The sequence below is a fragment of the Squalius cephalus genome, assembly GCF_949319135.1.
Source record: "Squalius cephalus genome assembly, chromosome: 24".
Classification (NCBI taxonomy): Eukaryota; Metazoa; Chordata; class Actinopteri; order Cypriniformes; family Leuciscidae; genus Squalius; species Squalius cephalus.
The window spans coordinates 7,381,479-7,511,215 of NC_137145.1; the positions used below are offsets into that span (position 1 = coordinate 7,381,479).

The 129,737-nt window shown below is 39.0% G+C and overlaps 3 protein-coding genes, 1 long non-coding RNA gene and 1 pseudogene across 13 annotated transcripts; 2 read left to right on the plus strand and 3 right to left on the minus strand.

The window, feature by feature from the left end:
- Positions 1 to 15,675: 15,675 nt before the first annotated feature.
- Positions 15,676 to 16,673, plus strand: LOC307152091 (trace amine-associated receptor 13c-like; annotated as a pseudogene). The gene has a single exon. The product of its transcript is annotated as a trace amine-associated receptor 13c-like (transcript).
- A 3,949-nt stretch (positions 16,674 to 20,622) lies between these two features.
- gltpb (glycolipid transfer protein b) lies at positions 20,623 to 30,181 on the minus strand. Its single transcript, XM_079861779.1, has 9 exons — positions 29,903 to 30,181; positions 29,123 to 29,181; positions 28,871 to 29,004; positions 27,113 to 27,263; positions 25,500 to 26,856; positions 24,867 to 25,148; positions 24,230 to 24,359; positions 22,425 to 23,125; positions 20,623 to 21,793 (listed from the first exon to the last, which is right to left on the minus strand). The coding sequence occupies exons 1-5, from the start codon at positions 30,003 to 30,005 to the stop codon at positions 26,674 to 26,676; spliced, it is 630 nt and encodes a 209-aa protein (XP_079717905.1). The 5' UTR covers positions 30,006 to 30,181; the 3' UTR covers positions 20,623 to 21,793; positions 22,425 to 23,125; positions 24,230 to 24,359; positions 24,867 to 25,148; positions 25,500 to 26,673.
- Positions 30,182 to 30,786: 605 nt separating this feature from the next.
- On the minus strand, positions 30,787 to 46,447 carry git2b (G protein-coupled receptor kinase interacting ArfGAP 2b). Of its 5 annotated transcripts, none has more exons than XM_079861749.1 (20): positions 46,188 to 46,442; positions 44,788 to 44,921; positions 43,997 to 44,109; positions 43,807 to 43,912; positions 43,551 to 43,637; positions 42,718 to 42,848; positions 42,533 to 42,627; positions 42,397 to 42,442; positions 42,160 to 42,211; positions 41,933 to 42,005; positions 41,731 to 41,828; positions 41,529 to 41,640; positions 41,311 to 41,453; positions 37,662 to 37,814; positions 37,371 to 37,580; positions 37,091 to 37,180; positions 35,141 to 35,223; positions 34,832 to 35,023; positions 32,403 to 32,466; positions 30,787 to 32,271 (listed from the first exon to the last, which is right to left on the minus strand). In XM_079861749.1, exons 1-20 carry the CDS (start codon positions 46,240 to 46,242, stop codon positions 32,092 to 32,094), a joined length of 2,217 nt encoding a protein of 738 aa, XP_079717875.1. In that variant the 5' UTR covers positions 46,243 to 46,442; the 3' UTR covers positions 30,787 to 32,091. The 5 variants fall into 5 exon arrangements, with proteins under 5 accessions (XP_079717875.1, XP_079717876.1, XP_079717877.1 ...); XM_079861750.1 differs by having other exon boundaries at positions 42,160 to 42,208; positions 46,188 to 46,441; XM_079861751.1 differs by having other exon boundaries at positions 30,788 to 32,271; positions 37,371 to 37,565; positions 46,188 to 46,447.
- A 3,980-nt stretch (positions 46,448 to 50,427) lies between these two features.
- On the plus strand, positions 50,428 to 53,726 carry LOC307152700. The gene is made up of 3 exons (XR_013820037.1): positions 50,428 to 52,878; positions 52,958 to 53,005; positions 53,114 to 53,726. It is a non-coding gene; the product is annotated as an uncharacterized lncRNA (long non-coding RNA).
- gramd1ba (GRAM domain containing 1Ba) lies at positions 53,721 to 105,335 on the minus strand. Of its 5 annotated transcripts, XM_079861541.1 has the most exons (21): positions 104,900 to 105,335; positions 103,007 to 103,084; positions 74,154 to 74,370; positions 72,014 to 72,034; positions 69,502 to 69,522; positions 63,522 to 63,606; positions 63,089 to 63,192; positions 62,798 to 62,893; positions 62,645 to 62,725; positions 62,429 to 62,544; positions 61,000 to 61,153; positions 60,599 to 60,791; positions 60,374 to 60,520; positions 59,876 to 59,991; positions 59,617 to 59,759; positions 59,385 to 59,488; positions 58,954 to 59,145; positions 58,748 to 58,838; positions 58,077 to 58,184; positions 57,478 to 57,598; positions 53,721 to 55,113 (listed from the first exon to the last, which is right to left on the minus strand). In XM_079861541.1, exons 1-21 carry the CDS (start codon positions 105,244 to 105,246, stop codon positions 55,024 to 55,026), a joined length of 2,625 nt encoding a protein of 874 aa, XP_079717667.1. In that variant the 5' UTR covers positions 105,247 to 105,335; the 3' UTR covers positions 53,721 to 55,023. The 5 variants fall into 5 exon arrangements, with proteins under 5 accessions (XP_079717667.1, XP_079717664.1, XP_079717663.1 ...); XM_079861538.1 differs by lacking the exon at positions 72,014 to 72,034 and having other exon boundaries at positions 62,429 to 62,505; positions 104,900 to 105,316; XM_079861537.1 differs by lacking the exon at positions 72,014 to 72,034 and having other exon boundaries at positions 104,900 to 105,316.
- Between the last annotated feature and the right edge of the window lie 24,402 nt (positions 105,336 to 129,737).

The following is a 129,737-nucleotide window of genomic DNA, read 5'->3' on the forward strand; positions in this document are numbered from 1 at the left end:
CTATGCTTCTCTGTTTATGTTTCTCTCAGATGCATCTGTCATACTACCAATGTAGGAGTGAAATTTAACATCAGGTCTGTCATTTCACTATATTACAACAGAGGAAATAAATATTCTCTCAGTCTGTGACATAAGATACAATGTGTTTGTGATCTACCGACCGAAATATAAATTTTATACAAAAAAATGAGTGTTTTAAGAATGAATATGTGTTTAACTGATATTTTAAACAAGGGGTAAAATACAGCAAAGATAAAAGGATTCAGACATGAAATTAAATACAAGTTCCATGTTAGAAAACCTGATGTGGTCGATGATATTACTGTTGTGTCTGTTACAATATTTCATGAGTTCGCCTGCTCATCCAGTCTAAACAGTTAATGTTAAAATAACTTGTCTTGCTGTCCTCGAAGGAGCTCGATCCCCCTGTAACTACTATGTAGAAGAAGAATGAGAGAAGAACACCATAAGAATTGTCGGTAGGATGCCGCAATGACTGCTACTTATGCACGCTCATAATGATGATTGACTGTACTGAATGTATAGGCTCCTCCCGAACCTACATTCAGTCAGTGCCACTTTCGTCAAATGTATATTTATTGTAATAATGCATACAGTTAGTGTTGGCGGTTTGGTTCTGTTATGGGCAAAATCCACGCGCCCGTCCATGCAGCCATGCCTGGACAGAGCAGGGGGAGCAGCAAAAAACCCCTGGGGTAACATAACAGATCCAGTAATCATGCATACATAATTGCAATCACATTTTTACATGAGTGTTGTAAACAAGCCAAAATACATGAAAGATGATACAATGAAATTAACTATGACAGTCACGAACAGAATTGATTAGATTACAGATTCAGCTGGGGATGGAGACAGGAGTTAGATAAGCAATAGAGAGAGGCTGAACGAATGGGGATTTTTGACGACTGTCGCAACTGGATTGTACACGTCAGGAACAGCTGACTGTTGTAAGGCGATGCTCAATTTTGGAACTTTATTTCACAAGTGAACAATGTTTACTCGTTCTCTGTGTTAACTGGACTAAGAAATGTATGTTTATTTGTCTGCAAAAGTCTGCCGGATGATGCAAAACGGTTTTCGTGGAAACATGTTTGGAACTTCATATAGTGGGAAATCAGCAAAGCAGAAAAACTGTCACAATGAGACTTAATGTCGGAGCAGCTTTACTCTCAGATTTCTTCCTCACTGGACTTTCCATTACACCTTTACTATTCATCAGTTTATAACTTTAACTTGCTGATGTACTACATTGAAAATTCTCCAATATAAAGTTATTATCAGGGTGCAAGGACACGTTTAGATCCTTGCAAAACTCATTATAAGGGACACTGAAATGTGTGGCATATCTGCTGCTAAGACCAGCACCATTGTAAACTAAACCAGTAGAGACAGATGCTCATTAAAGTTTAATTTAAAAGAGAATGTGCAATAGCAGTGCAATTATTTTTCTGTTTACCACTTTTCCAAAGTGTCCCCCAAAGTGTCACGACAATACAAATACAGCTAGATTATATAGCCAAACTGTTTATTATACACCACATATACAGTACTTTACAACAAGAATTTGTCTTAAGGCCTGTTCACATCAAGGATGATAAAGGCTCCAATAAGGTTCCACGGCGAAGTTCTTTTGATTTGGGGTAAAAAGACGTTTTAAATATGTGACCAGTGGTATACTGTTAGCGAACATCCCACGCCAGTATACAGTATTAACCCTTTCCCCGCCATTGATGGAAATTTCCGTTTTTACGTGTTTTCACTGTTATACGCAAGAGGGCGCTATTTCACATCTTCTGAAAGAGTACTGAATCTCCTGATCAAGAAGACTCAGAAACAAGCGATCTCATGTTATCATATTCATATGCATATGTAAAACATCGCGATTACCAACATTTAACAGCATATAAATCAAAACTGCCTAATGTTACTGAATGAAATGTTGACCCAGGACGAGCTATAGGACTGTGCAAGCATTAGGGGTGTTGATGGACTTGATCTACTCCATCTGTGTTTTGATAATCGTTCTGAATATAGCCGCGTTTCCATTACCCTTCAAATTGCGCAAATTGAAATTGCGAATTAAAAATACGCTCAATGGAAACACGTCAATTTCGCAAAAACTCCCGTTTATCGCAAAAAAGTTTTTACGCTCTCATGAGGTGGTTTTTCAGGCAATTCGAAAAAGGAATATTTCGCAAAACTGCAATGGAAACAGTTTTTGCGCATTTACAGTCACCTGACTTAGAAGACGCGGTGTGTTTGAGGTCCATGTATAGCTACGCAAATAGGCCTAGTAATTATTTTATATTATTTTATTTTAACATTTAATAGGCTATATTTAGAAGACGCTTTTATGCAAAAAAAGAACAAAGCTGAGTGAGGAGCGCGCACTGCATGGCACGGAGGCGCGGGCGTGAACACTTGCATTTTCCTATCAACAGTGGAAACAACTTAAAAATACTCTATCATTTCTGGCCATACAGAAAATAATAATACATTATTCTCAACTACTTTTGTGTAAACTCACAATAACAAAATAAAACGTTGTGCTTTTGTAAAGTAAAAGAAAACAATCAGACGCACTTTCATGATCTCCGTAAACGCGAGAACTGAAACAAAATATAGGCTAAAGCTTGAAATGTCCACTTTAAAACGAACAAATTCGAATCGAAAGCTAATATACCTTCTGATTTTGTAATTCGTATGAAAGGTGCATTTCTCTCTAAAAGCGCATCTGCTTAACAGCGGAGATGGAGATGTGATTTTAGCCAAAACAATAGTTTATTAATAATATTAATGGCTCTTCTCATTCAGCACTGCGGGAAAACATCAATTCCAGGTTCTAATTTGGCCTTAGAAAACCAGTAAAATCGAGATGTTTTCCATATTATTTTGTGACTATTTTAAATGTTTAATAAAGGGGCAAAAAGTCATAAACAAAAATCTGAAAATTCTTCGATATTTACTTTTTTGCGCAGCAGCTGGTGTAGCCAGTTCAAATTAAAATTTTGGTGTTCAACTTTGCGTTTTAAAAAGACAACAACCGTTCATTTTTCGTTTTTCAACTACGGGTTAAAAAAGGAAAAACGAATGGACACAAAATAGCCTACATGGATCGTTTGGACAGAATACGAGACAGAGTTCTTTATTAAATTCATTAAAAAAAAAATAATAATTAGACTAGGAATACTGGATTCTAAATCTCAAAGAAATGCCACAATCAAAACCTCGGAGCAGAAATGAGGGCAAAACACCCAGAAACTCCATGTGTCGTTCGCATTATAAGGGTCTTTCCCTGCCATTTATGCTTGGATAACACGCCACGTCTCCTTCCATTAATAATAATAATGTCTAATGCGTTGGCTGTGATATTTTATAAACCAACGTCAGTTGCCGTGATTTTTGGAATGACTTATCGCGAGAGAAAAAAGGACGTTTTAGTCGCATAACATCGGTTAATGGAAACGCCGTCATTTCGCAATAGTTTTTTATCGATATTTAGATAATAACGCAAAACATTTGCGCAAATCTGTAATGGAAACGCGGCTTATGATCCAGATGTAGTCTTTGAAAGCTTTTTGCACAAAATGTTGCTTTTTTTATGAAACTTACCCACATTCAAGTGTTGCTAGAAGCATGAATAGATGCAGAATAAAAAAAATAAATGAAGCTAGAATAAAACAGTTTTTTTTTTTTTTGTTTTTTTTTTAAAGCAGAGGGTCAGTTTGATATATTGCATGTTCAGTTATTCATACAAACAAACATTCTGGGGGCCATGACATTTTGCTGAAAATAAAAACAATGGCGGTGGCTGACGGTTTTTAATGCTGGCGGGAAATATTTAAACATTAAAAAACAGTGTCAGTGTCTCTATCACTTAAAGTGGCTCTCCAGTGTGTTTGTGATTTTCCTCGCAGACATCTGACCTTGATGGACTGAACAGAAGAAATGAAGAAGTTTCCACACTAAAGAAGGCAGAGCCTCAGCACACACCTACAGATTACATAATCCCCACGGACCAATGGGAGTTTAAATGTGTTTACCAGCTGCTTTGGCAAGCTATTTCGAACTCCAGATACAAACTTAGTTTTGGCCTGAATTAGTTTGAAATGACGTCACACTTGTTCGTTCTTCGATTTGCTTGCCTTGAAGTATACATTATCAGGGCCTTAACTATAAAGATAAGTTTATTGTTTTTGAAATTGTTCTAAATTGAAAGGTAATAATATAGTAACAAATTTAATTTTAAAATGAATGAAAAAATTAATTATTTTGATTAATGATTACGAGAGCACATGAATTAAAAAAAAAAGTGCACTAGGGCTGCACGATTTCTTTATATTCTCAATTGTCTGTATAACTTTTTTGGAAGCCGTCTTTGATATTTGTGGGCACCATATCTTTGCGTCATATGTGATTTCTTATTTGAACTCTTTTCCTATGTTGTACAGTCCGCATGCCTGATTTTTGTTCACCTGGTTCGGAATGTGCCATTGCTCCCTTTCGTGGTCACTACGAGTTATGTCAGTGACGACGAATGGGGTTTCGCTTAGAAAGCCTGTCATCTTCGAGTATATAAAACGAGCCAATGGCAATGAAATGCCATGGGTCTGCGGAATTTGCATAGCGTAACTCCGCCCCCACCAAGTTCATTCACTTCACTCCACAGCCAATTCTGAGTTCATCTCTATTTCTCTTCGAGACGAGCCTCTCTCCAGGTGTTGGTGAGACAGCGAGCTCCAGCGAGTGCACGTTCCCTGCTTATCTGTGCAGTTATTTGCCAGTGTTTGTGTGTTCATCTCCCTGGTCGCTTCAACACTCTGCGGAGAAATCTCCTTTCACAAAAGAGCATTGCACACGGCATGTCTTTTTAAAGATGCCTCGCCCGTGCACTTCTGGTTGCGGTCGCGTTATATCTGATTCTGATGGGCACAATCAGGGCACAACCTCTCCCTTCACAGGATGCCGTTCAAGATGCTCACGGCCAAACGCATTTTCGAATGCGTGCGGCCGCAGGATTGGTTTGCAGCGATCGACCTGAAGGACGGCTACTTCCATGTCTCCATTCTTCCTCGACATGGTCAGCGCTCCAGCCGTATGTCGCAACTCGCCCGCCACCTCCTCATATGGAGTCAGAAACATCTGATGTCGCTTCGAGCCATTTATATCCCGGGAGACCTGAACCGTGCGGCCGACGAGCTGCCTCGGCTTCGGCCTCTCCCTGGAGAATAGAGACTCCATCCCCAGATGGTTCAGCTGATTTGGGATCAGTTCGGGGATGCACAGGTAGATCTGTTTGCCTCCCACGACTCCCATTGCGACCTGTTTTACTCCCTGACCGAGGGCACGCTCGGCATGGACGCACTGTTGCACAGCTGGCCGCGGGGCCTTCGCAAGTATGCGTTTCCCCCAGTGAGCCTTCTTGCGCAGACCTTGCGCAAGATCAGGGAGGACGAGGAGCAGGTCATTTTGGTTGCCTCGTATTGGCACAACCGCACCTGTTCCCAGAACTAGTACTCCTCGCGACAGCACCTCCCTGGCCAATCCCTCTGAGGAAGGACCTGCTTTCTCAGGGACGGGGCACCCTATGGCACCCTCGTCCCGTCCAGGAGCCACACGTGGAGGTTCCAAAGATCGGGACGAGGGTGCCATAGGGTGCCCCATAGGGTGGTGGCTACCATCACTTCCGCTAGAGCATCGTCTACGAGACATGCCTATGTGTTGAAGTGGAACCTCTTCGTCAACTGGTGTTCTTCTAAACAACAAGACCCCACGAAATGCCCGATCAGTGTCGTACTTTCCTTCCTGCAAGAAGGGTTTGTTGCGAAGGCTGTCTCCCTCCACCCTGAAAGTGTATGTTGCCGCCATTGCCGCACATCATGATGCAGTTGAAGGTAAGTCCGTTGGAAAGCACGACCTGATCATCAGGTTCCTGAGAGGAGCGAGAAGACTGAATCCTCCTCGCCCTCCTCTCGTTCCCTCTTGGGACCTCTCAGTGGTACTAACTGCCCTGCAGAGTGCTCCCTTTGAGCCTCTGCAATCAGTGGAGCTTAAGTTCCTGTCAATGAAGACAGCACTCCTGGTTGCATTGGCCTCCATCAAGAGGGTAGGGGACCTGCAGGCATTTTCGGTTGACGAAGCGTGCCTGGAATTCGGGCCGGCTAACTCTCACGTGATCCTGAGACCCCGGCCTGGATATGTGCCCAAGGTTCCCACCACACCATTTCGAGACCAGGTGGTGAACCTGCAAGCGCTGCCCTCGGAGGAGGCAGACCCAGCCTTGGCACTGCTCTGTCCAGTACGAGCCCTCCGTGCTTACGTAGACAGAACGCAGTGTTTCAGGACCTCAGACCAGCTCTTTGTCTGTTATGGTGGGAAGCTGAAGTTAAAGGCTCTCTCCAAGCAAAGGTTGTCCCACTGAATAGTGGACGCCATTGCTTTGGCATACCAGCAGCAAGGTCGACCATGCCCCCTTGGTGTGACGGCCCACTCTACCCGGAGTGTGGCATCCTCTTGGGCTCTAGCGCATGGTGCTTCGCTAACAGACATCTGCAGAGCTGCAGGCTGGGCGACACCAAACACATTCGTGAGATTCTACAATCTCCAAGTGGAGCCAGTTTCTTCTCATGTACTCGCTTCAACCAGTCAGTACTAGATTCTGCTCAGGTGTCTTCACTTGCTCTCCATGGATGGGATACGTGCGATATTTTCCTCAGGTGAGCCTCATAAGCCCTGAGTTTCCTCCAGCACTGTTGACGTCAACGCCAGAGTTATGCCACCGGCAGCTTTCGCGCTTGGCTAGGTTCATAGAACCCGGAAATCATCCGACCGTTGACAAAGCAGTGTAGAATAATGTTAAATATGTGAAAAATAATGCGAATTTTTAAAAACGAAGCATGAACACATGTTGCAGTGTACCCCACAAACACAATCAAGCCTTCGAAAAAAGGTGTTTTACCACCGCTTTAAAAACCTGCATATTGTGTTTTTAACCGCAAAATGCATTCTGTGTGAATGGTCTACTATATTCTGTTTGGCTGCAACAATAGTTTGAAAGTGCTTGCAAATTCCCTGGCTCTATCAGGGCCAACTGGTGCTACCAAACCGGGCCCCGCACCAAATGAACATCCCCGCCTCCCACCCCCATGCTTGGGACGGCCTTGGGCTCTCAGAAACATCATCTCTCCTGTATCCAACATATTCCCAAACCACAGATGTTATTTTTTTATACTGTCCTGGATGTACCTTCCCTGATTCTGTGCTTACTTCCATGTCGTCATAGTAAACCTGCTCAGTTCTGTTCTCGCGCTAGATTTAAGCCCAATTTATACTACTGCGTCGAACTCACGCCGTAGCTACGTCGTAGGCTGTGTGTAGCACGCGTATTCGTCGGCGTACCCTGACGTGCACCTCTCCAAAAATGGAACAACACGTCAATTCTACGTGGACGCAAGCGCTGTGATTGGTCTGCTTGAACCCCTCCCTCGGGTTTCACATGCTCCCTCTGCAAGAGTAATTGTGCGTCAACGCGGACAACGACACAGAAGTATAAATTAAAACCAGCGCGTTGCCTACAGCGTAGAGGCTCCGGCGTAGGTCCGACGCAGAAGTATAAATCAGCCTTTAGGCATGCTGCATTCAGAATCGTGCTTTCTGCGGTTCAGAAATCACGCATGCTCAGATGCGATTTTATTCTGATTTTGATTAAATCGCACATCCCTAAGGATAAATCCTTTATAGGCTAAGTAAATACCGCAATATTCTTTAAAAAAATAAGGATTGGTCAATTTTGATTTAATGGTGATTTTAAAGAGGCGGACGACATAAGTGCAACGCAGGCTTATAATAAACAGAATGTAATCATGCATTGGTGTGGACGGGCCTTTTAACATGTATCATATTGTGTATGAAAACTGTGCTGCATTAAAGATGAATAGACTGAATTGCTTCAGAAACGGACATCTGTATGATGTTTCAAACTAAGTAGTCCAGTTCAGCATTCATTACAGAATACATTTCATAAATGGCATCTACAGTTGCAGTGAAGTTTATCAAGAACTGGCGAACTTTTGTTAAGCATTCCTCCTCTGCAACTTCTTGATCCTTGGATAAAGCTTTAAGAAAATCTGACCTGCATGGTGCGGCATATTGGGCAGCCTACAGCAAAACCAAACAAAATTGCTGGGTAAGCAAGCAATCATTGTCTTAATAAAAAAGCCATACGTTATTACAGATGACCCACATTTTTCGACTAATTAAATTCCATGACTTTTCAGTTGATTATGATCACTGGATTTTTAAAAGTATATTTATGGAGTATGTTTACTAGATAATTTCCTTTACAAGACTTTTCCAGGCCTCATTACATGCAAACCAAAATGACATGCCCATCTCGCCATGCACACATAGCTACTGAAAACCCACCTTGAAAACTTTCTGGACAATCCAGCCGTGATACCTCTTGAGGGCTTGCTCATAAGCTTTAGTGATATTCATGCGAATAAGATCAGGATTGTCCTCATCTCTCTCCCCATCCACTAGACTTTGCAGTAAAATCTGAATGAACCGCAGACCTCTGAGGAAAACACTGGTGTTATTGTCAAACAATTTATGAAAAATCATAAATTGTACATACATAGTATATTTCTATTAGAGCTGCACAATTAACACATTAAATCCAATAAATTACATGTTTTTCCCCCCAAACCAGTTTAAGGTTAGGGTGTAGGGTATGTTTAGGGTAGTATCTTTTGTAGCATTATGTTGGTGATCAGCAGTGTGATTGACATGAGTAATGGAATCTTTAGAATCGACTGCGGAAGGAGTTTGCGATAAACAGGTTTGGGCAATAAAAGCACTACGAATACGAATTGGATTTAACGCAGTACGTCATCACTACAAGCTGCAGCGAGGACAGTCTCAACACCCACATGATCTTGTTCCCATATGATTCGCAACTTTAGGTGCGTTCACGTCATGTAGAAATTGCAGTAATTAAGAGATTCCGACTTGTGACCATATTGTATTGCAATAGGTAGCACTTCAAAGTTAATACTGAATCAAAACTAGTCAGCACAGGTTATAATTGAGGTGGTTTAATAACAGTATTAGGTTATGGTTACACTTGAATTGGTTACAAATTAAATGTATAAAATTTTACAAAACACATTTAATTGTATTTAATTCAACATTTAATTTAAAAAACAAAAACAATAAAAAAACAGTAATATTATGAAATATTATTACAATTTAAAATAATGGTTCTCTTTTTTAATATACTTTAAAATGTAATTTATTTTTGTGATGCAAAGCTGAATTTTCATCAGCAAGTACTCCAGTCTTTGGTGTCTTATGATCCTTCAGAAATCATTGTAATATGCTGATTTATGATCAATGTTGGAAACAGTTGTGCTGCTTAATATTTTTTTTATAACCTGAGATACTTTTTTCAGGATTATTTGATGAATAAAAAGTTAAAAAGAACTGTATTTATTTAGAATAGAAATCTTTTGTAACAATATACACTACCGTTCAAAAGTTTGGGAACAATAACTATTTTTTTTTAAGAAATTAGTACTTTAATTCAACAAGGATGCGTTAAATTGATAAAAGGTGATGGTAATGATTTATATTGTTAGAAATGTTTTTATTTTGAATAAATGCTGTTTTTATGAATAAATGCTGTTAACGTTTTACTCATCAATGAATCCTGAAAAAAGTATTCCAAAAAAATATATTAAACAGCACAACTGTTTCCATCATTGATAATAACTGAGTATCAAATCATCATATTAGAATGATTTCTGAAGGATCATAAGACACCAAAGACTGGAGTACTTGCTGATGAAAATTCAGCTTTGCATCACAAAAATAAATTACATTTTAAAATATATTTAAAAAGAGAACCATTATTTTAAATTGTAATAATATTTCATAATATTACTGTTTTTTTTTTTTGTTTGTTTTTTTTTAAACTGCAGGCTTGATGAGCATAAGAGACTTCTTTCAAAAACATTAAAAATAGTAATGTTTCCAAACTTTTGACTGGTACTGTATATACATATATATATATATATATATATACAGTGAGGAAAATAAGTATTTGAACACCCTGCTATTTTGCAAGTTCTCCCACTTAGAAATCATGGAGTGGTTTGAAATTGTCATCGTAGGTGCATGTCCACTGTGAGAGACATAATCTAAAAAAAAAAAAAATCCAGAAATCACAATGTATGATTTTTTAACTATTTATTTGTATGATACAGCTGCAAATAAGTATTTGAACACCTGAGAAAATCAATGTTAATATTTGGTACAGTAGCCTTTGTTTGCAATTACAGAGGTCAAACGTTTCCTGTAGTTTTTCACCAGGTTTGCACACACTGCAGGAGGGATTTTGGCCCACTCCTCCACACAGATCTTCTCTAGATCAGTCAGGTTTCTGGGCTGTCGCTGAGAAACACGGAGTTTGAGCTCCCTCCAAAGATTCTCTATTGGGTTTAGGTCTGGAGACTGGCTAGGCCACGCCAGAACCTTGATATGCTTCTTACAGAGCCACTCCTTGGTTATCCTGGCTGTGTGCTTCGGGTCATTGTCATGTTGGAAGACCCAGCCTCGACCCATCTTCAATGCTCTAACTGAGGGAAGGAGGTTGTTCCCCAAAATCTCGCAATACATGGCCCCGGTCATCCTCTCCTTAATACAGTGCAGTCGCCCTGTCCCATGTGCAGAAAAACACCCCCAAAGCATGATGCTACCACCCCCATGCTTCACAGTAGGGATGGTGTTCTTGGGATGGTACTCATCATTCTTCTTCCTCCAAACACGTTTAGTGGAATTATGACCAAAAAGTTCTATTTTGGTCTCATCTGACCACATGACTTTCTCCCATGACTCCTCTGGATCATCCAAATGGTCATTGGCAAACTTAAGACGGGCCTTGACATGTGCTGGTTTAAGCAGGGGAACCTTCCGTGCCATGCATGATTTCAAACCATGACGTCTTTGTGTATTACCAACAGTAACCTTGGAAACGGTGGTCCCAGCTCTTTTCAGGTCATTGACCAGCTCCTCCCGTGTAGTTCTGGGCTGATTTCTCACCTTTCTTAGGATCATTGAGACCCCACGAGGTGAGATCTTGCATGGAGCCCCAGTCCGAGGGAGATTGACAGTCATGTTTAGCTTCTTCCATTTTCTAATGATTGCTCCAACAGTGGACCTTTTTTCACCAAGCTGCTTGGCATTTTCCCCGTAGCCCTTTCCAGCCTTGTGGAGGTGTACAATTTTGTCTCTAGTGTCTTTGGACAGCTCTTTGGTCTTGGCAATGTTAGTAGTTGGATTCTTACTGATTGTATGGGGTGGACAGGTGTCTTTATGCAGCTAACGACCTCAAACAGGTGCATCTAATTTAGGATAATAAATGGAGTGCAGGTGGACATTTTAAAGGCAGACTAACAGGTCTTTGAGGGTCAGAATTCTAGCTGATAGACAGGTGTTCAAATACTTATTTGCAGCTGTATCATACAAATAAATAATTAAAAAATCATATATTGTGATTTCTGGATTTTTTTTTTTAGATTATGTCTCTCACAGTGGACATGCACCTACGATGACAATTTCAGACCCCTCCATGATTTCCAAGTGGCAGAACTTGCAAAATAACAGGGTGTTCAAATACTTATTTTCCTCACTGTATATATATATATATATATATATATATATATATATATATATATATATATATATATATATATATATATATATATATATATATAATTTTTTTTTTTTTTTTTTTTTTTTTTTTTTTCTCAAACAACAAAAGGTGAAAGAAAAACCCGGATTCTTCCATCTCAATGTGGTTCAGTGCATTATCATAGTCACTTTCTGGCATGCCGCTCTGGGCGTCCAAGGTGGATCCCTGTAACAGGAGTAGAGTCACAGTGAGCTTTCTGCTTAAACAAGGGATGCAACCTGTTACTGACAACTGGTGCTTACTCAAAGCTTGAAGAGACAGCAAACAATCATGCTTTTGGTGTAGAATCAAAACATCAGCATAGCAGCTGTAAAGTAAGGTCAGAAACATACTTTGCGCTAGCAGTCAAATGCAGACGCTTGGCCAACACGTCGTAAATACTTAATGTGTTCTTGCATTAACAATGCAGTAACAAACCCTCGAGACTCAAGGGGGCGATAGAGTTACCATCAAACATCTGCCCTATTTAACTGCCCTGCATTGTTATTCAGGTAGCTAGCTAAAAACATGTTCAAATCAATTTAACCAGAAATGCCAATATCATGGGTTCAATTCTCAGGGCATGCATGAACTGATAAAATGTATAGGCCTACTATGGAAGTAAAATAATGAAAAATGTTTTTTAAACAAAAAAGCTTGTTGAATTGCACTACTTGAAAAAAATATGCATTGCATTTACCCTGCTTGCATTTTAATGCATTATATTTTAAGGGCTTGCATTTTTATGGGCTGAATTGTATTTAAGCTGTGAATATTTAAATTCAAAACATTTTACACACGTTTTCATTATAAAATTTCAATAATCCATATTCATCTTCCAGATTTCACTTCCAAAATGTTCATTCTGTTTAAAAATACAACCTATAATATTCGAGAGGCAATTTTCGGTCCATTTTATTTCGCTTTACAAATTCGCTTCCACAAATTCAGTGGTTCAAATTCGACAGAAAATTCAACATTTGACATCCGGGAATGGCAGGAATATCAGTAGATTGCCGATTGATAATCACCATAGCTGTTAGTCGTCCTTACCAGCAGGGGGCACAAGCGGCTGTTGATGAAGAAAACTATAGAGCAACGGGTGAGAGAGAGTCATTCATTCATAAAAACGGATTTACAGAAATGAAGCAAGCGGTAATTATTTGTGATGATTATCAGGGCCAGTATATGGAAAAGCTGATAAAGACACAAAAGTGGTCAAATATCGAAGCTGGAGTCTTAAACCTTTCTAATGATGCTCAGTTTGTCCAGATCAAGTAAGAGTGTGATGTTTAATGAGTAATGAATGTTGAACAACAATAATCTGCGATCCCGTGATGCGAAAGGGTTTACACAGAATTAACATTTTGGAAGTGGAATCTGGAAGGTGAATATGGATTATTGAGTTTTTAATAATGAAAACGTGTGTGAAATGTTTTGAATAGAAATAGTCAAAGCTTAAATACACAACCATGTTGAATTTCAGCCTATAAAAATGCAAGCCCTGAAAATACAATGCATTAAAATGCAAGCAGGGTTAATGCAACTTTTTCAAGTGGTGCAATTCAACAAGCTTTTTTGTTTCAAAAACATTTGTCATTATTTTACTTCCATAATATACCTTCTGATCTGTTGGGTTTATATTCAGTGAGCATATCTGCAATGTATTGCGGTCCTAGGCCATTGAATGATTTATATACCAGTAATAATACTTTAAAATCGATCCTAAATCGAATTGGCAGCCAGTGTAAAGACCTGAGGACTGGTGTGATATGTTCATATTTTCTGGTTCTGCTCAGAATCCTGGCGGCAGCGTTCTGTATGAGCTGCAACTGTCTTATGGTCTTTTTGGGAAGGCCAGTGAGGAGTCCATTACAATAATCCACCCTGCTGGTGATGAAAGCATGCACAAGTTTCTCTAAGTCTTGTCTGGAAACAAAGCTTCTAATTCTTGCAATATTTTTCAGATGATAGTATGCTGATTTAGTTATTGCTTTGACATGACTACTGAAACTAAGGTCTGACTCTAGTGACACACCAAGATTCCTGATTCCTGATTTTTAGTTGTTTGACCCCTAGAGTGGTTATGGTATTGGTATAGAGTGGTTAAGGTATAAGGTATCACCTTGAGAACTTCATCTTTGTTTCCAAACGCAATGACTTCAGTTTTGTCTTTGTTTAACTGAAGAAAATGTTGGCACATCCAACTGTTGACTTCATCAATGCATTGGCACAGGGAGTCAATGGGGCTGTAATCGTTTGGCGATAGGGCTAAGTAGAGCTGTGTGTTGTCTTTGCATTCATCAGAGGTGTTAACAGCACCCTCAGGTGCACATTTACTCAACAGCAAACCATAATTGCTATAATTAGTCTTCAGAGTTTACTGTAACTGATTTCTCAGATGACTTGTTATCAGGAGTAAATGAGACACTTGTCATTGCTTGTTTGACAAATCAACAGCTTCAAAGAAACTGGTAGCCAGCAACAGACAAGTGACCATGATGGCGACTTCACTCCATGCATTCTACCAGCACTTCTTCCTACTGTTTCCTTCCTTTTTCTGCTGTGTAACAACAAACAGGATATGCACCACCCAATGGTCAAAGTTGACACAATGTGCATTAGAGGGCACCAGCAGAAAAAAAAAAAAATGTTACAACCCTGCAAGAAAAAAGGGAGACCACATGCAACAATTCTAAATGAAACATTTATTTTAATGATGCATGCGCAGGAGCTCAAACATTGGTGAAAAGTCAATCTTTCCGATTGAGATAACGCAAGCAAACGTAATCTTAATTTAAAGTAAGTGAACAATTTTGATGAACAAAACAACACACACGTCTTCCCTCTATATTGTAAACAAACACAGCGTCAGCTCATGTGTGATTTTGCGCCTGCGCATACGTCATTGTGTGACAGGAAGCTCGTGCTCCAGACTGCTATGAATGCGCTCAGAACTATTTGATGAGGCTGTGGATTACATGTAAAATGTTGTATATAGTGTTCAGTTTCTTGCATAGGCCGATTGTTTCGCTTCTTAAGACCTCAATGCATCGTCAGGAGCCGTGGGTATTAATTGACCCATGTTCTGTGACCAAAATTTTTTTCGATTGTTGGATAACGCATTGTTTGGAAGATGACTGTAAGCAAATATGAGTTACCTTGGGGGCAATGGCCCAGCCCAACACAAACAATTATTATGTGTACAAAAGGTTTATTTATTACTGGTATCGGGCACAACGGCACAGGTTTTAAAGCCTGATTGGGTTTACCCAACATCTAGCAGGTCACTATAGCAATAGCAGCTACAGCAAGTTAAAATATATGCAGCAACATCTTTTTTAAAGGTAAAGCCAATAGAAATTGCCACAAAACCCTGTGATACGTTTTTTCCAGTCCCAAAAGGCCGGCAACATCTCCATGGGCAGCACTTAAAGGAAAAGTTCACCCAAAAATGAAAATTACCCCATGGTTTACTCACCATCAAGTCATCCTAGATGTTTATGACATTCTTCTTTCAGACGAATACAATCAGAGTTATATTAAAAAAATGTCCAGGCTCTTACAAGCTTTATAATGGCAGTGAACGGCCGTATCTGTTTTGAAGTCCATCAAAGTGCATCCATCCATCATAAAAGTAATCCACACGGCTCTCCAGGGATTTATGAAGGCCTTCTGAAATGAATCGATATGTTTGTGTAAGAAAAATAACCATATTTAAAACTTTATCGACTAAAATAACTAGCTTCCGCCAGACAGATTTCTTTTCTTTTTTAATTAATTAATAAATAAAAAATAGTGTATGTTACATCATCAATGGTCAGTAGATGGGTGGGCCAGTCTGATTCAGGCTGTATAAATGAAAGGACAGTAAGGAGAGCAGAACAAACTCCTAACAGGAGGAGACTCACACATGGCTTATGAGACAGAGGATCATGAGACTCAATACTGCTTTCCTGCCATCAACTCATCATGTATCAAGGGAAAACGCTCCAGTTTTGAACATAATATAATTTACATTTTTGTATCATTGCTGTCAGCATGGACTGTGTTTCTGAACCTGCTGGTGATCATCTCCATCTCTCACTTCAAGAAGCTTCACACTCCAACCAACCTGCTTATTCTCTCTCTGGCTGTGACCGACCTGCTTATGGGACTTGTTATGTCTATAGAGGGCATCAGATTTATTGAGACGTGTTGGTACTTTGGAGACACTTTCTGTAAAATGTGTATTACAATCCTTGGATTGGTCTTCTCAGCATCTATCAGTAATTTAGTATTAATTGCTGTTGATCGTTATGTGGCTGTGTGTCACCCTTTACTGTACCCACAGAAAATAACCACAACTAAAATTTTAATAAGCATCTGTCTGAGCTGGGTTTGTCTTTCAACTTATAATGCTACAATTGTAATTAATGAAGGATTTTTAGACACTTCACACAGATCAGACATGTGTTATGGAGAGTGTTCTTTTATGATGGGTTTTGCCTGGAGAGTTACTGATCTGTACATGTCTTTTATTTTTCCATGTACCTTCATCATAACTTTATATTTGAGGATTTTTTATGTAGTACATCAGCAAGTGAAAGTTATAAACTCTCTGATGAAGGGTGGAAAATGTGTAACTGAAGGATCAGTGAGGAGGAAATCTGAGAGTAAAGCTGCTCTGACATTAGGAATCATTGTGATAGTTTATCTGCTGTGCTATATTCCATACTATATATGTTCTATATCAGTAATCTCTTCCACAATCATAAATATATTGACATGGGTTATGTATACAAACTCAAGTCTGAATCCTCTGATCTATGCTTTATTTTATCCCTGGTTTAAAAAGACAGTTAAACACGTCTTAACTCTGAAAATATTTCAGCCAGCATCCTCTCTGGTTGATATTTTTACAGAGCATCAATATTAATTAAACTGGTAAAGCTGTCCCTTATAAAGGGTATAATTATCTTTGTAGTATTTAAATTTGTAATATCTTAATAGTATGTAGCTTATTTCAGAGAGTATGTTTGCTACATTTTTAATTTGAACAACTCATTAAAACTTCTTTTACACACATTGAAATGAAGTGTCAAAATGTTCATAAATTGCATTAAATTAGTTCATTAAATAAACTGAGCAAGCAGCATAACTCCTCAATGTACTGGAATAAATGGTAAAGGGAGATAACTGTATGTGCTTTATGCTTTATGCACTTGCATCAGTCATGTTGCATCTGTGTTATTAAAGATCAAAAACAAAATGACAAAAAAAGGGACAGTCATTCAGAACTAAACTCGGTAAAAAAGAGATGTCCTCTAACTTTCAACTGCTTTTATTTCCAGAAAATTTCTTAAAGTAAAAATATTGGTATGAACAAAAAGATTAAACAACTGAGACATAAACTAAACAAGTTACACAGACATTTGACGAACAGAAATGAAACAATGAGTCCCTGAACAGTATCAAATTAGCAGTCATATCTGGTGTAGCCAGAAGCTGCTTTAAGGACCACAGAGCATCTCATCCTCATGGACTGCAGCAAACTGGCCAGTTCTTGCTGTGAGATGTTACCCCACTCTTCCACCAAGGTTCTCAAAGTTCTCAAACATGGTTCCAGGATTAGAAATCACAGTTTGTGTGTGTATGTGTGTATGTGTGTGTGTGTGTGTGTGTGTGTGTGTGTGTTTGTGTCCTGGTAAACCCAAATATCCCCACAAAGATAGCAGAAATGTTTGACCTTGTGGGGACATTTCTTTATGGTCCCCATTAAGAAAACATGTTATACATTATGTTTAAAATGGAAAAAGGGATAGTTTTCTGTGAGGGTTGTGTTTAGAGGTAGTGTTAGGTTCAGGGGATTTAGTTTGTACAATATAAAAAATCATTATGCCCATGTCCCCATAAAACATGGATAACCAACATGTGTGGTGTGTGTATATACAGTATTCATTCATTCACACACATTCTCTCTCTCTCTCTCTCACTCTCACTCTCTCACTCTCTCTCACACACACACACACACACACACACACACACACACACACACACACACACACACGTTTTCATAAGGCATATGCATTACACAACAAAATTTTGGGTTACACTTTATTTTAAGGTGTCATTGTTACAGTGTAATTATATATTTAAGTACTGAGTAATATTAATTAACAACATGTACTTACCTTAAGGTAAGGGTAGAATTAGAGTTTGGTTTAGGGTTAGTTGCATGTATTTATGCATAATTTACTGTTATTACTATAGTAAATACATTCTTCATATATATAACAAGGACACTGTAAAATAAAGTGTTACCAAATTTTGTAATGTGAATATGTTGAATACGGTGCGTATTTAAGCATTCATCGAAAAATCTAAAGAAAAAACTATAGAATAAAGATAAAACTATAGAATAATGTGAGACATAATGACAAATTTCATTAGGTGAACTAATGATCTATTAAAAACAGTATGCAAACACAATTTCAATATTCAATTTATTTATGCTTCTCTGTTTATATTTCTCTCAGATGCATCTGTCATACTACCAATGTAGGAGTGACATTTAACATCAGGTCTGTCATTTCGCTATATTACAACAGAGGAAATATTCTCTCAATCTATGACATAATACAATGTGTTTGTGATCTACCGACCGAAATATACATTTTATACAAAAAAATTGAGTGTTTTAAGAATGAATATGTGTTTAACTGATATTTTAAACCAGGGGTAAAATACAGCAAAGATAAAAGGATTCAGACATGAAATTAAATACAAGTTCCATGTTAGAAAACCTGATGTGGTCGATGATATTACTGTTGTGTCTGTTACAATATTTCATGAGTTCGCCTGCTCATCCAGTCTAAACAGTTAATGTTAAAATAACTTGTCTTGCTGTCCTCGAAGGAGCTCGATCCCCCTGTAACTACTATGTAGAAGAAGAATGAGAGAAGAACACCATAAGAATTGTCGGTAGGATGCCGCAATGACTGCTACTTATGCACGCTCATAATGATGATTGACTGTACTGAATGTATAGGCTCCTCCCGAACCTACATTCAGTCAGGGCCACTTTCGTCAAATGTATATTTATTGTAATAATGCATACAGTTAGTGTTGGCGGTTTGGTTCTGTTATGGGCAAAATCCACGCGCCCGTCCATGCAGCCATGCCTGGACAGAGCAGGGGGAGCAGCAAAACCCCCCTGGGGTAACATAACAGATCCAGTAATCATGCATACATAATTGCAATCACATTTTTACATGAGTGTTGTAAACAAGCCAAAATACATGAAAGATGATACAATGAAATTAACTATGACAGTCACGAACAGAATTGATTAGATTACAGATGGAGTTGGGGATGGAGACAGGAGTTAGATAAGCAATAGAGAGAGGCTGAACGAATGGGGATATTAAAGGAACTGCTGTGACGAGTGTCTCAACTGGAATGGTACACGTCAGGAACAGCTGACTGTTGTAAGGCGATGCTCAATTTTAGAACTTTATTTCACAAGTGAACAATGTTTACTCATTCTCTGTGTTAACTGGACTAAGAAATTTATGTTTATTTGTCTGCAAAAGTCTGCCGGATGATGCAAAACGGTTTTCGTGGAAACATGTTTGGAACTTCATATAGTGGGAAATCAGCAAAGCAGAAAAACTGCCACAAAGAGTCTTTACTCTCAGATTTCTTCCTCACTGGACCTTCCATTACACCTTTACTATTCATCAGTTTATAACTTTAACTTGCTGATGTACTACATTGAAATTTCTCCAATATAAAGTTATTATCAGGGTGCAAGGACACGTTTAGATCCTTGCAAAACTCATTATAAGGGACACTGAAATGTGTGACATATCTGCTGCTAAGACCAGCACCATTGTAAACTAAACCAGTAGAGACATGCTCATTAAAGTTTAATTTAAAAGAGAATGTGCAATAGCTGTGCAATTATTTTTCTGTTTACCACTTTTCCAAAGTGTCCCCCAAAGTGTCACGACAATACAAATACAGCTAGATTATATAGCCAAACTGTTTATTATACACCACATATACTTTACAACAAGAATTTGTCTTAAGGCCTGTTCACATCAAGGATGATAAAGGCTCCAATAAGGTTCCACGGCGAAGTTCTTTTGATTTGGGGTAAAAATACGTTTTAAATATGTGACCAGTGGTATACTGTTAGCGAACATCCCACGCCAGTATACAGCATTAACCCTTTCCCCGCCATTGATGGAAATTTCCGTTTTTACGTGTTTTCACTGTTATACGCAAGAGGGCGCTATTTCACATCTTCTGAAAGAGTACTGAATCTCCTGATCAAGAAGACTCAGAAACAAGCGATCTCATGTTATCATTTGCATATGTAAAACATCGCGATTACCAACATTTAACAGCATATAAATCAAAACTGCCTAATGTTACTGAATGAAATGTCGACCCAGGACGAGCTATAGGACTGTGCAAGCATTGGGGGTGTTGATGGACTTGATCTACTCCATCTGTGTTTTGATCATCGTTCTGAATATGATCCAGATGTAGTCTTTGAAAGCTTTTTGCACAAAATGTTGCTTTTTTTTATGAAACTTACCCACATTCAAGTGTTGCTAGAAGCATGAATAGATGCAGAATAAAAAAAATAAATGAAGCTAGAATAAAACAGTTTTAAAAAAAAAAAAAAAAAAAGCAGAGGGTCAGTTTGATCTATTGCATGTTCAGTTATTCATACAAACAAACATTCTGGGGGCCGCGACATTTTGCTGAAAATAAAAACACTGGCGGTGGCTGACAATTTTTTTTTTTTTTTTTTTTTTTAAATGCTGGCAGGGAAATATTTAAACATTAAAAAACAGTGTCAGTGTCTCTATTACTTAAAGTGGCTCTCCAGTGTGTTTGTGATTTTACTCGCAGACATCTGACCTTGATGGACTGAACAGAAGAAATGAAGAAGTTTCCACACTAAAGAAGGCAGAGCCTCAGCACACACCTACAGATTACATAATCCCCACGGACCAATGGGAGTTTAAAGGTGTTTACCAGCTGCTTTGGCAAGCTATTTCGAACTCCAGATACAAACTTAGTTTTGGCCTGAATTAGTTTGAAATGACGTCACACTTGTTCCTTCTTCGATTTGCTTGCCTTGAAGTATACAGTATCAGGGCCTTAACTATAAAGATAAGTTTATTGTTTTTGAAATTGTTCTAAATTGAAAGGTAATAATATAGTAACAAATTTAATTTTAAAATGAATGAAAAAATTAATTATTTTGATTAATGATTACGAGAGCACATGAATTAAAAAAAAAAGTGCACTAGGGCTGCTCGATTTCTTTATATTCTCAATTGTCTGTATAACTTTTTTGGAAGCCGTCTTTGATATTTGTGGGCACCATATCTTTGCGTCATATGTGATTTCTTATTTGAACTCTTTTCCTATGTTGTACAGTCCGCATGCCTGATTTTTGTTCACCTGGTTCGGAATGTGCCATTGCTCCCTTTCGTGGTCACTACGAGTTACGTCAGTGACGACGAATGGGGTTTCGCTTAGAAGGCCTGTCATCTTCGAGTATATAAAACGAGCCAATGGCAATGAAATGCCATGGGTCTGCGGAATTTGCATAGCGTAACTCCGCCCCCACCAAGTTAATTCACTTCACTCCACAGCCAATTCTGAGTTCATCTCTATTTCTCTTCGAGACGAGCCTCTCTCCAGGTGTTGGTGAGACAGCGAGCTCCAGCGAGTGCACGTTCCCTGCTTATCTGTGCAGTGATTTGCCAGTGTTTGTGTGTTCATCTCCCTGGTCGCTTCAACACTCTGCGGAGAAATCTCCTCTCACAAAAGAGCATTGCACACGGCATGTCTTTTTAAAGATGCCTCGCCCGTGCACTTCTGGTTGCGGTCGCGTTATATCTGATTCTGATGGGCACAATCAGGGCACAACCTCTCCCTTCACAGGATGCCGTTCAAGATGCTCACGGCCAAACGCATTTTCGAATGCGTGCGGCCGCAGGATTGGTTTGCAGCGATCGACCTGAAGGACGGCTACTTCCATGTCTCCATTCTTCCTCAACATGGTCAGCGCTCCAGCCGTATGTCGCAACTCGCCCGCCACCTCCTCATATTGAGTCAGAAACATCTGATGTCGCTTCGAGCCATTTATATCCCGGGAGACCTGAACCGTGCGGCCGACGAGCTGCCTCGGCTTCGGCCTCTCCCTGGAGAATAGAGACTCCATCCCCAGATGGTTCAGCTGATTTGGGATCAGTTCGGGGATGCACAGGTAGATCTGTTTGCCTCCCACGACTCCCATTGCAACCTGTTTTACTCCCTGACCGAGGGCACGCTCGGCATGGACGCACTGTTGCACAGCTGGCCGCGGGGCCTTCGCAAGTATGCGTTTCCCCCAGTGAGCCTTCTTGCGCAGACCTTGCGCAAAATCAGGGAGGACGAGGAGCAGGTCATTTTGGTTGCCCCGTATTGGCACAACCGCACCTGGTTCCCAGAACTAGTACTCCTCGCGACAGCACCTCCCTGGCCAATCCCTCTGAGGAAGGACCTCCTTTCTCAGGGACGGGGCACCCTATGGCACCCTCGTCCCGTCCAGGAGCCACACGTGGAGGTTCCAAAGATCGGGACGAGGGTGCCATAGGGTGCCCCATAGGGTGGTGGCTACCATCACTTCCGCTAGAGCATCGTCCACGAGACATGCCTATGTGTTGAAGTGGAACCTCTTCGTCAACTGGTGTTCTTCTAAACAACAAGACCCCACGAAATGCCCGATCAGTGTCGTACTTTCCTTCCTGCAAGAAGGGTTTGTTGCGAAGGCTGTCTCCCTCCACCCTGAAAGTGTATGTTGCCGCCATTGCCGCACATCATGATGCAGTTGAAGGTAAGTCCGTTGGAAAGCACGACCTGATCATCAGGTTCCTGAGAGGAGCGAGAAGACTGAATCCTCCTCGCCCTCCTCTCGTTCCCTCTTGGGACCTCTCAGTGGTACTAACTGCCCTGCAGAGTGCTCCCTTTGAGCCTCTGCAATCAGTGGAGCTTAAGTTCCTGTCAATGAAGACAGCACTCCTGGTTGCATTGGCCTCCATCAAGAGGGTAGGGGACCTGCAGGCATTTTCGGTTGACGAAGCGTGCCTGGAATTCGGGCCGGCTAACTCTCACGTGATCCTGAGACCCCGGCCTGGATATGTGCCCAAGGTTCCCACCACACTATTTCGAGACCAGGTGGTGAACCTGCAAGCGCTGCCCTCGGAGGAGGCAGACCCAGCCTTGGCACTGCTCTGTCCAGTACGCGCCCTCCGTGCTTACGTAGACAGAACGCAGTGTTTCAGGACCTCAGACCAGCTCTTTGTCTGTTATGGTGGGAAGCTGAAGTTAAAGGCTCTCTCCAAGCAAAGGTTGTCCCACTGGATAGTGGACGCCATTGCTTTGGCATACCAGCAGCAAGGTCGACCATGCCCCCTTGGTGTGACGGCCCACTCTACCCGGAGTGTGGCATCCTCTTGGGCTCTAGCGCATGGTGCTTCGCTAACAGACATCTGCAGAGCTGCAGGCTGGGCGACACCTAACACATTCGTGAGATTCTACAATCTTCAAGTGGAGCCAGTTTCTTCTCATGTACTCGCTTCAACCAGTCAGTACTAGATTCTGCTCAGGTGTCTTCGCTTGCTCTCCATGGAAGGGATACGTGCGATATTTTCCTCAGGTGAGCCTCATAAGCCCTGAGTTTCCTCCAGCACTGTTGACGTTAACGCCAGAGTTATGCCACTGGCAGCTTTCGCGCTTGGCTAGGTGCCTCCATGTGCATGGTTCCCCCTCTGGGCGACCCCCACATGTGTATTTCCACTGTAAGCCTCTCTGAGCATGTGTCTTTCCCTTGGCAAGCCACCTTGCCACCCCCTGGGGTTGAAATATTCCACCTGCGGCTGGACACCCCAGTGATACTCCATATGCAGCCCCCCGGGGTCATGTGTGTATTCCAAGTCCTTCGGACTGGGCATAATTGCATATTTTCACTGAGATATGCTTCCCAGTGTACCTTGGTATTCCTGTGTTAAGTAGGAGTCCTTCGTCTGTGCCAGTCTCACGACAGGGAGCTCAGACTTACGCAGGGCACTGGAAGACAGCCGAGGTGGCGTGATTAGACTGGGAACCCCATTCGTCGTCACTGACCACGAAAGGGAACGTCTCGGTTACGTATGTAACCCTCGTTCCCTAAGTAGGGAACGGAGACGTTACGTCTCCCTGCCACTTCCGCTGTACCGCTGGAACGGTAGAAGACATATCTGCATGTTGCCGGCGTACTTCCTTATATACCCACAGGGTGGGGTGGAGTTACGCTATGCAAATTCCGCAGACCCATGGCATTTCATTGCCATTGGCTCGTTTTATATACTCAAAGATGACAGGCTTTCTAAGCGAAACCCCATTCGTCGTCACTGACGTAACGTCTCCGTTCCCTACTCAGGGAACGAGGGTTACATACGTAACCGAGACGTTTTTCTATGTAAGCAAGTTACAATGCTCAAAGTTCAATACAAAGGGAGATATTTGCTTTTAAAGAAATCAATTTCTAAGGACTACAGCAAACGGCCGGTAGGGACTACAAAGCCCCTTTCACACAGCGCATTGAACCCGGGAAATTGCCGGCAAATTGCCGGAACGCCTTCTGTGTGAACGCAAACATGACCCGGGTTTAATGCCGGGATCGATGCCGGGTTGGGGACCTAGTAACATTGCCGTGTTCAGTCCCGGAACGCGCGCTGTGTGAACAAAAGCCGTAATAATGCCGTGTCGTAGTGATGACGCTGAAGCCGGGATCGTTCGCCAGCTGTGAAACGGTACGAAATGCGCAATTTTATGATCGAATCAGAGAAATAAATGCACAAGCGTGGTTTCGCAGCTCATAAGCAAACTGAAGATGCTGCTGAGACATTACAAGTCACATCGATGTCACATGTTTTCCGGGACATACACGGGTTGTGTGTGAACGCGCTCTCTGATTCCGGAAAATCACTGGCAGTGTGAATTAACCAAAATCAAATGAACCCGGGTCTAATCCCGGCTCACTTTATCCGTGTATTTTCCGGAATCTCTGTGTGAAAGGGGCTCAAGACATTCCTCCAGGGTTAGTGACATCACTAACCCCAGCATTTACATAAACCCCTCCTCTGGGAACACAATAAATAAAGGGGGCGAGGACATTTTATGTTGCTTTGAAGAGTTGTTGTGGTAGTAGAGTGTTGTTGCGCCATGCCGTCGAAACGCTGTTATTTTCACCCAGATTGCAGGTCCACTTTGTTCAGTCTTCCTAAGGGCGGTTACAATTTATTTTTTAACTCGGTCCCTCATAATTATAATCCTAATGTCGCTCTCTGTGCTGCAAATTTTTCTGGAGGAAAGCTTCCTTAATCTACGCGAGTTCAATGCAGCATTCCACAACGGCTTGTCCTGAAAGATGGAGCAGTTCCAACTTAAAAAACAGAAGCTGTTGTTTACGAGCCACAACCTGCAAGTATGATTTTTTCGTTGATGTGTTTTCCTGTAATAGTTCATATTGTTCATTGTACGTTGTAGCAAGGACCTAAACGAAGGACAACGCTGTTTGGCTCCACAAACCAATTTGTTAAATGCTAATTCATACTTATCTGACAAACACATACAAACTTCTGTTTAATATCACCAGCGCAGCGAACTTGGAATGTTTGTGGTTGTTGTCGTTTATGTGATCAGTGTAAATTACAGTTCATAGAACCCGGAAATCATCCGACCGTTGACAAAGCAGTGTAGAATAATGTTAAATATGTGAAAAATAATGCGAATTTTTAAAAACGAAGCATGAACACATGTTGCAGTGTACCCCCCAAACACAATCAAGCCTTCGAAAAAAGGTGTTTTACCACCCCTTTAAAAACCTGCATATTGTGTTTTTAACCGCAAAATGCATTCTGTGTGAATGGTCTACTATATTATCTTTGGCTGCAACAATAGTTTGAAAGTGCTTGCAAAGTCCCTGGCTCTATCAGGGCCAACTGGTGCTACCAAACCGGGCCCCGCACCAAATGAACATCCCCGCCTCCCACCCCCATGCTTGGGACGGCCTTGGGCTCTCAGAAACATCATCTCTCCTGTATCCAACATATTCCCAAACCACAGATGTTATTTTTTTTATACTGTCCTGGATGTACCTTCCCTGATTCTGTGCTTACTTCCATGTCGTCATAGTAAACCTGCTCAGTTCTGTTCTCGCGCTAGATTTAAGCCCAATTTATACTACTGCGTCGAACTCACGCCGTAGCTATGTCGTAGGCTGTGTGTAGCACGCGTATTCGTCGGCGTACCCTTACGTGCACCTCTCCAAAAATGGAACAACACGTCAATTCTACGCGGACGCAAGCGCTGTGATTGGTCTGCTTGAACCCCTCCCTCGGGTTTCACATGCTCCCTCTGCAAGAGTAATTGTGCGTCAACGCGGACAATGACACAGAAGTATAAATTAAAACCAGCGCGTTGCCTACAGCGTAGAGGCTCCGGCGTAGGTCCGACGCAGAAGTATAAATCAGCCTTTAGGCATGCTGCATTCAGAATCGTGCTTTCTGCGGTTCAGAAATCACGCATGCTCAGATGCGATTTTATTCTGATTTTGATTAAATCGCACATCCCTAAGGATAAATCCTTTATAGGCTAAGTAAATACCGCAATATTCTTTAAAAAAATAAGGATTGGTCAATTTTGATTTAATGGTGATTTTAAAGAGGCGGACGACATAAGTGCAACGCAGGCTTATAATAAACAGAATGTAATCATGCATTGGTGTGGACGGGCCTTTTAACATGTATCATATTGTGTATGAAAACTGTGCTGCATTAAAGATGAATAGACTGAATTGCTTCAGAAACGGACATCTGTATGATGTTTCAAACTAAGTAGTCCAGTTCAGCATTCATTACAGAATACATTTCATAAATGGCATCTACAGTTGCAGTGAAGTTTATCAAGAACTGGCGAACTTTTGTTAAGCATTCCTCCTCTGCAACTTCTTGATCCTTGGATAAAGCTTTAAGAAAATCTGACCTGCATGGTGCGGCATATTGGGCAGCCTACAGCAAAACCAAACAAAATTGCTGGGTAAGCAAGCAATCATTGTCTTAATAAAAAAGCCATACGTTATTACAGATGACCCACATTTTTCGACTAATTAAATTCCATGACTTTTCAGTTGATTATTTTTAAAAGTATATTTATGGAGTATGTTTACTAGATAATTTCCTTTACAAGACTTTTCCAGGCCTCATTACATGCAAACCAAAATGACATGCCCATCTCGTCATGCACACATAGCTACTGAAAACCCACCTTGAAAACTTTCTGGACAATCCAGCCGTGATACCTCTTGAGGGCTTGCTCATAAGCTTTATTGATATTCATGCGAATAAGATCAGGATTGTCCTCATCTCTCTCCCCATCCACTAGACTTTGCAGTAAAATCTGAATGAACCGCAGACCTCTGAGGAAAACACTGGTGATATTGTCAAACAATTTATGAAAAATCATAAATTGTACATACATAGTATATTTCTATTAGAGCTGCACAATTAACACATTAAATCCAATAAATTACATGTTTTTCCCCCCAAACCAGTTTAAGGTTAGGGTGTAGGGTATGTTTAGGGGTTAGTATCTTTTGTAGCATTATGTTGGTGATCAGCAGTGTGATTGACATGAGTAATGGAATCTTTAGAATCGACTGCGGAAGGAGTTTGCGATAAACAGGTTTGGGCAATAAAAGCACTACGAATACGAATTGAATTTAACGCAGTACGTCATCACTACAAGCTGCAGCGAGGACAGTCTCAACACCCACACAATCTTGTTCCCAGATAATGATTCGCAACTTTAGGTGCGTTCACGTCATGTAGAAATTGCAGTAATTAAGAGATTCCGACTTGTAAAAAGCTTTCACGTCCTTGTAAGGCTGGTTTCACTACAGTGGTTCAGGCTGCAGGATTTCCGAATGACTTAAGAAAAGTTATCAGCAAGAAGGTATAAAACTGTACACTTCTTGTCTAATACCACCCACTGCTACTTTACCAATGACAGAAATAAGCACAGTTAGAATGGCAAAATATGTGGGAGAGCGTTGCTATAGTGTGACCATATTGTATTGCAATAGGTAGCACTTCAAAGTTAATACTGAATCAAAACTAGTCAGCACAGGTTATAATTGAGGTGGTTTAATAACAGTATTAGGATATGGTTACACTTGAATTGGTTACAAATTAAATGTATAAAATTGTACAAAACACATTTAATTGTACCCAGAGTACGTGTGTTTTTCCCCCCCAAACCAGATAAGTGGAAATCCCACCATGCAACTAATTCCATTGGTTAAGCTTACAATGAAGGGTAGGGTTAGGGATTAGTGTCAAAGTCACTTGAAGGCAAGGGTGCAAGGTTAGCAAAAAAAACAAAAAAAGTGTAACGCCTGCTAATGCTGTGGTACGCAGTAAAGGAGACTAGAGGCCACTTTTTTAATGGATGTCAATGGATGAGAGGCTACGCTGTAGAAACTGGTTTTGTGGGAAAACTGCTTATTTTATGAATCGACAGCCCATTGGCTAATCTTCAACATGTTTGCTTTTAAACAGTTGTTTTGGATTGATCTATTTTTAAAGTTTCCACCGAAAAAATTTTTTTTTAAGAGAATTCACGGGAGATTGCAGGACAGGTATGCATACTTTTACTGCATTTCTCAATCATTTCTATGGCATCCGCAAAGAGTTAGATAGTTACATATTTCACAATGTTACATATTGTTATTTGCATTTTATAAATAAAATAATTGCAAACATTTTGCAATACCTCTAATAAATTACATTTTGCTTAGTGAAGTTCAGTTTTGTAAATCACATTAATAAACATTTTCCTTCAGATTTGTAGTCTATTTTAATAGCCAACAAAAATGAGATTCTGAATGTATTTAGAATTGTGCAGCTCTAGTTTATTAATGTGATTTGTTGTAGTATTTCACATTATTTTTGAGATATAAAATCAGAAGAAACAAAGGACATACAAAGGACAAAGGCAGAAAATGTGACTAAGTGAACAAATTACCTCTTTAACCACATAAGCGCCAGCGTGGCTCCAACTTTAGGCCACTCTGAGCCATAGATGCTTTTCTCAATTAACAGTATCTGCTGAAGAGTCTCATACTTCACTGGATCTGAGTCATAGACAGCTTTAATTTTCTAGTGAGAATTGGGAAGAATTCAAAACACTCAAAATACATTTTCAAAGGCATTTGATATAGGAAGCATCCTTAAAAACTGACTAATGAACACATACTAGCTTAGCCCTTAGACTTACTGTGATGTTTCCATTTATGTCAGCCTTAATTGGTGCAAAAACCTTGGAACCCAGGCAATCTGAAACGTAATTTTATAAAACACGTTATAACAGCTAATCCTGACATACAATTGTTTACAAATGTGAAGCAACTATTTTGAAGTGCTGTATAGGTAGGTACCAAAGTTGTGGCCATCTGGGAAACAAACTGTTCAACCTGTTCTACTAAAACTATAACTACTTATACTGTACTAACTAGGATACTAAAACTATAACTAGACAGGTCTAGAATAAAATACTATGAAATATATCAAGCGTTAAATAACAGGAATTCACTGAAACAACATTTATTGCGCCCATATTCTGATCACTTCAGGAATCAAGAGGCATTTTTGCCTAGGCTATTTTCTGACCCTGTAACACAAGTGATAAAAGCGCGTGGTAATTTGGCACCACCGTGTGGTTAAAAGAGGTATTCACCCGCGCTGCGTAAAGAGTATCAGTTCTGTTTTGTCCACTGCGTTCAATGTTGAATGACCCCCTTTGTTCTTTGTTACACAAGTTTGGACAACTCGGACATTAAAAAGTCAAAATGAAATCCCAAATGTGAAAGGCAATAGCAGGGAGAGAAAGATTTAACGTCCAAAATTGCTTTCATTGTGTTTCCCTCCAGTAGTATTGATTCTATTTTAAATCATCTTCGGTATTTAATCTATAGGCCTTAAGATACAGTTTCTTATGCTCATATATTATTTGTAACTTTCCATAATTAAGTCACACACGTACAACTTAACGACTCACCGAAAAAATGTGGCAGATGAGAAACCGACTCCAGAAATGTTTTCGTGGCGATCTCGTTGGTGTCTGGCAGCGGCGCAAACTGCTGATCCAGGAAAAGTGCCATCACAAAACATGTAAATAATGCTAACTGCTGAAATCTTGAGGCTTTATTTTCAATTGTCAAAGTTTCGCCACCGTTCGTTTCTAATTTAAATTCTTCCGGAAAGTCGTGACAAAATATTCAACAGGTGAGAGTGAGTTACTGACAAATTGACCGACTGAAGAAGCAAACCCGAAGTGAGTTCAGTCAGTCACCGCAGTGAGGCCACAGCGTTAATAAATCATGACAGCATTTTAAATACCCGTCCTACTGAGAAATGTCATGCTACATGCTTTTAAATAATTCAATGGGTTATATTATATCCCGTTATAGGCTTAAAAACTTATCAATAGACCTTGTGGCAATTTATAAAAGAGTGCAACAGAGCAGCTTAAAAGGATAGATAACTAAAAAAATAAAAATTCTGTCATCATTTACTCGCCCTCAAGTTGTTCCAAACCTGCATGAATTCATTTCTTCTGCTGAACATAAAAATATATATTTTGAAGATAGTCGGTGACCAAAGAGTTGATGCGCCCCATTGACTTCCATAGTATTTTGTCCCCATGCTATGAAAGTCAATGGAGCCCATCAACTGTTTGTTTTCCCACATTCTTCGAAATATCTTCATTTGTGATCAGCAACATAAATTCATACAGGTTTGAAAGAACTTGAGGGTGAGTAAAACATGACAGAATTTTACATTTTTTGGGTAAACTATCCCTTTAAGTTATGTCATTCTACAGTACATGCAAATAATTAATGAACATGCATTTAAAAATAAATAAATAAAATGACTAGCTGTAGCTTGAGTACAATTAAAATTTATTATATTTAGTAACAAGACTGTGAAGCAGCATCAACTGCATGATGCATATCCCATATGAAGGCCGATGTGTCCTTCCAAATTGAGCAGGTAAGTGCATGTGAACACATCCACCAGCTACTGGAGCAGGAAACAGGACAACCTCGCCCCAGATTAGTTGCATACATAACTGACAACCAGCAGCTTACATATATAACTTGTATATAAATATAATACAATGTACTGAATAATACAAAGCGATACCACATAATACCGGAATCACTAACACAGCAGCTGGAGGCCGTTAGGCAATTGTTTGTGTTATTTGTATTATTTCAGACAAGGCAGCACATGAACACGTCCTTTGGACACACAAGAGCATCCCTAAAACATCAGACAGAGTGAATTCATAGTAAAAGGATTTCGTTTTACAGTTGCCTATGAATAAACTCTGACATTCTCTGATGCCCTGGACAAATGAAAACTTTCACACACATGCCTGGGATTAAGCTGCAAAGACTGAATCTTGAAATAAATTCAAAGGGACAATCATTTGAACTGGATAACGATGAGGCACAAATGAATGAAAACTATTAATGGCGAAAATAAACATGACATTTTAAAATCATAAGCCAAGGGTGATGTGTCTGCATGTGTGAGGGACTATATATTTAAGTGTATAATAGACACCCAAGCATACACACAAATGAGGTATAACAGCTCACATACTAAAGCACTCCAACTCCATAATAAGACTATACACTCGGAATACTTAATACAATGGCAACACCAGGACGGGTAAGGTAGGATTTTGCAGCGAGGCTAAAGGTATTTATTGCACAAGAAATGAGGCATTGTGAGTCCTGACATCTACATCATGGTCACATTTTGAGCGAGCTGGTTTTCAAGACAGAAATACTTACTACGCCAGCTGAATTTCAGCAATAATAGCTGTTTATGATTTTCAGTTTTGTCTCACTTAAACTTCGTACATGGTATATTTGAAATGTGCAGGTAGGAAATGAGTAAAGGCCATGTTCTGTTTATCCACAAACAAGAGCAATACAGATATGACAAATCAGTTAATTAGCACCATGGGAAGCAAAACAAATATTAGTTTACATTATAAAACGGCACAGTAAAGCTAGGAAAAATTAATAAAAATCAGGCCGCTGATTATCAAGGCTTTGTGCCCCGAAAGTTATGTTAGAGTAAACGTAAAAAAAAAAACTTTGATCAATAATACTGGACAAGATAATAGCAAAGTGTACATGGTGAAAGGCGCTCAGCGACTTGTACTGTAACTCAGTTACTGTCTTTGGTAGTCACAGTAACTAGCTGTTTAGCCGCCTTGGCAATGTCGTAGGCACACTGAATAACTTGCTGGGAATCATGCGGTGTGACCTTTTGACATTCACCCTGCAGACGGCTGGCACTGGAGGTCAAGAGGCGTAAGGATCCGCGAACGGTCTCGGAGGACGGCCTCTGTGATGGGAGACAATTTCAGAGCCGTATTAACCGCTTAGTGCTTGGAGTGGATGCAGAGACAATAAATAAAGATATAAAGGGTTATAATCTCCACTTTGGCAAAGTTTCCTTATTGGCTCAAGGCTTACCTTAGGGAATAATGTAGCCATTTCTGTCACTGCTACAAGAATTCTCTCCGAACACAGGACAAAACTTGAACAAAGAAAGACAATGGAAAATTCATTTTTATTTCTCTGATTAGATCAATTGTCATTTAAAATTATTATGATTAAAATATTACATTTTATTAAAAAAACTTGGGGAAGTAGAACCTTGAGATGGGGAATACTCTCCTATTCTACTCTGCTGTACATAAAAAATATATATTTTTGTTAATTTATATATTATATATACATGTGTATCTTATTCAAATATCTTTATTATTATTCTTATTCTTTTTTTTTTACAATCTGTGTACTGTTGTTGTCTTGAACTGGAAGCTTCTTCTGTCACCAAAACAAATTCCTTGTAGGGCTGAACGATATTCTGTTTTAACATCGACATCGCGATGTGCGAATGAGCGATAGTCACATCGCCGGAACATGCGATGTGAAGGGTAGTAGCACCCATGGTGTATTAAGAGAACGGTAGCACACAGTAAACACGAGTTTGTTGTATGGCTTTTTGCTGGGGTGACTTGCACGTTCCGCGTGCTTGCACAGTGATTGGTTCGCTGTGCCGCAGCTCACCGCGCTCACAGCCAACATTCAGTGGCATCCTATAGCTAAAAATGGGTGACGAAGAGGATCCGCCGCAAAAAAAAAAAAAAAAAAAAGAAAAGATTTCGTACCAAAAAGAAAGTCAAAATCAGCTATTTGGGACTATTTCGTCTACAAAAAGGAGGATGTTGACCAAAAAGAGGTACTTTGCTGGAGTGTGATAAAGTTGTGGATGGTTGTCTTTTTTAAAAAGTATTTTATTTTTCGTGTTCGCATTTATGAGGAAAAAACAGTGTTACGTGACAGTTCTCCATTACGGACGCGACCGTTATGAAAGCGGCACTAAAAGACTGCTTTAAAACTTTCACAGAGACCTCAAACAGAAAGCACAAAGCCTTTCTTTAAAGCGAATTTCGTTTTGTATTAATTGTATCTTAATTTGAATCAGTGTTTCATTATCCAATTTCCTGGATTTAATAAATAAAAAGTAAATATAGCAGACATAATCACGACACGGAGGCGCCAGCGCCTGAATCCGTGAACCGAAACTCAGCGTATAAGGTAGCCTACTCACCTCACACACCTAAAAAAATATATATAAATATATCTATTATCAACAGAAATCTCTACTTTTAAACAGAACCATTCAAAACAAAATAAAACTATGTAATCCGTATGAAAAGTGCATTTCTCTCCCATGCGATCACTACTGCGAAGATGAAGATCGTCAACTTCATCTTTACAGAAAACACTTGTTTATTAATAAACAATTAAAATGTCTCATTGTAATATTTTACATATTCATAATCATTACTTTTGCTGGTTCTTTGTGACAGCTTTTAAGTGCCGTTTACATGAACGTGTCACTGCATCAGCACCGAAAACATAGAGACACAGAGAGAGAGAGAGAATAAGATTTTTTGACAAATATTTTGTTCGAATTCTGACAGAAATATGCTCTAATTTTGGAATAAAATATTAAGTGGCCTTTTTGTCACTTGTAATGAAGCTTGCTTAGTGATTAATATCATGGAATGGTAGGCTAATTATTGACTTTAGCCTGGATTGATGGCACACAATATCGCAATATATATCGTTGGGAAAAAAATATCGCAATGTAATTTTTTCCCCAATATCGTGCAGCCCTAATTCCTTGTATGTGCAAAAATACTTTTCTGATTCTGATATGGCTCCAATCATCCACACAAAAGCTTTGGACACACTACGACCCAATTCAGCCACAAATAAAGAAAACATATTAAATATCCATTTTATTTACAAATACAGGATTAAAACAAGGGTACGAAAAGCCCTTTTTGATAATTAGTGGTTCTTGATGGTAAAAAAAAAAACAAAAAAACCCCCAAAACCACAATAACCACATGCGACTTGTTTTGCACTGTGTAAAGACAGCTAAAGTGCAGATCTGGGTGAGTGAAATGCTAACCTAATGGTATGGTATCGTTCTCCCATGACTGCATAATGATCATCACAGACCTGAGACCGAACGCCAGCGCAAGTTGAACAACAAAGGCTCCCAGTGTTCAGAATATTGGATTCAAATGACTGTTCCTGATACTTATGTGAATACTGAACATACTGCATGCAGTAAACTCAGCAAGAAAGACAAAACATAAGCCATTTGTGGATCTACACATATCCTTCCAACATGGCCATGTGTTGTTATATCCCAGCTGTGTTGACACAATTCCATCACTTGCTTAACAGACAAAAGAGACACTGTGTCACTAGGGCTGAGCCACTGAAGTCTCCGACTGGAGAATGGGTCCTTTCACCCCTTTCACTCCACTAAACCTACCCAGGCTGTCGCCATGCAAAGGCCAGACAAATTTTCTTACCTCTCATGTTTATTTTCCTGTGCAGCTCTGAGTAATTCCTGGATGTTCTTAGTGATCAGCTCTGTTTTGCTGATGACGTCCTCTGTGCACGGTAGAGTCGAATCACACTCGCCCTCAGACATGTTTTCTGATTGTGGCACTGTACCGTCACCCGGCCAGCCACTCGCCCTGGAGAAGTTACTCAGTGTTGACCTGTGGGGAAGGTGGAAAGCATTCACTGTTAAAAAATAAATACATTCACATTTTATATATATATAAATGTTTATATTTAAAAAAAAAATTTCAAACAACAAAAGGTAAAAGACAAACCCGGATTCTTCCATCTCAATGTGGTTCAGTGCATTATCATAGTCACTTTCTGGCATGCCGCTCTGGGCGTCCAAGGTGGATCCCTGTAACAGGAGTAGAGTCACAGTGAGCTTTCTGCTTAAACAAGGGATGCAACCTGTTACTGACAACTGGTGCTTACTCAAAGCTTGAAGAGACAGCAAACAATCATGCTTTTGGTGTAGAATCGAAACATCAGCATAACAGCTGTAAAGTAAGGTCAGAAACATACTTTGCGCTAGCAGTCAAATGCAGACGCTTGGCCAACACGTCGTAAATACTTAATGTGTTCTTGCATTAACAATGCAGTAACAAACCCTCGAGACTCAAGGGGGCGATAGAGTTACCATCAAACATCTGCCCTATTTAACTGCCCTGCATTGTTATTCAGGTAGATAGCTATAAACATGTTCAAATAAATGTAACTTCCTCAAACTGTTGCTCCACCAGCAATGCCAATGTCATGGGTTCAATTCTCAGGGCATGCATGAACTGATAAAATGTATACTATGGAAGTAAAATAATGACAAATGTTTTTGAAACAAAAAAGCTTGTTGAATTGCACTACTTGAAAAAAATATGCATTGCATTTACCCTGCTTGCATTTTAATGCATTGTATTTTAAGGGCTTGCATTTTTATGGGCTGAATTGTATATTTAAACTGTGAATATTTCAATTCAAAACATTTCACACACTTTTTCATTATTATTTCATTACACGTTTTATTCATTATTAATTAAAAATTCAATAATCCATATTCACCTTCCAGACTTCACTTCCAAAATGTTCATTCTGTTTAAAAATACAACCTATAATATTCGACAGGCAATTTTCTGTCCATTTTATTTTGCTTTACAAATTCGCTTCCACAAATTCAGTGGTTCAAATTCAACAGAAAATTCAACATTTGACATCCGGGAACGGCAGGAATATCAGTAGATTGTCGATTGATAATCACCATATCTGTTAGTTGTCCTCACCAGCAGGGGGCGCAAGCGGCTGTTAATGAAGAAAACTATAGAGCGAGAGAGAGTCATTCATTCATAAAAACGGATTTACAGAAATGAAGCAAGCGCTAAGTATTTGTGATGATTATCAGGGCCAGTATATGGAAAAGCTGATAAAGACACAAAAGTGGTCAAATATCGAAGCTGGAGTCTTAAACCTTTCTAATGATGCTCAGTTTGTCCAGATCAAGTAAGAGTGTGATGTTTTAACGAGTAATGAATGTTGAACAATAATAATCTGGGGCCGTCTGCGATCCCGTGATGCGAAAGGGTTTACACAGAATTAACATTTTGGAAGTGGAATCTGGAAGGTGAATATGGATTATTGAGTTTTTAATAATGAAAACGTGTGTGAAATGTTTTGAATATTCAAATTTTGAAATATTCAAAGCTTAAATATACAATGATGTTGAATTTCAGCCATAAAAATGCAAGTTCTGAAAATACAATGCATTAAAATGCAAGCAGGGTTAATGCAATTTTTTCAAGTACTGCAATTCAACAAGCTTTTTTGTTTCAAAAACATTTGTCATTATTTTACTTCCATAGTATACCTTCAATGCAATCTAATTCACTTTGAAAAAAAGCATCTGCACAAAAAAGCATGGATTGCATTCTGATACATTTCAAACGATGGGCGGAATCAAACTTGTGTAGCTGGAAGCGTTTGCATTCACGTACTTGCATAGAGTATGTTTCAGGTCTGAGATATCAGAGAGCCAGTGACTGCTTCACACATCAAGCAGAGTGGTGAGTAATGTTAATGGCTGGCGTCTCTCGCTGCGTATACGGTTTAAAGTTAGTAATCCAGCTGAGGAACACGTTGTCCATTGGTTGGACAGATCTGATTCATGCACTGAGTGAATGGGGGACAGGTAGAAGATAAGCCCTTCCAACAGCCTGTTCACTGAGCAGGTACTTCACCCTTTGGGTTATCTCATCCCAGGACCAGGACAGAGTTGAGGGGAACGTGGGAAGGGAGGAGAAGGCAGTCACCGAGGGACCCTTCCCAATCTAGAAAGGGTTCAGATTATGTTTTGAGGGATTTTTTTTTTTAATTATGAATGCACAAAATGAGAAGAGGGGTTATCAAATCATACCTGAAGTGATGATTTCACTGGGTTACCAACTGAGTTAAAACCAAAGGAAATAATGAAACGGGAGCACCAAAACCAATTTTGGCTTTGGTTCGGTTTGTACTTACATTCGATGGCAGTGGTTGGAGAGTCAGAGTTGTGTCAGGGTGGACGGTCTCTCCTCTAGGGTGGTACTGCCTAGGACCTGAACCAGTCTCATACATCGACATGGCCCTACAGCCACGTGGAGGTGCCCTCTGCGGGAGATCCTGCGACCTTGCCAAACTGTTTGGAGTTTGCCATTTCAGAGTGCTGTTCTCATTCTGGAGGGAGTTTAACTGAAATGAAGACACTAAGCGGAGTCAGACACTTTCAGCTACAGCAGTGATGGAGTGTCGGACTGCGATCTGACCTCTTACCTTGCTTTGCATGAGTCTCAACTCCTCACTAAGATGGCAGTTGACCTTGAGGAGCTGCTGGATCTTTGCTTCAGAGGCATTGAGGGCACTTTTCACTTCCATGAACTCCTGAACGGTGATCGGGCTGTCCGACAAATCTGAGGACTCGGAGCTCTGATAAAAAAGATCAGTTAGTTTTGATCCCACACACTATTAAGTAGGCCTGTCGCGATAATTACTATATTGACTTATCGCACAATATATGGAGGTGACCTTGATCAAAATTTAAAATAATTATGCATATATACAATACATATATCCTCTAGATAACTAGGGCTGTCAAATAAAATTTCAAATATTCGTAGAATTAAAAAAAAAACATGCACAATCGAATGCAAAAACTGTGCATTCAAATTTTTTTTGTGTCAAGAGGTGTGCGAGACGTGATGACACAACACAGTAGTTTTTTCTTTTAACATTAAAGGGATAGTTCACCCAAAAATGAAAATTAGCCCATGATTTACTCATCCTGAAGCCATCCTGGGTGTACATGACATTCTTCTTTCAGATGAATACAATTGGGAGTTATATTAAAAAATGTCCTGGCTCTTCCAAGCTTCATAATGGCAGTGAATGGCTGTATGTCTTTGGAAGTCCATCAAAGCGCATATATTCATTATTAAAGTGCTCCACGTGTCTCTGGGGGTTAATAAAGGCCTTCTGAAGTGAAGCGATGCATTAGTGTAAGAAAAATATCCATATTTAAAACATTATCGCCTAAAATAACCAGCTTCCGGCAGACGGCCGATTTACGCAAAAAGAGTAACCCTTGAACTTGATGCCTCTCTTGGTTCAAACAAACAGGGCTGGGCAACCTTACGCTTTGCGTAAACCGATGCGTACGGCCGTCTGCTGGAAGCTAGTTATTTTAGTCGATAAAGTTTTAAATATGGATATTTTTCTTACACGAACGCATCGCTTCCCTTCAGAAGGCCTTTATTAACCCCCGGAGATGCGTAGAGCACTTTAATAATGGTAAATCATGTAAATCATTTCTGGGTGAACTATCCCTTTAAGTATTGACTTTAGAATTCGAATATAATTTGAATTTTGCTAATATTTAAGAAAGAAATTCGAATGTAGCTTTTCAGCCATTTTGACAGCTCTACGAGATACCATATTATTCTACATTTTTGAAAACACATGAGACTCCACCGTTTATATTTACAACTCTGCATGTAAACCGTCTAAAAATACCAGACAATATTATAGTTGATCTTCACATTGGTTTAAAGAAAAACGGCAGACACACTGAAAGGAACTGCAAATTCAGTCCCTGAAAGTAGGTGGTGCTTATAGAACAGCATAAATATACTGATTTACCCAGTTACTTGCGCTGTACGCAAAGAAGCGCTGTGTTTATAAACTAGGGCTGTGCGATATAGCTAAAAAAATTATCACGATGTAATGTTTCATATCGTTCGGTATCGATAATTATTGACATTTTTTTATAACCTTTTTTTTTTTAAGACAAGTAGAAAAGTTTGAATTTAAACCACTGTTTTTTATTTATCCACATTAAGGCAAACAACAAATTATTTTAGTTTTAGCAGTCAAAAATAAAATGTAAACAAAAATATCTTCTTTATGTCTTATATTAAGATAAAAAAGTAAGTGTTAAAGAAACTCTTGAACTTAAATAAAATGTTGTGCAAAGTGAAATGTAAAAGTGTAAACGTAGAAGAATCAAGGCAAACTTTGAGGTAGATCAACATCTGTAATAAGTAGGGGTGTAACGGTTCATAAAATTCACGGTTCGATACGACACAGTGGTGTCACAGTTAGGTACATTTTTCGATACAGCAAAAAGAAAGAAATGCCAAAGAAATTTCCTTGATTTAAAAAAAATAAATATATTATTAAAAAGAAAAGTTTTCCCTACATTTGAAACCTTTACTTTTATAAATGGGGGTAATATATTTGAAGGATGAACAAATGTATTTTGGTCATCACATTAAAAATAGCATTTAAATATGATAATATTTGAGTTTTGAAGTGCTGAAAAAAGATGTGTGACGTACTTGAACGCATTTTACTATTCCTGCCAAACTTCCATGGTTACTGTGAGTGTTACTACATTAAATCCATATACAATGAATGTTGCTGATCTGTGGACTTAAAGCCTATAACTAGTTCATTCATGGCACAATGTTTCTCCTGGTTTCCACGTCAGCACTGTTTGATCCGTTAATAACGGAGAAATTTGAATGTTTCTCACTAGATCTCGCGCCGATGTTATTACTTCAGTGGCAAATTCAAATGCTTTCTTTACTGGATCTCTTAACGCTGTGTAGTAACTGTGTCGCTTGATCAAGATCGGCTCGCGCTGCACTGACATTGATGGTCCAAACTGATAAACGGTCCGTGAAGCACAAAATAATAATGCAGTTTCGTTACGCTTTCATTCCGCTTGCCATTTGATGTCGGGCGACGTTATGGTGGTCGCGCGTGCATTTGAATGAAAATATTGAGCGCTATATCGAACATTTTTTATATCGTTACCGACAATGGTGTACCGTTGATAAATACCGATACCGTTTCATCGCCCAGCCCTATTATAAACTCTACTTTTTTAGGCATTATTCTTTGGAACTTTGATTAACCAATTTTTATGTAGTTCAATCCTGAGCCAAGCATCAATTTTGCACTTCCCTGATACTGAGCTAGTTAAATAAAATTAACACACAGGGCTGCCTGCACGTGATCAGCATCCATGCACTCGCGCTGTTTTTTTCAGGTTTTCCTGCTTTCCCCCAATCAGTAGCGCTGTTTCGCTCTGGCTTTGGCAGCACCATGCTACTCTATAAAAATTTTGTACATGTTTAATTCAAACACTTTTAAGGACCTATGTTTGTTTTCACATACTTTCCAGTTCTTGAATCCATGTATCTGAAATTCAAGTACTTTCAAGAAGCATGGGAACCCTGTCAACATTTTAACCGATCGCACTGCCTCTGTCATCTTGTCAGCTCTCTCTGTCGGAGATGAAATCGAGGCTTAGGCAGCTCCTCCTCACACACAGAGCAGAGACTGACAGGTGCATAGTTTTTCTATGTAAAAGTGCACACGACAGACGCGTTTAAACGTTGCACTTGCATTTTTTGCAGCGTCTCGTGCACAACACGGCTTTAGAAACACACAGCGCTCAAGTTAAAAGTTGTTCAACTTATAAAAAACATGTCTCTAGAAAAATACTAGTTGCCTGTTGAGACATTTGTGCTTTTGTTCATATGGATATCGGGCTGCTAAATAGGGTTTGTGTTTTTCAGAAATAATGTGCACCTCACTTAAGGTCTGGGAAAAATCTGTAGATGGAAAATCTCCACACAAGCGCCTTTTTGTTATGTACTTTAAAGGTTTGACATTGTCAAACATGTTTTTTCTGCTTTTTGTTACTTTGCAAAAGTTTTATTTATTTAGGATATAAATTATTATCTAAATATTCTTGAGAATCAAAAGTCATTTGGAAGTATGTACTTCCATTATTATGCTGTTATTTTACCAATTTAAGTGGCATAAAATTGTCTTAAAATGACAATAATATTGTTATTCGCAATTATTCCTGGGGCAATTATTACTATTACGCACCCAGAGAAACTCAACAATTTACCTTGGTCCTCTCGTCTTTTCCAGATGTTGGTTCTTGCTCAGTATCCTCATCTGATGCTACACTGTCATAATCAGGCTGGTCCATCTCAGGACTTTCACTGCCATGACGGTTCCCAATGTCCTTCAGAATTAACTCCACATTATCTGGGAAGAAACAAAGGGTGGAAGTTGAACTTTATGCATCATACAGTTCATGACAAACCCAAGACCTTTCATCACCTTTGACATTATCAGGAGAATTTCCTTGCTGACGGCGTTTGGCATCAGTTAAAATATCAATGACCAGCGTGGCAAACTCATGTGCATTGAACCTTGCGAGTTTCTGGCGTCCCTGCAACATAAATACCACAGAGGGAAACTCAAACCTGATCAAATCAGCTCAATAATTTTAAAAGGTGTGTGCGCACCTGTGCCAATGTACCTGATTCCTAGTGGAAGAATATTCAGGGTTGACAGGGAGGAAAGGTACCACCGTGGTGTCAGTTACCAAAGTGCTGTGGTTCTGCGTTGCAAGCCAGACTACAATAGCAAAAGAATGACACCATTCAAAATGTTAGGATAAAATCAGAATTTGTACTTTTAGAGAAAAATTGACAGATATCAGGCTATTACGCTTCTCTAACCTGCATCTGTTTCCCTTCTGTCAACTTCATCGTACACATCCATGGCTAGTTCTTCAAACTGATGATTACTGAGCTGAAAGCACCACAGCAAGGTTATTTTGCTGTACACAGCTAATTTTAGGTGTCAAAATAGGTGTTGGAATAAAAATGTAATGAGCAACCCCACCATGCATGGAGACAAACTAAGTTACAGCTTTACAAAAACAGTAAACTACTGTACAACTTACGGACTGAAGCTTCTTCTTTGCTGCTTTGGCCAGTTCTGACAAGTCAAGACTGCTGTATGTAAAATAAAATAAAGAGAGCCATTATCACCTGATCATAACTTACTCTAGTAAGACAAGCAAGTGCCATTTCCATACTTACACATTTCTTATCCATATGAAGCCAGCAATGAAAACAAATTATGCAATTAAGTATTTTAATAAACTACAGGCATGATACAAAAAGAGAGCTTATCCTACCTGTCTGCTATCTGAGGAATTATAAAGTGTTGCCCGCTTTTATGATCTGAGGAAAACAAGAAGCCATTTTCTTTCCAGGATCTCAAATCTGTGAGGTACATGCTGTGCTGTCATTACAGAGATACTGATGACTGACCTGGCTTTCTACCGCACAGATAGAACGCTAGTCTGTCTGTCAGCTCAAACTGGATCTCCACCAGTCTGTCTGCGAGTTCCTGGTGTCCTGCCTGCCTATAGTGAGACATAACAGAAAACAGAACATAAACATCACTGAAAATTATTCATATTTGTACTGATCCCTCAAATCTGCATCTCTCTCACCTGGCGTAGTCAACAGGAGTCTTCCCAGAACTGTCTTGTGCTCCGGGATCGGCTCCATAAACAGTAAGCAGTTCTGCCTGTAGCAGCTGACCTGCTTTAGCTGCCACATGTAATGGAGTATTTCCTTTCTCCTGAAGAAAACAAATGACATTCATTAGAGTAATTCAGTCAGGGACAATCAACTAAACTTCTGCTATGGTGCAAACTCCTGCTCCTGCTATGTGCAAATAGCAAAGAAAGCAAAATAATGATATCTTTTTCCACTTTAGCGGTGGATCGACATGAAGGCATCCACCCATACTGCCATACAAAACACAGTATTTACACATTTTGTCAAAATTGGGTTCTGATATCAGTGGGCCAGATTTCCTAACAGCTTGCTCCAGCGCAAACCCTCTTTTGGCGTTAAAAAACTACTGTCAGGATTTACTAAAGACACGCAGTGAAAAGTTAGTGCTGAAAAAGCATGGACAGTTATTTTTCTGGCTGACCTTATTGCATATGCATTTGTATGAATTTCCCTTTCAGACACAAGATTTGTGGGAGGAGATTATTTAAATGAATCATGCAAGGTGATTTACTAAGGTTTGAGCTAGTCAATTTAATGTTATTTGCGCCATTATTTTCCACCCAAAAAAGGCATGTCTTAATTAAACCAGACGCTAATTTGCGGTGCTCTTGGTAGATTGCGTTGGTCATTATGGAAATGATCCGGCTGCGTCTGTGTTCTTTAATTTGCACGTCATGAGTAGAGCACTATTTTTTATATTACATAAACTAGAACTTTAGCATTTTCAAAACTTAGCAATATCCTTATGGTCTTTGAAACTTACTGGATGGAAAAAGTTAGCCTGTGCTCCCAGCGACAACAGCCTCAGGCACGTTTCCAAATTGCCGGTTCTCACACTAGAGTGAAGTTGCTAAAAAAAAACAAGAGTGAATCCATGGTTTAATTTGTGGTTTTGGTCTCAAGACCTCTGAAGACCACATCAGATGTAGATCTTCAATAAGCCTTGTTTGAGTGTCATTTTCATCTCAGAGATTCTTGTCCAGTCCAGTTCGTTCATTTTTATTAAGTAGTATTCTTACCTTGCTGAGGTCTTTGGCAGTGACACTATCATCTTCTCTACATGGCATTCGATGAACAAAAGCCAACATTTGATATTTAGCCTTTATGAAATCTGTTTTGTTAGGGCTGAGAGAGAAGTAAATGATTAAGTGAGCATGTTTAAGCTGAGAGACTCGCTTGGCTCTAAATGTCATGATATATGGGACTCACTGGACTTTGTCCTGAGGATTGGCTTTGCGTTTTCCACTCATGATGGAAGATGGATCCAGAAGGCTGTGTTCCCAGATTGAATTCGCTCCATTATTGTACAAGGACTTCACCATCTATGGATAAACACCAAACACTTCACCTCAACTTTCATTAACTTTCACTTAAGACAAGAAATGAACATGCATAAAACACTGCAATGATGTTCCTGTGACTCCAGCGTCAGCAAGACACATGAGCAGTGTCTAGACACTTCAATGAAAAAAAAGAACAAGACAAAGAAATACTACGGAAGTCATTGGGCCCATCAACTGTTGGTTACTGACATTCTTCAAAATATGTTTAGTGTTCAACAGAAGAAAGAAATTCATAGAGGTTTGGAACAACTTGAGGGCGAGTAAAGAATGACAGAATTGAAATTTTTGGGTGAACTCTTTCTTTAAGCATAAACCAATCCTTAAACCAAAGACAGATACATTAATGATTAGGTTTTGACATCACTACTGGGCAATAATCAGATTTTTTTTAACAAAGTCATGTAAACACGGTTTACTTGCATTACCAGGTTATTGGTTTGCATGTAAACCAGGACAAGAAGTTAATTCAAGAATCTGAATGCTCATTGTCTTGCGGTGTAGTGCAGGACGCCGACGAGAGAAAATACGCAGAACACTACATTCTATTTCTGTTTGAGGAACTGAGATACAATGCCTCATTTCCTTTTAATGAACCTCAGGAAACATGATGCAAAGCAAAGCGGCTCCACATTAAGAGCACGCAGAATGGGTCTTCACCTGTAGCTGTGAGGAGGGCCACAAAGTTTGGGTCAGGTGCCGGACCTGAGAGCTGTGGCGGCCCAGACCTCGGTGAATACTGCAGCATTCATCGCAGATCAGAACTCCACGATTGATAGAGGCCCAACGAGGATCTAAGAAAGAGAAAAGAAAAGCTTTGTTAGTCAAGTACTGCAAATTCCCCTCAAAAGGCAGATCTCAACATTATACATTCTTCCTCCTTACACGCCTACTGTCAAAAACTTGCCAAATCTATGACAAATGTATAAAGGCCCATTCACACCAAGATCGATAACTAAAGATAACTATATCAGTGTCCACACCGGCGGACGATATCGTTCTGTTTATTCTACGCGTGTGCTTGTCTGCCGCTTTAAATGCTCAAGCTTGTTAGAGCAGGATTGATTCTGATTGGCTGTCAATGCTTATATCGTTCATCAGCTGGATAAAATCGTTCTGAAAATGATTCCAACTATATCGTTTCTCTGTGCCGTTATTGTTATAGCTGTGGTGTTAACTCTGCTATTCTGTAATAATGAGAAAGATTTTTAGACCTATATCTTCATCGTTTTCTTTATAGTTATCGTTCTTGGTGTGAACGGGCCTTAACGCTAAGCCTTTGTACAAATGGCCAGATGTGCTAGTTTCCATGGAAGCATGGAAGATGCTCTCAAGATCATTTTCAAATAATGCAGGAGAACATGATCATCAGAATTTAAGTTCTACTGTCATTGAAGCAAAGGAGGAACAGTATCTTTAATGCATTATCAACAACAACAAAACACTTTTTTTTTTTTTACAGGTGAACAACAAACAGCATTTTAAACTTATTAGTCAGATAAAGCCAAAATAGTAAATTAATGTAGATAATTTAGACCAGTAGGATCACAAAACAACGGTACTTAAATATAATAGCCTAAATAATAATATTAGATCATATAAGTTATTTAAGATCAGTGTTTTATTATAATAAATAACAATAACGTTACCGTTATGATAACAGAAACTAGGGATTTCGGTGGAAACTATGGTTACCATGGTGTATCTTTGTTAGGTCTTCCCTGCTTAATGAATTAAAGATGCATCTTTACCTCAAAGTAAAAAATTGGGAGACTAGGCTACAGTTTATTGGTTGATGTGAATGTAAAAATTAGTTTTTAAAAGCGAGGGCCTGACCATCATCAGTTAGCGGTATTTTCCAATGGGAATATCGGGACTGTCCTTTAACCGCGTTCAGAAACCAGTAACGTTAACGTTATCCGTGTAATCCGTGAGTATTATTACTGTGTTGGCTAAGGCTTGAGAATAATCTCAAATAAATTCAGTTTATAAACATCTGTCTTAATAAAACCCTGCAAGATCACATAGGGTTTGTTTCGTGTTTGTTTTGTTTGTCTTACCGGTCGAGCTGCAGTCTGCGCAGACCTCTCTGTTTCGCGCTCTAATGGACATCATACAGCTGCTTTACACGACAATATAAAACATTAATGTGCTTAACACATTAATGAGGGAGAGAGACAGATGTGGGGAGGACGTGTTTTCCCTTGTTCCTCCTTATATGACGCCTTTTTTTACTTCCTGGAAGAGGAGGAGATCAGCAGTCATGGGCGGGTGTTCTTCAATATGACACCGCGACGCGACCAGCTCCGAACGCGCCCATTATCAACTGACCAATAACGTGCTGGTTCGTCGCGTCGTGTTACTTTTCGTTTTACCTTCATGAGGGTAGGCTACTTTTTAACTATATAAACACAAACGAGAGAAAAGGAGAGGAAATGACATTTCAAATATCTGGAGGATTTGTCACTTTCTGTGGGTTTAAGGCCTATACCCTGGTTATTTTCTGACCCTAAAAGATAAACATGCAAAACTCCCCACCAACACTATTAACCCCTTCAGGCCCTGCAGCCATTGGAATGGACATCACATGGTTTTTGGTTTAAACCAATAAAAAGTTATGTTTTTATAATATGAGTAATGCCTGGTCAGTCACTCATTGGTCTCTGATCAACCAATCACAAAGGTTAGTTCACACCAAAATGAAATTTCTGTCATGAATTACTCACCCTCATGTCGTTCCAAACCCGTAAGACCTTCGTTCATTGTCGGAACACAAATAAAGATATTTCTGATGAAATCTGAGAGCTTTCTGACCTCTCCAGACAGCAACGCAACGACCACTTTCAAGGCCCAGAAAGGTAAAAAGACTTGAAAACTTTGGTCGTTGAAAAGTGGTCGTTGCGTTGCTGTATGGAGGGGTCAGAAAGCTCTCGGATTTCATAAAAAATATCTTCATCTGTGTTCCGAAGATGAACGAAGGTCTTCTGGTGATTGAACTTCAGGCATCACAAAAGACAGGCATGGTTAACCAACTAGACAGGAGGAGGAAGAAGCCCCTCTTTTGATTTTTTTAAAGTGTAATGTCCATCACGATGGACATCAGGTGTGAAAAGATATCAGCAGGAAAAAGCTAAAATAAAGAACTACAAATTCTAATGTTGATGTTTTATGAACATTAATGTTAATTAAATATAATTAGTATGATTGTATGTCTTCAAAGTGACCCACACACTGATGTCTTGATGCTATAATGGACACAATAATATATTCATCAAAACAACCAGCAAGTACACATTAACACATCCACATACACACAAAGACATATACACATACTCAGATTCACCCACTGCAACCAACAAAAAGAATCAAAAAAGTTTTTTCTTTAGACTTTATATCATCTTACCTTTTTTTCTACATTCTTATTGCATTGCGCTTACAGTATGTTTTCTTTTTAAAATCTTCAACACTATTTCAATACTAGTTCATATACTAGCTCATGACTAGTAAAATTCTAGTTCATAAGGCTAAAATATGAGGATTTTTATGTTGATTCAGTCTTTGAAGTGGACATGTAAAACAATCTAATAAAAACAATTAGTCTGCAATTTTTTTTTTTTTTTTAGATTGATTTCTACATTGAAGAAGAGCAAATATCAAGCAAGTAAAAAAAAATTGCTCAGTGGAAAAAAGGGGTTAAAGTGTTTGCAGGTTTAATATGAAAAGTAGAAATGACTATAAGACCTTATGCGCCAGAGAAACAAGCGTGCAGCCATTTTTAGAATTTTGTGTTTGTTTCCTTTTCTGTGGTAGGCCTAGCTCTGTATACTTCTATGGCATCGCTGTTGAAGAGTAGGTTAAAGGCATGCAGGGTAGGTGATCTACCATTTCTTGCAGCAGCATTTCCTTTGTTTGTCATTTATGACTATTCTGAACAAATTAGTTTATTTGCTCAGCAGAAGCATAAGCAGATCTCGTCCGCCAAAATCAAGCCTATGTACTGTGTATTCCATGCTCTATGCCAATAAATGCTGTTGAAATTTATCCGTGTCAACGTATGTATTTTCATATCTGCGCATCTGCTCGCGCAGACATCACACATCATCAGTGTTTCATGCGATTCAGAGTTTGAGTTTCAAACAATGAGCTTATGTTGCGTTCACACTTCACACCATGTAACTTGGAAGAGATAGAAACCCATGACGATATACTTGGAGCGGTTCGTGACTCGGATTTATGTGTCTCAATGGCAACACTATCAACGCCGAAATGAATCTGCAGCAGTCAGGTGCTACAGGTCAGTGCTCTTTAAAGGGGTGGCTCAGGATTTTGGAGCTAATTTCCAAGTTAGCCTGGGTGTTATTTATTATTTAGTGGAGACAGTTTTCAAAAATTTTCACCCAGTCTTTCCAGTTGCATAGTTCGCCGGTGCTAGGCTAGCGCGAGTCAACAGTAACTGCTAGCCTGCCATTAAAACAGTTTTACCCACTCCACAGTACACCAAAAGCAAATAAATTATAACGCCAGACTATCGATGTAAATGTCTGTTGAGAGAATAATGTTAGAAATCAAACTACCCTTTCATCGCATTGCATTAGTTATACTTTGTTCCCTGTATTTATTAGCACAGTACACAGCAGTGGCGGAGTGATATTAAGTTACCTAGGCAACCGAGACTACTACTAGCTAGCTAGACGTCCCGACTGTAGTGCGCTTCTCTTCTGTGTTTACTTTTCGGGGCAGTACTACTAACTGGAGCAAAGTAAAATTCCGCCGCTGCTGAGAAACTAGTTCCTGTAAATGTAATGCGATCATTGAGATGCAAGAGTAGTTTGATTTCTAACATTATTCTCTCAACAGACATTTACATCGATAGTCTGGCGTTATAACTTATTTGCTTTTGGTGTACTGTGGAGTGGCCCGAGTGGGTAAAACTGTTTTAATGGCAGGCTAGCAGATACCGTTGACTCACGCTAGCCTAGCACCGGCGAACTATGCAACTGGGAGGACTGGGTGAAAATTTTTGAAAACTGTCTCCACTGATAAATAACACCCAGGCTAACTTGGAAATGAGGTCCGATGTCCAAAATCCTGAACCACCCCTTTAAGTTGTTTATGTTCACTATTATTGTAATGTTATGTGCTTTGAGACATGAGGTACTGTTTAATGCCCTCTTGTGGTGCTTTTGTTTGCTTTGCTCCCTGCTGTATGCGTCCATGTGTTTTGAAGGAGGCATGGATTTGGAGACGCTCTGAATGGAGGGTGGGATCTTATCGGCCTCTCTGAAAATTGCTTATCCTATACCTTAAAGTGGATTTACTTATTATAGAGATAACAAAAGTTATCATGAGCATTGTAATGTTTGAAGTTGACATCATAAATGTCAGTAGAGTGAGAAGGTTTTAAAATGAGCTGTTTATTCATTAATCCATAAGATCTTACCTTTCATGCTGTGGAAATACAAACCGGAAGACAGAACACAATGAGCACGGCGCTGAGAAGGGGCGGGGCTACATACGGTTTATTACTGTGTTCTGCCCAGAAAGATTGTTTGAAAGACACTAATTTTAGTTACTGGGTAAAATAATTATTTGAAGGTGAATTATGGAGAATGAAAACCTTATCACTTGACTTATAAATCTTATAAAACATCCCTTTATTCCTAAATTAATTAGATTCTCACCTTTGGTTATAAATTACAATTAAACATTTACTAAAGCTTGAGACTTACCTCCGTGTTGTTTTACACAGAAATCCTTTATCATCTGACTGTATCATCAGCAACCTTGCTTTGTTCTGTGCAACAAATATGGGTTTTTATAAATATTTTGTTTGAGTCCCAGAGGAATTATACTCCCTGAAAAACGGAAATTAATTGGATCATTCAGAAGAACGGTGTCCAAGTAGAGCATGTCTCTAAATGAGTGGTTACTGAAATTTAATTTCTATGCTATATCTTCGAAATTATTCTTTGTAATTTACAATTTAATAAGTAGAATAAATACCTAAAATGTAGAGTTAATTATGACACTTTTAACATTGTGGTAACTGTCAAAAGTAGCCTAGTTTAGATTGTTGCTAATAAAAAAGATTTTAAAAGTGCACTATCTGCTAACAGCCACAAGGTGAAGACAAACACTTACAGAATTCAAGCAATAAAATGACAGTCCATTTGATATAATTTGATTGTCTTCCACATTTCAATGTATGTGAAATAAGTCTCCAAATGATGTCTGTTAAAAATAATAAAAATAAAAGTTAAAATGGAGAAAATGTAGTAAGTAATAACAAATGCCGTGGAAATCATCTTCAAATACTTTTATTCATTCCGCCTATTTCTTGACAACACAAATTTTGTTATATTTTTTTCTGAACGTTTCTCAGGGATCCCACAGTGCAACCAGCGCATGTAGGATGTGCACTGTACACAACATATACATACATTGCAGTAACACATGTATATACATTTTTGTAAAGAAAATTTTAAATAATAATAAAAAAGCATTTTAAAACTCAATGTTGTAATTAAAATACATAATCATTTTTTGAATAACCACTGTTTTTCTACCTCAGTGTTTTGCTCCTAACATTGACATGCCCTAAAAAAACCATAATATATTCATTTCCAATTCACCTGGACCAGAACAGTCAAGGCCAAAGGAAAGCAACCATCCTGTCAGTGCACACAGGCTACAGTAGAAATAATACTGTTCACAGAACTTGCAAAATGCTGAAAGAAAAGAACTACAAAATGCAGAAAAATCATTTTTAGGGCCTGACAGTGAGCAATGTGGCAGAACAAGTGTGGCTTCCCAATGCTTGACATCTAAAGTCATTACACCGTCTAAATCACCCGTGCTTCAAAAAAACGTCCAAATAAAGGATCGTCTTTCAGCTAGAAAATACATTCTCATAGACGTTCATGTGCAGTTTCAGTGATACTTACTCTACTTGAACACACATTGCACATTAAATACTGCATATTGGTTTAATGACTATGAGGATGAATACAGACATAAATTCTGTAGTCCCTGTTCTGGATTGATTTTTAGGAACATAATCATAATGAAAAATACATTTTGTGGGTGGACCATTCTTGAGAGCTAACTGATCCTTTAGCATAAACAGTGCAAGCTGATCACTGACCTGCAGATGCTATTTTTAGTCTAGTAATGTTTCCTAATTGCCCTTGTTGCTTAAAATAGGATAAAGGGTCTGTCAATAAAGCCAACAGGGCAATGCATAGGCTCCAAAAGACATGTGTCCAGCATCTCACAAGACTATGATCTAGCTCTAAGGACAAAATGACCATCTACATAAGATACAGTTGCCTTGAACAAATGGGACTGGTTCATAGTGACCAGATTAGACCAGTCCATCTGAGACAGTTTCACATCTGTCACATGTTCTAGACTAAGCCATCAGCTCTCTGTCTCTAGTCTTTTCATTAGTTCATACATTGTTCTTAACAATGCCATACATGGGACTTAAAACAAGTTGATTCCATAGGAGAGGAAACTAGGACTCTTGAGTTGTATAATAAGTGGGGGGAAAAACCCACCTGATAATTAAATATACAAATCAGAACCATCTTTAGATTGTGGAATTGCTGATTAGAAATAGGTCAATTCCAGTAAACACATTTCTAATTCTAGATTTTGGCCTTTTGGAACTATTCTTGACGGGAAACAGGATCAGGAAATAAAACAAGACTTGAATCCGTGTCGCCCACGTGAGCACCAAAATTCACTATCACTAGAGGCCAATCTAGGACCGCAGCTCCAACTAGAAATACATTTCCCACTTGTGTGTGTGAGAGTTTGTATGAGAAAACGCAACTTTGCATCTGGCGCCTCAAGAGGTTACAGTTAATTTGAACTTTATCATGAGGTTGAACGTTTCTGATATTGCCAAATATTCAGATTACAGATCCGTTTCTTTTTGAAAATTCAAGCATAACCTGGATTTTTCACAGTTTAGTCTTAACAAACCCACTGCTGGTCTCTCTTTAGAACGCATCAAGAAAAAAGTCTGTCCAGCTCCACTACACTAATAAAGCCACGTTAAATACTTTCTCAAATCAATGTGCATCTCTCACCCGTCCAGCAGCTGGTTCAGCATCAAAACACAAAGACAACATACAACATGGAAAAAAAATTCATGAAGTGGCTTTAAAATCAAAGCTTGGCAATATGAGGTTGTTTACAGCTGCCCTCAGGATATAAATGAACCCTGAGGGAGAAAAGAAACACATTCATGTGACAATAACTCATTCACATTTGAATGGATGCCATTGGCTGGAGTGGACCTGCTGTAGTTAACCAGTAATATACCACAACCATTACTACACGAGAGGTTTGGTTGACCACAGGCTTGATGGCTGCATCCCAGTTCTCATACTACACCTCATAATGTAACAATATTTTGTAGGCCAACCCAGAATTTGGCATCACCCTGGTTGCCTTGACAAAAAAAAAAACAATAGGATTTTTCAATTGGCAACTTTAGCTCTGGCCAACAAAAATGTTGGATTCTTAAAGGAGAACTCCGGTCAATTTTAACATTGAGCTCATTTTTTTGTACATTTGGAGTGCTGTCAGTACAGAGAACAACGACAAAAATCGGTGTTGCCTACACCGTGTTATCCTCTTTTTAAAATTTGCACCCTGTTGACTTCAATGGGGCAAGTTTTAAACCTGCTTTTAGCCTCTTAACATCCTTGATGTGTCTTTACAAGTGCACAGGTCATATGAGTGATTCCTTCGGAGTGAACGCGGGTCAATCTAACTGCAGTAGATGTGAAAGATATGAATAAAAATGATGTTTATTCAGCCAGCGCAAATACCTGTATTTACATCCTGTTTTCGGTCGAAGTCCATAGTAATCGATTGTCGAGTTCACGCGCATGATCATAGGTACTAAACCAATGCGCGTGAACTCGACAATCGATTACTATGGACTTTGACCGAAAACAGGATGTAAATACAGGTATTTGCGCTGGCTGAATAAACATCATTTTTATTCATATCTTTCACATCTACTGCAGTCAGATTGACCCGCGTTCACTCCGAAGGAATCACTCACATGACCTGTCCACTTGTAATGACACATCAAGGATGTTAAGAGGCTAAAAGCAGGTTTAAAACTTGCCCCATTGAAGTCAACAGGGTGCAAATTTTAAAAAGAGGATAACACGGTGTAGGCAACACCGATTTTTGTCGTTGTTCTCTGTATTGACAGCACTCCAAATGTACAAAAAAATTAGCTCAATGTTAAAATTGACCGGAGTTCTCCTTTAAGTTACATGTCAATCTTCATAAATGAACAACTTTTATAAATTTTGAAGTCTAAATACAATCGGCAAAAGTAAAAATCTAAAGTTAGGCTATAAACGAACTACACCACAGTCGCATGACTAAGCTTCCGACAACTCTTGCAGCCTTTACTTAAAAAATTTAAGATTAGCTTTCATGTTCAGTGTGATGATGTTGACTGTAGTCCCATTTAGCCACTTGTTAGCCACCGACTTCTTTAAGACAAGTAAAAGCTTTAAACAAAACTCACAAGGGGATATTACAGATGTATTTTTCGTATAAATGTGAAAATATCTTGAGCTTGAGTTTAACCCAAAACCCATTTAGCCAAAAACCCACTGACTTTGGGATGATGCTAAAATGCTAACTTGTTTCCAGGTTTTGCCTACAAAAGTATGCCACTGATGCACTACACTATTAGCATAGATAAGTGTGTGCCGCCTATCATTGATCAGCCAAACAAATAGTCCCGCCCCAAACTCTAGCCATTGGTTGCCGTGCCAAGCTGGTTGAGATGTTTTGATAGCACCACAGAGCCACAGTATTCCACTTTTCAGGCAAATAATCCTTTGGATTTCTTATAGTTGACTCTTCACATTAAAAGAGCAAAGATGACTGAAAAATCACCTTTCAAATAATAATGTCCTGAATTTTGCATCCATACCAACTTGTGCACAACAACAGCGCATGTAAGAGTGATTTGAGTGCTGAATAGAAAGGCCCACACCTGCCAAACACATCCATCCACGCTCACGGTAAAAGGAGTATACTTTGAAAAGCCTGTACGCTCAACTGTGCGCAAGATGGAGCGGAACATGGAAAATGAAGTCTACCAGGGCCTCAACCATGTCCTAACTATATGTCTAAAAGTATTTTTATTGTGTAGTAGTATGAACACTGGAATGCAGCCGGTGACGCTCAGTAGATGATTCTACCGTGGCTCTTCTGCCAACGCAAATCAATCAATCAGAGGAAGTCATTACAAACAGAGGAGGATAAACCAGTTGCATATAGTTGATGTACCATGGCGCAAGCTATCAAGGAACCAGCCTTGATTCTCCATGGAAGCCTGTTACAAATGAACTCTGGCAACAAATATAGCTCTACATAGAAATTATATATTTTCATAATATCATTCAATTCCATATTTTGTTGTTTTTTTATAAATAAATGTGTACATGTCCACATAACACTTGTTGATAGTAACTCCATATTTTCTTTAACTGGTCCCAGACTCCAAAAGGTTTAAAAAAGGGATGCTCAAGTTTTCCGAGTGTTTAAACCAGAGAGTCGGTGTCAGTTTTTGCAGTGACAGTTGAGTTGTTTTAGCCCTGGGTGAACAGACCGATTTCACCATCATTCCTCCGAACTGCATTTCGGCTCTAAAGACGGAGAAATGAAAGTACTGGGTTTCCTTCAGTGTCTGCTGTCAGAAAGGCCTCACAGTGCTGTAACCAGACTGCGAGTGTGAGAACCGCTCAGTCAGTGCCGCCCACTTACAATTGCCCCGCCCCCATCCAAGCTCATCTGATCGCTTACGTGTGGAGATGTTCGTTACATTCGCTGAACCGGGAACTCTGTTCGTCAGTGATAGCGACTTCTCCTTTCTTCACTGTCTGAATCATAGTCTTTTAACCCGATACCTTTCTGTAGTTTCATTAGAGAATCTTTCATCTGTAAACACACAAATGTATCATTGAAATCCTGCAGTGATTGCAGTTCAAAGGAATAGTTCACCCAAAAGATTTGGAATATAATCATACGAACCAATTTCATGATGCTTTTGCATCCTTTTCAAGAGCAACAAGTAAAGTTCTTTTCTCCTTTTGTGTTCCACTAAAGAAAGCAAGTCATATGGATTTACAATGACATGAAAATGAGTAAATGATGACAGAATTTTCATTTTGGTTGAACTATCCCTTTGAGTTCCTTTCTTCCTTATAGAGTGGTGCAGGGATGACATCATGAACCCGGAAGACTAATGGTGGTTTCTTGAAGATTTTCCTATGGGGTTTTTCAATTTATGAGTAAAATAAAGCCTATGGCAAACATAACTTGACGATACTTGCCATTTTATTCTACAACATAAATTACACACACTCACACCCCAAACTGTCTTATCTAGTTACTTATTAGAAACATACACTTCAAAATGTGTGTTTTCGCTATATATGGAAGTAAAATAATGACAAATGTTTTTGAAACAAAAAAGCTTGTTGAATTGCACTACTTGGAAAAATTTGGATTGCATTTACCCTGCTTGCATTTTAATGCATTGTATTTTTAGGGCTTGCATTTTTATGGGCTGAAATTCAACATGGTTGTATATTTAAGCTGTAAATATTTCAATTCAAAACATTTCACACACGTTTTCATTAATAAAAATGCAATAATCCATATTCACCTTTCAGATTTCACTTCCAAAATGTTCATTCTGTTTAAAAATGCAACCTATAATATTCGAGAGGCAATTTTCGGTCCATTTTATTTCGCTTTACAAATTCGCTTACACAAATTCGACAGAAAATTCCACATTTGACATCCGGGAACGGCAGGAATATCAGTAGATTGTCGATTGATAATCACCATATCTGTTAGTCGTCCTCACCAGCAGGGGGCGCAAGCGGCTGTTAATGAAGAAAACTATAGAGCAACGGGTGAGAGAGAGTCATTCATTCATAAAAACGGATTTACAGAAATGAAGCAAGCGGTAAGTATTTGTGACGATTATCAGGGCCAGTATATTATGGAAAAGCTGATTAAGATATTTAAGTCTTCACAGTTATTTTTGCACATGTAAGCAGCTTTCTCTACCATGAACGAGATTATAATTCCCCGATGCTGATGTACAGCTAAAACATTAAATCTGAGGAAGTAGACATATATTTCTCTCGGCTGTTTAGTTTTCTTAACTTTATATTGCGGTGATGTGCTGCAGAACTGGGGATTCCCTCATTCTCCAGGATTCCCCTGCAGTCAGGACACTTAATGGACTAATACAGTAGTAAAAAAGACCAACCACCTTATTGGGGATGTAGGCTATATTAGATATAGGAACAGGCAAGCGGACTTGGAATATGAATGTAACGCGTAAAGTTTGACGCTGAGTGATTCCCAGTGGCATAAAGTTGGCTTTACACTGGATATTCAATATTCGCACATTTAGGACCGTCTCTAAAGTTACATACGACATTGGTTCACACGTTTCTAACTTCTAGCATTTGAAGACAATGACTTGCAGTCATAAAAGCAACTGTAAATTGTTAATGTAGGTGTCAGGCATGATGCACGCTTTTTAGATAGGCCAAGTTGATATTAAAATAAATATGAGATCATGCGGTAGGTCTACTGAAACAACAGCAATATTTACACATGATTTTACAGTTTATTTTATTAAATGTCAAAAATCTAAAAGGTGTGCATCATGCCTGGCATGCACCAAAATGAACACGTGTAATGTTGAATTTTCTGTCGAATTTGAACCACTGAATTTGTGGAAGCGAATTTGTAAAGTGAAATAAAATTGACTGAAAATTGCCAGTTGAATATTATAGGTTGTATTTTTAAACAGAATGAATATTTTGGAAGTGAAATCTGAAAGGTGAATATGGATTATTGAGTTTTTAATAATGAAAACATGTGTGAAATGTTTTGAATTGAAATATGCAAAGCTTAAATATACAACCATGTTGAATTTCAGCCCATAAAAATGCAAGCCCTAAAAATACAATGCATTAAAATGCAAGCATATTTTTTTCAAGTAGTGCAATTCAACAAGCTTTCTTGTTTCAAAAACATTTGTCATTATTTTAATTCCATAGCTATGGGTGTGTGTAATTCACATTGTAGAACAAAATGTCAAAGCATCTTCAAGTTATATAGCACAGGCATCCCATAGGAAAATCTCAAGGGAACCAGTGACGAATTAGTCTTCCGGGTTTTGACGTCATCCCTGGACCACTCTATTGTTTAATACTGTTTATTATTTCTTAATATGATACAGCTATGAAATTCAAACTTTACTGTACTTGATCGTACCTCATCTAACAACAGCACAGATGACTTTATTATTTCCCTCCATTTCTCCAGCTCGTTTTCATGGTAACGCTGCATAGACTCCAAAAGCTGAGCCCATTCAATCTGTGTTTGCGGAAGTTTACTGCAACACACACACACACACACACACACACACACACACGCACACACACACACACACACAGAGTGAAAAACATTCCTCGTGCAAATATCATTCATGTGTTCATATGCAGCAAAAATCAGTCTATTAATCAGTATTTCTTTTTTTTAAGACTTGAAAAGCACATTTTTTTCAGAGAATATATATTGAATTAGTTTTTTTTTTTTTTGCCACATTGGCATTTTTTCTTCCATAAACCTTACCACAGATTTATGTGTAAAACAAGGAAAAAACAACTGGGCAATGATTTAAGAAAAAATGCAATACTGCTTGTTGTAAGTGTTTTTACATTTTTACCTAAAAACTAAACAAAAATACATATTAATACAATATTTTTTTACAGTGTGCTAACAGTTACGTGCCAACGTTTTACATTTCGTTTAGGTGTTTTGAAAAACCTCACATTCCTTCTCATAAAAATAACAATTAAAGGTCTAGTTACCTTTCCGGAGACCTGAGACCCTGCCATGAGGTCAAACTCTGGGCTGTGTATTCCAGCATCCATAGCTTATAAAACAGCATCATGTTTAAAAAGACCAGCAGCACCAGACTGAGGAACGGAAGAGAACAAACCCAGATCAGCTCATGAACCGCTCTATATCAGCTACATCAAATAAAACACAGCAGCTGAAAATGTTTTGACAGCATTTATACGTTCATACAGATGAAAACATTGAATACCTTACACAAATCCTGCAGGATGCAATGAAAACAGGAGAGAGAAAAGACATGAAGCCAAAGAAAAACAGACCATAATGAATTCCTGCTGACCAACAATGTGAGTAACTTGAACAGTAACTCTGAAAAACTTTTTATCCTCTAATAATGTAACATAGTGTGAGTGACTGACAAAGTTAGAAGATTGAAAACAGACCAAAGTAGACACTGAATGAAACATGCAGTGAGGACATTAAAGTGGCCTATTCTACACTTTTGTGCCATGTTAGAAAATGTAAACATCAAATCATTTTATTTGAAGAAATGATCTGCATGTGTCAATCTGGGTTTGCTAAAATTAGCAATTTGGGAGAAAAGAAGTGGAGAAAATAAGCTTCATTTTGCTGTTTAATCCCTGTGATGTCTTGGTTTTCATTTCTCATTGAGAATACCCACACAGAGCTGATGATGAGCAGGAGTTTGGAAACGCTGTAGAGAGCCAGGCCTTCAGATCTGTGGTCCGGGATGTGTCTGGTCTGTGTGGATCCTGAGACAGCAGATACATTATACTCAATGAACACAGGAAAACACCTAAAAATGCAACCAAAACTATATTCCTGTTCATTAAAGTATCTCAGGAGGAGACTTGGCTGATGTCACACCTGCCACATGTTTGATGCGACGGATGACACTCTTCTCATCCTCAGGTGTGGTGACGGGGCTGAGTGCCTCGTCCTGCTGCCTCATGTGTGTCATGGGCCGCTTCCTCCGCCTCACTGGAGCTGTGTGTAACGCTTTGGATCTGGGAGACTGTTTGTGAGGTTCAGAAAGCACCAGCTTACTCAACTCTAGCTCTAAACACACACACACACACACACACACACACACACAGCAAAGAGAGAAACAGAGATTATTTTCATCTTTATTCTTTTTATCCAGTTCTCTGCAGTTTTTATTTTAATTTGTTTTTTTATTTTATTATAGGCTATATTATATGTATTTCTATTGTATCTTAAACTTTTACTCTGAATGTAAATTAAATATTTAATGTTCAAAATTAATATTTAATTTTCATTACTTTTTTAAAACTTACCTAAATACCTAAAATATTCATCCAGGCCACTCCAGAAGTTTCTCTCAATGAAGCCCTTGACCAATCCCCACGGCTGCTTCTTGTAGCGCAGTTCAGCTGATACTCTTTTAGATTCATAAGCAAAAACCTCAGCATTTTATTCCTCTCACAAAATGTGTTGTTTTTTTGTATAGCACCAAGCAATACACATTATAATGATATTTACTGGATTAAAATAGAGCGCAGACTTTACCTCAGGCGGCACTTGTTCTTGGCGACCCTGGTGAGCATGTAGCGGTTGAGCGTGTAAAAGTAATCGTGATATGGGACATCGTGAGCAATCACCTCTGCGTCGATGATGTAGCACTCGCTCACTTGACTGGCCTTGTGCAAAGTCTACAAGAAAAACAAAGAAACTAAAGCTTTTCGTAGCATCATCATGAAGACAAAAACTACATGAAACATGCCCCAGAGACTGTACAAGGCTTGTTTATCTCCTCAGGTGAGCTCACCTGTGTCTCTGTAACTGTGGCTGTCTTTGGGGCCAGTGGGTTGGAGAGGGCGATGGTGTACCTGATCTCTCTGGTCTGACCAGTGTCCTCTTTCCTCCAGGGGTGATAGACCACATCTGCAAAAGAAAGATAGAGAGAAAGAAGGTGAAAATCAATAATAGTTAGATATATAAACAGATAGATAAACATATAGATAGACAGATAGATAGATAGGGATAGATAGATAGATAAATAGATAGATAGATATATAGGGATAGACAGACAGATAGATAGATAGATAGACAGCTAGATAGATAGATAGATAGATAGGGACAGACAGACAGACAGACAGACAGACAGACAGATAGATAGATAGATAGATAGATAGATAGATAGATAGATAGATAGATAGATAGATAGATAGATAGATAGATAGATAGATAGATAGATAGATAGATAGATAGATAGATAGATAGATAGATAGATAGATAGATAGACAGATAACCAAAGTTGCTCAACCTGAGAAGCGCCTCTGCTCCAGAAACTCTCTCATAAACTGAGATTCAGTGAAGAGGATGTCGTGCAGTTTTTCCACACTGAACATATACACTTCATTAATGTACAGTTTCCCATTCAGATCTTCCTGGAAGGCCTGCACTTCCCCAGCTGAGAAAACACACACGCACAGAAACAGTCAGACTAAAGTTGTGGTACAGTACATAGAAATTGATTTTGCATACACACCCTCATCGTGTGTTTCTGAGGAGTCGCTCAGTTCAGTGGGGAGGTCCTCGTTGTCGTTGAAATCAAGGGAGGGGGATGGAGCGGGAACATGGGCAGAGCCACTGGTTTCTGACAGCATGTTTTCAGGTAAAGGCAGGGGCAGGAGGTCTTCTGGGACACAGCCAGTAAAGTCCTCCACTGGGGGCACATCAAACTACAAGGATAGAAAGATTGATTATGAACATTTTGAATGAATAAAATATCAATTTGCAGTGCTAACATTATGCTGTACTGGTCAGGTATGGCCATCTTAACCATTTATGTCATGTATAAATTACCATTAATAAACAATTCTGCAGGTGTATCCCCACTGTAACACAATTACTGTACACTGTAACACAATTACTGTACCCAGTTCTTACATTGACCGGAGCGTCTGCGCTGTCTGTGGAATTGAGACTGCTATTGAGGAAAACCTTCCTGTGGAGCTGAGGGCTGATGTCCATTTTGGCGTCTTGGGTTTTGGGACAGTTGTCAATGGCCTCGTTGTCTTCAGCGGGAATCTCCTCACAGTACCTGCACCAGGGAGAGGGGCAACAGCTGCAGGTCAAGATTACCAGCTCGGGCAGCAAAACAGACCCTCTACCACTGATAGCAATAAGACGGATTGATAGACAGTGGCAGAAAAGGAGAAGTGACGATTTCTACAGCAAATCAATGATAATTTGCCATCTGAATATTGGATGTACCGCTGATTGGGCAGTCTTCAGTGTCACACGGGCCTTCAGAAATCATTCTAGTATGCTGATTTGGAGATCCAGAAATGTTTCTAATTAATATCAATGTTAAAAATAGTTCTGCTTATTATTTTTGTGGAAACTGTGACACTTTTTTCAGGATTCTTTGATAAAAAAGAAAGGAAAATACAGCATTTATTTGAAGTACAAATCTTTTGTAACATTATAAATGTTTTTTCTGCCACTTTTAATTAATAATTAGGGGTGTAACGATACCCTCATGTCACGATTTGATACATATCACGATACTGAACTCACGATACAATATTATTGCGATAATCCAAGACATGGTAAAGGGTTAATTATTCCATCGTGGATGTAAATGAATAGGCTTGGACTTGATGAAACCCAATGCACAGGACAATGGAAACTCCAGAATAAAAATATTCATGATTCTGAAGCTGAATTATTTTAGACGAATATGCTTGCACTGTGTCACTGACTAGATATATTTAAAATAATGTAGGCCACTTTTTACTGGTAACATTTGGCATTATCATGACCCACAAATATATATATATATATATATATATATATATATATATATATATATATATATATATATATACATACATTAGATTAATGTAGTACTGACATTAAAACTCGGAACTTATTTTGGGTGAATAATACACAATACAGATTGTCACCCTCCACGATACATATTGTTGCAGTTTTGTATTGCGATATTTTGTGACACCCCTATTAATAATGCATCTTTGCTGAATAAAATTACTTTTTTCAAAAACAAAACTGGTTTGGAATGGTTGTATCTGATTGGGACTATATCAGTGAATCTGAATGGGTGTATTTTGTGCTAAAATAGCTTCTTGAGTTCAGACCTAAAAAAAGACTTGTAAAATCTGTAAATCTGAGTGTACTAGAAGCTGGGAAAGGGGCACAAAACCACTATTGTGACTAAACAAAATACCCCCAATACCAGATATTCCTTAACTTGCAATTGAAAATCTGTCCAACAAAGCTGTGAGAAAGGGTGTAGATTTGTAAATTATGAATCACCTAAATGATTCAACATTCAGGATGGGGGAAGACTCACCCCATGGTGTTGAAGTCGTCATCAGGAGGTACATAATCTTCATCGTCACTGGTCAGACCGAGTTCATTCCCATAACACTGATGGACAAAATGCCACAGCTCTTTGGGACACAATGGCTAGATAAATATGAGAGACATAGAGACTTTGTGGGCTAACATGGCCACCAAACATTTTTTTTCAAAGGATCATTGGGAATAATGACATATCTTGTCGAACCTTTTCTAGTAGAGCATTCTGCCAGAGTCTGAACATCATCATGTACGTCCGATCTCTCGCCCCGAATGAGGTAAAAAAGTGCTAAAGGAGAATATGCAAATGTTTAGTATGTACGACAGAGTTAGGTGCACGAAGTCAAAGACCTCTGTTTACCTTTTCATTGTCTGTGCACAGCTGGATGGCGTTGGGGATGAGTCTAGCCGTTTTCTCCTTCGTCATGGAACAAACATCTTTCAACTTCACGGTCAGCTAAACACACACAGACATAGAGAGATGACGACACAAACTCAACAAACCTGCTGAAGCAACAGTACATTCACTGGATATCATTTTTTTTTCAGAGCTAAAAAAAGAGAGGCAGAAATGTCAATTCTGTGAAGAATACGCCGTTTCTCCTCACAGCTATGTGAGAAAATCAGAGATGATAGTAATATTTCAACTCACCAGCGTTTCCCAGCGGAATATGTTGCTATAGAAACAGATCCAGTTTTCAGAGAGGTAGAGGCGGCCCTGCAGGAGGATATCTCTCTGCAGGGCACAGGAGTAGTCTGTCAGGATGAGGTGAGAAGTCAGAGTTCAAAGGTCATGGATGTTAAGATGCATCCTCCACTTTCATACATGACACATTTCCATGTTTTATACATATTGTTTATACAAAACTTATAATATAACAGGCAATCACTAGTTTGAGAAAAAGAAAAAGGTAGGTCTCAACATTTTTGGGCTAACCAAATCAACAACAACAAATCAATACAGTAATTTCAGGTTGTATGGTAAATGATAACATGTATGCTACAAGATGGCTAATTATATTTCATATTTATATTTTGTACCTTCAGTACAAGTATTGTATGTAAAGATCAAACATAAGACTCACCCACAATGAGGCGCTCTGTGTCGGGCAGCTGCTTGAAGAGCTTCCTGAAGTCTTCATTTCGCTGCTTGTATGTGGGGCTCAAAACCTGAGTGAGGAGAGGAGAGAGAGAGAATGAGACCAGCTATGTACAGTACAGATAAACACAAACATCCACACAGAGACAGTTAAAACACTCAGCATTCTTAAGAAGGAACAAAGACCTCATACATTGTTTTTTTGGAGAAAAACTGTAAAAGGGTCATTCTACAAAACGGGTGCCATTTGCATCCCCATATATACATACACAATTGTTTGTCTTACCTACAATAACCAAAAAAGAAGAAAAAAAAATCAGTAAGTATATTTATGCTTTTTTTTTTTTCATTTACTTTAATCGTGAAGATTTTTTGGCCTGTTACCACCCCTGTAAATGCAATAAAAAAAAAAAAATAATAATAATAATAAAAAAAAAAAAAAAAAAAAAAAAATATATATATATATATATATATATATAAAAATCTTTTTTTTTTTTTTTTAATACTCTGTCAGCCAACCATCCACATCAAGGTACACAACTGAATGTATGAAAAACTACTGCAGTCCCTCAAATCATTGCATTCATTTCACAGCAAAATGCATGGCATCTGTCCTAAGCAGGTCCGTAAGCGCACAGTAGTAAAATTGTAGTCGTGTCTCTCCACTAAAACATAATGAGATGCTCATGATCTAACATAAACAAAGCCAAATTAAAAAGGGAGAAACTCCCTTCTCATCTGCTCTCTGATTGGTTGCTTACAGCAGGAACACTCTCTAAATCCCAGTCCCAGTCCATCCAATCACACGGGGGCACTTCAGGCTGTTGGACTGCCTCCCAGTCGTAGAGCCAATCAGAGTCTGCATCAAAGCTGAGGACTTCCATCGCTCTTGTCCGTTCCCACTTATTGTCTGAGCTCCTGATGGTGCTGCAATGCTTCACGATATGCAGGTTGAGCTCAATACCAGCTTCAGCAGGCCATGCTCTGAAATGACCTGGAGTAACCTCTGCACCCCTCCTTTGGCATTACTGGGCTTGTTTTTTAAGTAGTGCAGCCCGAGTCTCAGCACCTAAACACCAGCCAAACAATCCTCCACATACGGCAGGAGAACTCCTCACATTGATAAGAGATACATATCAATCTTGACAATGAAAACGGAGCACGGTTTCCTCAGGAAATAAGTCAAACTTTTAACAAGACACAGAGGACTGTTAGTGGTCTGCTTTGAAAGGCTGTGGCAAAACAATCTTTTTGTTTGAGGGTTTATGCCCGCTGATCCACCAAATTTACAAAATACAAGAAACAGTTCCAGATCCAGCCAGAAACTCTGAGGTACGTTGCCACTTTATAATATTTTAGATTCAAAGTGTTCATGAAGGTTTTCAGTTACAGTTATCTGATGGAAAACATATTTAGGATATTGCATATCCTAAATGTTTGCCAAGAAAACCAAAATCGTCCAAGAACTATCCCGAGGCAAACATCTCTTTACACAAATTCAAAAACTGAAAAGTGTTTGATTCCTTGAGGAATCCCAAAAAAACATCCACCTGTTGAAAAATGCAGGGTTTCTCTTCAGATCAAAAAAAAAAAAAAATCTTTCAAAATTCTTTCTTTAGCATGGATAAAAATAGTCAAAATACAAGCATTAATATCCTTGCAAGTCAAGATTAGTTCATCTGCGTCACGTCCCTTTGAGTATATCTTCCTGGAGGATGCAAAATGTGTCTCATTTAATCTCACAGAGAGACTCTCTTAAGCTGAAGCAGCCCTTTACTACAACAGGAAAGAGTTCTCACTAAGACTTTCTACAAAACATTTCTGCCAAGAGGAATGGGAGGGGCCTGAGAGAATGTCTGTGTGTGAGAAAGGAGGAGGAGCTAGGGAAGCCAGCTGGCCAATAGAATGCAAAGAAGAAGAAAGAGGAGGGGCTGTGCCAGATGTAGTGAGCTCTTTGCTTCAGGCTGTACATTTTTCTCACTCATGATCGAAGAGCTGGGAGATTTATATGCTTTTCCTAGGACTGTCATTACACCCCCGCCCCAGGTCAAACTTGATGCAATGTCTCTCCGGAAATGTTACAAAGAAACCTTATACTCCTGTGACAGCTGCTGTTGCCAGTTTCCTGAAGACCCTGATGGGTTTGGTGCCTTAACAAGACACTTCAGCTTCCACAAATTTGCTTTATTGCGAAACTAGCAAAAGCAGCAGTTTTTTTTTTCATGAAGTGGAAGAAAGAGATCAAAAAGTTGGAGAAAGTAGAGGACAGAGAGATAAAAAGTGTTTGAGAGAATCACAGAGGCCCCCATTGTGCACAAGTCATTTTTATGGTGTTAGTGTTGAGGCACGGCCAAGGACAACGCCTCAGTCTTCATTCTCTCCTTCGTTCTTGCACTCTAACGGGGTGAACAAACTCTAGTTAACTTCCTGGGCTGGAGGAAGGGGGGATGTTGAGGGGATGCCAAATGGGTGAATCATCTCTCTCTCTCTGGCCTCTCCTCCAATCCCCTCTCAAGCAAAACATCTGAGGCCACTGTTGAGCCAGACACATTGTTCAGCTCAGGAGCAAGACTCTCGGTAGAACCATCTCATTTCTTTGGAAGTCCTAAGGAAATCTCTTTTTTGTACAATAAAACATGTTGGCACTACATGTCTGGTTGCCCAATGTTAAATCTAGGTCATATTGGTAAATATGAGGGGAAAAATGTAACTAAAATATATTTCATTTAAAATATTTACAAAAATATAACCATTAGTTGAAGTAGAATTATAGAAGAAAATGGGTAGCGCTTTATTTTACAGTCCTATTCCCCACGTGCATACCATGCACTTATTATAGTAATTTCAATAACTGGGTAATAACTAGGTACTAATCCTGAACCTTCCCCTAAACCTAACCTTAGCCCATAGTTACCTTATATTACCCAGTACTTTCTTAGGTAAGTACACTGTAAGTGCACGTACTGTAAAATAAAAGTGCAACCAGAAAATGCATGAGAAATAAATGACAAATATTTTTTCATTTCCCTACATTTGCCATGATTAATGGCACCACTACAAATTACAAATTAAAACAGAATAACACCATATTCCCATTCATCCTGTACTTTAGGCTATCTAAGAACTTTTCAATTCTCTAGCTCAACGTTTTTTCCTTGCTACACTTACTCTTCACTTGTTCACGTTTAAAGCTTAAGACATTAATGCATGATTTTCTGTAAAGCTTCTTTGAAACAACATGGCTTGTAAATGCGCTATACAAATAAAAATGGCTTCACTGTCCCTGTGACCGTGATGGGAAATGTGATTATTTACAGTCCTGTGGAGAAAAAGCTTCTCCTTTACTGTCTGTATTTAGAATGTTTACAGCTGCTATCTTACAACTGAGCATATTATTCAACAGCTTGTGGTTATCTGCCCACCCAAGAAAAACTAAAATTAGCAAAGTATACAATTTTCTGATAAGCTCACACTTGGAGAGAGTCCCAGCATCATTGTTTCCTGCTGGTCTTTATAAACACTGACTGTTATCTCCAACACAGATGCTGGTGTCCACACATTGGTTTTCCTCTGTTTATGGAGTCATGCAGAAGCATCATGCCCATTCAGACTTCCCCCGCAGAGTCCTGTTTGGTAAACCCGTACCCACACTACTTAACAGAACACCCGACCCGTTATCCGACAGCAACACTAATTGAATTCCATACCCGACCAGTTTGACAGAGACCGTGACCCAAACTGCACCCACGTTAAAATGCGGTCGTCTCTCCTGAAACTCTGCAGTTTATATGTGGCTGTCCTCCTAGCAGCATAAAAAGATAATAATAATAATTCAAATTCTGAATAGACAGCATACAGAAAGAGGGCAAAGGGCCATATATAATCACTGAAGCTGTCAAGTACTTAAATTCAGCACAATTGGCAATAATGCTCAACGCTACAAACTGCGTTGTAAATATAAGGAAAAATTTTCATATTCTGGTAAAAAGTGTTCAAAGATATCCATTTGCATGTCAAAATTTTATCAATTCAATTGAGTGCAGATCATTTGCTTTAAACTGAAAATTCATTGTTGTATGACTATCTATTCCAAGGAATGAATGAATGAGGCTTTTATATGAAAGATGTAATGAAAGTGACATATGAAGGCAAAGTATGTTAACCCATACTCGGAATTTGTCCTATGCATTTAACCCATCCAAGTTAGTGCACACACACTGGGAGTAGTGAGTAGTGAACACACACACACACTGCAAACCGTGGACACACACACCCAGAGTCATTTTGCTGAGGCACCCGGGGAGTGATTGGGGGTTAGGTGATATGATTGATAAGGGCAAATGGAGGGAACTTGTCCAGGACACCGTGGTTACACCCCTAAAGAGATGTGCCATGGGATTTTTAAATGACCAGAGAATCAAGACCTCGGTTTAACGTCTCATCCAGAGGATGATGCTTGTTACATTATAGTGTCCCCATGACTAAACTGGGGCATTAGGACTAGAGGTCTGCATGGGATGGATTTTTCAGATTTTATACCGTTCCCATCCGAAACGTTCACGTTTTTTCCTGTTCCCGCCTGCAAAAGCCCGTAGGAAGTTGTCTATGCTGATTTTTCAGTCCCAGTCTGGTTAGATTCTGTCTCGTTCTGGTATCTAAAGGTTATTTTTTCCAATTTCTACACACAATGCTTAAGATCTCCAGCTACAGACTTCTTTCATGCTGTTATTATTAGATAATTATATTTTGCTGGAGCCCACAAGTAATTTCTTTCTCCTGCATTTATCAGTAACTTCCCTCCTGCATTCACACTCAGCAATTCAAAATTTGTCCCACAGCGTACTCTGTTGTGTCGGGTCCCGTGGGATTGCAGACCTCTAATTTGGACCCACACAGGCCACAGGGTGAGCCTCACTAAAACTTTTTCCAGCAGCAACCTAGTGTTTTCAGGAGGTCTCCCATCCAGGTACTGACCAAGCTCAACACAGCTTAGCGTCAGTGGGCAACCAGTCTTGGGCTACAGGGTGATATGGTTGTGGTTATGGCAGTGGAGCAGTGAAAAAAAAAAAAAAAAAAAAAAAAAAATTTATATATATATATATATATATATATATATATATATATATATATATATATATATATATATATATATATATATATATATATATATAAAATCAGGATTTGCACATTAAATTGCTACATTTCTCCCTGTAAAAACCGGTGCATTTTATAGAAACATAATTATGCTTTAAAAGTGATGCTGGGTGGAAAACCCACAAATTAGATCTTTTCATCTCCATTGCTGCTCAGTGAGAAAAAATTTAGATAATAATCCAGCAATCTCACATGAGTTTCAGAAGAGATCTCAAAACCAAATCAAAAGTCTGAGATTTCAATGTGAACCAATGATCTGTGCTATGCTATATATTTTAGATGTAGTATGTTTGAGCAGAAACAGTGGCACAGCCTGATCCATGACAGAAATGGAAACACTGTTTATTTGAGAGAAAGAACACTGCGCTCTTTGTTCTGACGTTCTACAGTGCACTTTCATCAGAGTGGCCCAGAGGTTATGACCGACAATAACACATTGACAAAACATCACAAAGGCACTTGTAAAATGATGAAAAATGTCATTAAGTACTAGCAGACCTGAAAATAAAAATAGATTCTTTCCCACAGGAAAACAAATGTCAGGCCACCCATTCAGCCTTACAGAAGAAAGAGGTAATCATTTCCTACATGAAATGTCTGTGAAGGCAGTTTAACTCTGGCAAGCAACACCCTCAGAGATTCAGATGACATAGCATGTAGATGAGCAATAAAAAAAATATGAAATAATGACAAACAAAATCCAGTTCCTAAAGAATCCCAACCTGCCAATATTGTACACAATATTGTATAAACACACGACATTCAACATCAAAAGTAATGAAGAGTAAAAAATAGTTTTTTTTAAAACTTACGTTATACCAGCTTTGACTTTTCTGTGAGTTTGAAGAATCCAATTTTGATGGTAGAAGAAACAAAAGAGGAAGAGATAAACATTAGAGTGAGTTTTTAAGGGTCCTGGGTGATTCAAATATACACAAACACTTATATTTGGCTATATACAGATCACACACACAAACACAGACACACATATGCTTTATAGGGACATTCCATAGACATAATTATTTTTATATTGTACATAAACTGTATATTCTATCTCCTAACCACTCCCAGCACAGAAAACTTTCTGCATTTTTACATTTTCAAAAGACATTATTTAACATGATTTATAAGCTGTTTTCCTCATGAGTACCAAAAAATGTCCATTCTATCTATCTATCTATCTATCTATCTATCTATCTATCTATCTATCTATCTATCTATCTATCCATCCATCCATCCATCCATCCATCCATCCATCCATCCATCCATCCATCCATCCATCCATCCAGGAATGTTTGATCAGCACAGGTATTATATCATAAACAAGGGATTATGGGAAGGCTCTGTTTGTCTGTTCATAGCACATTCGCAAAACACAAAGCTACCACAAGGGGGCAGTCTCTACACTAAATTAACTCTTGTTGTTAAACATTGTCAAACGTATAATGCATTTTATAGAGGACAGGACAGATCTATAAAACCACACCTATCCTAAAAGTGTCTTAACAGAGATTGTGCTACAAGTTTATGGTTCATATACACAAATATAAAAACCTAAAAGAATGGAGAAAGTAGTGTAATGCGAGCATTATACAGATCTTTTCACACACACTGGGACTCTACAGTACTCTACTGTGGTTTCTTCTCAAAGGATGGGTCTGAGCTCAAGGGCACAAATACTGATTTCTTACTTTAATCAGGTTTAGTCTGTCATACTGGAGAGAAAGTTCATCAAGAGAGGTCAGGTGTGAAATGTTTTACTTATAAATATGTATTCATCCTTCTATATCTGTCTTTAGAAAATAAACTGACTGTGACATAAGTAACGTGTTTCTACTATGGCATAGTAAAAACTTCTGCTTTTGTGATGCTGCATCAGTACCATTTGGTGTCAAATAGAAGTTAACATCTCTTTTATAAGCCCTGTTCACACAGCAATCCCAGTAAATTACCATAACATTACCAGAATGACTTTACCGGTAAACTCTATGATGTAAATTATTGGAAATTACCTTTAAACACGTCTGTTTTCTTCATCTACCTGGACGAGAAGCGCTTTAGTTTCACTACGAGTCCAAATTGACTACATTTGAGTGACATGCGTAAGGTTCGCACAGAATGTGATTTTGCTCCTAAAAACACGAGGCGCATAATAGTTACTTTAGTATTGCAGTTACTATAATACGCATATGCAATAACTGCGGAGCTGATTAATGGAAAAGAAAGCAGGGGCTGTGTCCGAAATCGTCCTCTATACCCTCATTCACTATTGCCAAGATTAGACCACTAATATAGTTCACTTGAATAAAAACGAGTGAGCGAATTTGAGTGTGCTGCATAGTTAGTTTGTTCATGCTGTTTAATAATTATTTGAAACTTTGCAAACTGGCAGCTTCAGTAGTGATGAAACGATTTATCTTAAACTCTGTCATGGAAACTAATAGCATGTATACACATCAAACAATTAATAATTTAATAATTAATTAAAACAGAATTTATACCTGTTTGATATGTGCTGTATGTGCTGTAGCCACATTGAACCAGCAGTTTGGAAAATGGATGGAAGGATGGATGATTAAGCTGTGGGTGCCATCTTCTGGTGAGCCGCGGGAATTCATTCGACATGAGACTCTCACAGTGCATTATGGGTATTTGCCGTTGAGCATAAATCGATTGTACACTCGTTATTGCGGTGCATTTGGGATTAAATGAGTGCACTCGATAACATCCACTATGGTTTCGGACCCCACTACAAATGGCTGTACCTTCAAATAATGCCCTATTTAAGGGTATTATGGGTGATTTTGGACACAGCAAGGTTTCTATCATGAGACGTGGCACAATGGTCAGACGTCCGTCTAGCACATGTTTACAGAGAAAAACTATTAAAAGCAGCGGAACTTACCATAAACGGACAGAGCATTATGATTGGCTCAACGCAAACTTCTTAAGACGGCGTGTTCTGACCTCGCATGTACTCATACCCGTAATCCTGTTCTTTGTTTACACACAGAATCGTAACGGTAATTTACTGGTAATGTTACAACTTCTCATACCGGGAAATTGTTAGAACTTACTGGTACTTTTGGAAAGGTCGTGTTCACACATGATCTCGTAATAGTAATTTACCAGGAAAGACTGTATGTGTGAAAGGGGCTAGTGTGTATCAGAAAGTTCAAAACATTTAACTTGGCATTACTAGCTAGTCTTGCACAGGGTTTGCTTAGCATTTTCTAGGTTAGCACAGACAGGTGATGCAAAGCATTATGGGATGGGTCACATGCAAGGTGGAGGTACGGTAGAGCAGAAAAGAGTGATGCTTACTTTAGACAGTCTCTTGTGGGACTAGCATGCATGAGAGAAAGAACAGATATCAGAAAACAAACAAAAACAAAAAGAAAACTGAATTATGTGCAGACAAATAAAAAACACTGTTGGGCGGCAAAGCTTCCCCACGTACAGTATCAAAGCAGAAGAGATGTTCTGTAAATCATTCTGGTACATGAGGTGCTGATGGTCATGAAATGATAATGCAACGACTTGACTGACTTCAGATTAGACTAGGGATGCGCGGTATACCGGTACTGCAAAAATACCGGTATATATTATATTTCAAACGGTACAATATCATAATTTTGCTCACTTCGGTATTTGATGCGCTGCTGTTTCGAAGTTCACCGCTCGGCGGCAGTGCGCTACCCAAACTGACGCGGGTCACGCAAAACCGGCAAACGGTGACAACGGAGGAACACGATGGATCAAACAGATGAAGCTCATTCTACACGCCCGAAATTAATAAATAAAGAGAGCAATAGGAGTGAAATATGGCATTACTTTGCCTACAAAAGTAATGAGAAAGGTGAAGCAACAGACCTCAATGCACCACTGTACAAACGCTGCTTTAAATTTGCCACGGGAGGCAACACATAATCTGGCTAACGTTGACCACTTGTCACTTGATCATCCTGACTTGTTCAAAGAGTTCAGAGATCGACACGTGAGTCCATCATTCAACTGATTTAATTTAGACTTTTATTCACAGCGCACATAGAGCTTATCAATTAAATATGACACGGTAAACACGAAAGCTCAAATGTGCTTTCATGACACGCTAGAACCAATGAAGTTTAGTTTTCATAATTTTTTTGCCCTTTCAAACAATCATATATTAATTGAATTTGAATGAATAAAGAGATAAGTGATATTAATTTTAGTATTGGTGATAGTAAAATGAAAGGCATATCTATCACTGCTGCTGTGGCGACCGACTGAGGAATCAGCTGAGAGAGAGTAATAGTAGTAATATGGATATTACTAATATGAATGTTAGAGTAACACTTTACATTTAAGCTACATTTGTCAACATTCATTAGGTAACCTGACCTGACAGTATTATAGCATTTATTAATCTAGAATAGATCAATCCGTAATTATTATTTAAATATACTAATACATGTTTAGCATGTTAACATTATGCATTAAACTAATATGAACCCAAACCAAACAGTAATCAAACCAAGATGAATAAATGCTATAAATGTTGATAATTCTGTTGATGCATGACAGCTAATGGTTTACATTTCATTTCATTATTCTATTATTATTCTATATTAATCAATTATTATAGATAATAGATATTAACCTATTTTAATTGTATCATTTCAGGTGTCCTTTTCTTTTTTTTCTTTTTTTTTTTAAATCAAAATTTAACCTACTGTAAGTTTCCTGACTGTTTTTTATTTATTAAATTTTTTTTTTTTTACATTTTGATAACTTTTTGTTTGCACATTCGGTGCAGCAGAGTTTCAAGCAGTGTTTTTTAATAAAACTGTTTCAATTCACTTAAATTTTGAGGCTGGTTATTTGTCACCTGTGGTATCGATTTAGTATCGATACCGAGGTATTAGGTTCTGGTACCGTACCGAAACCAAAATTGTGGTATCGAGCCATCCCTAGATTAGACTTAAATGTGCTTCACTTTGTGACATTTACAATAATTTTTAAATGATGTACTGTTTTTATGAAGCACGTTCTTCTCGAAGAAAGGGAGAGCTTACTCTTTTACCTTGCACATGCAATCCTTCAACAGATGCAATGATAGGAAAAAGAAAGCAAGAGCTCTACAGTATTTTCAAAACTTAGTGAGCTGCCTCTCACACACACTCACACTGTGTGTGTATGATGACTTTTTTTGTGTGTATGATGACTAAAATGTTCCCTGGATAGGCAGCTCACTAGGTTTTTAAGTAAATTGACTGGATAACTGTAAACACTGGTATCTTGTAGGAAAATGTAGACTATCTTCTCTACAGGTATAAATTACCTGCAGTACACTCAGAATTGAGTTTATAAGCCTGCACTGATGAGGAATTTGACCCCACAGTAGCAATAGATGTGCCAGACAAGCAGTATATGAAGACGGTGAGAGCAGAAGTACAGTAAGTACAGTAAGTCACACATTTACCTTGGAGTTCTTTCCTCCGGTGCGGGTGTTGTGAAGCGACTGGCTGTAAGTGCGTTGGACGGCTTGTTCCGGGGTGGAAGGGGATTTATCGGAAGAATGATCGGAGTTCTTTTCCACCATGTTCTCACCCTCTGGACTCTGGGGCGTTGGGGAGCGCGAGCGTTTACGCAGGACGGGTGAGCAGGCCGGCGTGCTGCGGTTCGAGTTACTGGCAGTGCTACAGAAACAAGAAAAAATATCCAATAAATAACCCTAAAACAGATGTTACACTTCACAAAAAGAATGCAAATAGTTGTTTGAGCCTTGGCTGGACAGTTAGCGCATGAGCTACAAACGTGTGGTTGCTCATGTGGGAGATGCAGGATTGAGTTTCGTGTAAACCATCAAAAGGCTATGGTAAACATACTAAATGTATTGAAAATGTACAAATGAATAAGGTATTCTGTAAAGGACAATAAATATAGTCACTGGCTCAGAATAACAACAACAGAAGTCAACTGAAAAGTCCCCACCAAAACCACCAAAAAACTTGTGTACACACAAATCCTCCCAGCAGGCCTTTCACCTCTGCCCTGTCAGCTTCCAGGAATGTACATCAGACTGACATCTAACAACTCTGACCAAAAAACACAGCAGCGGAGGTCACATCTCTAAAGCGCTGTAGTTCTGGTGGGAATTTCCACATCTGATAAAATCACACACAGAAAAAACAAGATCGGACAAAATACAGGAACTGAACATCTGATGATCTTTTTGAAGCACAAAACTGAAACTGTAAAAAAAAAAAAAGGAGAGAAAAAAAAGAAGAAACTTGAAGAAAAAAAAAAGTTAAAATGGAGAGCAAAGCAAATGGAGACCTCCTAGTTCATACATTTTTCTCCTGGCACCTTGATATTCTCACAGGAGATTCTCAACATAGGAAGTTCACCCAAAAATATTGTCATCATTTACTCACTCTCAAGTTGCTCCAAACCTGTATAAGTTTCTTTCTTTTGCTGAACCCAAAAGAAGATATTTTGAAGAATGTTGGTAATCAAACAGTTGGCGGTAGTTGTTGACTTCCATAGTAGGAAAAAAATAAATACTATGGAAGTCAATGGCTACTGTCAACCGTCTTGTTACCAACATTCTTCAAAATATCTTCTTTTGAGTTCAACAGAAGAAGAAACTCATACAGATTTGGAACAACTTGAAGGTGAGTAAATTCTGAACATTTTTCAGTTTTGGGTCTTTGGGTTACTATCCCTTTAAATTTGTCAATCAACTTACAATCAAAAGTCAAATAATTCTCACATTCTCATGGTACCAAATTATCCGAGTTATGGCGTGCATGTTCATTTTGTAGCTCTGTTCTCTAACTGTGTCAACAAGTCTCATTTTATTTCTCCTAAGAGCTTTTAGGAGAAACATCTCAGACAAAATTGATACTTCAAATAAAACAACTGAAAACTTCATTAATTCTCCTAAGCTAAGAAAGAGTAAAATCTTCAGAGAAAAACCATTACAACAACACTCACTAGCTGACCTCAAACACAGAGACCTTATTTGCTTACAAAGGTCAAGATGGTATAGATAATACAGAAGATGAAAAGGCCTCTTCAATCAGATGGAGAAACTCTTCTCTAGCCATCTATCTTTGACTCAATCTCTTGATGCAGCAATCTTCCTTCTTCCTGCTGCCAGCCCTTCATCTGTCCCTCAGAAAGGCCACCAGGTTCTATCTTAATTATTAATGTTCTGTACCTGAGCTAAGAGCTGCCCGTCTGGAAAAACAAACAGTGTGACAAAAGAGAGAGAGAGAGAGAGAGAGAGAGAGAGAGAGAGAGCAAATAAAATAAAGCAACTGATAAAACACCTCACAAACTCTCTGGGTTCATTCAACCTAATGCACTTATGATTTTATCCATGCAGCAACACTCAAGCACTCAAGCAGCCGTTCCTTTCTAGAACACACGTCCACGTGTTCTAGAAGGTTCTGACGGCAAATAAATCACTGCAGATAAAACCTTCACAGAAACAGTGGCATCAAATTACCGGTGCATAGATCTACATCTATCAAGCTGTCAAGAATCTGTTAGATCAGCTGCTTAAATGTTTTCTTGTACATCACATCATTCAATATACAAAGTGAGGGTGAGCAGCACAATATTCCATATTATTTTGTCTAAATAAATAGTCTAAATGCTAAAATAAATCATTTTATATGTCACAACTAAATTTAGGCATCACAACACTTGATATTCAACAATATTATTGATCTGCCTGCATTGACACCATTACATGAGAACTGAACTGAGCTGGACGATGACGTCACTGTTTTCTCCAGAGCAGCTGTATAGACAAATGCTGTATAAACTAAATTAATAACTTTTTTTTTTTTTAACAACAAAAATGAACATCACTGAACTTACTTAGACACTACTATGACACTACTTTTGACACGAAACAAACTTTGTTGCATTGTTTTCCTGTTATCACTGTAAAGCTGCTTTGAAACAATCTGTATTTTAGTGCTATAAATAAAGGTGACTTGACTTGACAACATTATAATGAAAAGGCAGAAAAGGCTATCTAAATGTAAAAATATAGTAAATATGAAAATAGAATAGTAAAAAATATTAACCATCAACTGGTACAAATTTCAAAAATACATAATTAGCCAATAAGGTGCCAATATATTGTGCATCTGTGCTACACTCACTCTTTGTGTAGTACATAGCATGTAACCTGTGCAAAGTATGTGCGTTTTTAAAAAAAGTAGATAGTCTACAGTACATACTGCACGGTATCCAATAAGCAGTGAGCTAGTATTCCATTCCAGACATTATACAAAAGCATTGTCTCTCATGAGATAGCAACTGACATTAGGGTGCAGCTTTGAGAACACAAGTGCCAAACACTTTCTCACTCTCCACACACCTATAAAGCGATAAAAGGTATTTATCAAACACTCTAGAGAAAAAAAGCTTGTATTGTGGATGGATGTACGGCTCTACTCGCCTCTCATCTGTCATATCTGCACCTATAAGAGCCGTAATGACAGGCCACACGTGTATGTGTGAATGCAGTTTTCACACCTCTGCTTAAAGGCTAAAACCAAAAAACTAACATACATGATAGAAACATTTTCTCATACCACCAGTCGGAAGATATTGCTCTCTCACGCAGAGAGCATTTGGCAGAGATAAACATCTTTCTCACACTCATTAAAGGGGTGAAAACACTCCTATGTGATGCAAAAATAATAATTTTTAAAAAATCGCTCGGTGCATGCAGCAAACGCAATCATTATTCTGATCAAATGTCACAGATGCATATCTCTTCTAAAAAAACATAGTTATCTGCTTGAAATTGGATGAAAGCATGATTCTATTACATATTACAAGGTGGCAAAAGCATAAAATAAGAACTAAAATATTGGAAATTGTAGCTAATGGACATGTCAAGTGTGACAGTCCCATCATGCAAATGACTTCCCTTCATGATGTTAATGCAAAAATCACACATTGACAAACCTGGTGGCCATGAGGGGCTACACGAAAGCGTTCGGCTCTGCTTCATTCATTCAGTGCGGCTGCAGTGTGAGAATGGAGTGATGTGAGGAGAGAGGAGGAAGAGAGGAGGCGGAGCTTATCGTCTCAGCATCCATGTTCTTTCATGCAAGCTTCCTCATTTCTACGCTCTTCTGCATGCTTCCTCTTCTGTTCTGTTAGCTCTTCACTATCGTTCTGTCGAGCTGGTGTGAAAAGCGGCTGCTGTGCTGAGGTTTAATATTCATGGGTTTCTTGAATGAAGCCACTCACGTCAGCAGTCTCTGGCTCTCTACCCCTCCCCCTGTCCAATCACATCCCTCCCTTCCCCTCTCACTCGCTCATGCTCGCTCTCTGTTCACTCCTGTGATGCATATGCCATCAAATCCTACCCAGTCAAGTCAACTCACCTTTATTGCTACAGATTGTCTCAAAGCAGCTTCACAGAAATAAGGAAAATAATGACTCTGACAAAAACACTCTGGATAGCTTTTACTTATGTGAATATTGTAATATGTGAATAAGTAATACGCTTGAACTTGTGTGAATGATACCTCAAATCACGTGTCTTGTTGAAGAGGAATGCACTGTTATTTTTCTAAACAATCAGACTTATAATTTCTACCTGGTAGATGATAAAAGAGGCACAAAAAAGGAGAAAATTTGAAGAGAAAGCTGAGTTTTATGAGTTCCTGTGATGCAAAGCTGAATTTTCAGCATCATTACTCCAGTCTTCAGTGTCACATGATCCTTCAGAATTAATTCTGGCACTCTATTATTATTGCTGCTCAATTTTTAAACAATGATTCTTATTTAATATCAATTTTGAAAACATTGTTTAATTTTTTTGTAGAAGCTGATACATTTTTTTAAATCATGATTCTTTAATGAGGATTATTTGAAATATAAATATTTTGTAATAAATAATTTTAGCATCACTTTTGATCAATTTAATGCATCTTTGCTGAATAAAAGTATTTTTTTCTTCTTTTTTCTTTTTATTTAATCTCCCTTACCCCATACCTTTCAATATTAGTGTCGCGGTTTCCACAAAAATATTATGCAGCAAAAACATATATATAATAATAACATAATAAGAAATGCACCTTTTGCAACATATCACACTGATTTCTGAAGGATCATCTAAAGTTCACACTTAAGACTAGAGTAATGATGCTGCAAATTCAGCTTTGCCATCTCAGGAATAAATAACATTTTAAAATATATTCAAATAGAAGACAGTTATTTTAAATTGTAATAATATTTCAGTATTTTTCATTCAATAAATGCAGCCATGATGAGCATAAAATACTTATTTTTATATATATATATATATATATATATATATATATATATATATTTATTATTATATTTATTTATATATATATATATATATATATATATATATATATATATATATATATATATATATTATTTATTAGTTTAGAGTCAGATAAAAATAAGGGCAGTTTAGATAATGTTTAGATAATAGTATAATAAGAGGTTTGTTTAAATCTGCTCAAAACTGGATCAGATCAGATGATCAAATCAGATCAGGGTTCAATTAGATCACTCAAATCATTGTCAGATGAGATCGAAATGAATTCAGATCAGGATCAGATTACAGTCAGATTGCCATCACCTGATTTGATCACAGTCCAATCATATGAGTGAGATCAGATAAAGGTTCAATTGGATCAGTCGCAGATCAGTCGCAAATTAATCAGAGTTTGATAAGATCACAATTTAGATTCAAGTGAAATTAGATTAAAATCAAATTCAGAGTTGGATCAGAGATCAGATATTGGTGACATCAGAGTGGAGTCACAATTAAAGAATAATCAGAAAATTCACAATCACAGAAACAGAAAAAACAACATAATAATTATGTTTAAACTTTAAATCAAATCATGAATCTGTGAATCAAATCAAACTAGTTGCTAGTCTGATTTATACTGAGAGAGAGAGAGAGAGAGAGAGAAAGAGAAAGAGAGAGAGAGAGAGCATATCTCTGCTTAAAATAGACCTGTAATCTGCTCAGGACGGTGTAATACATGGTAATGTCTGGAACAAACAGCCTATCTTTACTGTCCAGCTATCTGTTACTGTTGCATTTAACTCTGGAATGCCTTCGAGAAAAAAGAAAAAGAACACACTTTTTATAAAGTACCCCTATTATGCTATTTTAATGGTTCCTAATTTTCTTTTAGAGGTCTCGTACAATAGGTTTAAAATGCATCCAAGTTAAAAAAAATAATAAAAAATCTCAAATTTTCTCATAACATACATTAAAACCTCATTTCACACAGTGTCTGAAACCAGTCCGTTTGAAGATGCGGCCCCTCTAAACCCCTCTGCTCTATACTCTGGTCAGTTGGCCCAGTCTGTTGTGATTGGTCTACCTCTTACAATGTGCGTTGGAAAACAAATGCCTACATTACACATATGAATTTTAGCTCCAGAAGCCTCTTCAGCACTTGTATACACAGTAATACAAACAGTAAAGATGGCGTCGATTTTACCGTATCAATTCGAGCCCGAGTTCTCATCTTTTTGAAGTGCATCCAAAGTGGATTTGCAGTGTGGAAAACAGCGTCTTCTCGGCATGACGACAACATGAACCAAACTCTTCCAGGCCTCTGCTACAACTACACTGTTTGAGGGCGGGTCAAAAAACTACATGTTGTTTGTGGGCAGCCAATGAAGATCATATGCTGGCATTATGCAAATTTGATATAACCTAATTAGGCTTGTGCAGGAAGTAAGACTGGCATCACTGACAATTCATTTCAGGCAGTTCAGAATCGGTATGCAGACTTAAACTTTGCAGACCTTTTACATTCAAAAACAGCTTTATTACACATGAAAAAGCATAATACGGGCACTTTAAACAGCATGAAGTATAAATTCTATACTATGCAGTATAACTTAAACATATGCTACATCTGTGACAGACTGCACTAGAGAGGGAGCTGGTCATGTGACCACATCTGCCTTAAGAAGTACACCTCTTTATACTGTAATCAGACATTAAAAATGTGTTTTCACGAGGGACTCATAATTATATAGCAACATGTCTCTTAGTGTCCACTGCAGTAAACACACACAGATGGACACAGTGAGTGATCTGGTCCAAGGACGCGCTCTGCAGTGCTCATTTAACAGCGCTGGGAGCGTGAGTCCTAGAGAACACAGCACACAGATGCTGAGACTGTCCACACTGTTATCGCAGAGCGGCTGATGAGCAGAAATCTGTACAACTACGGTACCTACAAAAATACCGTTAAAAGAAAGTATTTCATGTTTTTGTAACATGTACTATGTTAATATCTTTTTTTCAACATGTACTATGCTAATTCCATGAACCAATGGCAAACAGGAGGAGTGTCTGGGAAAGCTTAGACAAGGACTAGACTTCTTAAGGCCAAGATCCAGACCAATAACCTGATGGTCCAAGAACCAGGCTGTCATTTTAATGAACTAAATAAAAAAAATAACGCTTTAATGAAAGACAGACTGACAGACAAAAACGGCAAGTTTTTTTTTTGCAAATTCTCTGTACGGTGATGACATCACGCTGACCCGTGCTTGAGGTTTTTATCACCTTTAATATGGTAAAAATCTCTGGATTTTATCTGAGACCTAGAAAAAAGCCATGTTCATGTGGCCTCAATGTCTCAAGAGTACAAGATCAATACACTAGTTCTATCAGATAAAACACAAGCTGTATCAACATCTGACGAAACAGTTTGCATTATAATATAATTGCCAAAAGTTTGCATTTAGCATGCTTATCAGACTTGAAACACACTGTAATACAAATTTAAAAAAAAATCTTTGCCTGACCAAAAATAAATAAAAGTCTTTAACCAAGAGACTAGTTCATAACAGAAACACATCATATGAGCTAATTTTAATCGTTTCCTCATTTCTAAAAATTCCCAACCACAAAGCACCTTCATCACAAATAGCTATGACTTCTGAGGAAACTGCTACATTTTGCCTTGCTGACTGACACACAGTAGAGTATATGAACTGAGAAAAAGGAAAAACGACGGTCCAAAAGAATATGAAATTATTACATGAAAACTGCACTGTCACACTTCCTTCACTAATCTGCATAAGTCCTGAACTCAGTGCCTCTAAAATAAGCTTCCACCATCCAACAGTGAAGAATCATTCTGCCATCTAAGAGGGCAATGTTACATAACCATTAAAAGTTTATCATTAAAGTCCACCATCTTGGTGTCAATGCTATACATGGTTGATGTGTACAAGTGGCCACTAATACGTCACTGCAGATCTCAGACAGCGACAGATACAAAGCGACGGAGAGAGCGAATTCCTACCGTACCGTACAATGCAGGTGTTTAAGATGAGGACATGCAGCCAAAATCTCTGCCACATTAAAATAAGAAGTAAACACACAAACGAATACTGCAGAGAGAGGAGAAGCCCACGACAGACCGGTTGGCATCACACAGGACCGTCTGTCCATCTTACCAGGCAAGCTTGAAGCCTTTCATTAGTGCAGTGCAGGCTGTCCTGATCCCACAGTGTCATCTTCCCATTTCACGGGCCGCCTTTCCCAAGGCATCCCGAGCGGGATGTTAATCCGGGTCGGTTCTGGTGATCCCAAGCACGGGCGATCGGCCCGACTCAGAATGCCTCATTCAGCATGAAAGTGTCTGGCGAGCCATACTTCCACATCCTGAGTGCGTGAAGCGCTCATGTGCACCTCTGAAACGCAGCAGCCTCTCTCTCCCTCTCTCTTCCTGCAGATGAGGGCATGAGCGGCTCTCGTCTCAATCCGGTGCTCACTGAGCATGCTCAGATCCTCTAGGCCACTCCCCTCCCCCCCGCTTCCTTCCTGACTCAAAGAAATTCCTGTCCGGTCTCACTGCTGCTGTGTGTGTGAGGGACTATGGGGCTGTCGACAGCTGGTCCTCTAATCCCTTAATACAGATGGACGGTAAACACTGCGAACAGAGTGTGTAAGGATGAGAGAAATATATTGCTTGGTGTCTTGCACAGTTGATATTACTGCAATTGTCTAGTCACGTGTACAGGCCATAGCAGTGTTTCTCTGATCTCGTGGACACACAGGTCTCTCTTCTGAAACACCCACAAGCTGCCTGAACACAAATGTCTGTTAAAGTGTGTTTTCAATGTGTGCGCTGAATAAAAAAGGGCCAAATTTGTCAGAAAAGAGCAACAGGAAGTGTTCACTACAGACTCAAATTTTGATGGCCGCGTCGTTCAGATTTGACTGGGAATAAAAGCAAGACAATTCTGAGTCACTGTCCTCAAATTCACTTAAATACATGGTGACCATGATTTTCAAAGTAGGACATGTTCCTGAATCCTTGTCCTCATCCCTGTCGTCCTCAACCAATAATATTTTAGGGTTAGGTTTAGGGTTGGGTTTTGGGGCATGAATAGCATTCTAACTTGTCATTTTCCTCTGATTTTACATACAGCATAAACATAAACATAAAGCTTACCCCAAAAAAAGACAAAGACATCAAAGACAAACAAAAGATGTTGATTCTGGCATAAATCCTACTTGGCAAAATCATAGTCATACATTAACAAAAATATGCAAGAAGTTTTCATACTGACAGTGATTTGCAGAATCAAAATGACCATGAGTTCGTTTCAATGAGAGTTAGTGATTTAAGGCTACATGAGGGAAAACAACTGTTATAACAAAAATGCAGTGTTATAACACCATGCACAGTGATGCAATATGGCAAATGGAAGCACAGGCAGAGAAGCTTACATGATTGTCATCCAGCAGCAACCAACTGTCATAATTCAGAGGCGGAAGCAATATGCAAGTAAACTCTTTATTGTAGGTCAGAAGACACAGAAATAACACACGGGTGGGCTGGTGGCGCAGGGACTTGATGGTCAGCGTGGAGGTGAAGACAGGTGACGGTGAATCCAGTGAAGTGAACATCCAACACGACGAACACCATGAAAACACCGAACAGGACACGAACTGGAACAGGAACTGGAACCGGAAGAGCTGACGACGACAACACACTGAGGACACCAAAACCAACGATCTGACAGGGAAAGGAGAGTGCGATGAGTTTATATAGCAGAGATGATTGGTGGTAGCTGATGAGGGGAATGAGATCAGGTGGAGTGCTGATCAACTGAACGAGCAGCCACGCCCACTCACACACACCCACACACACAAAACAACAAATACACGAGACACGAAGAAACCAGTGAATTCATGAACCGTGACAGTACCCCCTCTCCTAGGAACGCCTCCTGGCGTCCCCAGACTCCCTTACCTGTCGATTGTAATCATCGATAAGAGAGTGATCCAGGATGTCTCTGGCAGGAACCCAACTCCTCTCCTCCGGACCGTAACCCTCCCAGTCCACCAAGTACTGGAATCCGCGTCCCCTCCGCCTTGAGTCCAGAATGCGATTAACCGAATACGTAGGTTCCCCTTCTACGAGACGCGGCGGGGGGGGAACCGGGACGGGCGGATTAAACTGAGAATGAAACACGGGCTTGATTTTGGAAACATGGAAGACGGAATGAATCCTCCTGTACACTGGAGGGAGTTTGAGGCGGACTGCCACCGGGCTAATGATCTTGGTGACAGTGAATGGGCCAATAAATTTGGGAGCTAGCTTATTAGAGACGGAGCGGAGAGGAATGTTCTTAGTAGAAAGCCACACTTTTTGACCAACGACGTATACGGGAGGCTTAGACCGGTGGCGATCGGCTTTAGCCTTGGTGCGCGCTCCCGCTTGGAGTAGAGTCTCGCGGGCTCTAGTCCAAGTGTGGCGACACCTCTGGACAAAGGCGTGAGCGGAGGGGACCGCGACTTCGGATTCCAGACTAGGAAAAATTGGTGGCTGGTAACCTAGACTACACTTAAACGGCGATAGGCCCGTAGATGATACTGGTAACGAATTGTGGGCGTACTCCACCATTGACAGTCGTTGGCTCCATGAGGAAGGATTCTTGGAGACCAAACATCGCAACGTTCTCTCCAAATCCTGGTTGGCTCTCTCAGTTTGGCCATTGCTCTGGGGATGAAACCCTGAGGACAGACTAACAGTCGCACCCAGTAATCTACAAAATTCTTGCCAAAATTTGGACACAAATTGGGGTCCTCTGTCGGAGACCACGTCTGTCGGGAGGCCATGTAGCCGAAAGACGTGGTCAACGACTGTTACCGCTGTCTCCTTGGCTGAGGGTAATTTGGGCAAGGGAATGAAATGGACCGCCTTCGAGAATCGGTCCACCACGGTCAAAACTACCGTGTTACCCTGAGAGGGTGGGAGGGCGGTGATAAAATCTAGAGCGATGTGGGACCAGGGTCTCGAAGGGATCGGCAGCGGTTGAAGGAGCCCATCTGGGGGTCGATTGGAAGTCTTACCAGTGGCACAAACTGAGCAAGCCAAAACAAAACTGTGAACGTCACGAGCCATACGTGGCCACCAAAATCGTTGCTTAACTAAAGACGTGGTACGACTGACTCCTGGATGACAAGCCACATTGGAACAATGACCCCACTGAATGACGTTGGACCGTAATTGCTCTGGCACAAATAACCGGTTCGGTGGACAACCGGGCGGAGGCGTTACCCCTTCTAAGGCCGTTCTGACCTTCGATTCGACCTCCCATGAGAGTGTGGAGACAATTAGGGACTCCGGAAAAATGCACTCGGGAGTAGACGGGCGATCGGAATGGTCAAAAATACGTGACAAAGAATCGGGCTTGATGTTTTTGGAGCCCGGGCGGTACGAGAGAGTAAAGTCAAAACGTCCGAAAAAAAGTGCCCACCGAGCCTGCCTAGAGTTCAATCTTTTAGCGGTTCTAATGTATTCCAGATTCTTATGATCGGTCCATACGATAAAAGGTACCCCCGACCCTTCTAACCAGTGACGCCACTCTTCCAATGCTAACTTGACTGCCAACAACTCTCTGTTACCAATATCATAATTACGTTCGGCAGGGGACAAACGATGAGACAAAAACGCGCACGGATGCATTCTGTCGTCTGTAGGAGAACGTTGGGATAACACTGCACCTACCCCCACCTCTGACGCGTCGACCTCCACCATGAACTGACGTGATGGATCAGGGGTAACTAGGATGGGGGCTGAAACAAAGCGGCCTTTCAGTTTGGCAAACGCAGCCTCGGCTGCGTCTGACCACCTGAACGTAGTTCTGGGGGAGGTCAAGGCGGTCAGAGGTGAGGCTAGTTGGCTGAAATTGCGAATGAACCGCCGGTAAAAATTGGCGAACCCCAGAAACCTCTGTAGGGCCTTACGGGAATCTGGACTTGGCCAATCCACCACAGCCTTAACCTTCTCAGGATCCATGCGCATCCCCTCAGACGACACAATGTACCCTAAGAAAGGAACAGACTGTGCATGAAAAGCGCATTTCTCCGCCTTGACAAAAAGACCATTCTCTAACAACCTCTGAAGCACTCGTCTGACGTGCTGAACATGTTCCTGGAGAGACGAAGAAAAAATCAATATGTCATCCAGGTAGACATAAATGAACTGATCGACCATGTCTCTCAGCACGTCATTGACGAGTGCCTGGAAGACTGCTGGACTATTGGACAGCCCGAAAGGCATAACCAAATATTCAAAGTGCCCCCTGGGGGTGTTAAACGCAGTCTTCCATTCATCCCCCTTCCTGATGCGGACCAAATGATAAGCGTTACGTAAGTCCAGTTTTGTGAAGACCGACGCTCCCTGCAACCTCTCGAAGGCTGAAGACATCAACGGCAAAGGATAAGTATTCTTTACCGTGATGTTATTCAGCCCTCGGTAATCAATGCAAGGTCGCAGAGAACCGTCCTTCTTCCCCACAAAAAAGAACCCCGCCCCCGCAGGAGAAGAGGAAGGTCGGATGAATTTGGATGCCAGAGAATCAGAAATATATTTCTCCATGGCCTCCCTCTCGGGAATAGATAGAGAGTAAAGTTTGCCTTTAGGCGGAGACGTACCTGGCAGTAGATCTATTGCACAGTCATAGGGACGATGCGGAGGGAGAGAAGCAGCCCGAGACTTACTGAACACTTCCTTCAGGTCCAGATACTCCGTGGGCACGTTTGATAAATCCACTGCCTCCTCCTGAAAAGCAGAAACAATAACAGACGGACAGGCAGACGCAAGACAGGACTCATGACAAAAACTGCTCCACTCCAACACTGATCTCTGCTGCCAGTCAATTTTGGGGTTATGCTTGATTAGCCAGGGGTGACCGAGAACAACAGGTGCCAGGGGGGAGTCCAGGATGTAAAATGAGGTAGTCTCTGTGTGATTGCCGGATACAGTGAGTGTAATGGGTCCAGTGGTGAATGCGATGGTGGGAAGGGCTTGACCGTTGAGGGCGTGCACAGCAATGGAATGGGTGAGTGGTAACAGGGGAACGTGAATCTTGTGAGCGAATGTGTAGTCCATGAAGTTACCTTCTGCCCCGGAATCCAAAAGTGCAAGACAGTCGTGAGTGTTGGCTGACCATCTAAGTCTTACCGGAAGGAGAGTTGATGTTGATGAGGTCTTCTCAGCGGAGATCCCACCCGACAGTAGCCTCAGATTTACTGCCGGGCTTGCCCTTTTACCGGGCAGTTGTAAGCGAAGTGACCAGCAGTCCCACAGTACAGGCAAAGGCCCTGGGATCTCCGCCTTTCCTTCTCCTCCCGGGAAAGCCGAGCTCGCCCGACCTGCATGGGCTCGTGATCGTAGACGGGGCTGACCGCGTCCCCGCCGCTGGCTTGCGTGGTCTCCACGGTGGTTGAAGCCCGAACCGGTAACTTCATCCGTTCAACACGAGAGAGACGAGAATCCACGCGAAGCGCCAGGTCGATGAGTCCGTTGAGTGTAGCGGGTAAATCCAACGCGTAGATTTCTCTCAGGACGCGGTCAGCCAGCCCATGCAGGAACATGTCCCACTGCGCTTCCTCGTTCCATTGACACTCAGCCGCCAAGGTCCGGAACTCAATGGCATAATCTGATACGGATCTGCTTCCTTGCTTGAGATCCGCCAGGGTTCGTGCTGCTTCTCTTCCCGCGACCGCGCGGTCAAACACCATCTTCATCTCGGCGGCGAGTGTCTGGAACGAGGCACAACACGGATCTTGATTCTCCCACACCGCCGTCCCCCACAGAGCTGCCCTCCCAGTCAGCAGTGTGAGTACGAATGCCACTTTGCTTTGTTCTGTGGCAAATGTTCTGGGTTGCAGAGAGAAATGCATAGTACAGCGAGTTAGAAAAGCTCTGCAAAAATTCGGCTCACCACTGTAGGGTTCAGGGACCGGTAGACGGGGTTCTGACTGGGAGGCGCCTGATGGTGGAACTGGGGGAGCGGCCGGTGTGGGTGGTGGCGCAGTGGGAGCTCGTAGATGTTGAAGCTGCTGGGTGAGCTCGGACACCTGCGCCACGAGAGCTTGAATGGCCCGACCCGACTCCGTAGATGTCCTCTCTTGAGCCTCTATCCGAGAAATGGTTACTCTGATGAAGTCATCAAGCGTAGAGGATCCACTTGCTGCTCCCATCGTTTGGTCAGATCGTTCTGTCATAATTCAGAGGCGGAAGCAATATGCAAGTAAACTCTTTATTGTAGGTCAGAAGACACAGAAATAACACACGGGTGGGCTGGTGGCGCAGGGACTTGATGGTCAGCGTGGAGGTGAAGACAGGTGACGGTGAATCCAGTGAAGTGAACATCCAACACGACGAACACCATGAAAACACCGAACAGGACACGAACTGGAACAGGAACTGGAACCGGAAGAGCTGACGACGACAACACACTGAGGACACCAAAACCAACGATCTGACAGGGAAAGGAGAGTGCGATGAGTTTATATAGCAGAGATGATTGGTGGTAGCTGATGAGGGGAATGAGATCAGGTGGAGTGCTGATCAACTGAACGAGCAGCCACGCCCACTCACACACACCCACACACACAAAACAACAAATACACGAGACACGAAGAAACCAGTGAATTCATGAACCGTGACACCAACAGGACAGCAACTTCCCGTGATTTAATCGCTGTAAGTGTCAACGCACCTACAATACATCATTTTCTATTGGTTATGCAACTGCTTCTCAAAAAACGCAAAACTTGCCTGTTTTACATTGAATATAAATGTGGACTAGGGGTCTGAGAGAAAGAACACCTGGAATAGAGGACTCATAACACCCAGTTTCAAAAGACAAATTAGATCTGTGTGAGCAGTGATGTTTTGCAGCATTATCAACACAAAACGCGTTCACTTCCTTACCGAACACAATGCCTTAAGCAAAAGTCAAATTGGATTCTTACCAAATTTTAGAACATCAGTTCATTTCTTCACCCTCCATACCCTGATTGATAAATACATCAACCAAAACAAAACCAAAATATTTGCATGCTTTGTAGATTTCCAGAAGGCCTTTGATTTAATTTGGCAACAAAGTCTACTGTCTTACTTTCAGAAAATTGGTATAGGGAGCAAAACATACAACATCATAAAAATGATGTATTCAAACAATAAACGTGCAATCAATATTGGCAATAAAAAAACGGAGTTCTTCACTCAAGGATGGGTGTGAGACAGGGCTGCCCACTATCACCGACCCTCTTCAGTATATACATCAATAAATTGGCGAAACTACTAGAACAATCAGCAGCACCTGGCCTCCACATACTATAAAGTTAGTCCTCTATGCAGATGATCTGGTCCTGCTGTCTCCAACAGAAGAGGGTCTAGAGCAGAACCAGTTTCAAGAACAATTTCACCCTTGGTATGATAAAAATTGTTAATGCCACAAACTACTCATACCAAATGGAAACGGAAACCTCAACTTGGCCTTGAATTAAGTGAAAGAGAAAGCAAGAAGGGCTTTCTATGCCATCAAAAAAAATCTATCTAATTTGTCTATCAATCTATCAAAAGATTCCAATCAGTCATAGAACATATTGCACTATATGGCAGCGAAGTTTGGGGTCCTCTCCTAAATCACGAATTTGACAAATAGGACAAAAATCCGATTGAAACCCTGCATACAGAGTTTTGTAAAAGCATCCTTAGAGTACAGAGAAACACACCTAATAATGTATGCAGGGCAGAATCAGGCCAATGCCCTCTATCCACATTGAGAAAAGATCCATCAAATTTTGGAAACATCTAAAATTGTGTGACCCCAACTTCTTTATCATTTTAAAGCCCTTTAAATCCATGAAATGAACGATGAGAAGAGTCCCCTCATTCAGCTGGTACTGAGGCTCCATAAACAGACTAACACATTTAACACGACTAACAATAATCAGCCTCAGGACACTGACAACCCTCATCCACAGAATCAACAGAGCCCAACCAAATGATTAATGCACAAAAGGAAAACTACCTAGCTTATAGGAATGAAACAACACAAAACAAAGCAAACTACAACGTTATTTGGCCCTAAACAGAGATTAGCAGAATGCCTGAGCACAGTCAGAGACCACAAACTGAGGAAAAACATGACGGACTGAGCTACTACAACCTGGCTATAGAGAAGGGCAGATACAGACAGAGCTGGATGCCCAGAGAGGGCAAAAGTATTTGTCCCAACTTCAAAAAGTTGACGAATGATGCACAAGCTCAATATTTTCTTGGTGTAAAAAAGAGACTGCATTTCACTAGCAGCAAAGTAAATCAATTCCTGCCACAAAAAGAGGAAAAGTAAACCAAACAGTGATGCACCCATTTACTCACTCTCTCTCTCTCTCTCTCTCTCACACACACACACACACACACACACACACACACACACACACACACACACACACACACACACACGTGAACTCACACAAACTCTTGTACAAACACACATACACACACACACCACTATAAAGAGAGAGAGGATACCTCTGAAAACCTGACTACTATTTCAAAACTTCATAAATGACCAGCACACATGCACATTTACACACAGACTGGTAAAAAACATGGTCATCTAATTCTCGTTTCTCATTTTTATATCCAACAAGCTAGGATAATACACAAGTAGCCAATAAATTCTCAGCATGATGCTGGCCACAGAGGACTGGCCAATCAGAATGAGTCCCTGTAAAAGCACTGGCCAATCACAGTGCATGTCACAGTGGTGCTGAATGGACAGCTCCATCACGCTCTGAATGTGAATGCATGCATGATGTATGAATAAACATTTTATATGAGACTTTTTAGACAAAATTCAGTGCACCTTGAGATTAAATTATATAATGTGGTCAATTTTTTATGAAATATCCTTTCAAAAATACATATTCTGATTCTTATATGATATGTTATGAGATGTTACTTGTGCCAAAGGTGTTTGATGTCCAATTAAAGAAAATGCAAATGCAGTTTCAAATATGAAAAAATCTATATAATAATTTAAATCAAATATAATTTCATCAGCAGAACTCCTACAATTTCACAGCGCCCAGTACTGATGTGAAATATCAGCATTGCACATGTAATCCGTTACATCAACATGTTCCTTTGCCCTTGCTGGGTCTCTGGGGGTCTGAGTGGGGAAGAGCAGATGAGCAACTCTGGCTCCAGCGGGCCTGCCGAACCTGGCCAATGAAGGCTGGAGTTTATTTCTGTGGATCCAGTCCTGAAATGTTTAGCCCTGTGGCCCAACAGCCAGCTAGAGCTGCCACATAGCCCCGCCCCCTCAGCATTGCTGAGCTCACTGCCACATGGAGGCTGAAGGGAGCCAGCCAATGAGAGGAGAGCGTGAGAGAGTCAGGTGATGAGGTGACTGTCAGGCTTGGTTAGAGAGCGTACTGGAGAAGTGAAGTGAGGCAGCTAATCCCTGCGTGCACAAACAAACACACCCACCCACACACACACACACACATACACACAACCCTGACCGGCAAAAACAACACAGATTGTTATTCCACTGAAAAGAGCTCAGAGGGATCAGATGATATTACTCATAACTAGTTGTTGACGGTTTTTCCAAAATAGGGAATGCCAGATATAATGTTAATATTAGAGCAAAATGGTTAGAATAAACCATGTAAATGGTTACAATATTTACTTAAAACGAATTGTGTTATGCATTAACAAATCTGAAACAGTTATTAGCTTATGCTGATGCAAAATATAGCTTCTTTGTAACGTATTGTTGGGGGGAAAATATGGGGAAGAGAGAATTATGGTGAATAAATATGGTAAAATATTACACACTTATTAGTAGTTAAAATATACTTATTCAAAAATCCTTCAAAATCATAAAAATGTATAACTGCATTTTGAAAGAGTTTTGAATAAATATTGAATACTGTACATTCAAATGTATTAAAAAATATATTTTTATTATAATAATAAAACTAACAGAGTCTGGAATATATAGATATAATTCGTAAATATTATATGTGTAATGATGTGTGATTCTGTGGAGCTTTTCACACTTTCTCTGCTGAAAATCTCTCTCTCTCTCTCTCTCTCTCTATATATATATATTTTTATTTATTTTTTTCAAAGTCTATATGGTAAAATGTGTAAAAGACTTCAACAGTGTGCATGCTTATGTATCACTATTAATATTATCGGATTCAATTAAATGTTTAATAAAAGATGTGTAGAAGTTTATGAATGAATTCTGCTTGAATCTGCAAAGCTTTGTGTGGGATTCAGTAGTTGCAGATCTCATGCAGATGTTACCTCACCGATCACTGAGGAGATGACTTATGATGCAAACACAGGTCTCGGGTGCTTCCCTGAGATTTATACAGCAGCACTGCTGAATCCCACACAGGAAGGAGAACTCAACCATTTGCTCATGACCTACTTTCTCTGGCTCTATACAGCCCACTCTTCCTGACAGAGACCCTAAGGACTCTGAGAGTTAGTTCAATCTGCAAGTAAAACGACTCAGTGGCCACAGACAGACAGACAGATATCCAGAGAGAATTCACTTTACATATGGCTGAGGAAATAGTCAGTTTAAAAGGAAGTCAGAAGTGCACATGAACTACTATGAGAGAAGGGATTCTGTTTACAGCTCAGTGGAAAAGAAAGAGAGTGCGTGTGAGAGAGGTATCTGATTGGGGTGTTAGATAACATCAGTCTGCAGTTCTGTGATGAATCATCAGCTCTGGTAACAGGACACTGCTGCTGCAGGCTTCTGTCTAATCTCAGCTGAAAGATGGCCTGCACATCTTTCATAGGGATCTGGACAATTAAATAAGAACACAAGATCAAATGAGGCAACCCGAGCATGTTGAGCACCCTGAAAATGATTACAGGAACAAGTCAAGCAATAATGTGCTTACACATCTTGTTACACATCATTTTGATGGCCACTATCTTGTTGAAACAAGGGCACTGAGAAAACAGGCTGAGCTTAATTTAAAGGGGACCCTTTTTACAAGATGCAATATAAGTCTCAGTAGTCCCCAGAATGTGTCTGTGAAGTTTCAGATCAAAATATCTCACAAACCATTTATTATCAAATGTTGTAAATGCTCATTTTTAAGTTGAAGCAAAAACACTCTCTTTTCATGCATGTATCTTTAAATGTAAATGAGCTGCTGCTCTCCTCCCCTGTCCAGAATTGAGGGTATGCGTGTGTCACCGTCGACCGGAATGAGAGTAGAAAGACAGAGGGGCAGCATTGGTTTTCAGCGTGAATGCCGCGAAAAACACACAAACACATCTAAAGCGGGAAAGAGCTTTGCGATTGACTGTACAATTAGATTTGACAAGAAATATGAGGTATATTTTTACAACTGGACTTCAGGCAGCTATCAGTTTTGTGTCAATATGCTGAATTTAGGGGTAAAATCATACCCTATATATTGTATTTGTCACGTGTCAGTGCTTGTTTGGACTTTCAATTTGATTGGTTCCTGTTTTCCTTTGTTCTTTTCCCGCCACTCCTTCGCTTCTATGGTTACTGTCGTTAAGTTTAGCTGTGTCATCTGTGTTTAGTTAATGATCATCATCTGTATCACCTGTGTTCCGTTAATCAGTGTCATTTGTGTTTGTATTTAAGCTCCTTCTGTTCAGTCAGTCTTGGTCCGATCTCAGTTTTATTTAGTGTGTGTGTTGCTACCTGTTCTGCTGTCCTGTGTTTAATTACATTAAACCTTCGTTTTTGAAAATATATCCTCGTCTCCGTCTGCCTTCCTGCAACCACCTGTAACCACCTGTGACAATATTGACAACTCATCAATTGTCATGAACAAAATTTTCAACTCAATATTAAAGCTACACTGTGTAATTTTCTAAGTTGATTCTAAGCAAAAAAACACTTTGTTCTTTCAAAATGATATGTGCTCATTAATGTGTAATTACTTCTACCAACTAATCAAGTATTCTCGTAAGCGTAGAATCTGCCATTTAGAATACATACGAGCGAGTCGCTCGAATGGCGGCAGCCATGTTGCGCCTCCATGTTGAAAATACATTAGCCAAAGAGGGACATACCTGGAAATTCAAGCTTCGCCTTTCGCGTTTTTACACTCAGTGACACCGTGACGAGGGGGAGATTACTCGCGACTGCCGGCAGATTTGAAATAATACAGGCAACGTAGGAGTTAAAACGCTCTCGGAATGGGAGGGGCTAGAAAGTAATATTCAGTTGGTAGTCATAAACAATTTCACCGCTAGATGGGAGAAAATCCTAAACAGTGTAGCTTTAAATTTATAATTTGCATGCATTTTAAAGCTATATCAGTTTAAACTTCTGATTTCGGCTTAATGGCTGTGGCCTAATGTTAGAGAGACTGGTAACTCGAAGGTTGTGGGTTCGATTCTCAATACCAGCAGGAAATGACTGAGGTGCCATTGAGCAAGGCACCTAACCCCCAACTGCTCCCTGGGAGCAAGAGCAAAATGGCTGCCCACTGCTCCGAGTGTGTGTGTGTGTGTGTGTTCACTAGGGCTGGTCCAATACCATTTTTTGAGCTTCGAAGCTTCGGTAGTAATGAACATCGAATATTCGAAGCTTCGGAGAGAGGGGGCTGAACATATTCTTCTCTCTAATAAAGGCAGTATATTCTCTGTGTCTGTATGTCCGTTTGCATTTTGATTATTTCGAGAACCGTTCATCCAATCGACTTCACAAGGGAGTGCAGTGCCGCATTTGGTGCAATAGGCTATAGATGGACACGCGAGACGCGACACATTCAGAATGAATAAACTTTTAGTAAACTACAGAACAGCGCGAGCTGGAAGCGGCGCACCTCACGCGGGCAGGGCTTTATGCTCCGAGAACGGACACTGGACTAGTGATATAAACCGCACACAGTCTGTTAACTTAAGCAATACTAAGGTAGTCTAATATTTTTCTGACTAACAAATTACTGACACAGTAAAGGGTAGACTTAAATAAAGAAAAACGAAATTTAAATAAAGAAAAACGAAATTTAAATAAAGAAAAAAAACGAAATTTAAATAAAGAAAAACGAAATTTAAATAAAGAAAAAACGAAATTTAAATAAAGAAAAACGAAATTAAGTTAAATTAAAAACGAGATTAATTTAGATTGATAATAACGGGTAAAAAGGCTAATACATTTTGTTTCTATTATTCTATTTTCCACAATGTCAAAGCAACGCAGTTTAACCCAAAACACAAGCTCAGGCATGCACTTCGGTCCATACAAACTCCGCTGTTCTGCGCTCTAGCCAGAGAATACTCCCATTGCTGGAACACTGCGTCGGTTCTATTTCTAGCATGCACGCGTTTTCCGCGTGGCTCGAACCGCGCCTGAGACGCGTGTCTCACGCAGGCAGTGTGCAAACTCCAACCTGTTAACATGGGAGCCGAAATAAAAAACAGACACGCCACGCAGCTGAGACGCTCACGCCACGCAGTCGCCGGCCTTATTCAAGCGCGAATGAAAACAGTTTCGCGGGGGATCCCAGGTGTGCAAAAAAAAAAAAAAAAACGATTAAACGATTATATTCGAATGTCAAATTTTCAAATCGAATACCAACCCACCGAACGAATATTCGGATATTCGGGTCCAGCCCTAGTGTTCACTACTTACTACTCCTAATGTGCACTAACTTGGATGGGTTAATGCAGAGGAAATGCAGCCTTGTCACTTTCACATATGGGCCCAGTTTCACAAACAGGTTTTAGATTAAGCCAGGATTAGGCCTTAGTTCAGGACAGCTCTTATAAAACGTCTTGTAAAGCCTTAAAAAACATTACTGGTGTGCAACTTGAGACAAAACAATGGCACTGGCATATTTTAAGATTTGCCAGTGCAAGTTGCTTTCAGTTAGAACAGTTCAAACATGAATTTTAGTCTGGGACTAGGTTTAAGCCTCGCCTGTGAAACCGGTGGAATGTTTTCTGAGTGCACACATCCGAAGCACGCACACAGAAAGCTGGCTGCCAGACATGAGTATTAAACTAAGCTCTCTTTCACACTTCTTGCGGTTAAACTGTCGGGTTATGTCAAAAACATACAAAGAACACATAAACACAGTCAGCTATGTCTGTGAATGTAAACAGCAGGGAAAGAAATCGCATGTGTATATTAAGAGTAAGATCTGTGTATTAAAGTGTTCTTGATTGAGCAACTTTAGTTGCTTTAATAAAAAATACATTTCTTAATTGAATGCTGCTGTTAAATGCTCTGGCGAAGAGATAAACATGGTGGACTGCGTAAAGCTCACTCAGGGGAGGAGCTAAGCTAATAGGGCAGATTCCGTGCCAGTCGTGGGCGGGGCCTGTTCCAATGTGATTCCACATTCCTGAACGGCTCATTTTCACTGCCACTATTTACCCAGCCGCCCAATCACAGTGGATGAGAGGCGCGACAAATACCACACCGACCAACTGTCACTCATCAATCTCATGAACCCACATAGGCCGACGGGTCAATCATGTTTTTCTACGTGGTTCATCTCTTCATCCAAAACGAGGGCCAGAGCAAGTACTTTACAATGGGTGACATTTTTATATTCAGAAACAAACTATCTGCGAAATCAGATACTAGTAAATCTTCCGCAGATATCCTGATATTCTGAATCAAGTGCCTGCAGTTAGGCGTTTTTCAGAAGAGCACCTGTCATTTTCAGCTCGCTATAAACGCTTTGGTGGAAACAAAGCCTAAGTGTTCATATACAGTATGTACGATGGCCCCAGAATGTAATTGGACACTAGATACACAAGTTAATATATCTGAATGTCATTGCATTAGATACAAAATAAACCAATAATGCAAACAAAAGATGCATGAGCTTTTCTCAGAATTAACTTCACGTTTCTAAGCCTTTTTGTGAACACCTCAAGTTCACACATGTCCAACAGTCACCATGGGTAAACAGTTAACTATGGACATGTTCACATGAAAACATTTTACAATATTTTTAGTCTGACAAACTTCTTTATGTAAAACTTTTGGCTTTAAAAGTGTGCTAGTGCGAGCTTTTATTAAAATAAATGTCAGTTGGTTTGATTTCTAGTTATCTAATGCACTGACATTCAGATATTTTGAAAGTATGGCATCCAACTACTTTTTGTGGCCCCGGTCTCTGTAAACTACATGGATATTGTAAGGAAATATGAAACGTTAAATGTAGCAAGTTGCAGTGAATAATGTATGCTTCCTGTTATAGGCTCACTGCACTTTTCTTTTGCAACGTAAGCATCTCCTAACAAACTATAGCAAAAGGGCAACTCAGAATGTTGCTGATCATGTCAAAACAAAAACCCTGTCCCAATGTACAAGGTCTGATCTCACCTCAATACACAGAGGAATAGAGAGAGAGAGAGAGAGAGAGAGAGAGAGAGAGGGGTTGAGGCTGGCAGAGTGATTTCTTTGTTAATAAGTCTGCTTTGAACAACTGCTAATTAAAGAACAGGCACACTAGCGCGCACACACACACACACACACACACACACACACACACACACATCTGCATTCATCAAAGCTTTGTGTCTGAAGAGAAACAGATCTAGTTAGTCTAGCCACTGTGACAGGGACACAATGACCCTGAGCTCATGTCGATCAGAAGAACATGACATGACTCTTTCACTGTCTCATCCTCTCACTCAAGTGTGTGTGTGTGTGCGTGTGTGCGTGCGTGCGTGCGTGCGTGCGTGTGTGTGTGAGAGAGAGAGAGAGAGAGAGAGAGAGAGAGAGAGAGAGATGTTCATTCTGTTTAGCATCACTTTGTTAAAGAGATAGTTCACTCAAAAACGAATGTTCCGTCATCATTTACTCATCCTCATGCTGTTCCAAACTTCTTTTGTGGAACACAAGCTGAATTTTTTAGGAATACCCTGGCCACTCATTTCAATATAAAGAAAGTGAAGAGGACTTGGGCTGTCAAGCTCCAAAATGGCAAAAAAAAAAAAAGAGTGCAATAAAAGTATCATTAAAGCAGTCCACATGTATTATGCATTATATTGCATTTTGTATTATATAGTGCATTATATTTGTTTGTATGATGAACATATTTGAGTTGGTATTCTCTGAAAAGCTTGATCTCTGCCCAAGCTTTCCTTAGAATAAGAATTCACAAGAGAAGTAACAATGTCCAATACACGTCATTCTTTTGAATAAGATTCTTTTCAATGAATCAGTCGATCCAGTTCACAAAACTTAATTTGATCACAAATTGCAATGATTTCAACTCAATGGTTCAATGATCTAGTAACAATGGTAAATAGTTCACTGGAGGGTAAGATTATCAGCAAGTAACTTAAATTTCATCACGCAATGGTCTCGTATGGACTACTTTTATGGTGATTTAGCATCCTTTCAGTGTTGGCAACTTAGCAACTTTGTCACTATATATTAGTGACTTTTCAGACCTCTTTAGCAACTTTTCAAAAAAGCGACTTGCGACAAATCAAGCAACTTTTTGGACTACTGGTTAACATGTAGCCTAGTCAATCACTATATCATACTTGTTCCGATGTCTGACAGAAAATTGGTAAATGAAAACAGCTTTATTGGACATTCGGCTATTAAAATAAAGTATGTTAACACAGATTAGGAGAGAAAACAGATTTAAAGTGCCGACAGTCGCCACATTACGTCATCTAGCGACATTTAGCAACTTTCTAAGCAGGTTTTGGGCACTTGCCATTGAAAATATTTGGCAACACTGATCCTTTAGATATAAGCTTTAGTGATCATTCATTATAACTGATTGGAAGTAGTGCATCCAGTAAATTATGCTAAATTTCTCCTTTTGTGCTGCTCATAAAAAGAAAAAAAATGATACAGGTTTGGAATCGAATGACACAATGCTGCGAATGTAATGACAGAATTTTCAGTTTAGGTGACCTATTCCAATCTGTTCTGTGCCACGGTTATGACTGATTATAACATATTACTTTAACCTATTCATTAAGTACATGTTTAATGCATTATTTAATGCATTTAAAAAGCATAACTAAAAATAAGTATGTATTATAATGAATTGTGATAATGGATTTTTACATTTATTTGAGAACATTAAACATATAAAACAATGTGAATTAAAAATAATGCACAAATATCCAGTGGCTTTCGGTTCAAAACTGCAGGAGAACAAATTATAACCACAAACATGACTAAAATAATGAATAATTATACGTTTGAATCAACCTTCTCTCCTCTTTACGTCTCTACTGTAAAAAATTGAAGGGTAATTCTATACATCACAGGAAACAGTATCTGCTCCAGCAATACAGACTGGATCAACTGACCATGAATTTCTGCCTGACAATTACAGTCTGTACACAACACCTGGCAAAAACAGACAAAAAGTACTCACTGATCCCGGCGAAAGTGCAGTCTTTTCCTGAGCGTGGACACCCGTGGGTGACAGCCCAGTTTGACGGGTGACGTACATGATAAAGTCCTGCTCTGAACCATGATGCACTACTCATGTGGACCTGCACACGGTTCTCACACACACACACCGTAGCGGGAAGAAGACTCCTCATTGCTGAACTCCCTGCACCCCCTCCTCTCCTCTATCTCTCTCTCTCTCTCTCTCTCTCTCTCTCTCTCTCTCTTTCTCTCTTCACGGGCCGTGTCTTGTCCTGCAGTGACCTACAGTAGATCCTGCATTTTCTCTGTGTGTTGTAGATCAGCACAGCTTGTTTCCTCACCTAAGGTGTGTGTGAGTCAGACCACCAGCAGAGATGCTATTATGACCATCAGAGTCTCAGACAAGAGCTTGGGTGCTAGTGGGCAAGAATGCATGTCTAATAACCACAGATCTGATAGGGTGAATGGATTTGGTTGTTGTTTTATGAGCACGGCTGGACCTGAATTTGAATCAATTTGGCAAATAGAATGATATTTTCAATATTTATTTTTATAGGTTGAAACCATGAACAACTTAAAATTTGGCAAACTTAAATTCTGTATTGATAGTTGTTTTTGTTTTGGTTTTTTTATGTGTATAAATATATATATATATATCAGGACAAATCAGGCATAATCAGTCAAAATTAAAGGGAGGGTAGGGAATTTGTTTTCTAAACACTTTTTGTTATACTGGTTGAAACTCTCTACACGTCCTGAAAGCAATCAATAATAGAAGTGGTCTAAATAAGGGATGGCGAAAACTAAAAATTTTCTTGACCGACCACCGAGCCTCATTAGCCGGGTTGAAACCGGTTAACCAATTAGTTTAAAATATGCTACGCTATTTGAAATAACAGCCATTTCGAGCCGCGCCTGCAATTTCGCAACTCTGTCGCATCTCTCTGCCGCTCTGCCTCCCGCTCACACACACACTGCCCCGGCGCCGCCCTTCCACTCACATCACTTTTTTAAAATCCCCTACAGCGCAAAACATGAGTCCCGCAAACGCGGCGCCGAGGAGCTTGTATGTAATCGGAGGACAAATGGCTAAGTACAAACAGGCAAGAAAAATTGAGTGTGAGGGATTTGTTCACTTCACACAAAAAGATCTTGGAATGAGATGGCTAACTGTAGTAGCATTTAGTCCACTGTCTATAATAGTAATTTTTTTTTTAACCAACTACCGACAATTTACCAACTACCGACAACTTTGATCGGTTAACGTTGATACGGTCAACCATCGGTCAAACGGTCATCAGTTAACATCCCTAGTCTAAATATTAAAACATTTACATATATCTTCTGTGAAAGTCTCAGGACCAAAAAATGTTGTACCTGCTTGTCAATATTACCTCCACGCACCTGCTCGCGCAGACATCACACGCCATAAGCATGTTGTAGACAGTCACTGTGCGCCATAAACTAACAGCAGCCACTTTTACAGTTCCTCCTGAACCAAACCAACGAGCTTATGCTGCGCTCACACCATTTCGTAACCATAATTTCGTAAAAAAAAAAAAAAGTGACGTTTCAATGTCGACAGTATCAATGCTGAAAGTAATCTGCAGCAGTCAGGTAGTACAAGTAAGATCTCTGTAAGTTGTTTATGTTGATTATTATTGTAATGTTATGTGCTTTGAGACATGAGGTAGTTTAATGTGTCTCTCATCTCATGATGCTTTGAAAACTCTGCTGTACGCGTTCATGTGTTTTGAAGATGGCATGGCTTTGGAGACGCTCTGAAGGGAGGGTGGGATCGTATGCTTTCAAAGCTAGCTTGAAATTGCAAGTCTCTCCGAAACCCTACTTTGTTTTGTCATAAAATATTTTTGTAAATAAATTCAAATTCGACATCATGTGAGATGTGGCCAATTCAATTCAAATTCACACTCATGAACTGAAATGGAGCCTGTGTATGTGTGTGTAAATGAGAGTTGTGCTGTGATTTATTCAGCCTAACGGGACACAAGCAGGTTGAACATTCATCACCTTTAATGAGCATTAGCTGCTTTTACGTCACGACACAAAACTGATTTAAAAATAAGCTCAGGAATCAGCTGAAATCAGGTTGCTGAGTGCACAAAACTGAGCTGTGGGCGACCACTCGCATACTGACTGACTTCAGCAGGTGTATAGATGCGCACCCGCACACACACACACTCATGCACATACTCACACAAACGGTTATCTTAAAGGAGTTTAAATAAAGATCTCTTTTCAGACAATGGTAAATAATACTGATGAACGTTAAAAGCAACAAACAAACACAAAAATAATGAATGATTAGTGATGTTCACAAGACACATTTCATAAATCCAGGAAAAAGAACAACGTGTTCTAAAGAGGTCCAATAAAGGCACAAATAACCAAGTGCCTGAAGCCTGGAGATGAAAAAGAAAAAAGAAAAAACTCATAAGATATTCCAGCTGAAGATCAGAGTGTTCTTTGCCCAGCTGGGCTCAACAAGAACATTTGAGCACAGCTAAAAATCTGAGCTTTCCCTACAAAAACTTGCTTAGCTGATTCAACCTTCACAGCACCTGGTTTAATTTCGAAGATGACGACAAAATAAAAATGATCTGAGAAAATGCAGCCCTGCCATGGGAAAGTGAAATGCGCTAGAGTTGTTTTTGAGTTGGCACAGACCTTGTGGTCAGACTCATAACCAGATAACAGATGCAGAACACGAGCCGCGACACAAAAAGAAGAACAACTTCAAAAGCAAAACATGAACCACTAAAAACAGAAACTTCTCAACCACACTTGAGATCCAACACTTGAACAGGAAGTTCACATCATGTCAAGCTTCTCAGTGTCTGCCGTTATAAAGTGTCACTTGACAACTGTTTTCTTTTCTTTTTCAGAGGCTGAATCCATATTGATATTTGTCATATCAAAACACACCAGATTAAAAAATATATTTTTTAAAGTCACATTGAGCAATAAATCCAAAATAATGAGATAGTTGTGTAATTCAATAGTTATAATTGTGAGATATAATGTCCCATAGCAAGTATGAGAACAAAAAAAAAATTCTCCTTGAAATTATGAAAAAATTATGAGACAAAGTTGCGTTGTAAATTAAAATAAAAAATAAGAAATAATTTTTCATTGAAATAAAATAGACAAAGTTGCATTGTAAGAATTAAAGTCACAATTAAAATACTTTAGCAATTATAATATGTGAAGTCAAAATTACTGTACCTTTTTGGTGTATATATACCTATATGCTTTTGTTGAATCTATCTATCTATCTATCTATCTATCTATCTATCTATCTTAACCCCTTGTGGCACAGGACATATCACATACTGTGCTAGCTAGGCTACATATTTTCCCATCAGTAGTGCAGTAGAATTATACGAATCATGCTTCAGAGAGATGTGAGCTGACCAACTACTGACCGACTACTGTTGGACATGTGGGAACTACGGTGAGAGCAGCATAACACATAAATGGAAGACATGCATGTAAAACACACTGACAATCAAAATGACATGTAAAGTCCAGTGTCTCGGCGTGGAGTACCTGTCCTCGCGGGTGTTGGGGCTCAGGTAGCGTGTGGACTCTTCCTCATGACTGCTCTGCAGGCTGCTCTGCTGACTGCTGTAACACACATCAGCACATTAGTCAGAACATAAGAAATACACAAACACCAGACGTCATACTGAGAAAGAGACGACAGAAGGTGATTTTGGACACACAGTGATCTTTTAATTACATGGTGACAAAAAAATGCTCAAACAAGACACACATAGTTTTACAGTCCAACGTTGCTCGGGCTTACAACTAAAAGGAACAAACATCCATGAATCATCTAAAATATTCAGGATAGTTTAATCTTACCCACTAGAGGGCAGCAGAGAGTGCTGAGAGAATTTCAATTGGAAAACAATTGAATAAACTAAAACAACAATATTTCCATTTAACCAGTTAAACTGGTTCGCTGAGTATTGCGTACTGCATGAAAAGGAAGCAGGTGATAAAACAGCCTAACAGGTCAACATAATGGAGCCCTAGATTAGTGAACGCTGTTGTGCTTAAGGGTTTTCTACCAGCAAACACCTGACAGCTCACAATACACAGCTGTTACCCGATTCATGTCAGTCATGTCAAACATTTGCATGTCGGAATTTATTTACTAAACCATAAATCCCCTGTATGGTACCAGTTAAGTTTACACACACCTTCTCAATCTTTATTAGTAGTATTTTCCACATTTTAAAATTATAGCAAAGTTGTGAATATTATGAAATAACACAAGTATGAGAATTATGCAGTGACCAAAAAAAAAAGAGAGAAAAAAAATCCCCTTTTTGAAAATAAATAAATACTTTTTATTCGGCAGGCCGGGATGCATTACATTTATCAAAAAATGAAGACTTTCATTGTTACATTGTTACAAAAAAAATCGAAAAAATCTATTTCAAATAAACGCTGATCTTTTGAACTTTCTGTTTATCAAACCCAAATGTATCACGGTTTTCACAAAAATAAAGAAGCACAAGTGTTTTTAACATCGATAATAAGAAGAAGAAATGTTTCTTGAGTGGCAAATCATATTAGACTGATTTCTAAAGAATCATGTGACACTGAAGACTGGAGTAATGATATTACTATTTTTAGTTTATTTTTGATCAAATAATTTGTATGCTTGGTAAGTATAAGAGACTTACCAACCCCAAATTTTTCAACAGTCGTGTAATTTTTATATTTTATTTGGGGGATTTTGCATAATAAATGCTGTAACACAAGATGAACATTTTCAAAATGCATAGAAAACACACATACGTTTGCTTGAGGTGGAGAATTGTTTTATTCTGTAAGAAGACATGTGTATATATTATGCTAGAAATGCATTAACCAATAAATTCCTACAAGTGTTTTTTTGTGTCATGTGTCAAGTCATGTGACTGAATAATTCGCACAGAGAAGAAAATAGGTGTGTTTGACTTAAAGCAGCACTATCCAAACTGGCCGGTGTTAACCGTGTGTTTCGGACTTAATGATGAAACATAAATCCAGTTAAGCGTGTCTAAACTTTCAACTGGTAGTGCCCCTTAAGCAGAATTTCTGCTTTTGTTAATGCTGCTTGAAGTCAAACTTAAGGTCATAGCAGATACATACTGCATGTTGTATTTTTGTCTATTAAAAGGCAGGAAGAGTCGTGAATATTTAAGACGTCCCCAGACAGCGTCCGCTTGTTCTTCCCTCCGGCCTATAAATGTCCCAGCAGAGACTTCAGTCTGTCCAGAAAAGACGGAAAACACACTCACACACAAACACACGGGTTGTCTGCTATGTAATGTGCCAGAGCAAGCCCACATGAAGACTCAAATGAAGTGATGCACAGTACTCATGATGGACAGCAGGAATGGAGAATGGATGGGTTTGTGGGCGAGGGCTCGTGCTCATACAGACCTGCTCTCACTGCCGTGCTCTTTTTTCTCTCCTCCTCTCAGCCACTTGCGCAGGAGGAAGCGTCTGCGTTGGGGAGAGGCGCTGGGTGTGGAACAGCTCGACCACACCGCATCCTCGTCGCTGGACGGCGTGATCTCAATGGACGGAAGCTGCAGGTACTCCTTGGAGCCGGAACTCTGAAGATGTTCCTGCTCTTTCTCGCTCATGACGTTCTTCATACGCCGCATTTTAAAGCGCTTGCGGCGCAGAGACGAGCTGGACAGGGCCGGATCCACCACGGATCCGTTACACTCCCCGTCTGCCGGGCCCTGGATCTGCAACGCGGGCAGCTGGAGGGTCTCGAACATGGTTCTGCTTCTGTTCAGTCTCACATGTGTCCAGAACCAAATAAAGATACAGATCAGAGAGCTCAGTGAGTCCACACCTGGGCTGAGCTGAGTTCAGCACTTTCTGTGTCGAGATGGCTCGGTGCGGACATATTTTAGGAGAGTCTTACAGGAGGTTTCCTTCAAAAAACCTTTATCCAGAAAACCAGGATAGCTCCCTAGAGGTCAGAGGAAGGTCATAAGGTCTACTAGGTCAGCAGTTCTCAAACTATGGAAAATTGCAATACTAAAAACCTAAAAATGTATGTTTATTTTATTTCAATTAATTTACATTAATGTTTATCAAGTTTTACATAGGTTTGCGCATCTAACAACGTGTCCTATCCAGACGTGATGTGACAAGATTCCAGCGACAAGCAGTTTGTCTGTCCACAGCAGACTACGAGACCTGACAAAATCAATCAACTATCACAGCCAATCAGAAGAGCATGTGGGCGGAGTCTCTCTGCAAGTGTACAGCACTTGCAAGGAAATGGATAATCTAGCTAATTAATAAATAGTAAACCAATTTAACATTATTAAAAAAACAGTTACCAAGTGACTGAAACAATCTTTGTCATTAAATACCCTTGTTTGTTCACACTGAGTTCACAGTTTGAACATTCTTGTTTCCTTAATTCACAGCAGCGGAGGTGAATTATTCATTGTCACTTTCAGTATGGCTATAAAAGGGCACGCAAAATGATATTCAAACTCGCATTAGACCATTTCAACATTAAATGAAGCACAAAATCAGTAAACTTCTGTCCCGTCTTTGACAGTCTACGCAACTACCACTTTGACACTTCAAAAAGGTCATAAAGAGATCATAAAAAAATTGAGCGGTTTAGTCCGAATTTTCTGAAGAGACTTGATCGCGTTATATGATGAACAGATTTAATTTAGGCTTTTATTCACATATAAACATTCATCAACTCACACATCAGTTACGGTTTTACAGAAACGGAAGCTCAAACATGTTCACTTGAAGTTTGAGAACCAATGAGGTTCATTCTCGTGTTATACATCCCGTTCGAGCTTCAGTGAGAACCAATGAGGTTCATTCTCATGTTACGCAGCACATTTGAGCTTTCGCAAGAACCAACAAAGTTTCTTCTCGCGGTTGAGCTTCTGTTTAAGTTCGCTGATCAATATTTATATGTGAATAAAAGCCTAACTTCAATCTCGTCATATAATCATACAATCGTCATATAGCAATCAAGTATCTTCATAAAATTTGGACTAAAATGCTCAATTCATTTGGAGTAGTCTTACAATCTCTTTATGAACTTTTTGAAGCGTCAAAGTGGTAGTTCAATGTCAATGGAAGGCCAGAAATCTCTTAGATTTCATTAAAAATATCTTAATTTGTGTTTTCCGAAGATGAACGAAAGTCTTACGAGTTTGAAACGACATGAGGGTAAGTAAATGATGACAAAATGTAGGCAAATTTTTGGGTGAACTATCACTTTAATGTGGAAAAGATACCTTTTATCATGTGTCGCAGTGTTGCGTAACATCTGGTTAGGACACGATTTTAGGCGTTTTTAACCCACATTATTATTTTGGGATTGCTGGAAGTGCATAGGTGTTAAACAATCTAGTATTGATTTCTTTGAAATGTGCTTTTACCTGAATGTTCTGATTTGATCAGAGACTTAGCCTGAAGTGTTTGAGAACAACTGTGCTAGATGGACAGAGCCTATACACGCACTTTTAAACATTTAGACCAACACAAGAGATTACAGGAAACAAGAGGACTTTACAGAAAGGTTAGAGTAAAACATGCAAACAAATCAGATACAAAATAATGGGAAAAACTCTCATTTGCTCTCTCTCACACACACACACATGCTCTTTCCTGCTCTGCTCCGGAGTATCACTGTAAAACCACTGTGAAATGAACATTAGGGATTTCATCTCTAATGGGTCATTCACAGTAACATTGTAAATTAGTAAAATCATTAAAAGGGCCAAATCATGCATACATATTATATATACCCTAAATATGTGTAATATTTTTATTAATTGAAGTCCACTTTTTGTTTTGTTTTTCTAACTGGGGAGGAAGTTTTGAGTTCTGACACTTCCACTAGGCTATGTTTTCATAGTACAATGACTCTTATCAAAAAATCTAGGAAGCATGATTCTTCAGGATATGATTAAAACATTTTAGAGCCAGCCATGCGTGTCAATGTTAATAAAACAGGCTTCACCTAGCGCTGCACTTCAGGCGCATGTAAGGAAGTCAGGCGTAAACATGCAAGCGTGTTCATGTTACAGGAGGAAGCGCAGAAAGCTGCAACCCACTGAGAAAAGACACACACTCATGGCTGCCCATCTGCCTGTTCAACACATCACACAATCTGCTGACTGACCCCTACGGTGGTTTAGTAACCTGCCAGACACTGTTAGATCACTCCTGTTACTGCTCCACTGGAGATGGGCAGTGCTTTTTTCCTTCTCTTTTTTTTCTTTACCAATGCCAAATATATGAGTTCCGCATTCTTATACAAAACAAATCCTATCATGGCCCCCAAGTGTGGGGCCCCAGAGCCTGCACACTGCATCACCCTGCCTCAACTGTATAGTACAATACCTGTAATTTCCTGTAAGAATGTGAGGCTCTTAATTTTTTTTTTTTTTTTTTTTTAATTTTTTTTTTAAGAGACCAAAAACATACATTAATAATGCATATAAATCACATATTTTAGTGTGCAGTGTATTATACTTAATGCCTGTGTCTACTGTCTACTTAAAAATAAAAGTACTACAACCACAGGTTTTTGGATATAGTACCATTTTAGGCTAATACCAGGGTAATTCTTGGGCATACCTTAGAGTTCCATAGAATTGCACGGTACACATATTTCAGTACCATAGTATTTAACAAATGGCCATAGTATTATCAAAGTACCATGGCACTACCAGCTTGTATCATCATTGTACCATGGTACTGTCACAGAACTCTTTATTATGTGGCATTATGAAACATGATACTATGAAGAAAAAAACTAAGTCATAATACCTGTCTGTATCAGAAAGTATAGTGCATACCACACCTAAAACTCATTCGGCAAAGTGGATAACAGTATTTTATTTACAATATGCCATACATACGCTATCATTTTAAGATTTCAAATTATGTTAAAATGACAATGAAGCCGTTAACGATCGTTAAGGGTACAAAATAAAAAGTTAATGTAGCCTACTAAACAGAAATCCTACCTTTTCACATTTCAAATAACCGAAACCCTCGTTTTTAATATGCAGTCGTTGTCTTCATTTTAAATGACCAGAATGAGGAACTGTTACGGCGTTTTTTTCCCAACACTGTTCCGTTATGATCTTCACGTTTCCTTTTATGCGGACGATTTCACTCCAATTGAAGGGGGGGAATACCGCACTAAAAACAAAATAAATGTTTTTTACAAAGTGAAATAGGTTTGTTAAAAGCGAAAGAAAAGCAATTATTCTTATGATAAAGAAATAAAAATGTGTGGTTTAAAAACCGATTGGATATTTTATATACGCAAACTGAGCGCTGCGCATCACCCCTCTTTCTGAGATAGGGCGTCCCGGACCTCTCTGTATAAAAGCAGCAGGCAGCCCGGCGGCACAATCACAAAAGACTAATCGTTTAAAACGAGGTTGCCGGCCACAGACAGCAGCCAGTGAAAGTCAAACCTCCTAAATCTATCCGATAATTTAAACGGTCGTGCTTGTCTTAAGAAACAAACTTCTCTCTCAAAACTAACTACTTTTAACATTAAACATGAGTGTGATCGCTTCTTGTCAAATCTTGAAATATGAGTAAGAATGTTCACTTTACTTACTGAGGTAAAATCATAAGTAGCCTAGTTACTGTATCTTGACAGCAGAAAATAGCCTACGACTCAAACATCTTCATTACTGAAAAAACTGACAAGAACGTTTATGCCGGAAATTCTTGTCAAGAATTTACAACCACCTACAACTGGTAAAAACAAAAGCACATCTTGTCAGCGGGAAATGCCAGTCAAATGTGTGTACAACCACCTTAATAACAGTAAAATCATGAGAAACATCTTGACAGCAGCAGCAGGAGATACTGTACAACTATCTATATCTGACAGAAAACTTGTCTGACAGAAAATACCTACCTGCGCTGGCTGCCACCTCAACAAATGTGTTAAAACTATTGCTCATTTTGACATAAATCCCAAACTACCCCCTATGATGAGTATATTGTGTTGACAATCATATTTTAACTTAATCTTTAATGCAACAATCAATCATATTATTCATTCAGAGACATTATTTTGTGCCATATTTAATTTGATGCAAATTATGACTAGATAGCATATTAGTACATCCATTAAATAAGGTATATAAGGCCTAGACTAAGGTATAGGCTAAGCTCAACGTTATTTGTTTGAGAGATACATCATATTTGAAATTTCACTGTAAATCGGTAAACAAATGTTCTTAGCATTAGATATGATTTATGAATTTAATGAAGCACTACACAAAAAAAAAAAAAAAATACACCTGCAAATAACATAATTGCCCAGAGTGTGTATAGTTCCTGTTTCTTTTCATTGTATTGTTTACTCTGCTGCACTATGAGCGGTTGACTTATTTATATGCCAATGTTTTCTAACACAAGCCCAAAGTAATGTGCTTCAAAGCTTTAACTTTTGGGATTTATTTGGCAGATGGCTGCTTCAATCTGACAGACAGTTTTCCCTTACCACACCATTAACATGCCTGATGTATTCATTCACTACACTAGAGTGAAAGTATATGTGCCTGCCAACTGACCTTCTTTTTGATACTGAAAGAGACTGTTGCGCAATTAAACATCACTGATGAATGATCAACCACTCAAACAGAATGACAACACCTGCCCGTGAGTCATGTGATAAGTAATTAACACCTTTGGCCATCTGTATTCACCATCTTGTCTTCTGGGAATAAAAATAAACTCTTCTTGTTTTGGAGTGTAAATAGGCCTAATTACCCAACTGGAACCTGTTTGGTCCTTATAGCCCACATCAAGATTGCATAGCTTTGAGAGTTATTAAATTCACTTAAAAGAAGAAGATTGAAATCATAATTCAATCTTTTGTTATTATAATATGTCAAATAATGTGAACATAAGGCTGATTTCACTTATTTTATATACAAGTATTTGACTTTCTGTAATTGTAGATTTTTTTTTTTGTCTATAAATGGGGTCCATTGTTGTTTGGACTCTTATTTTTCTAAATATATTCTGAGCATATTAAATACAATGTGTGGGCTATTCCTGCAAGCACATACTGAACTCTGGAACTTAGTCATCTTCAGTGTCAGACTGTGCTTTTTTGCAGCTCTCACTCACTCTGCTTTCAAAAGGTATTGTAAATGTAAGGTCTTACATAAAAACTACCTCCAAGTGCAGTGGATGTGGGTGTTCAAGTTTATTCAAACCAATGTTTCCTGCAGTTTTGTTAATTACTTACAGAAAAATCTGTGACCACAGCAAAGGATAAAATAAAATAATTAACTGGAATTCATGCTCAATCTAATGAAAAAGAAAAAAAAATGTTGAAGGGAATCTTTTCAGTGAAGGTTTATTAAGGGTTTTAAAGAAATATGGTGTATTTCCAGCTAGCAAAGCCAATCAAAAGATCTTTATTTAACATCAATTATCTGTAAGCTATGTAAATTCCACCATCCACCATGATTTTGGAGCCGTTCAATCGAATTAATAATCTTACAAACACAGTGCTGTACTTGATAACATCATACCAAACGCAGCATAATATTACTCCAGAGGATCAGCATTTAAATGAAATCTGACCAATGTTAAATGAAAAAAATGCAATCAAGAAAAGATTAGTTCCTCCACCATAACTCTGATTTCATCTTTCAATTCTCAATGATAATAAACGTTGCGATTTGATTGAGCTGAGATTTCAGATCACACATAAAAGAAAATTAAAGGAGACATTTTCACACAAAGAAAAGAACATTAACACAACCTTTTAGCAGATTTAGCAAACTGAAACTAATAATAATCATGCTACTTTCATAGCTTAAAATGTCCTCCTCATTATAAACAAAGCATTAATTTAATCAAGCTCCAAAAACTGCTTGTTTTCATATTACAGGATCTCTGACGCAACACGGGCAAGTACATTTGCATATGCCTGTCTCCAGGGCAAGACACAGTTATACATCATCACACCATAGGCCCCGCCCACTGACATTCACTCGCTTAACGGCTGACATTTGCCTACACTGGATGTGAGCGTCACGTCAAAAGCAAATAGAACCCATTATAATCACTGATGCTGTCTACACTGGATACAGTACACAGATGCGTGTTCAGTTTCTGGCATACCCCATGCACTTGAGTCTGCTGACAACAGGACAAATGGAAGAGTGAAAGACCGTTTGCTTTGAGGCTTGTTTGCGTCTCTGTAAAAACACGTACTCGTGCAATAGTGAGTCTGTGTTTATACTTTTTCCTATGCAGTGACGTTAGCCAATCATAACAGTTGCTGTTTACTCACAAACCTTAAAGGAGCCGCCTCTTAAAAACGGATCATTTCAGACACAGGGTCAGAATGAAGGTTCAAAAGAATTGTTTTTCTGCATATATATACTGTATATATATTCTTTTTTATTTTTTATTTTTCATTATATGTGAACCTAAAGGAAAATATTAAAATATGTCATGTCATGACCTCTTTAACATCCATAGAATATTTTCATTGCACAAAAGGTTATTTACAGAAGAAAAAAGTTCATTAGCTTTTTAAAATGCTCTTCACACACAAAAAAATAAATAAAAATAGGCCCTCCCTGAGTAATCAAAATAGGATTGTGTGAATAATTTAGTAGTTACAACAAAAAAGGGTATTCACCACATCCGGAAGACTGAACAAGAGCTGAAACACTGTTCAGTCTAAACAAATACATAAAAGGTGAGCTCACAATGTTTCAGATAGAAGATAATGAAAAATGCATTACATTTTTCATTGACAGTATGAGCTGATGCACTGAACAGATAAAAGAGAAAAGAAAAACAAAAAACTAACATCTAATACGGTAAATGCTCCTGACAGCATGTGCATTGTGTGGGAAGTCACTAACAGTTCACGTGTCATATCCTGTCATTGACATGCCAGTCACTGTGTCATCATGTCATAGATGAGCCAGCCAGATGATGGGAATTTGACTGAGACTGCCCAGCTATTATATGTCTTACTTTCACACAGAAAACTCAAGCAGCAAAGCAACACTAAAACTACATTTCTTACATTTATGTTTTAAAAAAGACTGAAAATTATCTAAAATGACAGAATTACGATTATTCATTCATTTAAATTTTATGTCAGAGATAAATACTAGTGTGAATACATCCATGCACATCCTGATCTTGATTTCTGATGACCATTTCAACAAACTTACACAAATTTTTCTGACTGTGAATGAAACGAGTGGACGGCTGACTTTTTTCCTCTTCACAACCAAGCTCTGTCCGATCTTAGAAGAAAACGTGCTATTCAGTTCGAAGTTTCCATGACAACCATTCTCAAAATCTGATGTGATGTTTTAGGGAACTTAAAAAAAGGGCCGCTTTGGGAGTCTCCAAACATATGGATGAGCATCAAGTCGAAATGGGAATTTGTGAGCATTAAAATTAAAATGTACCAACATGAGCTGCGAAAGAGCCAGCACGCTTTAATACTCGCTTAGTATTTGACAAGCCGACCATGTTTACGAAACAAAGCAGCCTCGCTCTTCCGATACATGATTGGTGGGAGCTGGGGAACATTTGACTGACGGCGCTTACTGGATGTGTTTGTCAATTATGAGTCACGCTTGGAAAGACAATGCTAACTTTAGAAAACAGCTAGTCAAATAAAAGCTGTGTGAATGTGAATAGTTAACAGGAGTGTGACGTCTAAATGTTACGAAACAGTCCCCATTGAGAAATCCAGGTCTAATCAGCACCAGGAAGAATATAATCTGGCCAATCCTTGACTGCACAATAGCAACATTTTTGAATGTTTTTTTGCCCATAAAATGAAAATCAGTGAGGTCCAAAATAACACCGGAAGCCACTGGCTTTTATTTTATGGATAAAAAAAACATTTGTCCAATTTTTTTCTTTTTTCATATGTGTGCTGTCATTGATGGAAAAATCTATTTGGTTATACTGTAGTTATACTTGTAACAGTATAGAAAAAACACAAAGTAACCCTAGTGGTAACCCTAGTGGTAAACCCAGTGCGCCTGTGTGGCAGCGACCCGAGTTCGAATCCAGTCCGTAGTGTTTCCAACATTCAATGTACATATATATATGTTCCCATTGCCTCACTGATCTTCTCTGGATAATTGAGTTACTGGCATACTGGGGGGTGTCTGTAAAATGTCAGTAAAAGGAAAATTATTGAGCTGTGCCATTATTTCGAAAGATTACTTTATTATATTTGAAGCACACAATAATGATGCCATTTGCACACTTCAAGTTTACTTGGAATGCCATTGAAATGCGTTTTAAAATCACTAAAAGTAGAATGACCTCAGTTTATCAGTATAATATTAATGTATGTTCAACAATCTTACAGTGTAACTGATTTGCAATTGTAATGTCACCAAAATACATTTGAAGTTTATGCTGAGAGAATTCTGCATTTCAAAACCTAAATACAAGAGTAGATATTTAAAGTGTACTTAAGTATACTTGGAATAGTTCCACTTTAGCACAAACTAAAGTATATTAAATAAATACAACTTTAATTGTACTTTATCACTGCTTTTGGACAACTAAAATGCATTTAATACAAATTTAGCTTCAATTTAACAGACTTTAAGTATACCAATTTATAGCGTGCCACAAATACAATTAGTTATACTAAAGTACATTCGAATAAATTGTGCTTAAGTATACTATTTTTTCACTAGGGTGAAGTTATATATATATATAACTACATCCAACTTTATCCGCATACATATTACATACACTCACGTAAAGCAATATTTACTATTAGTAAATCTCAACTGCTTAATTGCTTGTATCGTCGCAAAAACTATATTATCTTCCAGCTCTGCTAAATGTGACTAAGGCATGAAGATATTATAAACATTAACATCATGATTATCTGTAAAGCTGCTTTGAAACAATGTGTACTATAAAAAGCACTATATGAATCAATTTTGACTTGAACAAAAACATTTCTGCGCATTTAAAGCCCTCCACAGAAGGCCCTGTCCATTGTAAGTCCTTTCATTGTCTGCTGTTGAATGGCATTTCATCAGACTTCTATTATAAAAAGCATTCTTTGAGGAAAAACGTACACTTATCTGATTTACGATAAAGATATGAAAACACATTATCAAAATGATAATGTCAGGTGCAGTGATATCCACTCATTTGCATGGACGCAGGACCGTCCCTGTCTCCGACAGCTGGGTGGCCTCAGACTGCCGAGACGTGGATACAATGACCTCAGCGGGAGGCCACTGTCTTTAGCTCTGCGTTTCAGGGACATAAACATGTGATCTCATGAATATGGAAGAAAGAGCTGCCAGAGGGTACGAAATGTGTTTGCCCAGCATGATACTGAATAACGCAGAGCCCCAAAAGCCTGAAGAGAGACGGAGAGAGAGGTAACAAGGGAGACGATAAAGTTCACAATGCTTTTTATGGATACAAGACGCACCGTCTAAAAAAAGGACGCCGTCCTCCTCCTCCTCAGGCAGTTGAATTAACTGACAATCATGACAATTTCCTGAGCCAGTACATCTCCGTTCACAGCATTCACTTCATTAAAGATAAGTGATATAGAATGATTGCACTCCAAAGCAGTGGAGGAATTCACTCTGAAGTCAGGCTCCATCAACATACACACACTTGCACACAAAAGTGAAACTGAACTGGTATGAAACACCATGGACACATGCATGTCAACATCAAATCCTACAAGAGATCTTTTCATGCATATAATAACCTGGACAAGCACAGAATTTGGATAAAAAGGCTTTACTGTTACCTGACCCTTAGCCGTGTGAAACAACACGCCAACATGCGTGATACAACGCAGCCTCCACTTTTCTCTCTGCACAACTGAGGTCGCAGTCGAACTGCATTAAGCCCACACGATAAGAAACGGTGCAGCACTTATTCACGAGACACTGAGCACACGTCACGCTGCTGCCCAGTCAGCGCAGCAATCTCTCTCTCTTTCTCTCGCTCCATCTCCAGGTGTTTTGCTCTCCTTCACTATAACTTCTCTCTTAACACACTCCATCCTGCTGGGCTCAGTCTCTCCTTTATCATTGCACAGATGCTACTTGGGAAGTCCACAGACGTTTGGAGCACACTAAAAATGTTCTTTCTTAATCTGTATTTTTTTCTACTGTTACAGTAAAGAAAAAAAAAAGGAAAAAAAATTGAAATGTATAAATCAAATATATATGTCAAATATATAATCAAATATATTTTAAATCAAATATGTTATATATATATATATATATATACACACTGTATGTATGTATATATATATATATATATATATATATATATATATATATATATATACACATATACTTTTACTTAGCCTACATAACAACACAAAACTGCACCAGCCATAACAATATGCTTATTTAAACATATTTAAGAACTCATTTTTTATATGTAACACTTTTTCATTTAATCAATTTTAACTCTAAAATTAATTTATTTAAAAAAAAATGGGAGCAACTTTAAAGGTGCTGTATGTAAGTTTTTGACTGCAGATATTTAGGAAACATGTTCACATACTCGTTTCTCTGAAAAACACTTCTACAGACAGTTATTTTACTTTGAAATGTGTGTTCTGTGTCAGTGTGATACAACACATTGACAATTTACTCAATATTATTTTGCCACCACAGGTTGCCACTGCCAGTTGGCGGAAAACACAGCATATTGCAGCCATGGGAGCCAACTGGGTAAGAGATCGCAGATTCTAGCCGACCTAAAATGTCTCAGCACCCATCTAAAAATCTCTATGAACGGGAGTATATTAAAACGTGATATCAACTCATCATAAATCAATAAATCAACTCATCACCATACAGTGTGTACGTCTCCTCGCTAGGCATGTGCCGGTATCAAATTTTCATGCTGCAATTAATTGATTGAGCTTTTATCACGGTATACGGTATTATCACGATATTTTAATTGCTCAAGAGAAATGGATGGATTGGGGGGGGGGGGCAATTTTATTGACCTCTTTCCGTGGTTGAAAAAAACTGATTGATCGATATTATGTATGAGGCATACATACATTTTGGTAAGTTGTACTGTATCTTTAAATAAAAAGTAACAGATGATCGGTTTACTTGAACTGAGGCGCTACAGCGATCGGTCACGTCACATTTACAAGCCCAAAACTGTATTTATTGTCTGAATTTCATAATAAAATGGACAGAACATGAGAGCTGAGAATTGTTTTCATATCAAAAGTAACCTGCTCTGTCTTGTCTGTCGGTCTCCGTGTCCTCTTTGCTCCGTGATTTTTCTCTGCGTGAGAAAATGGATGTGTGGCGCGATAGCGTGTGAAAAGTGTAAATTATGTGAGTCTCACGCTGAATGCGTAGAGTTGACAGCTCTGCTTTTAGAAGGGGGATAAATCATCGGTAGCGTTCCTCCTTCCGCCATACTTCTTCTCCAAGTGAGGATTCATTACATTAGACTAGAGTGCGCACTGCGCCGCATGCACACAGTGCTTCTACATGTGGGGATTGTTTACATCAGAGTGCGCACGTGTTTGTTTAAGCGGTTGATGGAAAATAAGCTAATGCGCGTTCTATAAATATAAATTCTGATCTATTATTTTTCACGGTATTTTGAAGTGCCCACGATAACAATATCGTGCATATTCATTACCGCGATTTATCGCTTTACCGAATACCGGCACATGTCTACTCCTCGCATTCCATTGTCGATTGTGCTCATTCCTGTTGTGTGTCCTCAATCTGGCAACCCGCGTGAGCGTCGAGTCTGAGCAGGAGGGGACGGGGGAAACAACTCTCTCCAATGTTTTTTATTTGGACTGCAGTACCCATTTCAACTGCTATCTGTCAATCTCACATACTGCACCTTTAAGAATGTTTAGATGTTTTGACTGGAAAACAAGAAAAATACTGATCAGGAAAATGATGTCTGCATCATGCTGTTTAGAGAGCATGTTGAGATCTCAGCCATCACTGGCAGAAATCTCTCATAAACTGCACAGGCTCTTCGGAACATTAAAAGCTTGGGAATCCCAAACCGAATCCAAACATCTTCACACAGCTCAACGTCATTCTCACTGGTTTGGTTGGAACTGGTTCATTTCTGTGATGTGGGTGGATTGACTCTTCAGGGTGAGACAGAAATAAGTTGGCACCATTTAAAAGAGTTTCAAGTATCTGGGGATTCAACTGACATATTCAATCGAGCCCTTTGTATTGAGCAGCAGACACACGTGAGCACACACACAGAGAACACACATAAAGTCTGTAGTATCTGAAGTAACATTAGGAGGCAGACCACACAGCATCAGTGTTGAAAATAAAGATATGCGCATCTCTGAGAAATTCCTTGAAAATCTCCCAGCTCCCAACGAGAGTGCAAAGATCTCAAACTCGCAGCAAGCCCTTTAAAGATTTAGCTCACCCATCATTCTCACCCTCATGCTGATGACTTTCTTTCTACTATGGAACACAAAAGGGGATGTTTAGTAGATTGTTCTGCATACTTTTCCATACATTAATGGAAACATGGACAAGCACCAGCAAGCTCCAAAAATGACTAAAAAGCACAATAAATGTAGTCCACACAACTTGTAATTACCTACTAAAATTAATCTCATTCACATATTCAGGCTTTTTTTGCATATTCAGACTGTTCAGTTTTGAAAGTTTAGCATCATTGACATCAATACAGGAGCAAGATTTTGACTTAATGTATAAACGGAAAAAAGAAAGCCATACGGTTTTGAAATGACATGATTGTGAATAATGACAGAATTGCAAATTTTGTCAAAAATGAATGAGACAGACAGAAGAAAAATATCCATATTTTAAACTTTATCGACTAAAATAACTAGCTTTAGCTTCCCGTAGACGGCTGTACGCATAATTTTTTAGAGAAACCCTTGACCTGACCAAAACGTTATGACGAATGTGGAAGCACAGAGGATAGAGCAAAACAAAAATATTTGTATACTGTATATTACATGTATAATTATGCAAATAAAATTAAAATGTAAAAAAAAAACACCAGTCACGAATTAGAAGTCTAAAACGACAATTTTTAAAGATGTCGAAGGAGCTTGAATTTGTTGCCCAGCCCTGTTTGTTTGAACCGCGAGAGGCGTCTGACAGCACATAGTTCATGGTCAAAATGAATACAGATTGACCAGATTGACATGAAAATTTAGTAATTTCATCATAAATGCATTTAATTAAATAAAATGTAGTAATCTCACCATAAATGCATTTAATTAAATACTAGCCTACTATTTTTCACAGTCATCTTTTTACTTCAAGACCGGGGTAAATCAAGGAAAAATACAATTTACTTCAACAAGGGACATAATGAACAACACTCGTCTCATTCGTGGAGGTGGAAAAACAAGTTCTTTGTGACATGCAAGATTGATTGTATAAAGATTTAAATTATGCAAAAGAAAGGGTATGAGTCTGCTGTTTTTGTCAATTTTAAGTTTTAATTTAAAATGTATGCTATGCGATTTTAATATAAGTGCATGGTTAAATATTTTACCACTTGCTTGAGCAACTTAATATATAATTATATAGAAGTAATGCATTGAATAATAGTTTGTTTAAATTGTGTTTAAACGTGAATACGTCTATTAAAGAGTATGTGTACAAAGAGAATCGCAATGCTGACATTTTTTTTTTTTTTTATAAAATTTGCTGATAACTTCTGTATTTGAAATAGGCCTACAATTTGTTTGTTGTACAGCCGGATCATCAGTTACGCACTGCAAACGCAGCTTATGTGAAAGCACTTTAGCGCGTGCTGCTCCTGCACCGCATACGCACTGCAACACGCACCGCACACGGAGTATGTGTGAAACGGGCGTAAGTCGACTTGTGTAGTATGCGTAAAGCCGTCTGCCGGAAGCTAGTTATTTTAGTCTATATAGTTTTAAATATGGATATTTTTCTTATATGAACACATCAATTCACTTCAAAAGGCCTTTATTAACCCCCAGAGTGCCTTGTGGAGTACTTTTATGATGGATAGATGCACTTTGATGATGGATCGATGCACTTTTATGGATTCAAAACAGAAACTGCCGTTCACTGCCATTATAAAGCTTGTAAGAGCCAGGACATTTTTTAATATAACTCTGATTGTATTCGTCTGAAAGAAGAATGTCATATACACCTAGGATGACTTGAGGGTGAGTAAATCATGGGGTAATTTTAATGTTTGGGTGAACTATCCCTTTAAATAGCACTCCTCTTTTCAACAAAACACATGATCATTCATCAACGTAGCATTGAACTTATGAACATTAGCATTTAGATTTAAAGATTTAAACAAACCACTAACCTAAACTAATAATAATAGTGAAACTTGCCTAATGATAACAATAATATCATGAATTGCATGTAAACTTCATATTAGGCTTGGCTACACTGACACTGGCACATTATATTATAGCTTCTCTTACAGGTACAGATGGTGAAGACGAGTGGATGTTTACAGTGAGCTCAACTTTACATTGAGGACAACCAAGACAGGCTTGTGAGTGCGCTAAAAATAGCAGTCTGTCGATGTAGTGTGTTATAGATTTTCTGAGTTTACCTTCTGGGATGAAGGTAAACTCAGATATCCTGGAGCTTTAACTCAACGCGTACTTGCTTCTGAAATCCTCCATTGCTTTATTTAAGAACATTTCTCTATCAAAAGAAACATGATATGAAGATGATACTATGATGTCCATAGGTTGACCCCCCATAAAAGAGTTGCAAGAGTCGCATTTACTGTAGAAACCGGATCATTTTCTGCCTCCAACCAAGAGTTTCTCCTCAGATGTTGCTGAAGCTTGTTAACATTTCCATTGTGCGATTAAAGGAAGTGTAACTGACTGTGGGCTCTACAGCTTGACCTTATTACCACCATTAGCATATTATGATAAACAGAGTCCTTCTGCAGATCAGAGGATGGATAAACCTGCCTCTGCCTCCACTTCTCTCTGTGCAGGGGCGTGCTTTACTTCTGACAACAAAAACATATATATATAGCTGGCAGGTAATTAAAGAAGCATTTATTATGCACAAAAGAAAAGAATCCCATTAGTGTTTGGGAGCTTCACCGAAGGTGGATCGCACTCTATTTCTAACTCTCTTTGTCTCTCTCATTGGGAGAAAATAACAGGTTTGTCACACACATCCTGTGCCTGGCAATTTTTACCTACATGTACAAAATCCCACACACAGCGCTCACTAAACAGAAAACTAGGGTGAAGGAACAATACAATCTCAAACAGTTGCTGAAATGCTGAAAAAGTGCATGAAAGTTTCTGTAACTATCTAAAGCTCATGAATATTTAATGAGGCACTGTATTGTTTAGCAACAGATAGCCAATCATAAACAACTTGCCATAACATTGAAGCGCTGCAGTTTTTCACAATGAATACTTTGGTACCGCAATTCGGGGTTCATAACGGCATTAACCCTCCTTTAAAATAAAAAAGTATGAAGAATTGCTGAAAAAAATGACATCAAAGGTAATGAATGGTAGTATATTTATTGTGGTACCTTATTCTGTGCTGCAGTCCAGAGGAAAGTTAAGCATTTCCAGGCTCCGATCAGTTATGGGGGCTCACTAGACATCTTAAACGTGATTGGATCAGACAGCATAATCATATACAGTATCCCTCATGGAGTGATGTGTCTAAAGCTTCCGTCACCTTAAAATGCTGTGAAATTGAAATGTGAAATTCAGAGTCAGCGACCGCCAGTGTAAAGCCTACTGCGTGAGATAACGTTTTTTTTTTTTTCACATTTGTGAACTGAAAATGGGGAAATGACACAAAATAGCGTGACCACTTTCAGCCCAGCTTATAGGAGGCACTATCAGTGAGGCTAAAAGAAGGATCTGTGACAACTCTGAGAGGGATGATTAAAAACTTGACATTGTTATATATTTTTAAAAACCAGCAGAAGTGGATTCAGAGAAACATCAATGCATCTCTGCGCTAGTCTTAGCCTTGAGGGCCGGTCACACTGACACCAATAAATCGATAGAGGTCGCAGTCACTGTATTGTGAGCTGCAGACTAGACTGAGCTTCACTTCCATTGGTAGCTGTTGCATCATGTTGTTGTGCATTTGCATGTCATCTCACTAGCAGTTGTCACTGAAAATTACCGTTACTGCAAGTTTATGTTAAATAGCTCATGCACGATTTTGCTGTTTTCTCAAGATGATGGCATTATGAACATATAAAACGCTCTCTGTGCTGTGCACAAGGACAAAAGCATCTTACTACCACAAACACCAAAGACCAAGATCAGATCACACAGATGCACCAGAGACCATCAGAACAGAGAGCATTTAGATGATAATGGATCCGTCCAGCTGCGTTCATATAACACTGGATGAATGTGTGGGAACTTACGCAACGTCATGAGTAACACCATAATATGGGCAAAAGAAAGGCTATGCCTAAAAAAATCTACTCATCATTTTGTTTATTATACTGATGTGGCATACACCCACTAAACATTGTTCATGCAGCTTATTTAGTTATTTATTTATTTACAATGACCTAATTCTTTCTGAGTCACCCAGCCTGATTCACCGTGTTGAAAATGCCACATACATGCAAAAACAGTGTTCTCTTTTCCTGGCCCTCCTTTTATCTCTCTTTATGGACAAAACTATTCAGACAAAAGTTGAATGTAATTATAGAATAAATGCAATTCTTATTAAGTAACACCTTCATTTGATGGTCAATCAAATTGAGTTATGAACTATGTATCAGTGCTGCCCTCTGGTGTCCTGAAATGAAATCTAAACAATCTTATATACTGTAAAAGGATAGCTACATAATCAGCTGACAAGAGACTGAATTTCCACACAGTTTTAAATTTTTACAATTTAATATTTTCTGTAGACCGACATTCACTTCATACTAGATCCCAGATGCATGCATCTAGACACGAAAACAGATTAACAAGAATATAAATACAATGTAATAGGGGTGTAACGGTACACAAAAATCACGGTTCGGTACGTACCTCGGTTTTAAAGTCACGGTTCGGTTTATTTTCGGTACAGTAAGGGAAAGAAATGCAAACATTAAACTGCAGGTTGTTTATTACTATAAACTTTTTTTAACAATTTGTTTACACTTTTTTTAAACACTTTTTAATAAAATATAATAAAATAGACATAAAATAAAATAATAAGAAATAAAATACTGCTGCAAAGTTCTCCACTAAATAAAATACTCTCAGTCTCAAACCAATATCAGATAATAAAATATAATGAAAAATATAAATAAATAACTATGATTACAGTGCAGCATTACCAATCCCAGCTTGTAGGCCTGCTCATATTTAAAAATTAAGGCTGGGAATCGATTAAAAAAAAGAACTTAATTGCACAATTTGCTGTAATTAATTGCAATTCCTCCAAGCTTGTAATCATCAATAATTAAACTTATAATCAACTTATTAAATGAAACACGGGGGAAAAAAGGAACAGAAAATAGCCCTATATTAAAATAATATTAAGCATAAATATATCAATGTATTATTATTTTTCAATAATCAATCAACATAATCAATTTAAGATTTTTTTCCCCCCTTTTTTAATAATTATCAAAATAAAATATAGTCCAAAGCTATAGTAGCCTACAAAGCTATTATTACCAGAGCATGTGATCAGAGCAGGTAATTTTACCATTGTTGCCAGCATAACTATACCAGCTCAGCAAACAGAAGTGTACTACTGAGAAATTTCACCTTATTTGAGCGGACTTTGCTTTTCCAGTGCGTGATCGGTACATGATTGGAGTGTTTGGGCCGTTAACGACAGAGCAGAACGCGCAGCGCAAACACGGACTCGAACATTGAGCAGAGAGCGCAGCGGGCCGACACACACACACACACACACACGCGCGCGCGCGCGGAACGGAGAGTGCGGCGGCGCACACGGAGCGGAAAAGCTTTTTTTTCGCCCTGCAGTTGATTTCATTGGTTTAGGTTACAGTGACGACGGATAAAACTTTAGAATCAGCTGCAGGGCGGGATTTGCGCTGAACGCGGAGACTTCCGCCACTTAATATGTTCGTGTGGAAACACGAAAATGTACCTATGTTCCGCACACAAAATATTGCATTCAGTCATTCGGTACACACGTGCACCGAACCGAAAGCCCTGTACCGAAACGGTCCGGTACGAATACACGTACCGTTACACCCCTACAATGTAAACAATCATGATCAATAAATCGTTAAACTACTAAGTTATATCATTTTCAACTAAATTTTTTGTCAGTTTAATATAATTTAAGTTGAAATGACTTGTAAAGCCAATTTGATTACACTTAAAAACAAGACAGAAATTAAGTTAAGGTGATATACCACATTAAATGCCACATTAAAATTCAGAAAGTTTTAGGATTTAGAAAATTATGTCATCATGTAAAATGATAAAAGGCAAGGATGCACCAATATAAAAATTCTGGACGAAAAATAAGTCACGGCAGATAAATATGAATAAAATTATAAATGAATAAAATTAAAAATACATTAAAATAAAATACTGTATATCTGTATATATGTATATGAACTATATGAACAAGTTCTTTGTTTAATATCTTTTTTTTTTTTTTATATATTTATTTTGAAACTCTACTAAACAATATATTTTTATTCATCATGCATCCCTAAATAAGGCATTTAAGGAATAAGGAAATAAGGAAATTTGCATTTCTAGGACACTGGTCAAATAAACATTGCAACGGTTCATCAGTGAAGCATTGACTCGTGTGGGGTGCTGTCCATGGTGCTGATATCTCTCTTATCTGTGTGTTATCTGGGAATGCTGAAGGCCCCTGCAGGGTGGGTTTCTCAAGGCTCTCTGCTGAATCTGACTCACAAAGACTCATCAAGGACACATTTCTGAGAGTCTGAGCAGCTCTTAAGGACAACCGACATGACTCGACTGCAAAACAGTGACGTTTCATTTTCATCATCTTTGCTTTGAAAGAGATCGAAATATGCCATTGAAATATGACAAACACAGAAAATTTGAGTTCTGTCATGTCAACTCTCGGAGTGTTTGGTCTTGGTGGAAGAGATTTGCTGTGTTCACACACAACATACTGCTGTGAGCAAGTAAGACATGCTGTAGCTGTACAATATAGCATACATGAATTACCCATAGCAGATCTATACAGGTGGAGCTAGGGAAGGTGGATGGTTTCTGATGTGTGCTGCAACTGCTACAGCAAATGCTAACCAAGTATTTGAAGGATGAGCAGCAAGCGTATTGGCTACTGATACAGCAGCACCCAATCAGCTGTGACCTATAGAGAGATTATGTGACTGCAAGCAGGATGGGTTAAAGACCTATTAGCCTGGGCCATCTGGAGTTTTATGACAAAACTTTGTATTTCTAGAAAAAGCAGCGCAACTCTTTTCATGCTCTTGCCTGAAATTTTCTACTAAACAACGTCATAGATTGCAGAGAGACTAATATGTTGTCGGGCATGTCTAATTCTGGCAGGACTGTGTTGGGCGTCTCATAGAGGTCACAGGTAATGGACAAACAATCAATAATGTCCATAAGACTGTAATGGGCCGCACTGCGCAATGGGTAAAGTGAGCCAGAATGGGCCTGGGGAAATAACAATCCTATAATGATTTGATTTCACTGTGTGTGTGGCATCTTTTTACAGTCATATTGTATTACTATACACAAAATACTCAGTAAAAGATTTTGCTGAGCAGGTGCTGCAAGGTAGAAAGGATGCTATGGTGCTCTCGGTCGTTGTACTTACTGGCCAAAGTCAAAAGAGAACAAAAAACAAGTCTAATCACTTATACAAATAATTACAAAAGCCTGTTTCCACCCAAAAGTAACAAATATAATTGTGCAATAGAGTTTAAAAATAAACTCATGGTGAATAAAATAAGAAATAGCCTAAATAAAGCTGCAATTGTGAGACATATAGCTAAAACAAATCCACAATTATGAAACAAAGTAGCATTGAGAGATATAGGGCCCTATTTTAACGATCTAAGCGCATGGTCTAAAGTTCACTTAGGGTGTGTCCGAACCCACTTTTGCTAGTTCAACTACGGGAAAAATGGTCGGCGCGCCAGGCGCATGGTCTAAAAGGGTTGTCCCTATTCTCATAATGAGTAATGGGTGTGTTTTGGGATTTACGTGAGTTAAACCAATCAGTCTCATCTCCCATTCCCTTTAAATGCCAGTTGCGCTCGCGCCATGGCAGATTCGCTATTTACATGATGGAATTTGATAGTGGAAAGACGAAGGCGCAAACGGATCTGCTCGTGTGCGAGGTAAAAGTGCGCAAGCAGACCATCTACGGGACAAGCCGGATTCCACCATATCTTTATGTACACAATAATAATATTTTACATTGTAATCCTTTTATTTTAAATATTTGGCATGTCTGTGTGCTGCTGTGCGTCCCTGTGCGTTTAATAAGCAGAGTGTACGCGCGTTGTGGACCCGCCTATAGGCGCACATTACTAATGCGCTCATTAAATAACAAAACAATGCGCTTGAACACACCTCGTTTTCAGACCAGCACGCCCATGGGCGCAAATGCATTTGCTATTTAAACAACGTTGTGCAGGGACGGACTGAAAACTAGCAAAACACTTGCGTTGCGCTTGGCGCTGCATTGCGCCGGGTGTAAGATAGGGCCCACAGAGTCAGATTAGGTAGATGTAAAATCTCAATTAAGAGAAAAAGTACAAATTACCTTTATATTTTGAGTGGGAAACAGGCTTCCATAAGTAACACCACACTTCTCTTCAATAAGTCACCCAATTTGAGCCATCTTTGAGCCCATAGTACTATATCAAAAGTCTATATCAAGACTGAGATGGATGGATGGATGGATGGATGGTAGGGCTGAACGATATTCTGTTTTAACATCGACATCGCGATGTGCGAATGAGCGATAGTCACATCGCCGGAACATGCGATGTGAAGGGTAGTAGCACCCATGGTGTATTAAGAGAACGGTAGCACACAGTAAACACGAGTTTGTTGTATGGCTTTTTGCTGGGGTGACTTGCACGTTCCGCGTGCTTGCACAGTGATTGGTTCGCTGTGCCGCAGCTCACCGCGCTCACAGCCAACATTCACTGGCATCCTATAGCTAAAAATGGGCGACGAAGAGGATCCGCGAAAAAAAAAAAAAAAAAAAGATTTCGAACCAAAAAGAAAGTCAAAATCAGCTATTTGGGACTATTTCGTCTACAAAAAGGAGGATGTTGACCAAAAAGAGGTACTTTGCTGGAGTGTGATAAAGTTGTGGATGGTTGTCTTTTTTAAAAAGTATTTTATTTTTCGTGTTCGCATTGATTTATGAGGAAAAAACAATGTTACGTGACAGTTCTCCATTACGGACGCGACCGTTATGAAAGCGGCACTAAAAGACTGCTTTAAAACTTTCACAGAGACCTCAAACAGAAAGCACAAAGCCTTTCTTTAAAGCGAATTTCGTTTTGTATTAATTGTATCTTAATTTGAATCAGTGTTTCATTATCCAATTTCCTGGATTTAATAAATAAAAAGTAAATATAGCAGACATAATCACGACACGGAGGCGCCAGCGCCTGAATCCGTGAACCGAAACTCAGCGTATAAGGTAGCCTACTCACCTCACACACCTAAAAAAATATATATAAATATATCTATTATCAACAGAAATCTCTACTTTTAAACAGAACCATTCAAAACAAAATAAAACTATGTAATCCGTATGAAAAGTGCATTTCTCTCCCACGCGATCACTACTGCGAAGATGAAGATCGTCAACTTCATCTTTACAGAAAGCACTTGTTTATTAATAAACAATTAAAATGTCTCATTGTAATATTTTACATATTCATAATCATTACTTTTGCTGGTTCTTTGTGACCACTTTTAAGTGCCGTTTACATGAACGTGTCACTGCATCAGCACCGAAAACATAGAGACACAGAGAGAGAGAGAGAGAATAAGATTTTTTGACAAATATTTTTTTCGAATTCTGACAGAAATATGTTCTAATTTTGGAATAAAATATTAAGTGGCCTTTTTGTCACTTGTAATGAAGCTTGCTAAGTGAAATTATTAATATCATGGAATGGTAGGCTAATTATTGACTTTAGCCTGGATTGATGGCACACAATATCGCAATATATATCGTTGGGAAAAAAATATCGCAATGTAAATTTTTTGCATTCCGTGCAGCCCTAATGGATGGATAGATCAAGTGCCTGAAAAAAAGCCCCTTGAAAGGTATCTGTACAAGTCAATTTCCATACTTTAAAAATCTTCTGATGCATGATGCATCAGCCTTGAGAAATATTCTCTGGAGTGAAGCCAAGGAAACGTCTTGAAGCTATAACATTACGTCACGCTTTGAACAAAGCATGCTGTCCTTGAGTTCCTGGCAATCTTAAAAGGGATAGTTCACCCACAAATGAACATTTGTCATCACTTACTCACTTATTCCAAACCTGTATGACTTTCTTTCTTCTACTAGACACAAAAAAAATGCAATTTTGAAGAATGTTGGTAATGAAACAGTTGACAGTAGCCATTGACTTACATAGTATGAAAAAAATACTATGGAGGTCAATGGCTACTGTCAACTGTCTGGTTACCAACATTCTTCAAAATATCTTTTTATGCGTCCAGCAGAAGAAAGAAATTCATACAGGCTTTAATGAGAAGGTTACAAGAAGTACATGAGCTGAGTAAAATGACATGCTATATCCCTATATCCCAGTGAATTAATCATTTGATTTAGCAATATTATAATATATAATAGGAATATTTACCTCTGAATGATGATGACTTGATGCTATACTGTGCAGTTTTGTTCAGTATATAATGTGGGTAATCGAGCAAACAAAAGAGTTGATATCTGCTGCTCCGGTTAGCTCTTTCAGCACAGAGCCAGCAGCGTGTACAAGATTTATAGGCCATGATATAGTACAAGGACAAAAATGTGTCACTAAACCATGTGACTTCCATTCTGTGAGCTCTGATCACCTTAAACTAATCTCACTTAGCTGAGGATTCAACCGCTGTCAGGATACAGTGAAAACCAACACAAATTTTAAACATTGGCTAAAAGAATCTCAGGAAAATGTCCTTTTGCAATGGATTTGTCACGAAAGGATGAACATGCTAAGAAGTTAAAAATAATTCAAGCACCATATAAGCAATTATTTCGAAGTATGTATTCAAAGACCACCTGTTGAAAATCATGTTGTAATGTCTGTGTTGTTTTCAATATGCTTTCAGACTAACCATGTGCAAATTCATCTCAACACACCATTAAGTATTTTCTCCTTAAAACTGCAGTGAACCAAAGACAGTCTCAAAAATGCGGTTTGAAATCGAATTAACATTAGCATTATTAACTGTCTGATAACAAACTCAAGCAAAAGGCTAATCATATTTATTACCGTTATGTGTCTGACGTTGTAAAGAAGAGCAATACCTTTGTGCAGTGTTTACTACAGCAACTTGAGTAAAAGATGACAGAGTGGGTCTCTGAGCTGGTGTGAGTGAGTGGAGGCGGGGTTCATTTGTATATTTTTATACAGTATATATACATATATTTATATATATATACATACACACACACATATATATATATATATACATCACACGTTGAACCCTACACTATACATTTAATTCAAATATTGAATAAGTTATATGCAAGTGTGCATGAAGGTTAACAATATACGGAGGCCTTCAGGATAATCTCAGCATCCATGCAAGCCTACAAACTCACAGTGAAGGTCAGATGGACTGATTTCAGACATATCTGATATCTGCATCTGCCTCGGAAAACACCACAGCTCTAGTTCCCTCTGCAGTGACCTCTAAATACACCAGTTCAATGGCAAATCAATCCCTACATGCTGCCTGTCTTTGTGCTTGAAATCGGCACAGTTTCACACATTCCCTTTGGCTGTAAACCTCCAAATCTGTTTCATGGACAGTTACCACACTAGAGGTCATCCTCGACCCCAAACTAGGCTGAAAAATATGTGCTTAGCGCATGTTTATTTACAGATCTACTAAAAGTAGAAAGTAGCATTTAAAGAAATAGTCAGCTAATGAGGTTTTGGCAGTCATCTGGAGCATTTGCTGTAATTGCTCACAATCTACTTCCAGCAGATTGCTTGCTCTTCTGCAGGCACAGAATGTTTG

Coding starts and splice junctions, on each gene's coding strand:
- gltpb (XM_079861779.1), bottom strand. CDS start 30,005: ATGGCACTTTTCCTGGATCAGCAGTTTGCGCCGCTGCCAGACACCAAC. Junction 29,005..29,122: donor ACATAAATGGAAACATCACA/GTAAGTCTAAGG, acceptor AATTCTCACTAG/AAAATTAAAGCTGTCTATGA. Junction 26,857..27,112: donor TTGTCCAGAAAGTTTTCAAG/GTGGGTTTTCAG, acceptor GTTTTGCTGTAG/GCTGCCCAATATGCCGCACC.
- git2b (XM_079861749.1), bottom strand. CDS start 46,242: ATGATGTCCATTAGAGCGCGAAACAGAGAGGTCTGCGCAGACTGCAGC. Junction 43,913..43,996: donor AATCCTCAGGACAAAGTCCA/GTGAGTCCCATA, acceptor CTTCTCTCTCAG/CCCTAACAAAACAGATTTCA. Junction 41,641..41,730: donor ATTCTTCCACTAGGAATCAG/GTACATTGGCAC, acceptor TTTATGTTGCAG/GGACGCCAGAAACTCGCAAG.
- gramd1ba (XM_079861541.1), bottom strand. CDS start 105,246: ATGTTCGAGACCCTCCAGCTGCCCGCGTTGCAGATCCAGGGCCCGGCA. Junction 69,523..72,013: donor CCCACAAGAGACTGTCTAAA/GTAAGCATCACT, acceptor TCAAACTCACAG/AAAAGTCAAAGCTGGTATAA. Junction 62,726..62,797: donor TGTGCACAGACAATGAAAAG/GTAAACAGAGGT, acceptor ATTCTCCTTTAG/CACTTTTTTACCTCATTCGG.